We start from the raw sequence: 139,441 nt of genomic DNA on the forward strand, positions 1-139,441 counted from the left end.
TTGAAAGAGGGGTTGGAAGCAGACCCAAGGTCTAGGGTGTAATATTGTTAGCCGGGAGTTGATCTGCGTACCTTGCATAGCTTGAGCATGACTCTTCTTCGGGACTTCGTGGTTGGTATTCTAGCTTCAGTCATTATTGAAGCATAACGAAAGCGTTGTCGTGGATGTCGCCAAGGTGAGCCATCTGCCTTCGTTCACTTCCATTTGCACCGTTGAGCTTTCCCGCTGCCGTATGAAATACTATCGATAAGGCTTTAGCTTCAGCAATATTTTCGACCTGCAGAAATATGAGCGTTGAGTGCCCCGCTCTTTTGAGGAAGAGAATGAATCTTAGAAAGAACAAGCAATACTTGCGAAGTGGCGATCCCAAGAGTCTTTTGATCTGGTCTCATGGGGTTTACTTAAGACCTGGATCCTGCTGGCTTAAAGATTGCTGAGCCATGTCAATGAGCCCTTTCATCGGGTTCTTACTATGTGTTTGGTATATGCTTATCTCCTTCCACCCCTTCTGATCCCTTGAATAGCTTCTCGTCTATGCCTCGACTCTGCGAAAAGCGCCTCGATGAGACCTACAACCTCCTCTGCTTCGAACTCCAGACTCAGCTCGCCTTCGCTCCACAGGTACTTGATATCAGCCAGCGTGCCCACCAGTATCTCGCCCAAGTACTGGAACTTTAGCCAATTAGGACAGTACACGAAAGCCATTTCCCGTTGGCTTCCATCTGGTGCTGCTTGTGTGAAGATGTCCTTGGTCTCAGTTATAGCCTCGCAAAGGGCTTTGAGCTCCTTGCTATCGGCCTCACCGATGTCGGGCAGATCTTCCACGTCTCGGATCATCTTTGCGATGAGTGTAGAGAGCAACGAGCCAATTGACTGAAGCAGAGCGGAGTTTGATAGAACAGACTCCCACATACCATGCACATCGCGCAGACGCAGAACTGCTTGCTCCACAGCACTTTCGCATTCGGATTTGAATGGCTGCTCGGAACATCGACTGAATCCTTGGGCGCCTTCCAGTTGGTCGAGCAGGATCGTCCTTTGGCTGTCCATCTCAGCACTGTACGCTCTTTTCGCAAACTGTTCGAGGGCCTTGACATCATTATCAAGGCGCAAACGACTTTGCGAGGGCTGATCGGCCTGCCACGCTCGAAGTTGATCTGCCAAGCGCATCGTATCGTTGTAAATGAGCATGTTGCCGGTGTCCAGCTTCGCATAGGCAGTAGGCGCAGTGGCGCGATAGATGGCTAATGCCAATGTAGGTAGTGTGTACAGCCCTTGTGAGGCTACCCTAATAGGGGAATTGGCATGCTCAGGCCCTGCAAGCGTCGTTGCATCGGTAATCACTTGTCGTAAAAGGTCAAGAACTCCATCCGGGACAGCAGTCACTTTGAACGTTTCTCTGAGCGTGACCTCGCGCTCGGAAGGTTTGACCGTAGCCCGTTCGCCGTTTGCAAGCGTTGGCTGCTGTTGTGGAATCTTTGGTGTCGTCGCTGCAGCGGTAGATTCGTTGCTATCGCCGTAGCCCTCTCCCCAGGCATCCCAGGCATCATCGTCGTCCTTGGATTCCTCTTCCTTTGCAGGCTCATTCGTGTCATCTTCATCCCATGCGCTCATATCCTCGTCCTCGGCAGGTGCAGTGGCTGGCTCTTGGGGAACAGCGGCGGCGGCCGAGGTATCATCTGCTTCGTCCCAAGCCGTATTCCAGTCATCCTCACCGTCTCCGCCCCCACCAGCCAGAGCATCATCTTGACTGACCATCTGTGTCTCCACACGCTCCACTGTTTTTCGATCTCGGATTCCAGTGAACACAAAATTGCGAACATCTCCAAGAAGTCCTTCGCGACGCTTAGTCAACCAGGTCTTCGGAGCCGCTTGAACCCATGCGTAAATTGATTTGCTGCCTTGCCACCCAACTTGTTCAATGTGGCCGGCGAAGTCTTCCACATCAGCAAGAATTTGATGAAATGCTGACATCTCTGATATGTCCAGAGGCACAGCCGGTTCGAGCCACTCGTCTTCAAGCCGAGCAGATAATGCCGGTACTAAATGCTGAGAGAGCGGCAAGGCAACATCTGCTGGCAAATGCTCCGCTAAATAGTCGATCGCTGACCGCAAGTCCTTCAGTAGCTTGTCCAAGCTGCAGTCTTCGACCGGTGCTGATAACGCAAGCTGAGAGCCTGAGATCTGTACAGCAGGCACTCTGCTTTGTCTGTCAATTGCGAGGCGAGGTCTGAAAATAGCTTTCTCGACATTCTTGGTGAGATTTGTCACAAGATCATCGAAGAGTCCAAGGCCTTGGGCGATCTCTACAATTGGCTTGACGGAGTCCTTCATCGTGACTGAGCGATTCTCCACATCAACGTGAAGGGCAGCAGCCCATCTCGTCTGAACGGTCTCGCTTAGACCCACTCTCAGCTTCTGCGTCTTCCTCTGTAAAACAAGACTGACACCGGAATATGCATCACCAAGACCCAAAATGCTCTCCTCGGCCTGCTCGAGCTTGACAAGCAATCCTTCGATGCTGCCGCGCACCAGAGCTTCGCGGATCTCCTCGAGCTCATTATGTGCATGCTTCACATGCTCAAGTCGCCCAACTATCCCTTCGTTTACCGCAACTTCCTTCTCAAGAAGCTCGACTTTACGCTTCTTGTCTATTAGTTTCGCCTTGAGCTCTTTGCCCGCTTCCGCTTCTGCCACGATCTGCCTCGCGGTCTCCCTACTGCGCAGTATGTCTGCCTGGAGCTCTTTTGCACGGGCTATCCAGGTATCTACATCGCCGGCTGCGCTTTTGCTGAGACCCCTTATCTCCTGCTTGACTTGTTCTTGCTCGTGCTTTAATGCGTTGCTCAGCGCTTGAAGGTGGTCGGGCGTGAGGGTGGCAGATGCGATATCCTCGTGCTGCGGGAAAGCGCCATGATCGATATAGCTGAGTACAGCTGGCGTCAAGAGTTCAGTGGCCATCTCGACCATCGATGTGCTTTGAGAGGCTCTCCTTCCAACTTCTTGCAACATGTCCGCTTCTTAGTAAGCCGTGGCGCGTCTTTGACAGGGGTATGCTTTAGCTCAAATTTAATAATTCGTTCACGTCTCTCGACGCCTTCTGCTCGTCCATCTACCAGATTTCAGTGCAACGCCATGTCCATCTCTAGCAGCACGGCATTCCTCCTTAGATGCTGTCAATTCCCCAATACATGCATTCGGCGACCACAAAGTCGAGTCCGGGGGCTCTTTTACAGCACTTACTCGGATAAGCCCGTAGGCAAGGACAAATGCAGGACTCCGTCCTAATTGACGGGCTGAGAAGAAGGCTATTCAATTGACAGTGAAATACAGCGTGAGGGTTGTATCTTCGACTGACGAAAATCTTCAATCTCTCATTCCCAATGAATTTGGCTTGTCATCGAGCTTTGTGCGGATACTGAGCAAGCAGCCTGTATGACCGCGGCGATCCGCCTTGTACGGTGCATTCAATGATGGCCAGACTTCTCCCACGCGGTCTTGAGTACGCCACCACTCTGCGGCAACAGCTCCCTTGGAATGTCTCTCTCGACGATGCTTCCACGATCCATGACAACAACGCAATCAAAGTCTGCAGTGTCGAACATTGTGCGCCCTCTTGCCTGTTGCAAGATGGCCTGATAATGCAGACGGCAATCTCAAGCCACTCCTGCGGCTTTCACATAGGGCGTCGCGATTTCGAGCGGAAGGCGTTCATGTGGAACAAAGGTATCTGTAGACCTTTGTGCAACACTCGCCGCGCAGGAACAAGTGCACGATACGGTACTGCAGCAAATCGGTAGCGGCAAACCGGAGGTATTCTCATCCAAAGGAAAGCGTATCTCACACTCGCGAATGTTGCCAGAACGACTGCCCATCTGCTCGCTGGCAAAATCCTTGTCCGATCTAAGGCCAAACACGCGGCGTTATCAAGGGCCGGGGTGCAATGTGCCATCGTTAGGCCCGGAGACCGACAATTACCGTCGAGAATTTGGACGCCCAGATGACTCTCTCACGAAAGCGAAGGGGTCGTGAAAGATGAGTGTCTGCCATATTACAGCCGCCTAGGAGGGATCCCTATTGCAGCGAAAGAAAGCCAGGAAGAGAGGTGAACTCCGACGCTCGGAAGACGAACTCCGAGCAAACCGGTGTCAGCTCCGGCAGCCTTGAGACGATTGTTGTTGTACAGAGTTCGCTGAGGTAGCAACGGGGGCACGGAGTTAAAACATCATAGCCGTGGTCAGATCTATACATATTATTCCATATCATTTGCACTCATGTTAGATCGATCTCTTGCGAAAAGCGTCCATCTGCACGTGTTTCTTCACTAACAGAAAGCGGTACAGTATGGGATTCTCGCGGCCAAAGTCACCTTGCATTCGCCGAGTCTTGTCCACTCCTCCAAAGATAAGCGATCGCGTTATCACATCTCATACACGCGACAACCATCCACAGTCGCACCGAGTTGGAGCCGTATTTTCCGATAAGCAATGGAAGCATCGCGTTTTCCCTACTGATCCCACGTTGCAACCATGCGAGACACCAGATCGCAGCACGAATTACCAACAATAAAGTGGTACTATGCTTCTCGGCTTATTACATAAGTGGCGCCAATGTTGCACCTCAGAGGAACCACTATACTCTTCCTTTTCTCTGCAGTCGCACTGCAATTCAATATGAGGGTTTCCGGGCTTGTGTTGCCGAGTGCGCTGTTGTCACAACTCACTCTTGCTGCTCCTACCGATTTAGCAGGATACGAGATCAACACTGCTCAAGATGCCGACTGCAATAAGCTCGGTGCTGTTGCTAGCGAGTCTGATATTTGCAGCGAAATTGGCGGGGACGTCTTGAAGAAAGGCGGCAATGCGGCTGATGCCACAGTCGCGACTGTACTATGTGTCGGTGTAGTGGGCATGTACCACTCGTGAGTAAAGACCTTGGCAATACACATTCTCCCATTGTTAACGAAAGCTTAGCGGTATTGGCGGTGGTGGGTTCATGCTTGTCAGGTCCAGAAATGGCAGCTATGAGTTTATCGACTTCCGAGAGACAGCTCCAGCAGCTGCTTTCCAGGACATGTACACGAACAATACCAACAGTAGCATCTATACCGGGCTGGCTAGTGGCGTACCTGGAGAGCTACGTGGTCTGCAACGCCTTCACGAAGGCTATGGCAGCTTGCCGTGGAAATATCTCGTCATGCCTGCTGTCAAGGTAGCTAGAGACGGCTGGACGGTAGGCAAAGACCTGGTAAAGTACATGGACTCTGCAGTGGTCGGCATTCAGAACTTCTTGGTAGAAGATCCCAACTGGGCGATTGACTTTGCTCCAAACGGCACTCGTCTGGGGCTCGGTGATACCATCACTCGCAAACGATATGCCGCTACACTTGAGACCATTGCAGAGCATGGGCCAGACGCCTTCTACACAGGGCCCATTGCTGAAACCTGGATTAACTACATCCAAGCCAACAATGGCACCATGACTCTTGCAGATCTCAAGAACTACTCGGCGGCAGTCCGTGATCCACTCTCAATCACATATCGGGACTACAAGATTCACGGATGTGGTGCACCATCTTCCGGCGCTGTTGGTCTGTCGGTAATGAAAATCATCGAAGGATACCCAGACATTGGTTGGTCGTCCACCATCAATGAAAGCAGTCATATCTTCGACGAAGCTCTCCGCTTTGGATATGGCCAGCGCAGCAGTCTTGGAGACCCATCATTTGTCGAAGGCATGGACGAGTACCAAGCTGACATGCTCAATGAGACGACAGTCAATGCTGTGCGTGCCAAGATCAACCCACTGCACACTTTGAACGTGTCAGCTTATGATCCATCTGGATTCGAATCACTGGAGACGCCTGGCACGTCAGCTGTGGTTGCAGCTGATGCATCCGGGCTGGCGATTGCTCTCACGACCACTGTCAACTTGCTCTTCGGCTCGCACCTCATGATCCCAGAAACTGGCGTTATCTGCAACAACGAGATGAACGACTTCTCCGTTCCCGGCGCATCGAATGCCTTTGGATACATCCCATCACCCGTAAACTATGTTCGTCCCGGCAAAAGACCACTATCATCCATCACTCCCACAATCGTCGAACACGCAAATGGCACCCTTTACTTCGCCACATCTGCTGCTGGAGGAAGCAGAATCATCACCTCGACACTTCAGAATTTATGGCATGTCCTGGATCAGAACATGACTTCTGCTGAAGCCTTAGCCCAACCGAGACTTCACGATCAACTTGTACCCAACCAAGTCTCCTTTGAATACACCTACAACAACGAAACAGTCGCATTCATGAAAACTAGAGGACACAATGTTACTTACGTCGCGCCAGGTCAAAGCTCAAGTCAGCAGCTCAGGAGACTAGGAAATGGAACTTTCGAAGCAGCGGGTGAACCGAGACAGAAAGATAGCGGAGGAGTGGCAGTGTAACAAGCATGGTAGAATCCGTAACGACAGACACGTAACGAAAAGAGCATTACTCTTGAGCAAGGCAAAAGTCAAGGCGAACTCAAGTCCCATACCCTTCTCCCAAAAACCCTTTCCCCACCAGTCCCATCCTTCGGCATTTGCCCTTCTAATTCACAAGTTTCCTCACACCTTCGCTTGGAGTAGCTCAAGCTCCCATCTCCATCTCTAACCAGTCATATCAAATCCTTAAGCTTCCTTTGAAGATCTAACGTCCCTCAGCCAGACTGGAACAAGTCGAATGTGGCTCCAGGGCATTCATAATCTCTTTTTCACGGGACCGCCCACATTATGGCAGCTTGATCGCGCGTAGGCTACGAGGCTCGTACGAGAATGGAGTTGGACATGTTGCCAGGAAACCCAGAAGAAGCGCGTCAGCACGGCGGTTCCAAAGGTCTAACGGTTGGCTACTCTGCCGGCAGTTGTATGCTGCTACAGTCACTCGCTGAAGTTCTTTGTGCTCCGGAGTACAATAGCAGTGAAACGGTGGGCCACGGACAGGCTACGTCGTTTAGTAGTGAAGCATGCGGCCACACAGCTGATGCAGGCCAAGTGTTTGATGACGTGGAAGATGTCGTTGATGCTCTCTGCTCTGCTGCAGTGAAGAGCAGAGGACTGGGGGCGGGGATGTTCGATCTTGGCGCTAGACCCTGGAAATGGTCAAAGGCAAATGACGGGTGCCCGCCGAGCCAACGGGCATGGACATCGTCTCGGGCGCGACTATTCGTAAATCAGCTCCGGCTATTCATAAATCAGTCGTCCGATCGCGGAGGAGGCCTAAGGCAAATTTGTTAGTCATGTCCTCCACCGCTAGATAGCTGTTTTCCACCTCACCGTCGCTATTATATATACCTTACTATCGCTATTATCGCTATTCTATCGCCGCCCTTCTATACCCTATATTAGCTATATTGTTAAGCCCTTCTGCGTAGCTACAAACCGAGGCCGCCGCCGCCGCCGCCGCCGCCGCTCTATCTCCTAAGCTATATAATCTAAGAAAGCGCTAGTTTTAAGAGATACGTAGTAAGAGGCCGCAGCCGGTATAAGAGCCGAAGCTAGGTAACCTCGGAGGCCTTAAACTATAGATCGAGACGGTATATAGACCTAAGGATATAGTAGGCTACGAGTACTTCTATAGTATCGATCGCCGCTATTTAACGTAGTTTCTCTTAGACTTCTAAGAAGATATAGCGGAAAGCGAGCGCTCGTATTGCTAGCGGTATATTAGCTTCGAGTATAAGGCTAGATACGATAGTCTCGACACCTAGTTGTCTAGTAAGCTAGATGCTAGTTTTAAGATACTAAACCTAATACTACCGTTTCTCGATAATTTGCTAGCTTAGTATAAGGCAGGCTATACTACTATTCGTTTTATACTACGCGGCGTACGTAGTAAGAGGTTGCCGCCGCCGTTAATACCGCTAAGCAGTAATAGTAGCAGTAACAACGGTAAAGGCGGTACTAGCGGTGCTAGCGGGGTTAGTTAGCAAGAATAGCAACCTCTCCTAGAAATTAAGACTTAACTAGTCTATAACTTTAGTAACAACGACGAATATAGTAACTAGAGCGAGTTAGAAACCGAGGCCTACGAACCTAGACTATACGCAACTATTAAGAACCCTAAGAACTAGGTATTTAATAGTGTTATTAATGCTAAAGAGTATGTAGATACGTTTGCCCTAAAGAAGAGCTTCGAGACGAAGAAGTAAGGCAACCGACTTAATACAGACTATATTATATAGACCTTCTAACGCCGCTATGCTAGGTATTTAATACCTACTCTACGATAAGCTAAGAGAGATAAATTAGAAGAGCGAAGACGGCTTAATCTAATAGCAAAGCAGCGTAAAGGGCGCTCTAAGTTATACGATTGTCTATAGTCCGTAACGATAATAGCTAAAGACTCGACTAATCCTAGCAACTGCTAATAGACCGTAACATTCAATAGTAATAGCTATAACTATCTAGCCGTTAATCCTATAGCACTAGCTAACTACCGACGCCGTTACTGTACTACGGAGATTGTCTAAGAGATACTTAATCTACGAGCCGCTAGTGCTTCTAATCGACAGATTAAGACGGCTATTAAGGCTCGTTTCTCGAGCGGAGGGCTAAATTCGGCAGTCGTACTAGCCACTTTACGAGACATCTTAAATGCCTAGCAAAAGGCTAAGAAATTGAGACTCGCTAGCAAGTTAGTAGTAGACAAAACGATCGAGGACCTCCTATAATAGAACTACTTCGTACAGAAGGCTATCGGCACTAGACTAAGCGGTAAGCAACGGCTAGAATAGCTGTATTTCTCGCACCCTAAGATAATTAGTATCTACAAGAATTGTCCGGATATTATAGTTATAGATTGTACCTACAAGACTAACGATTATAGTATGCCGCTACTTGTAATCGCCTTACTTAATTAATTCAACTAGACCTTCCCCTTAGCGCTTATATTTATACCTAGATAGGCTACTAAACAGTATTTAGTAGCTATTAGCTGCATATAGGAGTTGTTATCGGAATACGGCGTAGAAGAGCCTCGTCTTGTTATCTACGACCGTAATAGGGCATTAATAAAGGCCTTAGCAAGCGACTAGCTTTACCTACGTACTTAGCTCTGTCGCTAGTATATCAAACGCGTAGTAGAAGCTAATACGAAGGCCTTCCTTAGTACTAGACCTCCTAATCTATTAACAAGGCGTAGGCTATTAAGTTAAGCGGTATAGGACTTTATAGACCTATTTAGCGCTACTATCGACTCTTAGTCTATCGACTCGTTTACTAGCAACTGTCGGCATCTTAAGAAGGGCAAGATTGCCGCTAGCAATAGTAAACTAGCTCGTAACTACTTAGACAACGAGGCGTAGCATATACTATATTAATACGTAGCCGACACTTAGTAGATCTATCGAGAACAGTGTATTAAATACTAGATCGATAGAATACGCTATTTTAGTAATATAATAACGTCGCTAGTTAAAGGTTGCTATTCTAGTATTAAGGCATAGTTAACGACCTATAGGAACGATATCTATAGCTTTATTAACCGAATAGTACCCTATTTCTACTATTAGGTTAACCGCTATAAGGCAATAGTTAGACTCGAGATTATACGACTAGTAATAGTATTCTTTAACGACCCCTTCTATACCGAAGTTGTTAGCTATATTAGCACCTTCGCTCTACGTAAAGCGGCCGAGCGAAGGGCTCTCGTACGCGCCGAGCTCGAGAAGCGGAAGTCTAATAGTTATACGCTATTAGATTATACCTAGTGTTATCGGAGGGTCTATAGCTTAAATTATATATACTAGATACTAGCACTTAAGGAGTCTGTAACCGGTATTCTTACTATTCGTATATTCGAGAAGCACTAGCGAATACTAAGGACTAATTATAATAGTAACGAGACTAGCACTTACCGTACCTTAGAGCTACTTAAGCGGATTAATAAGCGGCTTATACGGTCGACTCGGCGTAAGGCAACTAGACCTAAGCTAATTAAACAGGCCGCTAGACAGGCCGCTAGACAGGCCGCTAGACAGGCCGCTATTAACTAGCAAGAAGCGATAAGACAGGCTAAGCCGGGGAGGCCTATTCTACTACTACTAGTACTACGAGAACGTTTACGTAAGGGCTGTATATATAAAACGGCCTATAGGAGGTGCAAGTGCGTTAAAGATAACGTAGACTGCTACTCTAGCTATTATAGGCATAGGTAGTGCGATAGAAACCCTGTATCTACTTATTTACCTACTTAGGAAGGACCTCCGCCTACTCTAAGGGCTCTACTAGTACCTATAGCGCTAGTAGTAATGCTAGAATATACTGAGATCGTATAGTAGGAGCTATACGTTAATGCGAGGGTCGTAGAACCTCATTTGCTAGGCAGGCAGTATGCCTAGAATAGTTAGGATTAGCTATAGTGTCGAATTCTACGTCTATTATTTACTTAATTTACTTAATTCTTCTTTCCTACGTTATTATTCTACTGAACAGCTAGCATAGGCATTACGGGTCTTCATGCGATATTGTTCTATGTGAATTACTAACAATATGGTCTCACCGAGACCGGAGCGGCCCTAGGTCCGTTGATTTATGAATAGCCGGAGCTGATTTACGAATAGTCGCGCCCCATCGTCTCCCGTCTTCTGCTCTCGGTATTCCACATGCACAAGTTGGCATTCGTCATCTGAGCGATTTGTTGTTGTTTTCTTCACTCCCAGTCTTTCCTTCAGTCTGTCCTTATACTGACCCCACGACTCTCACGGCCGCCCGTCTACTCCTGCCTCGGGATTCAGCCAGCCAGCAACGGCCTCAATTTATCCGTAATTTAGCGGCGACCGAAAGGAAAACGAAGCGAGGCGTGCAGATTGACGTCGCTCGCGCCTAGGGAGGACTCTCTTATACGGAGCTGTACAGCATCTCACGCCTTACTCCCACCTACAAATACCAGGGGCACCTCGATACCGACAGCGACCATGACACAGACGTACTGCACAGCGCGCAGTACCTATAGCAGCACGGCCACTGCAACCGAATCGTATGAGGAACCTACAGTAGGCACATCTTCGGGGACGAAATTCGACCTCGATCAGGAACGCGCGAGAAAGCGGCGGCGGCACTCTTCGTACAACCCGCGATCATGGAGCACAGAGAGGGAAAATGTGCAGATCTTGGTCGACCAATTCTTGAGCGACTTGGGCCGGAGACTGGAGATGGTGGAGCAGTATGGACACCTCAAATTTGACGAAAGCGTCAAGAGCCTACACGAAACACTACGGGAGGTGCACGAGCGCTGTTCGAGAACGAGAGACGACATATTGGATGCAGGCCGGAGGCGACACAAGATTTTGGTGGAGACGCTGGAGTCAAACTATCGCGATGCTCTTGCCAAGAGGGATACCCTCGAAGCCAAGGTGCAAGCAGGTATAAAAATGCTCGAAGAGAATCTCGCCGCTCTGGAGCAACGTGCATATCATATTCGGGATGTTGGTCTTGGTGTGACCGCCAGCGAGATGCTGGACTCGAGTATCGCCTACATGGATGACAAGGCGACCAAAGCTGGCCAGATGATGCACGAGGGTGCCGATGCGGCATGGAGAGCAAAGGAGCGCATGAAGATGAAGATCGAGACTGCACTTGCTCATGCCAAGAAGCACGGCTTGGTCCCGTACGAAATGCTACCCGAGCCCTGGCGTGTCAATCCATACATCCTCAGTGGTTATCGATTCTCTGAGACCAAAGTCCACTGCATTACATCTTGCTTCAGACTCTCGAACGAGTTCGTGAACATCTGGTCGCACGCCATTGGCCTCATAATAGTCCTGGCTCTGGCCTTCTACGTTTATCCTTCGACGCCTGCTTTCACTTCTGCTACGAAGTTCGACATATTCATTGCTGGCTGTTTCTTCTTTGCAGCATGCAAGTGCCTGGTGTGCAGCTGCATGTGGCATGCAATGTCGTCCATTAGCAATCAGACGCTTATGGAGCGCTTTGCCTGTGTCGACTACACTGGCATTTCTTTACTGGTCGCGGCCAGCATTATGACTACTGAATATACAGCATTCTACTGCGAGCCCATTTCGCGATGGATCTACATGTCGCTGACTTTCGTGCTTGGAATCGGCGGCACGATAGTACCTTGGCATCCATTCTTCAACCGGGCAGACATGTCTTGGGCTCGTGTCGCCTTCTACGTCAGTCTTGCAACTACAGGATTCTTTCCTATTGCACAGCTCACCTATGAGCGCGGCTGGCACGAGACCGCATACTTCTACGCTCCGATTGCAAAGTCCATCTTGGTCTACCTGGGTGGCGCCATCCTGTACGCAGCCAAGATTCCTGAGCGTTTCTTGCCAGGCTGGTTCGACTACGCCGGTGGCAGCCACAATATCTGGCATATTGCTGTCCTCGGCGGCATACTATTCCACTATTCTGCGATGCAGTCATTCTTCGGCGAAGCTTTCCGCAGAGCATCCATGTCTGTAGATGGATGCTCGACATATTGATTGCACACACGTCTTTGAAGCGTTCCTAGCGACTACATGTTCGACGCATTGAAAATTTTGGAGGATAGATGACTAGATGCTGCGTCTCAACACGCGCTTCGCATAGCAGGCTGTCTTGCTCTGTATATACGACAGCGAGGAGCGTGGGTTTCATGAGTACGGCATTGCATGGCATTATATTTGGCGCGCGAGAAAGCTAAGATTCGGCGAATCTTGGCTGATTTCCCTGGTAGCAACTAGTTCACATGACGGAAAGAACAGTTGGAAGAACTTGTCCGCATGCACATTTTCCTTCTTCGAGCACTATCGTTTCAGTCACTGGCGAGGCCTGGCAGTTCGTAACAGCGAGGTTTAATCCTTGCTACAAGCATGACGGACTTCGAATCGAACGCTTCCGAAGACTTCGCATGCATGAAGTTCGCGTGCGAACCAGGAAGATCGCTGCGTGAAATAGATCATAGCTCGTGTAGCGCACGACTTCTTTTCGGATCACTGACCACGTTCTGAGCATAGCACACCCGTGGACGAGTCTCACGCTACAACTTCCTGCGCGGGAGCGGGTATCACACCAGATATGGTCAAACAAACAGTACATGATTGCTTCGAGCATGCACACTCTTGACTTTCCTGCTCACAGAATGCCGCGGGATTCCAATCTCATAAGTTCTTACACAATGGCATTCTCAAGAAAGACTTTCGAGTGATGGTGGAAGTGGAAGTGCGTTTGGTGCGAGATGTCCGGGTTCGGGAATTGCTGCTCCTACTGATGAGATGACTAGGCCGAGTCTGAGAAGACTGCTTTGGATGAGACGAAGTAGAGCCGCGACCTGTGTTGAGTGGTGCACCGAGGCTACGGCTTGTTGATGGGAAGGTGAGAGGGAGGGAGAATGTGGATCCGAATTCTTTTGGTATCGGTCAGGCTCTTTGACGGGCAGTGAGTGTACCGACAACTGAGATTACCGCATTTATGAAACACGAGCTCACGTGGAGCTACGGGCTTTTGGTTCATATTTTGCTTTTTCGATACGTCCTCACAAAGTGCAGACCTCGATCCAACGAATTGAAGCTCATAATCTCAGCTTTGACATGTGAAAGTTGCTGATTTGCACGGCTATGGCCGCCGCTAGCTCATGTTTGCATGATTTCAACGGCCATGCCTACCTCGACTCGCTAAAGATGAGGGGCTCTCCAGCGCTGGAAATGTTCTCTTTGCTTAGTCATATCACCCATATGCTGGCTTCCTCTTATCTCCTGTGGCCGAGCATGATGTAAAGGTGTTCAACGGCATCATAGTCGTCTTTATTTTTCTTCGTCGAGCATTTCGCGTGGATGTCTGCCTCTCAAGACTTCTATTTGGCCTCTACCGTTAGTAACTGTCCTCTAGAGCAGATAGTTCGATCGTCCCGGAACTCGGGTTCGCTATGAACGGATTCACCAGTCCCCAGTCAAGGAGCCCTTGTTATGGCTGGTCTCACCAGTGCTGGAAGCAAATGAGCACACACTAAAGCGAAATTCCTAGGCGACGAACGTCGTTCTGCTTACATCCTCGAAGCTCCAGCGCCTGTCCCAGAGATCGTTTCCGTGAAATTCACCACGCGCGTCACCAGATCCTGAACAACCTCATCCGGATTCCCATTCAAATTATGCGTCGCACCAGGAACAACCCCACTGCCCTCATCAACAACCCCTCCAGCATCCCTCACAACCGAAACCCAAGCATCAACAAGCTTCTCCTTATCCAAACCCTCCTCAACATTCTCCTCACTCCCACTATACAAAATCAAAATCGGAGTCTTCGGCGTCAACTGCCCAAAAGTCCTCTTCAACCTCTCCGCCCCAAAATCACTAGAAAAATAATCATCCGCCCCACTATGATCCGGTCCGGGACTACTCACATCCAACCACCTCCTCGCCGTAACCGCCATCCGCCCAAACACAGCCCTCGTAAGTCGATTCGGAATATACTCATTCCCATTCCTCTCCCGACACATTTGCGTCGCCAACTGGTCAGCCTCCAATTTCATCGCTTTCGGTAAGTCCTGATCCAAAGCTTCACGATCTGAAACCGGAGCCTGCAGAATTATGCCGTCGACATTCGGTCTCTTCTCGTGTCCTTTTCCGACGATGTATTCCATGCAATCTTGACATCCGGTACTGTGTCCCATGATCACGACTTTTCCTCCCGGTCGGGTTTTTTGTAGGTATTCGAGGATTTTCGCCATGTCTTCTGCGTCTTTGGATATACTGCTTACGCCCCAGCTGTGGCCGGCGGAGCTGAGCGAGGCGGTTACGAGGGTCCAGGCTGGTGGGAGGGATTCGGCGATTTTGAAGGGGTAGGTGACTGAGTGGAGGGTGTCGAACATGCCGCCGACCCAGAGGAGGGTGTTTATGTTGGCATTGCGCGCGAGGGGTTTGGTCGGTTCGAAGGCACAGAGGTTTTTGGGGATGTAGTGGAGGGTTCCTTGGACGGAGGTTGCGGGGGGGTATTTGTCGGTGTCCATTGCTATGTCTGAAAGGAGTCTTGGTATGGCTTCGAAGAGAGCTTGGGTTGTGGAAGCTGGGAAGCTTGCAATGTCGAGATGTGATGTCAGTCAGGGTGGTCGGACTTGAGTCCGCGGTTAAAAGTTCAAGCGAAGCAGGAAGCACTCTGTTTTAAACCCAGCGTCTGTCTTCTCCATGAGTTGTTTCTACTTCTCACCGGCATTTCAATATACCGAGTCTCTCAACTACACCCATATATCCCTCTCTATAGCTCATATCCGTCCCTCACCGGTACCAAAAGCGCCACTGTGCCGATACTCTTCCAACACACCATCATAAAACCCATAATACCTGGTATTACGAACCTCGATATCGTCCTTGCTTCCTCGCCTTTTACCACTCTGCTCCGATGGCACAGCTAGCAGGTTCAAGCCTTTCGTCACAGAAGGCAGACTCCGTCTCCAATATGTCCTCGGTGCCACATAGTCCTCGCCTTCGTCAGCGCAAGATTTGACTTTCGTCGGCGATGGCTTGGGACTATAGACTGCGGGCGACAGTAAAACAAAGTCTTTGGGTGGAGGGGTCGGAGGGTTTAAGCTCAGAGGTATACTGGCTTTCTTCCTCTCTTCTTCTCGGTCTAATTTCAGGGCTTCGGCTAGTGTGAGTTGTGATTTTGGTAATATAGGGAAGTCGTCGAAGTCGAGTGTTATGGGTATACTGGCTTCTGTGCGGATGAGGTCTGGTGTGCCGATCCGCACTGGGGATGGTGCTATGATGACTGCTGGACCGAATGATGAGTCTCGGATATGTGTTGGCACGGATGGGAATGGAGGGAGTGGGATGGTGTCGATTTCGTGTGCTAGGAGGGGAGTTTCCATGCTCGGTTCGCCGAAAATGCAGCGTTCGTCTGACGAGGCCGAGTTACGCAATGATTGATCGAGCGAGGTGGTGTACTCATTAGTGGATGTTTGGGATCTTGTTGATGGCTCTTGGTTGTGTTCGTCTTCGTCTGATGCGAATGGATTGCCTGGATCAAGGTAGATCGTTTGGCGTACTCTGCGAATTCGCCTACTGACAGCTATCTTCATGTATTGTTCTTCGTCTACTGGTCTTTCCCGATTGGGCGAGCTGCGATTGCTGTGCGTGCCTGCATTGCTGAAGCTTTTGGAGACTGCAGATCGACGAGACAGGTATGAGTTGTGGGAGCTGGCGCTCCAGCTTGAGTCGGAATCCTGATCGTCGTTGGATTCTGCAGCTGGAGAGGAAGTCTGGTCGAACCATTCTTAATGCCAGCAACGTTAGTGGATTGTTGGAACCTTTGAGCAGATCACGAGGAAAGAAAATTGGAAACGAGACGAGCCAGAGACAATGATATTAATGAGGACGGTTTGAAAGAAAGACTTTTCTTACCTTGGAGAACTATTCAGATATAGGAAAGGAGAAGATGTTAAACAACGCTCGCTCAAAAGACAGAGGATTGGAAGGCTGGATGTATGGAATTCGATCAACGCTTACCCTGAACGCCATTCAGCCGAATAGCGTAGCATCTCTCGCAAAGCCCGTCTTTCAGTCCAGTCAAGACCGGTCGGCCGCAGCGCTCGCAATCGAGCATCTCGTCTGCAACTCCAATGTCAGCAAACGATAGATCTGAATCGTCACTATTCTGTCTTGACTTCTTCGATTTCAAAGGATCAATAGCTCGGGAGATAAAGAAGGCAAAGTCCTCACCGGCCGTTCTCTTTCCGCTTTGCAAAGCATCAGCCAGAGCTTCTGCGTGGTTCGGATCATTTTCATCCTGGAGTGCACGCTCGAGTGCATTGAGTTGATCGCCTGCTGAAAATTCGCCATTCTTTGGCAGAGGTCGGGAGGGGGTACGGTTGTCCATAGATTGACGCTGACGTTCAGCCATGTAGTCCTGCTGATACTTCGGCCGGATGGCCGCGTTTTGACGACGTGCTTCTTCGATTTCGCGAAGGATCTTGTCTTTTTCTCGCTGGACCCACTTGTCACGATCACCAGGACCCATTCTGAGGATATCGACTCCCTTCCCGATATCGTTCGATGCACGTCTGATAGCTTCTTTGAAAGAAGCTCTTCGGCTGCCAGAACGCTTCTGTGAAGTTCCGCTGGAAGATGCGTTGGATTCGCGGCGAATGAATGAGCGACCTCTGCTCTTCGAGGTCTTCGTGTCTGATGTAGACGTCGTGACATTACTGTCTCTCCTCTTCTGAGCATAAAAGGACTCGACACGTTCATGGCCAGATTTGAACGCTGATGTCATTGAGCTTCTTTGAGAATTAGAATGCAACGAAGCTGGGGTGGTTCTTGGCTGCTCAGTCGAGGTTCTCGGTGTCGCCGCAGGGGAATATGCTCTGGGTTGGATATTTGACACATTGAAGTACCCGCTGGCATCTCTGGAAATCAATGGAACGGCTTGCGGTGGCTGCTCTCTAGACTGAGTGCGTATGTGAGTAGGAACATGTCGGGTCGAGGACCCAACTGATTGAGTGGAATCTGCGGAACGCCGATAACTGTGATGCGTTGGCGGTCCTCGCGAATTTTCTCGTTGTTGCATTGTGGCGTGTTGTTGTTTGTAAGTTGCAATGAGTGCTTCCCTTTTGCTTAATTGGAAATCGTAGTGCAGTCCAGCTGCACCGGAAACAGATAGCTTGATGAGGAACAAAGAAGATTTGCGTGCGTGGGTGTATTGAGATGTGGGGAGCTCAACTTCGGCACAAGGCCATTATATCGAACATGCAGCATGTTCGAAACAAAGAAAAGTAAGTCAAAGCAGTGCATCAAAGAGCATTGTCTCGAATTGTCACAGATGCGGTGCAGAGACAATGAGCCGGATGCCAGGCCACGCAAGACTGACGTCCCGAGTTGCCCATTACCACAGGTCTCTTCCAAGCTCGTAGCAAAGAGCGTGAAAAGGGAGTTCTTCATGGTACCTCCAGTATGCGAAATGGCATGCACAGATGATGGCGATCAGGGCGTGGGCATGGCTTCGCAGGTGCTTGGAAACGGATGTCCCAAGCAAGACTCACGAATTGATGGGTAAATTTGGCATGCTGTCTCGTGCTTGCATGTCAGTGTGTACGCTATAGATGTCTTCTTAAGGCACCTCGCCTGGGCATTTGTAAGATGGCAGGCTATCTCGAGGCCGTGTCGTCGAAGAAGCCCGTTGAAATAGCTGAAATGCGAGAATGGCGGGCTGTTGGTGGCAAGTTCTACAAACTACAGGACGAGCAGGAGCCAGAAATAGCAGCCTGAACAGCAAGTGAGCTGAACAGCTGACAAAGATGGTCAGAATCCGAGTTGCTGTACTACACAACTGATGTCATTGCGTCCTGCTTCACTGTACGTGGATGGAGGAGTAGAATGGAAGGCACGTGAGTGAAGTGAGTGAACCGACAAAGGTTGGTCTGGACTGAGAAGGCGAATCTCTAAGCGCCCGGAATCGAATGATGGTCTTTCGCGGGCAGGGATGTGGTGTCTTTGATTGGCCGAGCAGGTCGAGCTTAATTGATTGGGCCCTGCGCTTCCACCACTTCAGCTGCACGTCGCATCGCTCGTCACCACTCACCACTCGTGCAGCTTTGTGTGATGATGTTCTCAGAAGAGATGCGGCGCGGCGCTTGCCGACGAGGAGCGACGACAAGGTCAAGGTCAGTGAAGAGGGCTCTCGCGCTGTTCAGCCCCCGACCAGACGATCCTCTCCTACCCGAGGGGCAGCATGTTCATCATCATCAGTGCGTCTCACACATACACATCCACAGCTCCTTCACCAAGACTCACGAGAGACCCCACCACACATCTGCCAGCACCGAGCTCCCCAGCGGCTATTTTCAGCGGCGCGCCTTCCCTCACCCGCACCCCCAGCTCGGCCTATCAGCGTGCCACGAGGCCATGTGAAGGGCAGAACGCTCTCAGAGCATGAACCTGCAGGCGTAGACGTCCGTGCGAAGCGCTCATCCACCTATCTATCCAACCATACCCGCACTCGCCTTGCTGTACTTCTTCTCTCCCCAGCTGGACTCCAAACATCACTACTGTACTCTCCCCTAATCCAACCTTTTGCGCCTTACCTGCCACCGAAGAGCTGGCCTCTTGTTTCTTTCTGCGGTTCTAGAGGCATCGCATCGCATCGCATTCAGCCGCCTCATCTTACGTCTCACGCTCTGCAAACCCTGGTCTGGTCTCTGACAGCATGTCAGACAGTCACAAGAAAGAAGTACAATTCGCAGTACGCGAACGATCAGCCTCCGCAGATTCGCAAGCCACCTCGCACTCAACACTTTCTGGCAACGCGCCTTCGTTGAAGTCACCTCGCACAGCACGCTTCGCCGAAGCGACAGCAGTCAACTCACCCATCGAGCCCAAGCCTGCGTCGAATCCTTTCAAGGAACCAGCCCCGCAACACTTCATGGCCCAACCTCAAGTCTCCGATGTTGGCTTCGGCTACGTCAACAAGCATAACTCCGTCGAGATGCCCAACACAGATTACGAGCCTCCGGTGACAGCACGGGAGATGCCCAAGTCACCACTCAAGAGCGCCATGAAGACACCCGGTGCCCCGCCTCGAGATCTACACAATATCCTCAGCCCGACCTTTAAGCCTGAAGAGGTCCTGGAGAAGCACGAAAAGTTCACAGAGAAGGAGCAAGCAAAAGACCTTGTAAGTCGATCGCGCCGACCCAGGAGAGTTTCGCTAATCCTTCGATAGAAAGTCAAAGCGAGAGTGCGAATAGCAAAGTTCTTGCTGAGAGGCGTGAACTTCTCTTGTTCACTTATCGTCATTGCCATGCTTGCATCGACCTTTGCCATATTCAACGCTACGAAAGCCCTACCACCACGGAACAACTTACCTCCTTGGGCCGAGAACCAGAAAACATGGCCCCAGATCCTCCTGCTCTCTATCGCATGTGTCTCCCTGTTTGCATGCATGGTCATCTTCTATGGATACTGGAGAGGAGGGCATAGGCGAGCCGAGAAGGCAGCGGTATACTACACTGCATTCGCGGTAGTCTTCTTCATCTTCAGCATCGTAATGTGGGGTGTCGGAGCCGCAGTGATCCAGGCCCAGAAGAACAACAGCAATAATAAAGATATGTGGGGATGGTCCTGCGTCAACAATCAGCGAAGATCACTTTTCGAGAACGATGTCAGCTACCAACTCATTTGCCGACTGCAGAACTGGTCACTGGTCTGCGCGATCATCGAAATCGTCGTCGAGCTCATCACCATCTCCGTGTATGGTATTGTCTTCTGGCGATTCTACTCGAAGCGACAACTACGGAAGTCCATGGCTGCTCGCGATCGTGCAAGAAGCGACCTCTACCTCGCCCAACTCCGTTCCCAGTCAGCACCCAACACACCCGCACCATTCAGCGCTCGCGATGGAGGATGGAGACCGCCGCAGGGCGACGAGTACCAGCACGCCAGCGCGCTCGAGGATGGCCATCCTGGCGCGCAGTACGTTGACGCAGACCGCAAAGCGCAACCTTCGGCATTCAGGTTACAAGCACCTCCCATCAAGGTCACAAACGCAACACCCAAGATGGCACAGATGGGCTTCTCGCCTGTAACGACAACAACGCGAGAACGAACGCCTTCGCCTCCGGCACACGTCGATCAGCGGAGCCCGCTCATGGCTGAAGCTCCTCGGGAGGTGCAACAGGAGCATTTCGCAGCGGCACCTGGAGAGCAAGTCTACGATTCTGTGCCAATACCTGGAGCTTATGAGGCGCCTCTGAGTCCTGGGTACGAACACAGGCAGATGAATTTTCCTCGATGAGAAAGATCTATGTTTTCTGTACAGCAATTTTGAGATTGTGACCCCCCACGAAATTATGCTTGATCCGATCTACAGCATGGACGACGAGGCGTTCCAAGAGACAGACAATTTTTTTGGCTTTTTAATGATACCTCCACAGTTATCGTTTTTTTATCATGTGCAAAAACAACTCGCAAAAGGTTGAAGAAATTTTCTTCTTCTCTCTTTTCATCTCAGTGTCTGTCTACCAGTGTGAGTCTAGTAGTAAGGGCTTCCATTAAACCTAGCTCGGTCCTGAAATCGCAGTCATCAATGCTGGTCTCTTCCGCATCATTCGTCCTCGGAACCTCGACCTTGTGTACCTCCCCTCCCTTGCAAAGCGATTCCCAACCATTATCACGCACCCACTCCAACGGATCCTTTCCTCGTCCTTCACCCAAGCCTCTTCTCTTTCGTGCTAAAAATATCCTCTATACCAATTGTCCTGCGGCTAGGACTTGGGAGGCCAGTGCTTGAATTTCGTCCCGGAAGCGCACGTTGGGATGCTTGGAGGATATGGACATTTTGTAGCTCGGGTGTGATCGTGAGGGGAGTGCTTTCAATTTGGTAGCGCGGGATTGGTCATCAGGCGATTCTGAATGTGTTGTGTCTATAATAGATGTTTGACGTCTCGGTCGGTGGATCATCCGCTCTGGTTGTTCATTGTCAACCCGTGCTTTTTTGTTTTTCTGCATGGGCGACGACTGAAGAATTATGGTTCGCGTAGAAGAGACACGGGCAGGTAGGCCTGCCTTGGGCGCATCGACTGCTTTATCAGGTTCCTAGTATACCGCTGGAGGTGCTTGCGGTGGGAGAACCAGTGTGCATGGAGAAGAGCAGACATGTTGCTTGCATGCTTCTCGGTTGCCTGTCAGGTTCAAACAGAAGCATTCCCACACATGTACGCCAGGATGCATATGCCCATTGAAGTTGGCATCATCTTCTACCCATTGGCCCATAAGCATCGGACGCTAGTGGATGAACGTAAATATGCTTGTTACACGGCAGAACGATAGAGCTTGGCACAAATGACTGCACCTCTTTTGCGAGCAGGATCAGCCGGACAGTGATATGTTGTGATTCAGTGAGTATCATGACAAGCACGAGAGATCATGTCTCATCCATCTCGACAGAGCAGCCGGAAATCGATCATCGATGCTGGAAATACCAAGACCATGCTCGAGAACAAGCTTAACTTGAACCTTCAGCTAGGCTGAGCTAGCTACCAAGGCAAAGCATAAGGTATGCTTGACATATCATTGCGAGGTCACGTTCGGGGCAAGATGATCCCACACGCGTGGCAAGAACCGTCGGCCAAATGGTCAACATCGAGTCGCTGGAGTGGTCCTGCCCACTTGCAGCATTGGATCGTCTTCAAACTCAGACCTCTACACGCAGGTTACAACAGCACAAACATCATATCCATCCAGCGTTGCCATAATTTATCAAAGAGCAGTCACTACACCGCATACTTCGTCAACGTAAGCTGCTTCTACACATCCAAATCGTCGCCCCGAACTAATCCATTTGCACAAGATGAGGGATAACAACTTCAGCCCTCCATCTCACCGCAAGCCAGAAGGCGAGAGAACCGACTCCACCGACTTCAGCAAAGACCTCCTCGCAGCTTTAGACGGTGTCTCAAAGCGAATCAACGCCGAAGCAGAAGCACCGGTCCAGAAAGCGCGCAGAGAAGGCAACACCGTTCGAAAGGACCCCAAGCAAGCCCCTCTCTACGGCGTGCCCCAAGCCCAATATGGTCGTCGAATGGACGAACGCAACCACAGACCTTCGCCGAAACCTTACCGTCCCAGATTCGTGGCGCAGCAGTCGATTGGGCAGCGTGGACCAGGAGGTATCGACATGAACGGTCCGGCTTGGCAGAAGTTCATTCCTGCTCCTCCCAGTCGGCGAACCAACAACGCCCAGTCCCGTCCTGGCAACAACGCATTCACTTCACCGAAAGAGACCCGGCGGTCTGCAGGCGTCAACGAGCAGAATGCGCCTGCTGAGGTGGAGGAGCAAGGCGATGTCCGTCGGCGACGTCAGAGAAGAACCCAATGACAACCTGCTTCGTCGAGCTATTCGCAGCTGGACTGGGAGGAACTTCTGATCGAGCGAGAGAAGCCGAAGCAGAAATCAGACCCATCGTTCGTGGATTGGAAAGACAACGGAAAGGCCCCACCCATTCAGACAATCTTGGAGTTAGCGTGCAGGAATTTTTGATGTTAGCATGATTGATTCGTTTCGTATTCGGCCTTTTTCTTTTTCTTTTCCATTCCAGCTGTGCTCTTCGTTCTTTCTTCCTGCCCTCTGCGAAGCTTCTCTCGCCCCGTATTGACATATATGTCTAACCACCCCAGCCCACCTGATCCGAGTCCCGCCTATACTTTCCAGATTCCGAAGCACCATCCATCCATGTCAAGTACAAGATTCGCAAAACTCCTCGCTGGCCTAATGGGCTGGTAGTTCAAAAATCAAACTGGTCAAAAATTATCCCTCGAATGGTGCGCTGGTCCTTTAAGCCGTGGTGTCCTGACCCTATTTCTGCGCGCACGACTAGCTGACCTCGTCGACCGGGTACAAGTGGTTGGCTAGAAGTTTGTTCATGGTGAACATATGCACGCTCTCGCCCTTGAAAACCGCTTGCATCTTCTCGTCGCACATGATTTGGCGTTTGTCTTTTGGATTCTGCAGGTCTCGTTCTTTGACATATTCCCAGATTTTTTTGACGGTTTGTGGTCGCGAGAGCTGGGTTTCTCCCAGCAGCTCAGAGAGGGGGGCTGAGAGGTTCATGGGTTTCTGCTTGGTTGTCAGTGTAGGTCTTGGGAAAAAAGATCATGTGGGTTGGATTTGGCTTACGTGAAAGCCTCCCTTCTTCTCTCTTTCTGGCTTCGGCTCGCCGCTCTCGACTTCGCTGTCGTCATCGCTATTGACTTTAGCTGAGCTCTTCTTCTTGGTCTTCTTCTCTTTCTTGATCGGCTGCTTGCGCTTGGCACCTCCGCCTCTTGTTAATCGCCCTGTGACGGCGTTGAGCTCTGCTTGTAGTCTCGCTGCTAATTGCGCATCTGTCTCTCCTGTCTTGTTCTTCTTCGCCTTCTTCGGTGCCGGAGAAGCAACGTCAAGTTCACTCGGCTCATCACTCTCGGCTTTGCGCTTGGCTGAGGGCGGAGGTGATGTTGATGTATCGGCGCCACCATTTGATGCTTCTACTTTGGCAGTGCCATTTGCGGTCGGCGCGGGCTCTGCAACGCCGTTGCTCGTCTCTAGCTTCTGCTGGGCTTTATCGAATCGTTCCATGATAAGGTCGGTGATTGCGCTCTGGCGACATTGTCAGTACCATTTGCTTCAATTGGGCTGTCACGCCTCTTCTGTGGCCCTACATACCTTCTGAGCTGTGAGGTCCTCGCCGACTTCATCTTGCAATTCCTTCCGTATGCGCTTCGCGGAAATGGTATTGAGGTCGGACTTGGCGAGGATACGGTCAATGATGACAGCGTAAGCAGCGTGCTGCTCCGCAGGAACTGTGTCGCGTGTTGTCAGTGGTGATCTCTTAGAGCGGACAGATGCCGAGCACATGAGATAGTACGCATCGCTTGCTCCATATATCAGACTTACGGGCCATGGTGATCGATGCGATGTAGTAATGCTATGCTCTTTGCGAAGGCGCAATTGAATGTTGTGCGCGCGAGAGGTGAGAAGGCGGATGAGAGCCGGCGACAGCGCAGTGTGGTTCGAGTTCGCTTGTTCCAGACTGAGCGAGACCTGTATGTCTGGTACCGTACGGCGGTATATAGCGGTCGGTGGCTGGACCCGATGCCGAAGAGGAAGAGTCGCGATCCACTTCACGACGTTCACGTTCACTTCCAGGCTGCGAAGTTCACTTCGGACGATTGACACTCAGCGCGGAAGTGGAAGTGGATGTGCATGTGCATGTGTTGCTTACTGCTCCAGTTCCGAGATGTACAAGCGCAATTGCAGATTTGTCTTGAGCGGCATCAATGGGAGTATTCTAGTGGGCAAAGCTACCTGAAGATCGGCCCAGCGTCTGTCTGCTGACAAGGCAAGGTCTGTGCGGACGACATCTCTTCACTGATCAACACAACACTTCATGCGCCCTTGTCACTCCTTCATATTGCACTGCTATGTCAGTCGGAAAATGTCAAGATAATACACACGGCCCAGTATCGCGCAACGCACGCGAGTGCAGTCTCCGAAGTCCGATCGGGGCTTCCATCTGAGACACCACTGCTTCAGGTACCCGCCGTCAGCTCTGCCATTGTACTACCCACCAGAACAACAGCCATGTCTGTGGATGCTGCGTTCGTCGAAGCGCTTCCAAAAGTTGAGCTGCACGCGCACTTGACCGGCAGTATCAGTCCCGAATGCCTTCACGAGATCTGGGCACGCAAACAGAGCACGTTGGAGGATCCCCTGTCTGTCTTGCGGCCGCACGGAGCTTACCATGATATCCTCACGTTCTTCAAGCTTTTTGATGCCTACATCTATGGCCTCTGCGACGATATTGAGACAGTGGCATACGCTACTGGTAGAGTGCTTCAAGACTTCGAGAACGACGGTGTCAGATATCTCGAACTTCGGACCACACCTCGGGAGTCCAGTGAAACTGGCATGACGAAAGAGATATATGTTCAGACGGTGATCAAGGCGATTGAAGACCACGATACGACTACAATGCCGACATACTTGATACTGTCCGTTGACCGGCGTAACACTGCCTCACAAGCTATGGAAGTGGTTGACCTTGCCATGAAGTATCAAGATCGTGGAGTCGTAGGCATCGATCTATGTGGCAACCCGTTGAAAGGTGAAGTCTCTACCTTCCAGACTGTCTTTTCGCGAGCCAAGGCAAATGGTCTGAAGGTCACACTGCATTTCGCAGAGGTGCCGGAGTCATCGACCGACCAAGAGCTTCGCACGCTGCTGTCCTTCCAACCAGATCGCTTAGGCCATGTGATCAACACATCTTCTGAGATCGATTCCATGATCGAAGAGCAAGCCTGTGGTCTCGAGCTTTGTCTTTCATGCAACGTGCATGCCAAAATGCTACCCAATGCCGGGCGATTCGCGGACCACCATTTTGGTCAATGGTACTCTAGACCGAATGCCATCGCGCTTTGCGTAAGTTCTGCCTTACATTCTCATGACTCCTGCTTGCGCCACAATGATAGATCACGCTTTGCTTGTCTGCTGACAGAGAACAGACGGATGATGTGGGAGTATTTGGCAGCACCGTGTCGAATGAATATCTCCTCGCTGGGGAGCACTTTCGTCTTGGCAGGAAGGATCTCACAGCGCTGAGTAGACGTGCTGTGTCATCGATATTTGGTGGAAAGGGTGAGAAGGAGAGATTGCTCACTCTACTGGATGACTTCGAGACGAGCATAGTAGGCTAGATAGAGCAAGTCGCAGCAACGGCTGCACAGTCCGTCGCAACACCAAAGAGTCACTCATCACTGTTGTCTGATTCCGATCTTTCGTAGTGTTCACCCTATGAGTCAATGTTCGAATTGATCCCCTGAGAAGGGCGATGACTCCTCCCTCATCCTCCTAAACTCACACAAAGGCTCCCAATCCTCCCTAGAATCGAACACTAGCAATTGCCCCTTCGGCGCAACCTATAGGCTGACCGATTCCTGTCCACCGCCTAGGTACACGTGTTTGAGCAACCTAGTGGGTCTGTACCATCCCCGTTCGCTTTTCGGCAATATAAATCTCCTCCCGCACTCACTTGATGACAGTGCCCTGCGAATGTTCCCCCTTTCTAGGAACAGTTCGATCAGTACGGGCTCGCGGAGCGAAATATACAGCGAGGTTCTCACCGGATTGCCACCCGTACAGCATTGGCAAACCGAGGTACATCCGAGTGTAAGCCCGACGAGGCAGAGTAGTATAGCAATAATTCGGGACAGCATTGCCAGACGTTGTAGGAGGCGTTTGAAGGTAGTTATCACGCACAGCGCAGTGGATTACTTACGTAATACTGCCTTGCCAGCGGTTCAAAAAATGGCTTCGTTGATTGCCTATGTTCTGCTATTCTATGGTCTAAAATACAGTGTGAAAATCCTTCTCCTGCCAAGAGGACACGTGTTATCATGTGACTGAGCTTATGTGTCACATGACTGAGCTTATGCGTCACAGTAGTACATGACTCGTGAGATGAGTCGATGCACAACCTGAGGCAAAATCTTGGCGCCCCGCAGACGACTTCAAAATACATCTGAAGCGCGACAACGGATAAGTTTTGTCAGGATATTGCCGTCGTCGCCTTCTTACAGAACTCGCTGCATACTACAGCGAGACTGCGACGAAACTACTGCAATCATGGCGCCATCATTTGACAACCTCGATGAAGACTTCGACATTGACGATGAGGAGATTGACTTCTCAGGTAGGCAGGAGCATAGGCAGGGACGATAGTATGGCGACTACTAACGATACACAGACCTTCGCGAGAAGTTCGAGACGACCATGGAGGATGGTCTGGACACATTCATTGTGATTGATGGCCTGCCGAAGGTGCCCGAGGCCAGCAAGGAGAAGCTCATCAAGTTCTTGCTGCGAAAGTTGACCACCGTGGGCAAGACCAAAGATGAGAATGTGGTGATGCCGACTGGAGAGGATGGTCTTACTGAGGGATTTGCCTTTGTCGAGTACGAGACCTCCGCGCAAGCCGCTGCTGCAGTCAAGGCACTCCATGCCACCGCTCTTGACAAGAAGCACACAATCGCCGTGAACAAGCTCACCGACATCGAGCGCTATGGAAGAGAAGGTAGAATCGATGAGAACTACAAGGCACCAGAGATTGCGCCATTCGAAGAGAAAGAGCATTTGAGATGGTGGTTGGGTGATCCAGAAGGCAGAGATCAGTTCGTGATGTACCGTGGCGACAATGTAGGCGTCTTCTGGAACGAGAGAGAAGCGCAGCCAGAACCAGTCGTGGATCGACAGCACTGGACCGAGTCATTCGTACAGTGGTCGCCAAAGGGCACGTATCTGACTTCGATGCACGCTCAGGGTGTCCAGCTGTGGGGTGGTCAAACCTGGTCGAGGCAGAAGAGGTTCATGCACCCCGGCGTTAATCTCGTCGACTTCTCGCCCGATGAGCGCTTTATGACCACTTGGTCGCATCGTCCGATGACCGTGGAAGAGGGCAATCCAGTGCTCTCGGTCGAGGAAGACGGCAAGAACTACATCATCTGGGATGTCGCAACCGCGAAGCCGCTTCGATCATTCCAGACCTTGGATCTCCCAGGGCCGACTATGGACGCGGAGGGCAACCCGATCAAGAAGAAGATCCAATGGCCCGCATTCAAGTGGTCCGCCGACGCGAAGTATGTCGCACGCATGACACAAGGCCAAGGCATTTCCATATACGAGCTCCCTAGCATGCGACTTATGGACAAGACTAGTGTGAAGATTGAGGGCGTCATGGATTTCGAGTGGTGTCCATCGAATCCACAGCGTGTCGACAAACGTGACTACGAACAGCTTTTCTGCTACTGGACGCCCGAGATGGGATCGAACCCAGCAAAGGTCGGTCTCATGTCTATCCCATCGAAGGAGATTGTGCGAACACGAAATCTATTCAACGTCAGCGACGCAAAGCTGCATTGGCAATCCGACTCGGCATACGTCTGCGTAAAGGTCGACCGACACAGCAAATCCAAGAAGTCGCTCGCCACCAACCTCGAAATTTTCCGCGTCAAGGAGAAGGGTGTGCCTGTCGAAGTCGTTGATAGCATCAAAGACACAGTCATCAACTTTGCATGGGAACCGAAGGGTGATCGCTTTGTGCTCATAACGGCAGGCGAGGTTCCCGCAGGAGCAGCCGTGCCACCAAAGACATCGGTTTCCTTCTTCTGTCCCGAGAAGGCTAAGGGAAATGCTGTTGGCAACTTCAAGCTCATCCGGACTGTTGACAAGAAAAACAACAATGCCATCCACTGGTCGCCAAATGGTCGCTTCGTCATTGTTGCCACTGTGCTCAACCAGCAGAGCTTCGATCTTGACTTCTGGGACTTCGACTTTGAGGGTGAGAGGGAAGAAAAGGACAAGGATCTTACTGCCAACCTCCAACTCATGTCCACTGCGGACCACTACGGTGTGACTGACATTGAGTGGGATCCATCTGGACGATTTGTCGCGACGAGCGCCAGTGTCTGGAAGCACAGAGTAAGTCTTAAACGATATGCGTAGAATGGCTTTACTAACCCAAGACTTAGATGGAAAACGGATACCACATGTACGACTTCTCTGGGAAGCTCCTTCGTGAAGAGCCAATCGAGCAATTCAAGCAATTCACTTGGCGACCACGACCAGAGCGCCTGCTTAGCAAGGAGGAGATGAAGAACATTCGCAAGAACCTTCGCGAATACTCCAAGCAATTCGACGAGGCAGATACTGCCAAGCGCAGCTCCGCCGACAAGGCCGTCATCGAGGCGCGCAGAAGACAACTTGACGAGTGGATTGCGTGGAGAGAGCGTACGCGTGAAGAACTCCTTGAGGAGAGACACGGGCTCGGTCTGCCTGAAAAGACTCCTGAACAAGCAGCACTTGATGTCGAGGAGGATGGTGACGAGAGCAAGGTGGTCGAGGAGATCTTCGAAGAGATCATTGAGGAGACTGAGGAGATTATGGAGTAAAGGACATACTTCTGGCGTTTATCAAGCGAGATGCATAGAAAGCTTTTGCGAGAATCATGAAGCATGAAAGGTGGGCTATGGGGTGCAGTGCTCACAGCTAGGCCAGCAGCCTTGTTGAATGGCAATCCTTTTGCAGCGTGGCCACCGTTTCATGGCATCAACCAGTCCCAATCGAAGAAGGCTACTTTCGGCACAAAATGAGACTATCTGTGCATTCGGCGTGCATGCCAAGAAAACGTGATACAGATTCAAGACTCTTTCTTCTGCACAAATATCCCAGGGTTTGATGCCCTTGCCGCTTTCGCGTACAGCGTCAACGCACATCGGAGTGAAAGAGCGCTTATGTATTCTAGGGTGTCGCGACCCTTGCTTAGCGGCACCGCTTGCTATACAAAGTATAGTGTAACTAGGTGTTAGAAGCCAATTAGTGCGATTGTTAGGAACTTCAGTTCTTTAGCTAGTTTGGTAACGATTAGGGTTAAGAACGAGGGTGTTTAAAGCCGTATAGAAGGCTAGTTTAAAGACTATAGACAACTATAGACAACCAAGTAAGCGCTATGCTATCTACTACTATATTTAACCGCTATTAGCGTTAATCACTATACGACAGCGAGCCGGCATACTATTAATCTATTATTATACTAATTCTATAGGTACGTTATAGTATTCTTCGACAATTGCTAGCTAAAGGTTACGGCTAGTAGGTCTGTTTCTACGGCGTTCAATTGCCTACTTAATTACTCGCTATAGGTTCTCGATAGGGTTTAAATCTAGTAATAAAGGTAGCTAGTTATTTATAAGAATAATGCGGCGAGCTCGTAACTAATTAAGTATATGTTTAGCTCTATATATAGGCGCCGAGTCTTGTTAGAAGAGTGCTATTCTTAAGTGTAAGGCAGGCTCGTAACCGAGAGGGTGTTCTTAGTTAGCAATAAGGCTATTTATATAACTAATCTCTTCTTAAACTAGTAGCAAGACCTTCTTATAGTATAACTCTTTATTAATATTGCCCTATATCTTATCCTATAGTAGGAGTAGTCCTTTGCCGCTAATACTACTAATATAGGCCTATATTATCTAGTATAGAAGGCGTTAGAAGCGAGGCCTCGAACAGCAGTCTTAGTTACGCTTACTAACTAGTCGAGTAACAAAGAGCCTCTCGTATAATCTATTATATATAGTATACTCGTCGCTCTATAGAACATTTACCTAGTCTTCTTTAGTAAAGTATTAATAGAATTGAGCCTATTCGAGGCGTAGGCGTCGAATACGGTTGTTATAGAAGGGCCGAGGGCGTGTAACGTAGCGGCGATAACTATACCTTCTATAGATACAAGAGACGGTTATAGGACTACAATTCAAACCGAGTAAGTCTCTAACTTCCGTCTAAGTTATACGACGAGTTGTAGCGTTCTAAGTAATATAGTCGACGATAAGGCGCTCTTAGGTGTCTATATAGAGCCTACGGCTACGTCGTCGAGTTAGTGCGTAAGTAAGGGCAATCTCTCGAGGAATAGGGCGCGAATAGTCGAATTCGTCGATTCGGTAGGCTCGGCAGCGCCTAGGAGTAAAAGGCTTATAAACGATGCGATAGATAGTCGACAATGCTTTACGAGACTACTCTAAGATGTAAATAAGCGGCTATTTGGCTATTTAGTGCAGTTGTTTAATAGTAGTGCGTAGTTTGTATAGAAGCACGGCTCGGCGGTAGACTCGCTATTCGGTAGTTTGTTAGGTCGCGATTTCGTACGTTAGCAATAGCCCTAGCGGTCTAAAAAGAAGGGATTTAATGCTCGGTAGAGTTAACTAGCTAGATAGACGATTTGCAAGTAATATAGCAGGCAGTATCGGGTACGATAAATTAGTATATTATATCGATAGAAATATTTAGAAGGAGGTGTTAGAAGTGTTAGAAGAAGCTAGTACCCCGCCTTCGGAGCTTTAATTCCGATCTAATAGGAATCGCCGGGTCCGCGGGCTAATCCGTACCGAGGCTAAGTTATTATCTAAAGATTAAGACTCTTGTTTAGTTAAATCGATAACCTTAACCTATAGACGACGTATTTAGCTTAGAAGTTGCTATTCAAGCTTGCGCTACTCTCGAAGTTGCATCTCCGACTTATTATACTCCGGCGGACGGTCGTAAATAGGTAGTAGAACAGATAGTATATAGTCGCGCTATTAGATATAGAATTAATAGCGTAGAGGGTTATTAAACTATAGAACCTAAGGGCGACGAGATTGCGACAACTACGATAGAGCCGGCCTTAGTAGACTTCTAGACCGATAAGGCAATAGAGCTAGATTAAATACCGGTATTAAACTAAGTAAATAGATAGAGGGCATAACTAATAGTATTAGACTTCTACGGCTACTAATAACGTCGGAAAGTAGGCGTAACTACGCTCTATCTTTCTTACCTTATTCGAGGGCTTTAATAAGAGCTAGACGGCGCTAGAATAACCCCTTCTACGGCTATACTGCGCGTACTACTCGTTAGTATAAGTATATAGTATTATAAAGGAACGAGAGAGAAGCTAACTATTTAATAGAGGACTCTATATACGTAGATACTACCGAAAGCACCTATTTATCGCCGACTACTCCTCCGCGCCTTCTCTATAATTATACTCTTAAATACTATTAATCTAGTATAGACCTACTCCTAATTATATAACGACCTTTAGCTTACTTCTAAATTACTCCTTCTTCCTTTCTTTAATATTGCAAAAAGCTTATAAAATAATATATTATTAAATCTACTAAAAGATAGTCTATATATACCCTAGATAGTACCTATACGTAACTTCTAAGCCCTCTAGTCGGAGGAATTAATAGCCAAGCCTTCCTATAGGTGCTATACTTAGCCGCGGCGCCAACACCTCGATTTAGTATAGGACACTGCAATTAGCGGTGCCGGAAGTGCTAATATTATGCACCTTCCAGGGCTCCGGACGCTAACTTTCACTCCGATATGCGTTGACGCTGTACACGCGATCGCAGTGCGACTCTTCAGGAGCGTCGAGTCAGGGAATGCAGGTACCAAGCATGACCAGATTTCCCGCATTGGGCTCCATTGACACGTGAACATTAGTTTTCCGGGCGACACAAACTCACCCATCAGCTTTACCATTCTCAGAAACTTGATCAAGCCACGTATAGGAGAGGATAGTGTCCTTCACCAATTCGGATACCACGGATCCGCCATATCTTCAAACGGTGTTGTGCTACTCTTTGAGGCTGGCACTACCTCCTACTACTCTGCTAGTCAGTACCTTGGGGCTGTTCTTGATGTTTGCTAGCCGTCACTTTAAGATGCTTCTCAACTTTCGCTGTCATACTCGTTTTCTTTGACTTCCCTAAGCAGCAATGCACCTGTCACAATCTTGGCGCCTTCAGACCATGCCTTCGAAAGACTTCAGTACAGCGACGTGCTCTCGCCGGTATTTCTCAGTGGCGAGAACAATACTGCTCTCATGTCGCAAGTCGTCGCATACCACGTTCTGGTAGGTAGCTGGACGACAGAAACACTGAACACAACCTTCAAGTTCTTGCCATCCATGACTTCTGGGACAAACTTCTCGCGAGTAACAGGTGGACAAAGAGTCGGAGCCGCCTTCGAAACCGTCTCATCGTCCCTAAAATCCATGTCTCCTCCAGCCCTTCAGAACCTCCTATCCTACCACCTCATCCCAAATCTCCTCTACAGGTCCGACTTCACCAACGACACAACCCTCACCATGTCCAACAACCAAACGAGTAAACTCCGATTCTTTCCAAACTCCTTTTTCCTAAGCTCTGCTCGAATTTTGCAATCCGACATCTTAATCTCCAACGGGATCATGCACGTTATTGACGCGGTACTCACTCCGGATGAGAGTTTTCAGACCCTTCTCCCGAACCCTACGAGTGCGACACAAATTCCGGGTTTGCCTACGACTGGTGTTACCAAGTTTAATGCTAGTGAGGCGCCGTTTACGACTTTTTTTGCCGAATTTTGTTCCGGCTGAGACGCCCACTACGACTACGATGGAGGAGAGTGCTGGATGGACGAGTACGAGGAGTGGGTTTGGGGTGAGGAATACGTTGGTGAGTAAGAAGTCGGGTGCTGGGAAGAACTTGCAGGTGGTGGGTTTTAGTAGTTTGGTGTTTTCTATGCTCGGCGTTGTGCTTGGTTTATTTCTGAAATTTATCAAGCTATGTCTAGTGGTCCCCCTGATTCCTTTCACTCGTTCCGGTTTGGCTTGCCATATCCAATTTGTCCGTCTGGAGCTGCAACCACAAATGCAATGATTCGGATCCTTTCTCAAAACAGAGCAGACTTTTCACGCCGAGGAAGCTATTATGAGAAAATTGATCGAGAAGAAAGGTCATACGCGTGTTGAGTGGGAGTCTTGGGCTTAGTATCAAAGGATGCTCACAACTCTCGATTTCTATCCCTATCTACTCGCTGTCACGACCAATCTCCCCCTCCAAAGCCTGCAACGTTAACGTAGCAATCGACATCCAACTCCCATAGAAATCTTCCCAAGGTCTATGCAACAGCGCTGACAGGTTCCAATGCTCCTCCATTCCTTCAACACGTCGACGAAACTCTCTCCCTTTAGGATCCAAAATATCATAAGGACTATAGTAACCTGGCAACCCTTGTGCGGAATCAATCTCACATTCCCACCGAATGGTCTCAATCGTCGCTTCTCTCGCGCTGTTCAATACCTCCGCTCTACTCGTCATATTTCCGATAGCACTAATAGCGTTCGCGACAAGTGTCTCCTGTCTCAAATCCTGAAACGCAATCACGAGAGTATCGTTCGTACTCTGGAGTCTAACGAGTCTGCCCAGTTTCCTACCGTCTTGACCGCGCTTCGAATGAGCGAGGAAAGAATCCCAGGCACCGCGCAAAGCAGCTCCAGGTACGATCTCATTTACCACGGAAGCGGATCCTGCAGTTCGATGAATTTCTCCAAAGCCAGGCGGAGGGGACTTAGGACTAGCGGCATCTGCGAAGAAGTTCGTATGCGTGCTGACCACTGTTGGTACGAACGTTACGTCCTTGATTAGGAGCGGTGTCCATGGCTGATTTGACTCGAGAAAGTGCTTCGGCGATGTCGCGAGGATCGCGTACGAGGGTCTGCCAGGTGTCGTGTCGTTGAAGCTGATCTGTACTCTTGATCATATTGCTGTTCGATCCTTGCCTGTAGGTGTTATCGCAAACGACCTCCATAGCACCGCCATCTCGAGATCTCATGACCCAGCTAAAACGTCTCGTCTGCATCCCGTCCTTGACGTCCGATCCCGGGTCCCTGGGGCTTGGGCCCTTTTGCCATCGGAGCAGGAGCTCTACGAGGTCTCGCCAACTATCATCGGGAACGAGAGCAGCGAACTTTACCGCCATGCCACGACATCCGTTCTGCTGAAGCACGGCGACTGGAGGCGCATACTCTTCACCGATCAGGTTAAGAACGTCGTCAACTTTGCGGAGTTGGTCGCCACAGCGTATAATCTTGCCGTACACACGTATTCTGATGCGAAGCGCCATGGCGATCGTCCAGAGAACATCAATATTTGATACGAAGTCTGGGCTCTCAAGCGCAGTGAACAATGGGTATTGGGTTGAGTCAGTGAAATCGCGCTCTCTTCGCATGTACTCAGCTTGGAGAGGGTGTTTCTCATTTGCTCGTACCTCGAGCGCGAAACGGAGCACAGCGTCGCTTATACAGCCATATGCTTGGTAATCTCCTATCAGTATCTTGGCCAAGCAGCGGTACAGCGAATCGCCGTGAACTGAGTCTTTTCCCCGGGAGGTTCCATGGTCCTGTTCAAATGCATTGTAGTACTTGGGCGAACTTCTCACTGGAGACGGCGTATGCTGAGAATTAGTCCTGGGTGCTGCTAGTCAAGGTACGAAAGAAGAGGCTGTCCCGTCCAGACGAATTGAGATACTATCTCTGAGTGGCGCTGGAGGCGGCTCGACTTCGGAATGCCTCTCTTCTCGCGTGCGAGAGACGTCAATCCCCGACTCGAGGGTGAGTTCTTCGATTGGGAAGGTATCAGTGCAGTCAGTGACACTGTCCGTTCGCAAAGGCTGCAATAGTGGAGGAGAGTTGACTAGACTCCAGTTCTTCGGTGGAACATGTGAAGAGCTGGGCACCACTGTGTTCTCATTGCCCTCCGAGCCGCACCGTTGTACTTGTGGCGATCTGTCTGCCATGTCGTGCAACAGACAAATGGCGATGCAGGGCTGCGAGCAGATCTGACAGTGGAGAAGGGTGCTGCCATCTAGGCCAGGCAGAGGTGCGCTGCATTAGCCTGGAGACCTGAAAGTGAATTGTCCCAAGTGAAAATCCACCAACGCGTCGAGTGCTGACGGGTGTAAATAAAAGGCCTTTCATGTTGCGTAAGGCAAAACCTGTTGGAAAGTGAATGATAGACGAGAGTATAGAGGGTAGCTAGTGACTTGGTAAGCATATTGCAGAATTCAAGACTGCACTGAAATGGATATGGAGGAAGAGCGTTGCGAGGATATGCCAGCAGTCGGTGTCTGCAGCTTGCTTAGGCACAAGGAATGCTCAATGCCGGCTACGTCCATTTGTATGCAGTCTGGCCTTTGTCTACTACGGGACGGACGAATATCTGGTAGGTATGGTGTTGATGAATGCCCCGATCGATGCCAAAAGCTCTCTTGGTATCTGTGCGAAATCCGTTGACGCAATCGACATGCATCTGCCCAGACACGTCGTGCTGTACAGCCCAGGCCACTTTTCTCAAACGAAGTTCAGACGCTATTGACTTCGCTTCACCATCGCTGTCAACGGTAGTGCAAATCTGCTCTTGTCTCTCCAAGTATTCCACGAGTTCTCGGCCGGTCACGTCGGGTACCAGCGCGGAGGACCTTGCGGCCATACCGATTCTGCCGAACGATGGCAGGATCGCAAAAGACGGTGCGCTGGGGGAGCCAAATGTGGCACGAGGATTACTCAATGTGCATGTCCTAGCGCCTCGGTCACGCTGTACATTGTCGAAGACACGAAGCTCAATGTGGAGCGCTGCAGCAATGGCCCAGAATGAACCGCTGCAGGGCAAGAAGTCTGGACACTCGAGCGCTGTAAAGAGCGGATAGCGCGTGGTGTAAAGGCAGTCCTGCGCACGTTGGAGATATTCGGAATGTAGAGCGTGGGTTGTGTCCGCATACACACTGATCGCCCATCTCAGCACTGTGTTTTGGTAGATCCGTATGCTGCGCAGTCGCCAACGATGTGTTTCGCCAGTGCGTGATAGATAGAATTGCCTTCAAGCGCGAAGATAGAAAATTCGAGCAAGTGAAATGCACTGAAAGACAATGTCATTGTGGCCCTCAGTGTACTATGTGCTCATGAAGGTAAACACAGGGGTCCTGGGTCGCCTGAGGTGCAAATGATAGAGAGTGAATGCCAATGCATGTGAATATAGAAAGCGCGTAAGTGGACATAGTGTAATTGGATATAATGAGTAAGCTCACCGGGTAGTGGATGGATGAGAGTTCTGCCAACATGAGAATGGATAAGTAAGTCCAGGTAGAAGTGCTCGAAACAGATGTATGCAAGTCTCAGAACCAAAGGAGAGATGACCTGGGCTCCGCCGCAGTGCCTTGTCAGCGGTCCAGCGTATGTCTGGAATGGTCAAGTATTATGAATACCCAAATATGGTGAATACCCAAATGTCGCACGTAGGTTTGTTTGGATCCGTGTAAGAAGCGCATCTTAGCATATGTAGGGCTCAAATAGACATGGCGAGCATTGTGGTTTTTTGCTCATGGCCACGTTAGACTTTCAGCTCTCATGCTCAGCAAGAGACTCGATTCGCTGTTCCACTGAAACTATGGCCACTCAATCAGCAGATCATGAGCACCTCAAACAACGTGGAAGATTTGTTCTTGCAAGGTATGGCGTGTAGCCAAACACCAGTAAGCTCGCATGGAGATCTTCCTGAGAGGACTGACTTGCGTATATCTTTTTTTTTCTTTTGGCGGAGAAAGAGGGCGTAGCATCATTGGAAATGCCTCATTACTCTGAGGAGAACAAAATGGATACCTTCGCTCGTTGAATGTGATGACAACCACGTCCGTAGCTCTATAATGCCATCTCGAGCCTTCTCGGCCCAAGAACTTATGATTGTCAGGATGTGGCCTGCTTTTGCCCATGAACTACCTCTTTCTCGTTGTCTCGCGAATGCTTGCGCGGACTGATGCACTCCTTTCGATGCTCAGATCCAAGAGAACAGTGAAATGTATGTTTCCGGCGAGACGCACAGAATGCTGCGTGCTTCTGTGATTTGGTCGTTCATGTGATCGAGGGGTTTGCATGTGATGGCGGCGTGTTGGTGAAGGAAGAAGAAACTGCTTGCGGCGTCTCGGGAGAGATCGATGTCATCTCATCTCGCTGGAGCTGGAGCTTGAACAACCAAGCCTCGCAGATCCTTTGTTCTAGCCGAGCACTGGCAGTAGCATGCGACGAAGCAGATCCACGCTCAGATTCATTCCTTGGGATGCAGCCAGTGCTACGCTCCTTTCGCTGCAGGCGGGCACCCACAACCAAGACCCTTGCTCACAGCCATCCCACGGCCACGCCCACGGCCACGGTCACGGCCACCATCCTCCAACCGCCCTCGCACCTTCACCTTCGCCCGCACACGACCATTTGGCAATCACATGCGCGGAGCCTCGCCACTTCCGCTCGACGCATTGCTCCCATAAACACCACATCTCGCTCTCTGCCCTCACAAACACAAACACATCGACACATACAGACATCCCGCAGGCATTGCTCGAGCAGACGACACAACATGTGCAGACGGGAGGCGGAAGGCGCCGATGCCAACATGGACATCAGTAAAGGCAGAGAAGTGCTGCCAAAGAACGTCAAGCCGCTGCACTACAATGTCACACTTGATCCTGACTTCAAGAGCTTCAAGTACACCGGCACGGTGGAGATCGAGCTGGCCGTAGTCGAGGACACCGAGTCGATATCGGTGAACGCTCTAGAGCTGGACATCACAGAGACGAAGCTTGTCAAGACCTCAGATGGCAGCGTCATCGCCGCCTCGCCAACTCTCAGTCATGACGAAGACTCGCAAACGACCAAGATCGACCTTCACCATACCGTGCCCGCAAACAGCAAGGTGACTCTCGTTCAAAAGTTCATCGGCACACTGAACGACAATATGGCTGGCTTCTACCGATCATCCTACAAGGGAGCCGACGGCAAGGATGCATACATCGCAACAACACAAATGGAGCCTACCGACTGTCGGAGGGCGTTCCCATGCTTCGACGAGCCAGCACTGAAGGCCACCTTCACTGTGACATTAGTTGCGGACAAGAAGCTTACTTGTCTTAGTAACATGGATGTCGCCAACGAGAAGGAGATGGACAACGGTCGAAAGGCCGTCACGTTCAACAAGACACCGCTCATGTCCACTTACCTGCTGGCATTCATCGTCGGTGAGCTGCAAGTGCATGAGATAAACTCTTTCCGTGTTCCAGTGCGCGTTTTCTGCACCCCAGACAAGGACATCACACATGGCCACTTCTCCGCGGATCTAGCAGCCCGGACGCTGAAATTCTACGAAGAACAATTCGACAGCGCATTCCCGCTTCCAAAGATGGACATGGTAGCCATTCCGGATTTCTCGGCAGGCGCTATGGAGAACTGGGGCCTGGTCACCTATCGTGTAGTAGATCTCCTGCTTGACGAGAAGAATGTCAGTGCATCGACAAAGCAACGTGTCGCAGAAGTCGTTCAGCACGAGCTTGCTCACCAGTGGTTCGGCAACTTGGTGACCATGGACTTCTGGGATGGCCTGTGGTTGAACGAAGGCTTCGCTACCTGGATGTCCTGGTACAGCTGTAACATCTTCTATCCAGAATGGAAGGTCTGGGAAGGCTACGTCACAGACAATCTCCAATCCGCCCTTGGCCTTGACTCGCTGCGAAGCTCTCATCCGATCGAGGTGCCCGTCAAGCGGGCTGATGAAATCAACCAGATCTTCGATGCTATCTCCTACTCCAAGGGTTCGTGTGTCCTGCGCATGATTTCTAAGCACCTCGGCGAGAGTGTCTTCATGGAGGGCATAAGACGGTACCTCAAGAAGCACGCATACGGCAACACCACCACAGGCGATCTCTGGGCAGCGCTTAGTGACGCTAGCGGGAAAGATGTGGAGCGCGTTGCCGACATCTGGACGAAGAACATCGGCTTTCCGGTCGTCACTGTGACCGAAGACGCCAAGAACAGCTCCATCCACGTTAAGCAGAATCGGTTCCTGAGAACAGCTGATGTCAAGCCAGAGGAAGACCAGGTTCTCTATCCGGTGTTTCTCGGCCTCCGTACTAAGAAGGGCGTGGACGAGGAGCTCACTCTGAACCAGCGCGAGAGCGACTTCAAGGTCCCAGACCTTGACTTCTTCAAGCTGAACGCTGACCACTCTGGTATTTACCGCACTTCGTACCAGCCAGAGCGACTCAAGAAGCTGGGTGAGAACGCTAAGGCTGGCCTGCTGACCGTAGAGGATCGAGCTGGCATGATCGCAGATGCGGGTGCGCTGTCCGCTGCTGGCTACCAGAAGACGGATGGTCTGCTTTCGTTGGTCAAGGGCTTTGACACCGAACCTGACTTTGTCGTATGGGATGAACTTGCTGCTCGTGTAGGCTCGGTCAGATCTGCATGGATTTTCGAGGACCAAAAGGTCAAGGACGCCCTCAAAGCGTTTGCGCGCGACTTGTATAGCAAGAAGGCGCACGAGCTTGGCTGGGAGTTCAGTGATAAGGACGGCCACATCGAGCAGCAGTTCAAGTCCTTGATGTTTGGTAAGTTGTGATCTCCGAACGATAAGATAAACGCAAGCTAATCTTCTCCGCAGGCACCGCCGCCTCTGCAGGTGATGAGAAGACTAAGAAGGCCGCTTTCGACATGTTCGAGAAGTTCGTCGCCGGCGATCGTGCTGCCATTCACCCCAATCTCCGCTCCTCGGTCTATGGTGTCGTCCTCTCCAACGGAGGCAAGAAGGAATACGATGCACTCGTAAAAGAGTACGAGACTGCCTCGTCAAGTGATGAGCGCAACGCTGCGCTTCGCTCGCTTGGTCGCGCTCGTGACCCTGAACTGATCCAACGCACCCTGGCCTACTCTCTCAGCAAGCACGTCAAGGAGCAAGACATTTACCTGCCTCTTGCCGGACTTCGGGCTCATCGTGAGGGCATCGAAGCATTCTGGGCGTGGATGAAGGAGAATTGGGACACCCTCAGGCAGAAGCTGCCACCTTCATTCACTCTGCTGGGCTCAGTTGTCTCTATGGCAACATCCTCCTTCACCAAGCAGGAGCAGCTCGACGACGTCAACAAGTTCTTCGAGGGCAGGAGCACCAAGGGTTTCGATCGCAACTTGGCGCAGTCCAACGATGCCGTCAAGGCCAAGATCGGCTGGCTGGAGCGTGATTCTGCGTCCGTCACTGCATGGCTCAAGGAAAACAAGTATCTGTAAATGTATAGCGACGGGCATGACGTAGAAGTATGATAAATAGCAGACCAAAAGTTACATATGTACTTACATCGTTCACACTTATGCAATGCGAGTTTTCCGGTACGTTTTCGGTGCCCCAGCTCTCATCTTCGGCGACTTATCTACGTAGACGTAGACATCCGTTGGTTGCCGCCAAGTCAGCACCAATAATGATGAAAGTCAGACAGCGTGCGCAGTACTTTTTCGGTGACCGTAGTCTTGAAGTCAACTCGTACCGCTCGACGGATGCTGGTGTTTTTCACGGGTTACTCCTTCTGGAGATGCCGGTCTGTCTTGGAGAAATGTGGTTCTTGATGAAACTGTGCACGCTGTGTCTGCTGCGAGAGTATGGAGTCGTATGATGGGGAGGAGATGGCGGAGAGGAGATGCATTGTTTGTTTTTCTGGCTGCTGAATGAGGGAGTGTATGAGGATATGGTTATGGGAAAGGAACTTGAAGGGAGGCCTGAGGAGCCGGCGCGAGCCGAATCCGATTCTGCCGAGGCAGGCACTGAGCAACAACCGAAGCTCGACATCAACTTCATCCATCTCGAAAGTGATCAAAGAATTTACAACGATACAGCTTACCAGATGATACCCAGATCTGGGATATCTGTTGACTGAGCGCCTCAAGCCCGACGGATCCAGGACCACGGCACATCACCCAAGATGGCATTCGAACGAGCGACAGCAGTCCAACAGGTGGATTCCCACACATACGCAGCAGATTTCAAGGACGATTGGTGTATAGGAGCAGGTCAGTCGCAGCCTTGAAACGTCCATGCAGCCTTAGTCTTGTTCTCCGGCCTATCTGCTTCCACTCTCTTCCACCATCTTTCCGGATAACGTTCTCGAGTTCGTCGGCGGTTCTTCGCGACTTTTCTGACAAGCGTGGGTCTACAGTTCCACATGGGGGGTATGTCACTGCAACGGTGCAAGTAAGTGTGTCCCACAACTCGATCTCGCACGTGAAAGGGTCTACTTAAACAGACTGACACCTCTGCCCTTTTTCTCGTCAAACCAGAGAGCAGTCAAGAAACACTTCGATACCACTCTCGCCAAGCAAGACCAACCACACACTCTTGCACTTCATCTAGACTTCCTTCGCAGAACCCAAACAGGTCCTGTCAAGATCTCCATCCAAGATGTCAAGCTCGGCCGACAGACGTCAGTCGTCCACATCACACTCTCTCAAGATGGGCGTGAAGAAGTTGTTGGGTAAGAGCCCTTCCTCTCCCTCAACTCCACGTCCTCAACACACTCCTTCTTCCTCTCTATCCAAACACTCTCTAGACTTCGACTATGACTCCTCAAACTACTCATCCCGTCGCCCCTCCGCTGTCGACTTCGACATGCTAACTCAACTCCTCACCGCAAAAGCTACATCACAAACTCCAACCTCTCGAAAGAAGTGGGCGTTTCCTTCGACACGCACTGGACAGCCCATCCCGAGCGCATACCGTTAACCTCCCCTCTCTCTGCCCTCGAAAAAGGCCAAGACCCAAAATGGTCTGAACTCCACGAATGGCCGAATTCAGCTTTCAGAAAAGCCACGCGACAACTCCGAGCCTGGTTCCCCCGTGACGGTCAACCCAGACAAAACATCTACGATATGTGGACATGTCTCCGCGATCCTTCCGAAACCTGGACGAACGAGAAACTCGGCTTCTTAGTCGACATGTTCCCTCAAGTCTGCGAAACCTTCGTCCTCGAAGGCCAAGAACATCAAAACCAATACGATCCTCGTGTTATCGAAAACTTCCCTTCCGTTCAAGAGTACAGGAAATTTACCAGAAATCGTGTCCCGTTTTGGTATCCGACTTTGCTGCTGAATTTGGAAGTGAAAAAAGTTTTGCCCGAAGGAGGGGCGAAGTTTCTGTTTACGAGGTTGCAGACGAAGGTTATTAGGAATGGGAGGTATGATTTGGAGATTATTGTTATGGATGAGAAGGGTGAGATGGTGGCGCTTAGTCATCATGTTTGTTTTGCGCTTTCGGCGGAGAGGAATTCGGCGGGGAGGAATGGGGGGAAGAAGGTGGTAGGGAAGTTGTAGATAGGATGATATGTTAGATCGGGAAGGAATAGAATTATTTACACGCATATGTTGAGTCGTTGAGAGGGATTCATTTTGAGAGAAACGGGTAGCTCTTAAGAGACTTGTTGACCGTAGCTCCTCCGTAAGCTGTAACGATTCTCTACTTCTCTCGAGCTCCGGTCCTGCATCTTCCGTAGTCAAATCATGGCAGAGTGTTGATAGAAAATGAATGACATGTTGATGTTGTTGTCGGGTGCGTAGCCGGTCTCAAAAGTACGCATTGTATTTGCTTGGCAAGCAAGCAACCTACTCGACCACGATATCCTCCCTTCTACCATGCGATTTCAGCACCACCCGCAGCGTCGCGTAAGAGGACTTTATAACCTACTCATAGCCTGATCTGCACGAAATTCCGACGCGATGTCTACCACCGAAGCTCATTGAAGCGAAACACACGATACCCATCGACTGACCCGTCGCCCAGGTAGATACGAGCCATCTACAGTACAATGCCCCTATGTCCGCGCCGCTCGGGAACACACAAGTCGACGAGGGAGCTTTAGGACGTCCGTCGCGAAAATCATCGCAAGAGGTGATTCACGGCTACAAGATTAGACATTGTTGTTTGAGTATTGAGGCATCGGGCTAGGCGTTGTCAAGTGTACCGCTTAGAAACAATCCGAGGATGGCGTAAGGTAGCTCGTGCGAGCTAGATTGTCTGCGATACCATGGAATATTTTCGATGATCTGTCCTTGGGGATAGGACTTGGGCTCGATCGTGGCCCTGGGGGTTTGCGTTGGATACAGAATTGTGCATAGAGACTGGAGCCAAGTATTTTATGATTCACCAAGGGTGTGTTCTTGAGCTGCGCCGATGTTGAATGGTCGAAGCTCTCTACCGGCCGAAATAGTAGATTTCCGGATGGATGAGATCTTGTATGCCAAGTGAATTCACTTACGGCCTAGATGTCTGACAAATATGCTTGACGATAACATCCTCAAGGTGCAAAAGACCTCTTGCCTATCAAGCTCTGGTGGTGAGGCCGGACTTCGTGCACCGCCTGAATACATACATGCAGATGAGAAAGCTACACTGACTTTCGTGTCCAAGTTTGCCATGCCCAGAAAGCGGCCTTCCTGTAGCTTTCCAGCTAATCAATGCAACTCGTCAGGTGCTGCAATCATGCTCTATGCAACTGAGTACCTGTCTAAATTGTGATCGAAAAATGCCCCGGCTCAAGATCGACTGCTTCTGCGTCTGGTGAATTCACGGCGTTCACCTGAGCTATATGCAGCTCAAACCAGGCAACGCGCTCCTCACCCCACGATCCACCAAGATTGTGTCAGCATATCGATGACGACGGGAGAGCAACCGCCAGCCGCATTGATCCACCTCCACCGTTCGGCTGGACCCTTCAGCCTCGTTTCACGAACCAAGATGACGTCTTTCATCTCCGCCAAAACATATACACACGTACTTGAATGCACCCCACCATCTGGTTCAAGACTGCCAGATCATTTCCAGAAGCCTGTCAAAACCTACTCGGAAGAAATAGCGCATCGAAAGTCTGGCATCTTTGTCACCATAGTCAAGAGGTCGACACGTAAAAAACCTTCAGATCGGTGAGATCTTCATTGCATGTGTGCGGCCGCTAATAAATGCACGACTGACCAATTAAGCTCCGTCGATCAGTCTCGGTGCAGGATCGATGGGCGAGATCTTCCAATGAGTCTCTAGGTAGGAATGATGATGAGGTGGATGATGAGTCTTTCGGTAGTACGATCCTCACAACTCCAATAGATATCCTCAGAAATGAGCCAGCTTCATTCATTGAACCCTCTCTTCTCTTTTCCTTCATCAATTCACACCTCCAAACCCCCACACACCACAATCCCAACCATTCACCATGTCTTCTTCCGGTCCTCAACCCAACCAAATCCCCAAATCCGGCTCCCAAGACTTCGGGCACAAACAGCCAGGGAAAATGTTTGCGGGCTTGGAACAGTATAAAAGAAATGATGGACCGGCTTCGCAAGCGCGACGAGAGAGTTTAAAGGATATGAGTGCGAAGCCGGCTGGGGGGATGGTGGCGAAGTTTTTTAATAGGTATGTATGCATACGTGGGATGATGGGTGTGTGAGAGAGGAGAGTGACCTGTGCTGATTTGATGGTGGGGTGTTTAGTACGTTTAAGGGGGATAGTGGGAAGTGATTAGTAGGCGTGGGATGAGGGTGATGATGGGAGGGAGGAGGAGGATGAGGGGAGGGATAGATTATGGGTGATGGGAAGGGTAGGACGTTTAGAGGAACGGATGAGATATATGATACAATGGCAATGTCATGAAGGTTGTGAGATGTTACATGGCAGCGATTACGCCTCCTACGGAGATCATCTCCTATGGTTTTTTTTTCCAAAAAAAATTGCCTTAAGAGCACTTTCCTCCTAACTTGGGAACAAGGTGTTCATGCTAGCTAGCGGGCAGAACAAAGCATACCAAATGAGGTCAAGGCGGACCATGTTATTGCATAAAGATCACAACAGTCGCTCCTGTACGAATCTTGACATTGAACCTTTCGCCGTACGATACGAGGATCAATTCGAATCGGAAACGATGGGTTTCAATCCAGGGCATCAAGGCCGTTGACCTCGAAGCTGTCGTCAAATTCACCATCATAGCACTGCAAAACATCCAACAGCGTCAAAATTCAGACTTATATAACACGTCGAATTGAAGATATACCTATCTCTAGGCTCTCTCTCTCTCTCTCTCTCTCTCTCTCTCTCTCTCTCTCTCTCTCTCTCTCTCTCTCTCTCTCTCTCTTCCTCCTATCCACCACACGAAGGAACATGGAAGGCATTGCGGAAGATAAGTTTTGCTTTTTTTCTTCTTTTTTTTTAACAGAATTCCCGCGTAAGTAGCAATCTCGACTCTGTGATGAGAGTCGTGTCCGGCCGGGAAGAAAAAAAAAAGAATTGGAAGGGTGTTCAGAGTTGCTTATATGTTCGTTCACATAAGAAGTTGGTTTGTTTCCTGCCAAGTGATCTATCTCTAGGAGGAGTTGAGGTTTCGTTTCTATGAGAGCACTCGGTCAAAATTTTGCATCTGAGAGACGGAAGGTTCTAATAAGCCTTGCAAACCTTTCTAATTCCATTTGGTCGACCACAATTTTCTTTTTCACTCCTGACCCGCATCGCCCTCCTCCATTTTCCTCAACAAGTTTTCGATCTTGCGGTGCTCGAAATTGAATCTCGGGTATAGGAAGGGCCGCAAATCAAAGCGGTTGTCGTCTGGGGTGTAGGACTCTAGGTAGAGTCCGGGAGTCATCGTGGTCATCTTGTGTCGATTGATGGCATAGTAGAACATGAAGTTTCTGACTTTCTCGTACACCTCCCTAGGTTTCCTCTCACTCCACTCTTCAACGAGACGCTCAAACATGCCCACATAGCCCAATTTGAAGGTCTTACGTAGACGACCGAGGATGGAGAGCTCGTCGTATGTGAAACCCATATCTGCTTCGTCGGATTGGACATAGGTTTCGGTAATGGGTTCGAGTTCTGCGGTGGGGACTGCGTCCAGGAATTCTTGGAGGATGGGAAGCTGGAAACTGTGTTCGGCCCATTTGATGAAGCGTTTGAGGTCGGTTTTGGAAATTCCGCCGATGGGGTTGATGTCGGCGGAGCTGCAGTCGTATTTTGTGAGGTAGCCGCGAAGACACTCGTCGACGTTGGCGGAGCCGAGGACAAGTAGTGAGCCGGGCTTGCCTCGTGACCATGGGTTTAGTTGAGCGAGTGCGTATGCTAGCACCATTCGGGACCTTGACTGGAAGTTCTGCAGGGCGAGGTTTTCGGTTTGGCTGCCGCCGTGCACCTGCGGGACATAGGTCAGTAAGTGCTCCATTCTAGCCACTCCGCCACGAGGGACGAATGTGGACTTGCGAGGTGCGACGCGGTCTGCATGGCTCATGTTGCAAGACGGAGTCGATGCGGACATGCTGGACAACTCACCTTGAAGTGCGGCTCCTTCCCTAGGACACCTGTGACTGTGCCGTGCAATGAAGCCACCATATCGTCAATATTGGTGTCAATATGGTGAGCGCCAATTGCCTGAGCAAGTTCCCTGGCTCTTGTACGAGTCTCCTTCGAAGACTGCTGTTTCATGCCCATGAAGGTGGTGACGAAGATCTGGTTGCAGAATTGCTGAGCAGTCAAACTCTTCACGTCTTTGCCGTTGCATAAGCGCGTTGCGTCTTTGATGACCTCTTGGTTGCCGTTCTTGATTTCCGCGACAACCATGCGGCACATGCTAAAGACAATCGTTGCAGTGGCACAGCTGTCAATGCCGCCGCTGAGCGGAATGAGATAGCCGGCCTGGTTTGAGCGACGCAGATAATCCCAGATCCAGCAGGCAGGGCCTAGTGCAATCTCTTCTTCCGGCAGATGATAGCGAGGCTGTACTATTGAAGTTCTCTTAACTCGCAGAGTGGATGAGTGGCTGCAGAGTTGAAAATCCACTGCTATTCTCTCCAGGCGGTGCACGTCGTCAGCCTGTGCTTGCACACCTCGGCTTCGTGAGGTCCTGAATGGCCAAATTTCGTCGAGATCGACGACAGCCGCTTGAACCTCTACATCCTGCAGAGAAAATTGCGAACCTTGTGCCAAGATGTTGCCCGAATTCATGATCATCGCACAACCATCATAGTAGAGGCGATCGCCGTCACAGCCTCGCTGGTTCGAATACATATAGACTCCACCAGTCTTCGCCGTGGCTTCCAGCATCAGGTTGATACGTGTGTCAAGCTTACGAAGCTCGTGATGGCTGCCGCTGGAGTTCAGCACGATGTCGATGCCTGCGAGGGAGTATTTTGAGTGAGGCGAGTTCGGGGTCCACAACTCCTCGCATGTTTCCGAAGCGAAAGAGGCGTCCAACGTCTCGAACAGGATCTCGCCTATGCGTGCTGTCTTCTGATTTTGGAGTCGCGTAATGCTTTCTGGCAAGCGATAGTCCTCGACTCGACCTCTCGGCCAGGCTGTGAAATATCGCATCTCCCGGAAATTGCCATCGTTGCAGAGGTCCAGCTTCGGTCTGATGGCAAGGACTTTGCCATTGAGTGCGATGACCCGCGCATTGTACGTTGATCCTCGATGCGAAATGGGCAGCCCGAGATCGATGATGATGTCTTGGCAGTGTGGGTGGGAGATGATTTCGCATGTCACGTCCCAAGAATGCGAGTAGACATCTTTTTCGAGAAAATGGTCGAGGAGACCATAGCCAGGAATGCAGAGCTCGGGTGTCAGGATCAGCCTCGCGCCTTTCCTCTTGGCGATTTTGATAGCTTCAATGATGCGATCTCGGTTGCCGTCATAGTCGAGCACCCATTGATTCAGCTGTGTGGTCGCGAGGACACATTTCCGAGTCATGTTGATTGTTGAATGCTTCCACGATGTTTTGTCGGTGGCAGGGGTGGCAAAAGGAAATGGATACGGGCATGGACAGGTGGTCGAGCGATGTGGGGCCGGTCACCAGCGTCGCCAGTTGGAAGGAGCGACGATGAGCTTAGTACAAGCCTTGCCTGACTTCACTTCTCGACGTCTATCAGGCAGTCAGCATGTGATTGCTGCCCTTCCCTGCATGCGTGTCGGCAAGACTGCAAAGCAAACACATGATAATGGCGGCGCTATGGCCTCTCATCAACTCGGCAGCAATGCCGCAGCATGCATGTTGGCCGGGCCGGGTCGCCGACTGCCGGCGAACACAGAGCGTGACCGACGCAGGAACCATGGCGACGACCAGGAATCGCACTCGCAGCAATGCAGACCTGCAGATGCGGCTCTGAGCTCGTGGGCATATCATATCCGATGGCGATAGGACTAGCGTAGCTCCAGCAATTTGTGCCTGCCTGCCTCACTGCCGATGGTCGAGTTCCTGCTTTCCACTTTCCATTCAAAAGTGAGGTGGTTGTGGTTGCCGTGAGACCTTGGGCCAATCAGGTGGTTGCACTTGCACGTACTGACGCAGGTAGCGCACCCCGATGCAGTTTGGCTTTCCTACACCTCTCACGCCGCGGACACCAGATCTGCAGCACAGAGCCGCCCCGCGTCGGCTCGCACATTGACAACGACAGTGTGAGCCATTGCCGGGAAGGAGTAGTCGCGACAAAATCATCGCTCGCCCACAACAGGCAGCAGTAGGACCGAGGTGGTGCAGTACATGTGTATAGGCGCAATCAAAAATGTAGAGTTCTGTCAGGATCCTGCCGTCGCCCGGCGCCAATAAAGCAGCGTTGGCTTGGAAGCTTGCACCGAAGCACGGACATCGCACTTTCTGCCATGCCATGCCATGCCATGCCATCTCGTTGCCGCGCAGATAAAGCTGGCAGGCGTCGCCTGCCACCTCCAACCGCCATCCCATCCTCCCTCGTCCTGCTCGCAACCTCATCCACGAGCTGCACAGCATCTCCAGCGAACACGTCCAGCTTGATTAGCATCTATTGCTTAGCACGCACGCTCAGAGCACTTCCACAAACAGTGCGTGCCTCGCCCCACGTTGGCCTGACTTTCACGCCATGCCATGTCCATGTTTGCTGACGCCCTTCACACGCTGCAGATCCATCTTGCCAACCACATCCACCACATCCACGCCCCATCACCATGTTCTCCTCCGCCCTTCTCCTCGCCGTGACGGCTCTCTCTGCCGCCGTCAGCGCTCAGAACTACTCGACTTCCGGCCCTCTCACCATCAACCCCAGCCAGGTCGCCGATTCGCTGCGACAGACGTGGTGTCGAGCGCAGACTTACAACTGCCCCATCCTCTGCGGCGGTACTGCCAGCCCCAACACGTGCGATCCAGTAAGTCTCCACATTCCACGCCATACCTGTTGAATTATCATGCTGACCACTTTTCACAGAACCAATTGACTTACGTCTGCACTTGCTCCAATGGCAACAAGCCCAACATCTCTGACTACCAATCCACTCTGCCCTTCTACGTCTGCGAGCAGTGGAAAGCCAACTGCGTGGATAGCAATCCGAACGACCTAGACGCCATTACTGGTTGCCAGTCAGTCACCTGCGGTAAACAGACTGTGAAGGCCGCTACTGCGAGCTCGACCTCCGCATCCTCCAGCGCCACTGCATCATCAAGCGGGACCTCCAAACCCGCCACCACCGCCACCGCAACTGCCTCTTCCTCCGGTGCCGCTTCGTCGGCCACTGGATCTAGCGCTGCTGTTGCCATGCACGCTGCCCAGAACTACGGCACTGGCATCTTTGTGACTGGACTGTTGGCAGTCTTCGGTCTGGCTCTGTGAAGAGAGGATGTTTCGCTTTGACAAGAGAAGGATGAAGGTGGTTTTCGATGATTGCATTACGCCTGTTGATTGTTAGCACGCATTCAAGACTTGATGGGTCACGAGATACGGATGAGCATAACTGTAATAGTCATTGCCAACTTGTATTGTTGGAAAGACGCATAACAAGTAAATATATTTGCGCGTGAAAGCGCGGCGACGACGACAGCATTGACATTTGAGCAGACTTGATCGTGCCTTCTCATTTTCATCTTCATTACACACTCCGTTGATACGCCGCTGACCTTGTACAGTTCAAATAGTCAAGTCGCGATATCGACTGTGACTTGATTCGTGCAGATTTCATGTCTGCTACCATCCTCTTCACAACTGAGAGTCCTTGAATGATACCATACAGCTTGCACTAACCGACTCGAAATGACATGACATGAAGTGAAAGACGCTCGGCCACGCACGCGTGGTCATCCCATCGCTGCTCAATTGTTGGTCGTACGGGACGCCCGCGGCTGAAGGAGTGAATCAGTAGTCTAAAAGCCTGGCAGATCATTGGATAGGCTGGGCCGAATTATATCACACAGCTCCGACATGTGTCTGCCGATTACCCCACGAACATCTATATATGCGTCCGAGGACTTCTACGTGCCTTCTGTGTGACAAGTCTTGTATGTAGATCAATGCTTGAAAAGATGTCTAAAAGCCGAATCGCACACGGCCTGTTTCCTGTTCAGGAAGTTCGTTTCTGTCTTGCTGTGTGTATATATATATTAATTAGCTGGGACACATCCGAATCCAGGACTATTATTTAAGAAAAAATTCAAAATTCGAAAATAACACTTACCTCTCCCCTCTAAAAGAATGAAATCCTTCTTCTCTCTCCTTACCCTAATATTATATAAATTAACCGTCTACAGTCTACCTAATCTATTATAGCAAAAAACCTTCTAGCGGTAACGGTCTTAGCGTATAAGGTATATAAAGAGTATAATGTCTTCGTAACGTCTTCGGGACAAACTTAGATTATAGAAGTCTTACTAGGCGTAGAGATTAGTAGTAGAAGTAAGGCAAGGCAAGCTCTTTTATATAGTTATAAAAAGTCTGTTATTATTCTTACTTCTCCTAGTGCTTGCTATACCTTAAGGCTAGACGTTAGAGTTTTTTGCATTGTGTTTGTTAGCTTTGTCGGTATTATACGGTAAATTAAGACGTGTTGCGGGCTTTGTACTAAATAAAAGTAGTGTCGTAAGAGTTAAGATACTAAGATAATTAGTTGTTAGAACTATCGATATATATATAGAGACCTTCGATATAGCGAAGATAACGCATCGGTTCGCCTCGCCTCGCCTTGCCTCGCCTCGCCTCGCCGTAGTTGCCATCTCTGACCCTAGCAGCGGGAGCTAGTGCTAGCGGCGCAGCGTGCAGCCAAATCCACTGCCAAGATGAACATTCCTTAGCGCAAAGTGGAGCAAGTCCAATGATGGATCGTGCCAAGACCTCCCTCAGAACAGCTCCTCCCGATTCCCGAAGCACTGGTGAAGACCTTTCTTTCCTCTCGCGCTCTCTCAATTACCATTTCTCAGTTGCACATCGACCCCGAGGCCCTGCTACCCTTACTTTGCCAGAACTCTATGCATTTCTTGCCACATATGGCAGAGCTCGTATTCGGAGGCCCGAGGCGTTCGTGCACCAATCGGTTTGCCGACTGAAGGCGAGCGTCTTGGCGAAGTGCAACTTTCAGGAGACGCTACTTGATTATTTCACGACTCATTATTGCGTAGCAAGCATTCTTGCTGGCCATACCTCGCCTCGCCCTTCCATTTGCTCAACATGCTACTCTCTCCCACTCGCATGGTCACGTATGTCGTGGCGTTCACTCTTTTGCTTCTGTTTTTGCTGCATCTGCCTTCGAGGCTACGGCAACAGCCGGCGACAGGCGAGGTCTACAAACTGTCTCAGAATACTGTCCACAATCAGACTGTATTCAAATGGAGCCAGAGGAAGGAGCATTATCCTGTACACCAGTACTACCCCCTCCCGAAACCATTGCTGGCGAGATTGCCAAGAGTTCAACATGTCTTTGGCAAAGAGAACGCCACTACTTCTGCCACGCGAAGACAACGTAGAGCACAGATCAAAGGCGCTATGCAGCGCAGCTGGGAAGCTTACAGACAACGTGCCTGGATGATGGACGAATTAGCGCCTGTTTCGGGATTGAACAAAACGACGTACGGCGGTTGGGCTGCCACTCTCGTTGACTCTTTGGACACTCTCTGGATCATGGATATGAAGCCCCAATTCGAGGAGGCTGTGAATGCCATCGTGCAAATCGACTTCACCTCTACAACAATGGAGACCATCAACCTCTTTGAGACTACCATTCGCTACATGGGTGGATTCATTGCAGCCTACGATCTCTCGGGCGACAGACGACTGCTGGACAAAGCGTTGGAGCTCGCCGACATGATATATGCTGCGTTTGACACTCCTAACAGGATGCCTATTCTGCGGTGGGACTTTCACGCAGCAGCGAGAGGAGAGAAGCAAGTCTCGCCGGACCATATAATCCTTGCAGAAATCGGATCCTTGTGCATGGAGTTCACTCGACTTTCGCAGATTACCAATGACGACAAGTGGTATGATGCTGTAGCGCGTATCACGAACCTATTCGACCAACAGCAGGGCCTCAGCCAGCTGCCCGGTATGTGGCCTCTGAGCGTAAACGGAGAGCAAGCCGACTTTCATACTGGCGGTACATTCTCTCTGGGCGCTTTCTCGGATTCCATGTACGAGTATCTGCCAAAGATGTACGCATTGCTTGGCGGCTCGGAGCAGTATGCGCGCATATATCGATGGGCCATGTCTACTGCAACACAATACATGCTCTACAGTCCGATGATCAACAAGGAGCATCACAAGATTTTACTGCCCGGGATTGTTCATGTGGAGAATGGGAGCTACACCCTACAGCCAGAACTGCAGCATCTGGTCTGCTTTGTTGGAGGCATGCTGGCAGTAGGAGGCAGGCTGCTCGAGAATGAGACTCATGTCGATCTTGGACGGCGAGTTACCGATGGCTGTACGTTTGCTTACAGCCAATTTCAGACTGGTGTCATGCCTGAAAACTGCAACCTTGTTCCGTGTCCAGGCTTGAGCCAAGATGGATGTGCATTTGACACCCCGACGTGGTACGAAGCGATCCTCAAAGACGCTTTCTTGACACATGATCGTGGCAAGAAAGCCCCCACGCTCATCAAGCAGTTACGGCTGCCATATGGAGTGTCTTCAATTCGGGACCGGAAATACCATCTTCGGCCAGAGGCTATTGAAAGTGTCTTTGTACTCTATCGCATCACGGGAGACACTTCGCTGCAGGATGTTGGCTGGAAAATGTTCCGATCTATACACTCTCACACTAGGACTGCTTATGCACACGCAGCTATGGAGGATGTGACAGATGCTACCGTACCACTTATGGACAATATGGAGAGCTTTTGGACTGCGGAGACTTTGAAGTATTTCTATCTGCTCTACTCGGATCCCGATGTCATCAGCCTGGACGAGTGGGTCTTCAACACTGAAGCTCATCCTTTCAGGCGACCTGGTCATGATGCAAGGACCAGCCCATGGTATTTGTGGTGGAGATGACGGGCTTCGACTTGGGCGGTGGTCCATATGTCGACCTGTCGTCCCCCAGCACCCACCAGAAGTCTTCCACAAAGGCTCGCTGCTCTTCGGGCGCAGGTCTAATTGCATGATAGCGACGATTACCAACAGGAGGGTATCCATCTCCAGGGTGGCCGTCCATCATGACCTCGCCGGCCTCCTTAAGGATCGCCCAGGCGGCAGCAACGTCCCAGATCCAGAAGCCGCATTCCCAAAATGTATTTTGCTGGCCTGCTGCTACTCTGCACATCGACAAAGCCGCGGATGCAGTGCATCGCAGAGAATCGGCGAAGCGGCCACCCGTAGCTGTCGTTCGAGCAAGTGTCGAGAAGATCTTGAGGTTGAGCTCGAAGTCTGGACGTTCACGATCACTCCTGAATTCGATGCCAGTGCAGGCGGATCTCATTGCAAAGTCGATGTGCTCAGCGGAAGCTTCTGCTTTCCGTTGCTTCCAGATATACACCTTGACCGATTACTGCAGTCCATGAGCTCTCCTCGAAACGGATTGTAGAACCACGCACACGGAAAGTACAGCACCGACGATCACGCCGATCGATCTGCAAACTTCTGGAAAGCCATGTATGAAATTGGACGTGTCATCAACAGGGTCGAGAACGAACGTCGGCGAGTCCGTGATCGCGAGTGTGAGAGCGGCGGAAAATTAATTATTGGTATGGATGGTCACCTTATGGCGAAAGTAAGTCGGATCATCGATTGCACTGCATTGCCCGGTTGTTTCTCCTTTCCTACTTTCCATGGAAAGAAGGTGGTCTGAAAAACTGAAGATATGAGATGATGGACTTCTCTTTTGAGGCGAACCAGTGCCGTAGATGTATTTCGTACATCTCAATGCAACTCCGATGTACGTTCGCGATCGTGCTAGTTGTGGGGAATTTCTGAGCTTGTACGGAGGAGTGGCTTGCATCAGCGATCAGTGCGCATCTTCTTCAGGCCCATTATCAGCTCTGTTGTTGCAGCCACGCGCGAATGTTAGTAAACAAAAGTATCGTGATGTCTCCCCTTGCTGATGCGCACATGATGCTGACAGGTCTTGATCGTGAGGTGTGGGAATCCGGAATCAGCGTCGCATTGTGCAGCATTGTTTTGATCGATATTCAACTTTTGTTGTACCGTGTCTCCCTTGCTGATGTACACATGTCGTTGACAGGTCCTGATCGGCAGGGAGATAGATGATCGTGCATCAATGTTTTGATGAAATGGATCGTTTCGTCGGCCAATGATTTCGCAATCGCGACAGTACCAATGTCGTACGTCGTACGGGCGGATAGTCGTGACCCGTCACCCGGGGATATCCTGTGCGTGGTGGTACATTAGTCTGACATGAATGGGTTGGCTTGGGTTGGACTTGCTGCAAGGTACGAAGGAGATGATCTCATCGTCGCAACGTGCGTGCTTGAGAGAGAATCCTTGAGGAGCACACGCGAGACTATTGCTGTCCTGTCGTGTCTTCCCCCTTGCCGGAAGAGAACCCGGTCACGATAGCAGATGATGTGTTCTAGCTTGATTGGGCATGTCGATGGACTTCGCATTTGTGGCCCTTCTTCCGTAGCGAGCTCACGGCGGGTGAATCGGCAGGTGGTGCCGACGAGCATTCTGGCTTCCGATGGGGGATGTATACAGTATCGCAGGCGAAGCTCATCAGCGAAGAAACCACACACCCTTTGCTGATGTGTGCGTGTGCGTGTGCTCTCCTGCTGGTTGCTGGCGGGCGCGGGCCATGATCCCCGGACAGATCCTTCACGGATCGGTCTCCGGAGAAGTCTAGAAGTGCAGGGCGGACAGGGCGTTGCTGTGATGGCGAGGTAGTACCGCGGAACGACGACGATAGTAGCGCGAGTGCCAGCGATGACCGTGCGCAGGGATATAAAGTCGGTATATTGTGACACCTCATCACTGCTGGCTCTGGGCGGGCGAGAAAGAGTCGGCGACCGTTCCGCAGCGCAGCGCAGCGCAGCGCAGCATTATTGTGCAGTCGCGCGTCGTCGGAGATTTTTGGCGTTCCTCCGCCTCCACAGCAGCCGCACCACCGCACCCCGGCCACTCCAATCCAACCTTCCAGTGCACTCTAAACGACTCCCACACCTGCAATCGACTCTCTCGCAATGCATGGAGCCTGGCGGCAGCGACACTGGCACTGATGACCGACACCCTGCCCCCTCGCGCGCTGTGAGCCTCCGCCGCCGTCACCGCCCATCCACATGGCCGCCGCTACCAACCAGCCGCACGCCGACCGCGACCGGTTCGATTTGGATGGCCCTGCTGCCAGCGCTGCCGCGACCGCCGACCGTATGCATGCGCTCGGAGACCAGGGCACCAGCGCAGGCGCAGGCGCAGGCGCAGACGTGGATCCACGCGTACACATGATCAACACCACGACTCTATCTCATACTCCACCTCAGCCCAGCGCCCAAACTCACTCCAGCCTCCAGCATCGCTCCTACTCACGCCCGCCGTCCAGGACCCAGCTACGCTCCGCCTCCGGCCCTCTGCCTGGCACACACACGCTCAGCAGCGCGCGCTCCAATCCAGTCCTACCCTCGCGGCCGGGTGGGAGCACCGTCAGAGACATGGCCAGCCGCTTCGAGCACCCAACTCTCTCTGTCAACACCACCCGGGAGCGCTACCGACGCCCGAACACCGCAGCCAACAAGGGTACCAGCGCCAGTGCCACATCTGGGGCACCACCGCCGCCGAAATCACCCGCCAGCGGATCGAGCGTGGAGGGAGGCAAGGAACGAACGCGGCTGCAGAAGAAGCGGCCGGACCACGTACACAAGTCGTCCAAGAAGTCCCCATCAACGTCATTCGAAGCGATTAGCTCCTTCTCATCCTCGGGCACAACCATTAGCACGGCAAGGACGACAAGCAGCCAACCTCACGCAGCCTTCAGTCCCAAACGCACCAAGTCACCGGGCAGACAGGCGACGCCTCTGTTTGGAGAGATCACGGCCGACGGAAAGTGGAACGGTAATTTCGAAGTGCCCGTAGTAGGCATTTACGGGCCTCTACCGACCTTTGAAAAGACTCCGAGAATAGGCAGTGACGGCAGCGTGGCGCTTCGTGCCCGCTCACACTCTCACCAAGATATCTCTACGCCATTTCTAGCACCTGGATCTTGCAACCCAAACCTTAGCCATAAACGAAGTCGCAGCGATATGGATGCATTTCGCCCGGTAATGGCGCCGAGCATGCCCAATCTTGGTCTGCAAGCAGCGCCAGTATTGTATCCAACACCACCCGACTCCGCCTCACGAATAGCTCGAAAACCCATTTCGCGATTACCGATCAGTAATTCCCGGCAGTCGAATGACTCCAACACCTCTTCACGACCCGCTTCGGCCATGTCAGCAGGCCACCCTCGGAAGCTATCCAAATCTCCAACGAGATTGACTGCCGCTACAGGGAAAGAGAACGCCCGACCGGCTTCACGAGCTCGATACTATCCTGCACCAATATCCACCGCAACAAATCAGACTCTTTCAGCCAAGATTGTTGCGCCTATGCCAAAAACATCTCCGCCTCTTCGATCATCTCGGCCGCGACAGCCTGTCAGCGCAGCGACAACTTCTGCAAGCCGGGCAAGAGCCGCCGAGCGCTTTCAGCCAAACACGCAAACACCGCGTGATGGCAGACGGCCGAGTGAGCAGTGGCTGGGCAAACCATATGATCCGCAAAAGGAACGATCGAGGAGGAAGATACCAGAACTGGGCAAAATTGATTTCGAGGGTCGTAGGAATGAGATACAGAGGAAGATCGCTGCCTCTCTAAAGTCTACTCAGTCTCAAGATAGCCTACGAAGTCAGTCAAGAAGTGCTTCGCGCAGTCAGACAAGAAGTGCTTCGAGAGCAGGAGTGCCCTCGCTTGAGAATAGTGCTCCAACTACGGCCGGTGCAGAAAAGCAACCTGGGGAAAGTCCCCATATAAATACGGATGCTCATGACCTAAGCGTGAAGACTGCTGGGGTTTTGGAAGCTTCCAACGCCGATAACGAACCTCTCACCGCCCAGACAGATAGGACAATGTTTGAGGACGATAGTCCGGTAGACGGCCCGCCCACTGCGACTACGGCGCATGACAGTCCCATGCTGCTCTCTGCCGCAACCTACCAGCCTCCAAGTAAGACATCTGCGTCCGCCCACGCGAAGGCATTGCCATTGGACGTTGATATCTCGAAGGATGCACACCCGCAGAAGGTGCAAAGTCCCAGTGTGCTTGACAATGTCATGCGTATGCGAGAACGCAGCGAATCTTCAGCGTCGAGATCTGGCACCGAATTCGCTGACGATAGTCCGTCAGCTGAAGACAGCCATAGCGACTTGGGCGATAAGTGGGGTCTTGGAAACGGCGTGGGAGGAGACCAAGGCTCAATCCGGATCATGCTCGATGATGACCCAAACATTCACAATCCGGAGCCGTGGTCCAAGGATGTGGGGAGGAACCATTTTGAGGAATCTCAGCGGCATCTGTCCCAACCTGAGCACGATGTTTATCACGCGCAGCAGCACAACCAGCACGCGTTTGCTGCCAATGGTTACGTGGAGTCGCCCACTGATACAGGTGACTACCCTGACGATGATATCGTGACCACACCACGGAGATTCTTGTCACGCGACGATACCCTACGAGCGACCGACCATCATTCAGGTACAGCGCCGTCAGGGGACGAGGGGACCGCACAGACCGATGACACAATCGCCCGAGTATTGGATCACTATCGGTCGACGGGCACTGTGACTGCAGAAATGCTTGAACAAATGCAGCATCGCATGGTCGACCTTCACCGAATTAGCGCGAATGGTGGCTCGAACGGAATAATGATTCAGAGTCTTCTCGATAGCATACTGGACCTGAGCCAGCCCCCCGAGCAGCACATTCCCGAGAAACAGATGTTGCAGCCACAGACGTACGAGATGCCAACGGTGACTCCTGATACTCCGCCAATGGACGACGGATTCGTTCCAGGCACAGTGATTGTATATGGCAATGATGCAGAACCTGAGGCAGAGGACGAGGAAGACTTCGAGGCAAAGATCAGGAAGGCTGATGAAGCCTGGGAGCGCCAACAAAGAGGAGAAGACCCATTTGCGCCGCAGCAGGAAGATGAGGATAGGCCTCCGCCTCCTCCCAAAGATTATGGCTATACCCCCAGATCAAGCATTGGACCTCCGAGTGCGACTTACACACCTCTCACAGAAGCAGGTCTGAGGTTATCTACAACGGGTGCGTTGAACATCGATGACATCCATGCTGCAGCAGACCGGGCAGGACTTGATCAAGCAGAGGACATGGTACAATCGCCACACTCTACTTCTGCACCTCCTTTGCCAGGACATGCGCCTCCGGCTCCGCCGCCAGACTCAGCAAACAAGGCATCATTCAATCTTCCAGACTTGGCCGGCGCCAAAGCGTATTCCGAGCGTGCTTCTAGCGATATGTCGCCTAGATTTCACAAGCTCGGTCCTTCTGGCAGCTCCAGGCCTTCGATGGACAGCCAACGCAATCCTGCAGGTCTGCCAGGATCCCAATCCATGACTTCCTTCGGCGAATCGAACAGACAAGCTTCGATGGATACTGGTGTCACAGGGTCGGCCAAGAAGTCGGCTTCGCCAGGACCAGAGACGAAACGGCTACTCAAACGACGGCACACGATCAAGGAGCTGCTCGACACTGAAAGTTCTTACCACCAGGATCTTAAGATCATCGAGGACATCTACAAGGCTACCTGTACTCCAGAGCTCGTGGCGCCTGACGACAAGAAGATCCTGTTCGGCAATTGCGACGAGGTGGAGAAGTTTGCCTTGCACTTTTACGATGAAATGAGGAAAGCGGCGGCGCAGGTCTATGTGCCTACAAAGCACAACCGCTGGCTCAACAAGCGCGGGTCCTTCTCTACCACTCAGAGCGACAACACTTCGAGCACCTTCTCAGATGGTGTCGATGACGACAAGGACAGAACCACGGCGATTGGGCGCACCTTCCTTGTCAACCTCGCTAGAATGGAGCAAGTGTATCAGACCTATCTTAGAAATCATGGAGCTGCCAATCAGAGGCTGTCAGCGATTCAGAGCACGCCAACGGTAAAGTGCTGGCTCGATGAGTGCCATGCCAATGCGAGCGATATTACTTCTGCATGGGATTTGGACTCATTACTGGTCAAGCCGACGCAACGTGTGGCCAAATATCCGATGTTGCTACAACAACTGCTTGATGTCACTCCGGCTGATCATCCCGACTATTTGGACCTGAAGGCTGCAGCAAAAGACTCCATCGCGATGCTTACGCGCATCAACGAGGCCAAGAAACGTGCCGACTTGGTGGAGCAGATGGTCAACCCAGGAAAGCGAAAGGAGTCTGATATACGTAGCGGCCTCGCCAAGGCATTCGGGCGTCGTACGGAGAAGCTGAAAGAACGCGTTGGCATTGCTGAAGCATTCCAGGATCCTGACTTCGACGAGCTGGCACATAAGTTCGGAGGACATTTCATTCGACTGCAGATATGTATGCGAGATGTGCAGGACTACATGCATCGGACGGACAGGGCAGTGGAACTCGTCAACAACTATGCGGCCGCACTGGAGCTTTTCACGGACGTCTCTCCAAGCGCCCTGCCTGAGATCGAGGTCAAGTATCGCAAGTACGGGCAGATCATCCGCGATCTCACGTTCATCGCTTTCGGCGAGCACAAAGCAGAGGTGCAAAAGCGTGTACTTGCCCCGATGATCCAATGCATCAAGCTACACCAGGGTCCGCAGAATGCGATTAACAAGCGCAAGAAGAAGATCGTCGACTACGCCAAATGCAAGTCTGAGGAGAGACGAGGTCAGAAGCCAGATAAGAAAACGGTGGAGGCTGCCGAGATGTACACGGCGCTGAACGATCAGCTCAAGCTCGACTTGCCCAAGTTGTACGGCTTGACGGCACAGCTGGTACAGAATTGCCTTCACTGCTTCATCGACATCCAAATGAAGTGGCAGTCCACATGGGAAAGAAAGCTAAGACCAGTGCTCGAAGCGGCAGACATCCCGATCAGTGTGCAGCAAATTGAGCCCGCATTCCATCCCGACTTTGTGGAAATTGAGAAGCGATGCAATCAGCTGTCGATATGCAACGGCACGCTCAAGATAGAGGCGGCAAATTTCCTGTCGCCAACCATTGCATACCCTGAGACGAATTCAGAGGCCTCTTCTGCCAAGCGAAGAACGACGATGGATAGCTCGAAGCGCAGTCTCTCTGTGACCAGCGAGTCATCCACCAATCCGAACACGCGGCGCCACAGCGGCATCTACACTCCCGGGTCAGAAATGCAAGCGCCACCACTATCATCGGACAGCCGCCTGCGGTCGAACTCTGCTTTGTCGACGCGTGCGCCGGCGGCACAAACGCCAGGTTCCGCGGTGTCAGCAAATCGACCGTGGTCGAACTCAAATGTGGCAACACCGAGCTCTTCGTTCTCGGCGACAAGGCCTGCGACTGCAGAGACGCCTTCGATGACACCACAAAGCTACTTTCCCAAGCACAGCAATGAGCACGGGCGAATCACGAGGCCGACTTCCGATGCAAAATACTACACCGCACGACCAGCACATAATTCCGACCAGATTGAGCAGCATCGCTTCTCGGGACTGTTCAATTCGGCGCTGCCGCCAGAGCTTGGCGGAGCACAGGATAAGCCTCCTTCGCCAAGCAGAGCGGCTCCGGACGACATGAAGGTGCTCTTTGTGTGCGCAAGCCTTTTCGAGTTCAGCATCCACAAGACGAGGAAGGAGGGTGGGTATCCATACTTGCAATACGTGCAAGGCGAAGTCTTCGATGTGGTGGCGCAGAAAGGCGAGCTCTGGCTGGCGAAGAACCAGGACGACCCTACCAACGAGCTTGGCTGGATCTGGGAACAGCACTTCATCATCCTCTCCGAAGAGGCCTAATAGCCTAGATTGCCGATGAAGGCACAGGCTGACTGGGCATTGAGAACAGTCATAATCCTTTCTCACATGATACTACGAATTTACGCGTGCACCTCGATTCCGACATTATGTATACACAGTAGCGGAGGCGTTTTCGGAGCTCGGAGCCTACAGGCGCCTGACATACGAGCGAGGGAGAGAGGGCAGATGGACAAATATTCTCTTTGTTGGAATAGATCTTACGCCTCTCTATAATCAGAGCAAGAGGCAGAGGCAGTGTTGGCAACATGACGCGTGTCGGCATTATTGGAATGAGGCGGAATAGTGCCTTGTGTATAGCCATAGCCTCCACAGTAGCATATGTATATTAGACGACGAAAGACAAAGATGATGGATGTGTTCCGAAGAGCAGAAGCAATTTTCTTCTCGAGATCGTTCTTGCCTTGCCTTTTTTGAACGCGTGCATGAAATGGCAACGGCGCTGCAGCCTGCAGGACGCGTGCCAAGCCAGAGTGGGGCCTGCTTGACTTCGACTTTTGAGGAGCTCTGGCCAAACGATTTACTTCCTCACAGTCACATCGATAACAACAGAAGTCTCGAGACGCATCAAAAAGGCCTGCGAACGGCGACACCTTCACTCAGATGATCACGCCATCCCGATCGCACCTCAGACGGTTTTGCCTGATGCTTGTCTATTAAGCACAATGCGACTGCTTCTCAACGCCATTCATCAATGAGAAGATGTCGAAGAAGCGGCGCGCTCGACAAAATGAGCTCGAAGACAGCGACAGGCCAAGAAAGCGTGTGAAGGCGCAGAAGAAACAAAAAGACGCGACTGCTGCTCCAGTTGCAGAGGCAGTACAGCAGCATGGCAAAGTCGACGGGAGGCTGACAGCACGTCAGCGCAAGCGAAAGCATGATCGAGAATTCCGACGTGCGAGGGCGGCTCCAACTTCAGCACCACTACTAGAACAACAGCTTCCGAGTAACGCGTTGCGTAAGAACAAACGCAAGGAAAAACGCCAACGTGAGAAGCTTGAAGCCATTCGAGCCGAGGCCAAACCTGAAATTCTTCCTGAACCTCGACCAATTTCGATCAAGCATGCAGGGACTACTCAGTCGGCACGAGTTCCCACAAAGCAATGGCACATGGGCGGCCGTATGGTTGATGCGACACTTGTCAATACCGATGTCGTGCTGGACTTGCTTGACATCAAAGCGAATGCTCAGCAGTACAGGCTCGACTGGCCATTTATCACACAGCAGGCATATTCACAGCGAATCATTCATGATCTGCAATTACGGAAGCTACCAGCTAAACGACGGACTGTATTAGAGAAGTTCTACCGCCCGTCCCACGCATTTGTCAGGATTGAAGAAGCCACGCCACCAAGAAGAGCTTCGAGTGAGCCACCTCAGCAGCGGGTGTTTCAAGCAAAAGTCAAGCCTGTCAATGCTTTCAAGCCATACGTCGAGCCCAGGATCACCAGCGTATCTCTCTACCGTGGCGATGAGAACATCGAAGCCACGAAGGCCAGACTGCGTCGTTCCTTCAATGTCAGCAGAGGTCGTCCAGCGGATGCGACCAGCGAGTCCAGCAGCAGTAGCGAAGTTGAGAGCTCGAGCAACAGTACAACTGACAATGAGCTCGAGCAGAAGCTAGCAACACGTGGATCTTTCCAGGAAAGCTGGGCTAAAGAGCTTGCTATTTCTTCTGAAAGCGAGCAAATAGAGGCCGCGGAAGACGCCAAAGAGATCCCAAAAGATATCGCCGAGGCACAAGAACCAGAGCCGCCGGTAGGAAACGACGAAGCTGACCATTCTGATCGCGATATCCTGCTGCCAGACCAGCAATTCACGATCGATCAAAATGGTCAGATTGTGCTGACTGAGGCCAATGCAATACCGGATGTGGCGCATGAAGACGAGAGTTCAGAGCTCGATTCGAGTGATGCAGAACCGACAACAAACGAAGACGAGTCTGAGCATCTTAACGATGTTGATGGGCGATCGGACTCAGCATCGAATCAGCCGGGAAGGGAAGCAGATTTGTCAGAAGATCCTGCTCATGTGCAAGCTAATGCCGACAACTCCGAGCATTTAAGTCAGCGTTCGGATTTCGACGAGCTCGGCCAGAACGACGTGCTCGACGCTGAAGAGGAAGACATCAATGATATGACGGTCAGTGAGTCGGTAAGCGCTAACATTGGCATCAAGAGAAGTGGAAGCCAGAATAGCGCTCAAGAAGCTGGTAGTACCCAGTCGAAGGAGGCCTTAAAAGCGCATGTGAACACAGAACAAGGTCCTCCAAGCGCGATTGTCACTGTCGGCCTTTCAAAGTATCGCTATGGTCAAGGCGATACACAGAATACACAAGAGCTGTACAACGATATTGACAATGTCGCGCAAGACCTGTTCCAGTCGACACGTCCGTTGCCACAAGGTATGCCAACTTCACCGCCAAACTCGGACGTGCGTCGAGGTAATCAAAGTTTGACAGGAGATCGCAGCAATATGGAGCAACATGAGTCTTGGAATGGCGTGAATACCGATGGACCTCTCAGCACAGATATGTCAACTGCACCACTGCCCGAAAAGAAAATCGATAATGTCTCTCAAGGATCTTCGGATAATCTCGAAACCGAATCCGATAGCGATGACGATGACGTTAAAATGAAAGCAGTTCAGGAGGTGGAAATCAACAACAATGTCACAGAATCTTCCGTCCACGATTCCGCTGATGCCGGAATGTACGATTCCGATGGCGATGAAATCGAGGTCGACGAAGAGGAAGATAATGCTCTGGCCCGTCCACCTACCAGATCCAGCGCAGTTTCGGCGTTGACTGAGCTGGGCCGAACTCCATCGACTCCACCCAAGGTTGTCCTACCAGAAGCTATACAAGAAGCTATAGCTATTGCCAATGGCACCTCATCACCTGCTGCGCCAGCATCGGCTAAGAAGCGGCAGATGACAGGCAGAACCAGCAAGCACTTTTCGTCACCAAAATCATTGCCATCTAAAGAGGCCCGGAAACGATCGACCGCGATTGGCTACAAGACGTACGAGAACATCCCGGATCGCATTGGCTACGTTGATCTTGGAATGGGAGTTACTCGATCAGCAACGAAGAGTCTACCAAAGCCTGAAATTGAGAAGAGCGGTAGTTCGAATGAACCGCCTGAGACGGATCCGGAGAGTTTCAATGTCACGGCGGAAGCACAGGACAGCCTTGAGACTGTCCATGACGGGAGCGACTCGGAAGCACCTGAGAAGCGACGCAAGTCAGCAAAGGTGGCTAACAAAAGTGAGCGCGGCGAAGACACTTCACCTATGCCATCATCGCAGAAGCGACGCGGCCCCACGAAGAAACGCAAGACGACGGGTGCCATTAGTGAGCATTTCATTACCGACAGAGTTGATAAGTTCAACACTACCGGGAAGAAGCGCGTTGCAGGTGTGTCCTATGCACCGACCCCATCAATCAACGAGAAGTCCTTCGGCCTGATCCAAGAGAAGATCTGGAATGAACCCTTCTGGCTCATCATCGCAGTGACATTCCTCAACAAGACTGCTGGTCGCTCAGCTGTACCGGTCTTCTGGAAAATTCGACAGAAATGGCCTCAGCCTTATCTACTTGCTCAAGCCGATTCGCACGAACTTCTGGGAATGATTCATCACCTAGGTCTTCAAAACCAGCGATGTAAACGCATCAAGCAAATCGCCCATGCATGGGCATCATGTCCTCCAGTGGTGGGAAAGAGGTTTAGAATTCTTCATTATCCCAACAAAGGAGATGGCAAGGACTACAAAAAAGACGAAATCATCGAAGGCGATGCAGATGACTGTGCCGGTGCCGTTGAACTTGCTCATATTCCGGGTTGTGGTCGGTATGCCATAGATAGCTGGCGCATTTTCTGTCGAGATGTCATGCGTGGTCTTGCAAAGGACTACAATGGCTACGGCAAGCAGAAAGAGGACTTCGAAGCTGAATGGAAACGTGTTGTGCCGGAAGATAAAGAGCTTCGGGCTTGTTTGAGATGGATGTGGTTGCGTGAGGGGTATATTTGGGATCCACTCACTGGAAACAAACGCGAGGCTACTGAGGAGGAGATGGAGAATGCTGTCAAGGGACAGATGGAAATTGAGGATGAGGTCGAGCGGAAGTTTGCTGCTCAGGCTGCTGGTCTCGTTGTTTCATCGCCCGAGAAGGCTAGGAGAGGTGATCTGGGGGAGACGCCGGTGAAGCAGAATCTGGCGACTGCTGAAGCAAAATTCGAAGTCATGGGCAATGGGGAAATTGCAGAGGGTAGCGATGCAGATGAGCAGGACGTTATCGCCTCTACGCCTGTTCGCAAGAAGGAGCAGAAGCGTAATGGTGCGAATGTGACAGAAAAAGTCTGAAGAGGTTCCGCTGGAGACGGACGGAGGTGACTCTCGATATACCAGCAAGCTCAGAGAAGGAAGGTACTTCCAGGACATCGAGGCGCATCACAGCGGATGTCTACGAATTGTCAGTATGTGTAGATATCGCTTCAAAGAATGACTTTCACCTTTGCACACCACTCAACCGTTCATCTCTCCTATCGACTGCATCAGCGGACGTTGAGCTGGCTGGAAGGAAGATAAGTGTGAAGATGCGGCTCTGCGGGAGTCGCCGCACCTGCCACGATTACGCTCACCAAGACTTTCAGATGCTTCGGAACGACTTTCAATGGTTTGCTTTGCTTTGCGACACAAAAGATGACGACCGAAGCTGAGGAGGTGTCGCAAGGCACCAAACGATCGCATGATGAAGTTGAAGCCGACAATCAAAAGCCAAGGCCCGACGAAGACAGCGAATCGAGCGACGATGACCTTGGACCAGCTCTGCCCTCCGCCGAAGCTCCCAAGAAGAAGCGCAGAAAGCTGCCATATGAGAAGCAATATGTCGCCGCCCTGCCCTTAGCCCCGAGATATTCGAAGTCTCTGATGCATCGAGACCAGCTCGTACATTGCACATTCACGCCGCATACCGACTTCCTCATTACCTGTTCAGTCGATGGGTATGTCAAGTTCTGGAAGAAGACCACGGGCGGGATCGAGTTCGTGAAAGAATACAAGGCACACGAGGGAGAACTCAAGAGCGTCACAGTCAGCACAGATGGGAGAAGCTATGCGACTGCGGGCGCAGATAACACGATCAAGATCTTCGATGTCGCAACATTTGACCTCTTGGCCATGCTTGAGCCAGAGAACCCTCCCAAAGCAATCTGCTTCGTTCACGGTCACGGCTCTTCATATCCTTTACTTGCAGTGTCAAGCGAGACCGATGGCAGCATCAGCATATACGATGGGCGAGGCGAGAACCAAAAGCCCATGCACACTATCGCAGGTCTTCATCGAAAGCCAGTCCACGTGTTAGCCTACAATGCTGCATATGACTGCGTCTTATCCGCCGATGAGAGCGGGATGATCGAATATTGGCAACCTTCAGGCTCGTATGAGAAGCCCTCCAATGTCTTCGATATGAAGAGCAGCACGAATCTGTTTGAGTTCAAGAAGTCGAAGTCTGTTCCATGCTCGATAACTGTGTCGCCTTCCGGTGAGCAATTCGCAACTTTCTCTTTTCCAGATCGGAAAGTTCGCGTCTTCGACTTTGTTTCCGGCAAGCTATATCGAACGTACGATGAGAGCTTAGCCACGATCAATGATATGCAGCAAGCTGGAACATTGAGCACAGAGCCTTTAGATCCAATTGAGTTCGGCAGACGCATGGCTGTGGAGCGGGAGCTGGAAAATCCAGCCATTCGCAATCGCATCAATGTCATCTTTGACGAGAGCGGACATTTCGTCATGTACGGCAGCATACTCGGAACTAAAGTTATCAACACTTTTTCCAATCGCATGGTCAAGCTTTACGGCCGAGAAGAAGCCTTCCGACCGCTGAATTTGACCTTATACCAAGGCGCACCAGCAAAGAAAGGCCTCGTCACTGCACAAATGGCAGCGTCAAGCAACCCCCTACTAGAAGCAGCCGAAGCACGAGATGCCATGCTCGTCACAACAGGATGCGCAAAGGTTCGATTCTACATGTTCACCAACGACAACAGCGTCTCCAAATCAGATCGCGACATCCACAACGAGAAACCACGAACCTTAGCAGCATCCAAGAAGAAAGAAGAAGAAGAAGAACGAGAGGCCAGAATGGGCACTAGCGCAACCATCCACACAACCATGGGCGACATCTCGATCCGCCTGTTCCCCCAACACGCTCCAAAAGCAGTCGAGAACTTCACCGTGCACTCCCGAAAGAACTACTATAACGGCATCATCTTCCACCGCGTGATCCGGAAATTCATGATCCAGACCGGTGATCCCTTGGGCGATGGAACCGGTGGCGAATCGATCTGGGGCAAGGAATTCGAAGACGAATTCACGCCGGAACTTCGTCACGACAAACCTTACACTGTCAGCATGGCCAACGCCGGACCTGGCACCAATGCTTCCCAATTTTTCATCACGACTGAGCGGACGCCGTGGTTGGATGATAAGCATACGATCTTTGGGCGTGTGGTTAAGGGGATGGATGTTGTGCATTTGATTGAGAATTCGAAGGTTTATAAGGAGAAGCCGGTCGAGGATGTTAGGATTGTTAGTATTCGTGTTGATTAGATAGTGAGTGAGGTAGGGAGCTGGGGAATTGATGTCGTGTTCATTCATTTATTGTCCTTCGGATCTTCTCTCTGCTGAATGCTGATGTGGTTGGTATGAGCTAGCTCCAGATCATGGTGAATTTTTCAGACCAACCAGAACGAGCCGCATTGCTCACTCATGCTGAACCTTCTTTCCTCTCAGAAATCCTTCTCCCGCTCGTTCGTATCACACTCCACTTTCCCCACCCCCCCCCTCAGACATCAACATCCCCTCCTACTGAAACCCCCCCTCATCCATCCCCACCTCACTCTTAATAACCCTCCTCTCGTCCCTTCTTCCATCAGGACCCTGTTGAGAACGCTGCAGCCGCCGAAGTTTGAGTTGAAGCTCGATTTTCTCTTCTTCAATCTCCTTCTGTCGGATCCGCAGCTTCGTGGTCTCGACATCATCGTCGTCGTCGTTCTTCTGATGTTGATGGGGATGGAAGGTTCCTCCGAGGCGTTGGTGGATTGAGGTGAGGATGTTGGGGTTGGGTTTGGGGAGTGCACGGGTTTCTAGGAATTCGAGGTCGGGGTCTTCGAGGTCGATGGTGTTGGGAGTTGGCGTTGGTGGTGTTGAGGTCGGAATTTGTTCCGGGGGCTCGGTTTGAGGGGGTTCGGGCTCAGTGGTCGGTGTTGGCTCGATTCCTTCGGTCGTGGCATCGGGAGTCGTGACTGGGGTGGAGGCTGGCGATGCGGTTTGCGGAGTTGGTTGGCCGTGCTGGTCGTGTGAGGATCTGAGCGTACGTCCTTTGGCCCAACGCAGGTTGGTGGCTGGGACGGCTTCTTTTTCTTGCTCGGGTAGGTTGACCAGTTTCTCTCGCCGTTTCTGCTTGGCCTCACGCCATTTGCGTCTCTTGGCTTCAATGTATTCCTCATCGTCCTCATCGGCCTTGCGTTTAGCCGGCTTCTTGGTGGGCTTGTCGCTTTGAAGGCTTCCGGAAGGTCCTTGCATGTTGGCATTGCTGGAGACTGTGCTCAGCTTGCTCTTGGGATATTTGGTGAGATATGCCTCTTCCACCAACTTCAGCATGGCAACAGCTCCTTGGTCGCCAGTTTCGATCTGCTGCTTCAGCTGTGCTGTGCTGCGGCGCAAGGCACTGAGGTCTTGACTACGCTTCCGGTCTTTCTCCTTGGAAGCTACTGCACTTGGTAACCCCGCTGCGGCTTGCTCTTTTCTTTTCCGCTGCGAGTTCCTCCCCTTCTCCAGTTGAGCTTCAAGCTCGGCAGTCGCTTTGGCGTTACCACTGTTCGCAAGTTCACGGAGCTCGTCGCGTGTTCTCCTCGCACGTCTTGGAGTTGCAGCAGTGCTTGAGCTCTTCATAGGGCCCGGATTGAGGCTGCGACCTTCAGGCGGCTCCATACCGCCGGTCTCAGATTTCTTGGGGTTGGTTTTGGAGTCTGCTTGGCTCATTGCAATGACTTGTCCCCGACCCGGTTGTAGTATGGTGCGGGCTGGCGAGCTGTTGTTGGAGTCTCGCTGTGTGTGCGTTTGCGAGTGGCGATGTGGATTAGACCCATCATCCATTGGACCCTCGTCTGCTGGCGGCTCACTTTTGATCCGCTTTGCACGGGTGAGATGGTTGGTGATGTTGGTCTGAGTTGGAAGTTGGCTCATCGACGCTACTGTGAGCTGTCTGATGCAAAAGGCAGCAGAGGCGAATGTGCTGTTTGGAAGTGGAAGTTCTTAAGTTATATAAGCTGCGTGGGAGAGAATGGGCTCATGTGAAGGATGGCAAGTGAGCGGGTAGCAGTTGCAATATGATGGCCAAGTGAGGCGTATTCGCATGCATGCATGCTAAATCATGTTGTCTTTTCGCCCGAAGACATGGTTCACTTTCCCCTTCAGTTCGGCACCAGCAGACGCATTGAATGCAGCAACATACTCTGGTTCAGCGACGGCCAGTACTCCTCGTGCATCACCCGCCACGATATGACCACACTGAACCGACCCCTTTGCTTGCCCAGCTCTTGCATTCCTTCCTCAATGTTACCAGTCGATGCTTGCGCTGTCATGGGCGAGCGGAAGGCATGGGTAATCTCGAAGGGCCCCAAGGGAACGTGGACAAGTTTAGCAGTGTTCAAGACATATCAATGCCTTCCGACGCAACTGCCAGCCAGTATCTCCAAACAATATGCCGAAAATGCCGAAAAGAGTGCTGGCAATAGCACTGGCAGCATAGACACAGCGAGCCTGGCAGTGCACAGGATCGCGATACATCGCACTGCGGTAGAACTAGAGCATTGTAGTGGAGTTCCGCGTCACGTTCGCCGCTACAGGAAACGATGTCTGGTGGATTGATTCCCATTCTGTTCAGGACTCGAGTGCAGCGCCTTCGCTCCCGTCCGTGAGTGACAGTTGCAACACTTCTAGAAGGCGAGTGGCTTGAATGAGCTGAGCTGAGATGCGGGCCCGGCCGAGGCGCTGCCAAGAAAAGCTGGGCGGCCACGTGAATCAAATTTCAAATTTCTCCCCAAACATTGAGCAGCCACTTCTTCACTTTCACCTCAACCATCGTTCCTAGAGACATAACGTACCCAAAGGCCTCATTCATAGGCAAACCCCTGAAGCAATAATGGCTGATTGTTATGCATACTTCCGCTCAAGACGAGATGTCGGCCATATTGAACGAGCTTCGATGAACCTGATGACCTCGACCCCGCTTGTTATCTCGCAGCCCTTCTCTGCAAGCCACCTTTTACACTTCCCAGAGGCGTGACGGCATGCCGAAAGACCACGGCTGGCACTGGCTGTCGTGGCTCTTTCAGCTCATGCGCGCCGTCACTAGCCTGAGTCCGACGCAAGCCCTACGCGCTTGACCCAAATCGACCTGCGCCTAGACGGGACGTCCGAATGTGTAGCTTTGCAACGCATGAGCACATCTGATTCCCTTTCTGAGGCTGCGGATAGCCGAAGAGATGCACAGAGTGATACACATCCATGTGGTCCAGAACGGGACCTCGACATTGGCCGCGCTTAAGTTATGGCGCCCAGCCATGCTTCTTGATAAGGTCACTTCAGCCCCGTCGATGGCTTCCGCAGTCAAGATATTATTGTTCTGCTGTTTCTGAACTTGTCGGCCAGCTTTGGGGCATACAGACAAGATGGCAGGGGAACACGACATCACCATGGTCTCCAGTGGCCACGAAATGGATCTCGAGGCTCAGACGGAGAAGAAGCCAGCGGTGACTGTTACAGCTGTGGAAACGGGCCGGCCGATGCTTGGACGACGAAAACCCAGTGGCAGTCTGCACGTTACGGACATTGTCGACAAAGCGGAGGTGCTTGCCTACGATGGCGAGGAGGATGCACTGACGAAAATCGGCAACTTCTTCTACAAGATCCACTCTGCATCAGTCATAACGCGATACGCGCTGTACATTCTTCCAGTAGCAGCACTTCTCGCCATTCCTCTCGTTCTTACCATGACGACGTACTCGGATGCCAGAGCCGATGGGATCAAACTTGCTGGACTATTCATTTGGATCGAGATCATTTGGCTCGCTCTCTGGGTTTGCAAGCTGTTTGCTCAGGCCTGCCCAATCGTCTTCCAGGCAGCCTGTGGCATGATCAGCACTGGCATTCGTAAATACTCGCTTGTCCTCAAGGCCCTGGAAATTCCCCTGTCCCTTCTCTTCTGGTCGATTGTGTCCTTTGCCACTACCGATGTGATTTTCGTCTATGACAAGGGCGTTTACAACAGTGGCAAGGGCGGAGCTTGGATCAAGACTCTGAAGACGGTCTGGAAAGCGGGCATCATCGTTGCTGCCATCTTCCTCGTTCAGAAGACTATCATGCAGCTGATTTCTATCAATTATCATCGCAAGCAATTTGGTGAGCAATGCTACTCCAGACATACTATACGCAAAATGCTCATCGTGCGTGTACAGACCGCAAGATTCGCGAGAGCAAGAAGCTCATCCGACTTCTCGATCTCCTCTACGATGCCTCCCGACGTCTCTTTCCAGAGTTCGGCAAAGATTTCGCACACGAAGACGCCGAGATCCAGAACAGCACTCTTGCCGAATTCCAGAACGCGCTCGACAAGAACGGAGCCGGAATTGGATCAAAGGTTCTGAACAATGTACACAGAGTTCGTGACAAGGCTACCGCAGCGTTCGGTGCGATGGCCTCCGACGTTACCGGCCAGCAACTGTTCAGCGCAACCAATGCTCACTCCATCGTACTAAAGGCCCTCGAGACTGAGCGATCCTCCAAAGCTCTCGCAAGACGTTTGTGGCTCTCTTTCGCCGCTGCAGGACAAGACGCATTGTATAGGAAAGACATCATCGAAGTTCTTGGCTCGGATTACATTGAAGAGGCAGAGGAGATCTTCCATACGCTCGATCGTGATGACAACGGAGACGTCAGCTTGGAAGAGATGACTCTCCTTATCGTCGGCGCGGGTCAGGAGCGTAAGGATCGTGCTACTAGCATGCAAGACATCTCTTCCGCCATCGCAGTCCTCGATAAGATGCTCAGTCTCGTAGTCGTCATCGCCATCGCCTTCATCTACGCTACGTTCTTTAGCAAAGCCTTCGCCGCAAAGACCGCTCAGCTCTGGACCTCTTTCACCGGTCTCGCATTTGCGATCGGCGGCACCGTCACCGAATTCCTGTCCTGCTGCATATTCCTATTCGTCAAACACCCCTACGACGTTGGCGATCGGGTCACAATCGAGCACCAGGAGCTCATCGTCAAGCACATCAGCTTGATGTACTCCGTCTTTCAGCGCGTAGACAACGATGGTGTCGTGCAGATTCCTCACAATGTTGCCAACAACCTCTGGATCGAAAACATTACCCGCAGTCGTCAAATGAAAGAACGTCTCCACATCAACGTCGCCGCCACCACAAAGATGGAAGACATCGTTGCCCTGCGAAGCGAAATGGAAAAGTTCATCACCGCCCCAGAAAACCGTCGCGACTTCCAACCCGACTTCGACATCGAACTCACCAGCGTAGGCGATATGAAAAGCCTCGAACTCCGCGTCGAAGTCCGCCACAAGTCAAACTGGGCCAACGAAATGCTCCGAAATCATCGCCGCAACAAATTCATGTGCGAACTTTTGGCCACAATGCGCAGGATCCCTATCGAACCACCAGGAGGTTCCGCCGCGCCTTTGGGAGATCCTGCAAACCCTGCATACTCGGTCGCGCTTTCGGATACTGAGGCGACGGCTGCGAGAGCAGAGAAGGCGAACAAGGTCGAGGCTGGGAGATTGTATCCTACGGGGACTAGCATGAGTGAGGTTGTTGGGACTCCGAGTGCATTTGGAGGTATTGGTAGTAGCGTGTTGACTCCTGCCATGGCTATGTGTCCTGGCTTGAAACAGAGGCAGAAACATAGTCATGAGGATGAACAGGGGATGAGGAGAGGGAGCGCGTGGTCCAGACCGACGTATTAATGGGATGCGATAGAATCGTGTGATGATGCATGCGTTCGAGCGAGTGGTAACCAGATCCCTCAGTCTACTACATGTATGAGTTACGACAATTGCAACGATATCAAACATCCTCACAACTTCACCCCCCTCTCCCTCCTCAACACAGCCCGGATCGGCTCATACGCATGCTCAACCCACCCCTCCATCCCCTCCCCCTCAACATCAATCCCCTGCCTACTCTCCAACCTCTGCCTCAACCCCCCACCCCCCTTCTCAATCCCCATCAAACTGCCCCCCTCCCACTCCTCACTCACAATCATCTCCCTCATCCCCTCCGCCACCTCCTCCGCACTCAAACACTGCTCCTCACTATACCCAAACTGCTCAAACTCCCTCCTCGCCTCCCTCCCCGTCCAAAGCGGCGTCGCCACCATCCCCGGCAAAATACACACAACCTTCACATCCTCATCCCGATCCGCCTGCATCATCGATTTCGTAAAGCCCACGACCGCGTGTTTCGACGCGCAGTACAGTGCCGAAGCGTATTGGCCACATATCCCCGCGAGACTGGAGACGATCAAAATCACGGCGGGTCGGTTCGCGGCACAGGCGCTGCGCATGGCGATTCGGGTGAGTTTGATGGGGTGTTCGGCGTTGATGCGGAGGGAGAGGTAGCTGGTGGTGTCTTTGGGGTCGTTGTAGAAGAAGGCGCTTCCGTCGAAGATGCCGGCGCCGGCGATCCAGATGTCTGCGATGAGGGTGGGGAGTTGGAAGAGGAGCTTTTTTACGAAGAAAAAGAAGAAGAAAATTAGTTTGTGGTTCGAGAAGAGAAGTGGGGTTGTTTCTTTTTCGAATGGATGATGATGGGAGGGAAATGCATTGTGTAAGCTGTGGTCTCATACGTTGCTCTCTCTTTCTTCGATCGATTTCTTTTTTACTTACTTTTAGTTGACTCGGCAAGGCTTCAAGATCCGACCACTTCGTCACATCGCAACGCGTGAACGCTATCAGGTTTGGATGTTTCTTGCAGAGATTTTCGGCTTCGGGAGTGAGTTTTAGGTCGGCGATTAAGCAGCGACAGTTATGTTTTTCTACGGCGAGTTTGACGAAGGCGAGGTTGATGCCGCTTCCGCCGCCGGTGATTACGCAGGTTTTGTTTTGGAGCGGGAAGTGGCCGACGACCATGTTTTTTTTTTGCTTCTTTGAGAGAGAGTTGTTGTTTGTTGTTGGTTTCCTGAGTTCGTTGAGATGGTATCGTATCAGAGTATTCTAAGTTTCGCCGTTGTATATAAGAAGAAGTGAAGTGAAGTGCTCCGCTTTTTGGGTGGATACGGTACTGGAGAACTTGGGCGGATATCCTTTTCCACGAATTCCTTGATTTTCAGTGCCACACAAGCGGGTTAGATCTGATTAGGGCAGCATGGGGATCTTGGAGACGCTCGGGGTAGAAGTCGTGTTAGTTTTCAAGGTTGTTGTTAGTTTGGACATGATCATTTCCAGTGTATCATCTTTCCAAATTGATGAAATTGAAACTGCTTTCATTTTGGACTTCTGCTATAATAGGCTGACTGTCGTTAGTAATTCTTAATCAGTGAATGTCGACTGCAATCTTGCTTGTCATGTACTGCTTGATGTTCGGCAGGAACAGGCAGCAGATACAGCTAATCACACCAAACGGAATAGTGGTGTACCAGACATACTTCAAGCTCTCTGCATACGCCCATTGTGAAGCGTACTGCGTGGCGGACACCATTGCTGCCGTGGCACCAGGGACCGCAGCAGCAGCACCTGGAATCTGTGAAGCATAAGCCTGCAGGAGTCCGACCGTAACTTCCTGACTTGCTCCTGCTCCTGCGGCGGCCGCGCTAACGAGATTGACGAGGTTGGTCTTGAATTGGTTTAGGAAAACGTTGAAGTAAATCGATGTTCCGATCGAGCCTCCGAGGAAGCGGACAGAAAGCGAGAGAGCGCCAACTGTTCCAACGAATTCGTCTGGAGCTGCATAGAATGCCAATGTGAGTGCTGGAACCACCAGAGCTCCGTTGCCGAAAGCCGCGAATGTGGCCATTGTCACGGTGAAAGTGCTGTTGTCGGGAGTGGAGCGGGCAAGAGCACCAGTAAAGGCCGTCATCATGGCGGCCATGAGGAAGAACATGGTTCGGACGTGACCGCGAGTGTAGGACATGAGGAACGAGATGATGCAGGCTCCACCGAGAATGGCCCATGGGTAGCAGAGGCCTCGAACGCCGATGGTGATGGCATCTGTGTTGTAGACGTACTGCAAGACGATCGGGAAAAAGCCGAGGATGGAGTAGAACTCCATACCAGCAATGAACACGATCGCGTAGGCGAGGGCGACGACGCGCTGTCCCTTGAAGATCTTGCCAGGCACCATTGGGTATGGATGCGTTCCCCAGATCTCCCACGCCGGAAAGGCGAAAAAGGTCATCAGGCCTCCGACAATCAGAGGGCCAAGAGTGTGGCCGCTGGTCCATGGATGTTGGTATCCTCCCGCTTGCAATCCAACCAAGAAGAGTGTGATGCCAACAATCGACAAGAATGCTCCAACCCAGTCAATGCGAGCAAGAACTTGCTTGGTGGTGAGACCTTGGTGCATGTTACGTGGTGGTGGATGGTAGCAGAAGAATAGCCCGATCATGCCGATCAGATTCCAGAGACCAGTGAGAAGGAAGCACCATCGCCAGGTGCTCGCTCGCGTGATAAGGATGCTGTAGAGAAGCTGTGGCATGAAGGGGACGATGGAGAATGTCACGAGGGAGAGAGTGACTCCTCGCCACTTGTTTGGCGTGATCTCGGCGACACTGTACCAATCATATGAGGATTGTCGGATTGATGGTGTTGGAGCGACTTACCCAGCCAGAGCGACCAGCTCACAAATTCCGGCTCCGATTCCACCAATAGCCTGGGCGGCGACCGCTTGCGCAAGACTGTGCGCAGTACCTTGAACCGCGCTGGCAATGATCAAAAGCAGAGTGCCTCCCAAGCACAGCCAGCGACGTCCCAGCAAGTCTGTAATGTATCCCACGAAGGGACAAACGGCGGCGACAGCGAGAGTGTTGGCCGTCAACATCCAGTTAGCGAGGGTGGACTTGATATCGATCGCGATTGCGGTCAGGTTGGAGCTGACGAAGTACAGAATGATTTGCGATCCAACATATACCAGGCAGAGCGAGAAGACTGCAATGCAGCGAGTGGCTGTCCACGGCACATCGTTTCCATCAGCCTCGTGGGCAACGAAGCCTCCTGGTGTCTTTTCAACATCGCTGTGGTATTCGGTGCGAGAGGGCGCTTGCTGCATGTCCTTCTCATTGGGGGGTGAGGAGGTGGAATCCCGTTCGACAGCCATTTTGAGATGTGTCTATATCTGCCTCTATTTCGACGGTGGAAGCACTGCAGGTAGCAGAGAGGAGGTGAAGAATGAAGAGGTCGTCCTTCCTCCAGCTCCATCGTGCCGTCGACTCTGTTAAGTGCGGTGCGGTGCGGTGCGGTGCTGTGATGTGAAAGAGCCGCTGCCACACGGCAAACGCGGATATTCCTACATGAGATCTGCATGTGGACTCGCGTGGCGTCCACGCACACCAGACAACGGTCGGACGTAGTCAGTCCTTATTAGTCCGCTGCGTCCATACAGAGTGTGACCTGTATACAGTACAGTATACGAGAAGCCGCTTTCTTATTACAGCATAGCGCACCCTCTTTCAAGATCCAAGAACCGAATGCTAGCGTGCCGTCGGAGTGGTAGATTGCAACTCAATATGTACAGGCATAATCTGTTTCTTCCATTGATTGCACAAAACAGCAGTCGTAGGGCTCAGAGGCTCTTCGACAGGGTATAGATAATACTGTCGCACCGAGATGTCCAATGTCTCCCCACAGCCCCTTGCTTTCCAGCTTACTTGGCAAGGCTTGTATAATATCCCCTTGGCTACCTCCTTGGTCTATTAGTCCAAAGAACTGCTGTATAAGATCTGAGCGGTCTCGTTGGTCAGATCCGCTTTGCACCAGTACGCCTCGACAGAGTTTGTACAGTACATACATTGTATGAGAAGTGGACCGCAATCCTGGCTTTACCGACGAACGCCGCGCAGCAACGAGTTCACCAAGGGTATCGGTTATTTATAACCACCTTGCTTCGCCCAAGGCAAGGTTGCATCTAACGAGGGAATGAGATGAAGGAACCTGGAACACCTAGTCACAACCTGGAAACACGTCACACGCCCATAACGCCTGAGGATGTCACTGGTTTTCTAGAAGTCGGCACTTTTCCCTACTCGCAGGCATCCCCAACTCCTCCGACCGTCTCCCCCTCGATCGCCGCCTGGTCTACAGCAGGCCAATTGTATCGGGGCAAAACACCCGACATCCTCCCCTTTTCAACAACCGGCAACTGCCCTGGCGAAGGGATGCTTGTATGTTGTATTGCCGTCCCGGCCTATTATTGTTACAGTATATATGCGATCCGAAATGGGAAGCGCATCTCAGGAACCGGCTGTTGGATTGTGACGCATTGGGCATATCTGCTTCTCCTATTGGACCATTAGATGAAACAGCAGTTGCAACTTGCAGGCTCGGAGGCTCTTCCACTGGGTATAGACAATAGCACCGAAACTTTGAAAGAGTGTGCATATATATATCCCTTACTCCTCTGCCACCCAACACCAACTATATAGCCGCTCCTACAGTCTCTACTATTATTACTGCTTATTATGAAGTCGATCATCTTGGCAGCCGCTGCTCTCTTGCTATATGTTGCCTCCGCGGCGGAGGCCGACGGACGCATTGTCAGAGCTTTGCCAAGCATAAGAATGCCTCTGGAAATACGCGATTTCCAAATTCGCGGAATGGTATGAAGACTCTACTCCCGCTGTTCGTACGAATTGTAGCTGATAGTTTTACAAAAGTCTGCAAAGCTCGGTCGCAGAAAATATGGCGCCCCATCAGGAGCACCAGCACCAGCACCAGCACCAGGACACGCACCCGCACCCGCACCCGCACCTGCAAAGGCACCTGCAAAGGCACCTGCACCACCGTCCTGTGATCAAAACAACGCCGAGAAAACGGCAGTCTGTCCTGTTGGCTATATGGCAATTTGCGATCACGCCACCGGCACAGTCCACTGCCATGTATGTTAACTATCCCTTTTGTAGCTGCAATGTTCACACGCCCAATTCTAGACGTTGCATCAGCTTTGGCATCGACGGAGCTTCTGGGAGGAGACGGAACGCAGCTTTTGAACTACACCATACTGACTATCATTCCACAGCTTACAAACGGGGCAGCAGCGTGCAACGACGCTGGTGGCATTAACCAGGGCAATGACTGGTACTGTTGCACCCTCCTAACCTAGTGATGGATGAATTACACTGACTCTCTGAAGGTACTGGGACTACAAAGGGAATCCCTGCTGTCCACAACCATGCGACCCAAAGAAACAGCAGTGCACCGATACGGAGAAGCACAACAACGAGCAGAAGCCAAGTTGCGCTTAATGAGGATGTCTCTGCTTTTACTCCTTGTTGTAAAGTGCGAAATGTCGTGCCAACAAACCCGCGGAAACAATCGAACCTGTATACTGCATTCGCGAAATATAGACAGAGCAGGCAGGATCGGGATGAAAAGGACACACAATCGTTTGGAGACGAGTCACAGCCATTTCCTTCGAGATTCAGCAGAAACCTAGTGTCTTTTTCGGAAACTTCTAGCCACGCCTAAGAACCTATCCGCAGTCTCTCCTTGGCTATAAGTTATTCTAGCAGCCCTACTAATGTCTGTACACATACCCTTTAGCTTTTAAAGACCGCATATTACGACGATATTATCGAAAAAGTAGATTATATCCGTTAAAGCAGGCTAGCTACTAGCGGCTAGAAGTTTCCGAAACAATACTAGTAGATATCCGGAAGGTCGTTTAAAGGCAATAATCTTTTTTATACCTACTTACTATAGTAGCTACGAATTTAGAGAGTACTAATTACAATCTCTAACCTAAGCTAAGAAACACCTCCTATAATTCTAAGAAAAAGTAAAGTACGAAATAGAACTAGATTCCTTTAGAAATTATCCCCTTTAAGTAAACGGCTTCTCTAGAGATCTAGAATCTAATATCTATATAAATATTATAAGTAAGTAACACGTACGTAGATACTAGATATAAGATCTAATAGGTTCGATAAGAAGCTAAGTCTATTTACTAGAATCTGTATTGTTTTATATAGTACGCTAGGCGCTAAGTAGTAGGTTAGTATCGTATAGGCCGAATGTCTAAGGCTAGTATATTCTACCTAGGGCGTAGCCTTTTATATTATCCCTTTCCTCCCTCTTCTCTATTATAGAGGGTAAGATATCTATTATAGTTTCCCGCTATTACTTCGGACGTCGGGTACGTATCTATCTAGGTCTTCTAAAGTAACGCGTATATAGGCCGCGGCTTTAACAATCTTAGGGCTTCTCCTTTATCGAGATTCTATAGCCTTCTATCGAGTTTGCCTCCTCTTAGGTTTTAGGCTCTATAACTTCGTATACAACTTCTAGGTCGCGCGCTTTTACCTACTAACCGCCTTCTTTACCGCGCTATAACTGCCCTTCTAAAGGCCCTACCTATAGAAGCGCTTTCCGTACTATTACTAGCTAGTAACCGGCTCTATACCCTTATCTAGGTACTAGCCTATAAAGGAGGCCTCCTTCTATAGAGAGAGGGAGTATTAGCCTCGTATAATATACTATTCCTATTATACTCTAATAGTGCCTCTATTATAGGGCTCTAATTACTATAGCCTAAACTATAAGACTACTATCCTATCCTACTAGGTATAGCTACCTATATTATAATAAGTTATACTACCTTCGGAGACTAATACTATACGTTACGAAAACTTTTTTACCGATCCTATCGATCCTATTAATCCTATTAATCGCGAGCGATCCCGAGCGATCCCGAGCGATCCTAAGCTATCCTAGAACGATAAATAGGTAACTTATAACTTTTGCCTAATACTATACTAAAAATAAAACATTTTTGTCCTATATTACTAAGCCGTAAACCTTCTAGATAAAAAGATATAAAGGAAAGAAAATCGCTTTTCTAGACATTTTACTTCTAATTTATCTTTTTTTCTAGTAGGTTTATAGCTTAGTAATATAGTAGAAAGGTACTCTATTTTTAGTATATTATTATAAAAAAATATAAAATTTATAGATTTTCTACGAAACTAAAGCTAGGAAAAAGAAACAAGCAATATAGTATTTTAGCTTTTTTTAAGTTATAGTTTACTATTTTTAGAAATCTAAAAAACGGAACTTAAAGTTCTACCTACTAATAAGAGTATTGTAAATTTTTAAGTCTTTATACCTAGTAGTTATCTTAGAATCTAGAAAAGAATCTCGAGTGTTTCGAGTATACTTTTTTTCTAAATTCTACTTATTAAGCGTCGGCTTTTAAAAGAAACCTTAACGAAATATCGGCTGCATTTAACGAAACCTTAACGAAAAAAATTTACCTACAAAAAAAACCTACTAAACCGCTAAATTTAACCTATATTAGTATAGAATACCCCGAAATACCTCGTAGTGGTAGTATACGGAGTAGTAATTACGATAGTAGTCGGGCTCTAACTTGTCCCGCGTCCTTTGCGTTCCTAGGCCTTAAATTTCGCGATCGCGACTATCCTATCGATAGGATCGCGACTCCGCGATCCTAAGCGATCCTATCTAATAGGATCTTTAACGTACGATCCTAAGGATCCTAAGGATCTTAAGCGATTGTAATAGGGGTTATATTAGCAAGTAGATAGGGTAGTAGTAGGTACAAGTAGTATTCGATAGAGATCTAGGAGGAGAAGGAGGAAGGCAGGCTAGTTAGCCTAACGCTAAGCGCTAAGCCCTACCTAAGGTACTAAGACCCTAGCTTTACTTAGCCTAGTTATATACTAATTACGTATATAGCCTCTTTAGCCCTAATATACGCTTCCCTTCTAAAGGCCGCGCCCTCGTAGCCTATCTATATTCTAATCTCGACCTCTATTGTTACTAACTTAGCAAGTCTAATAAGCTGCTTAGCTCGCGCTAAATTAAACACTTAACTACCTAATTATATAACTATATAAAACCTTACCTTCTAATATAATACCTAACTCTAACTACGCTATTCCTATATATAACAACCTATAAAATAATATATATCTATAAGAATTAAGAACTATCGACTAATTATAATACGGGCGCGTCTTCCCTACTATAATAGGTAGACGTACGAGGTATTATAGCACTGCCTCCGCTCTAAGTAATGTCGTTCCGAGTTCTTTGCGTCTACTCTAAAAGACCTAGAAATGTCCGCTTCCGAGAGTTGTCCGCTTCCGAGGGTTTGTTCTTATTATTACGAGGACTATTATTTACTATCGTAGTTTCGCTAGCCCCAATTAGTTAGGTTTAGTAGCCTTTAATTGTTAATCTTATCTTATCTTTTTAAAAAAACATAGTTCGTCTAGTTTCTATAAGTAAAGGCTATTATAAGTATAATAGTTAAGGTTTGCCTCGCTTAAAGGGTTAGAAAGATCGAGGAGTAACCTATTGTCCGCAAGATCGACCCTGGCTAGCTTAGCTCTATAGTTTTGCCCTTAGTTAGTCTATTAGTCGCTTAATCTTTTAACTTAGTTAAAGTTTTAATTAAACCCTTAATAGGTTTAATCTTTTAGCTTGGTTAGTATAGTGCTTCGGCTCGTAGTGTAGGTAAGGTTAGTAGTGGCAGTAAGTAGGTAATATTAATAATAGCGGCGCTAGTCGTCTTAGCGCTAACTTTACCTTACTTCTAATTTCCTCCTTCGACTAGCAACGCTTTAACTAGCAATATACTCCGTAATACCGTTACTAATATAGCCGCGCCGGCCGCGCCGTCGGTATTATTATTATCGCTAATACTATTCGTTACGCGCGCGCCTTCGCCGGCCGTACAGGCCTTAGGGCCTCGATAGGGCGTAGGAATAAGAGGGGACCTATAGGGCGCGTTAGTAAAGAGGTAGAATCCTTAAAAGAGTAGGCGATTAGTTAATAGTTATAGCGCGCTCGTTAGCACTCGGTACGCATTCGCTATAGTAGTATAGTCTTATTGTCCTTTATTACTAATAATTACTTGCCTCTAATTAGTTAGCTAATAGCACCCCGGGGGTAGTATTAATCCTAGGTCTCTCTAGCGGTTCTAGCGACACTATAGGCCCTTAGCCTTCTTCTTATTCTTTATACTAGTCTAATACTTATCTAATAGCTTAGTTATGTCTTTAAAAGAGGCTTTAGCTTCCTACGAGTCCTATTTAGGTAAATAGCCTTGCTACCTTAATAGGTATTCCTTCTTACCTTGCCTAGTTCGGTGCTTTAGGATGCGTTCTATAGACTATAGCTCTTCGCTATTAGCTAAGACTTCTTCTAACTTAGTAGGCGCTTTGTCGCCTTCGCGCTAGTAGTATAGTTTAAGGAGGGAGATATAGAAGGTATTATAGATAGTATAATAAGGTAGGAGCTATAACTAGTAGGCCTAGCTATTGCCCTTCGGTTCTTAGATGCGGAATAGGCTAATAAACCGTAGTGCTAGTTTAGGGCGTGTTTTGCTATTAGGTAATAGGTGTTTGCGGACACGGAGGTTCTTCGTACTAATAAAGGACGGAAACTAATACTACTACTACCACTTGTAGCAATAGTATAGGCTACCGAGGGTAACATAACCTATAGCAATATAGGCAGCCATGTTTAGTAAGATAGGATAACGAGACTGTCGCTTAGGCTAATAACTAGAGCCCTGCAATATAGGCATTATAGAAGTGTGACATAAACAATATGCTATACGAGGTTGATAATCTGTCTACTCTATAGAAGGAGGCCTCTTATATAGGCTTAAAACTAGCCTATAGGTGTAGGGCCGGTTACTAGCTAATATCCCTCCCTTTCTTCGTATCTAACTAGACACGTTTTACATTATGCGCGCTTAAAACAAACATATATGCATCCTTAGCGCTTCTTAGCTAAGGCTATTCTTAGAACTCCGCAATAATACCCCCGGGGTAGCATTAATCCTAGATACTATAATTATGCAAAAACAACTTCCTAAGCAACACTATATAGACTTACTATTGCTTCAACGCGCCGTAGTCCTTACTAGCAATAACCTTATCTACTAGTCGGCTCTCGAAATCTCCTCCGTATACGTTAAAGCTATTAGCACCGAAGTACTGTCCCTCGTAGAAAGCTTAATTAACGAGGAGGTTAGCAGCCTTTTCCGTCGCAGCTTTCTCCTAATCGTATAGATATTCCTTAAGTCCTTCGTTATTAAGCTAGAGGATCTATTCAACTTCGTTCTAAATAACGTAACTTAACTAAGGAATCCTACTAACTAGGGCGTCGGAGATATAGCCGAGGCCTTCGACTAAGATCGCCGTAGGGAAAGCGAATAGCACGAAGGAGCTAGAGGCTAGGAGGGCGGTTAGATTGCGGTACGCTTTAGCAACCTAAGAGACTATTAAGTTCTCGTAGCCCTTAACCTTAGTACCGTTAATAACGCGAGAGTAGCCTAGGTTAATTAATATACGGTTGCTCTTAGTCTTTAGATTACTATATAGTAGGTATAGCATCTAAATAGAGACCTCGTACTCCTTTAGAGGGTTGAGGATCTACTCCGCTTTGCGTCCCTTACTATTAGGCTAACTATCGAATATATAGTCGAGGTCGTCGTCGGTAAGGTACTTATTAGTAAGCTTACCGATCTTGCTTAGTAGGACTAGGCTACGAGCCTTAAGCTTCTCAACCTAGTTCGTAAAGACCTTGGGCTAATATATACCTTCGATAATAGTAGAGCAGCTAGTCTTATCCTTAGATATAAGGCAGACCTTAATGCGTAGGTAACTAGCACCCTCGCTAGCTACGAGCTTAACTATATCTTATCCGAGACGAGCAGACTCCTTAGAAGGACAGTTTTCGTAAGTACCGCTAACCTTAAAGAACTTAGTAGGCTTAGGGACGGAGATAAGCTCGTATATATAATTAGGTCGAAGGGCGATAGCTAAGAGCTATAGGGTAGGGTACTAGCGGACGATTTAGTTGCTTACACTATAAGTTTAAAGGGCATTACGGCCTTCTTGCTTAGACTTAGGCATCGTACGTATATACTAAAGGTACATTTTAAACTCCTCCTATATTAGGTCGATAAGGAAAGGAAGATATACTCTACGAGGCTCTTATAACTAACTAAAGACTTAAGGGAAGATAGTATTGCTAGTCTAGCGAAAGCGGTCGAAGGAGGTACCTTAGCTAAGGATGCCGGTAACGAACTTGCTCTAGCGATCTGTTAGCGTAAGGGCGCGAGTAATAGTACTAGTAGGGTTGAACGTATAGAGTCCTAGAGATGTCGGGGCGGCAATAGGGCGTCTAGGAAACTAGTTAGCATAGGCCTAATTAGCCTTAAGGGTAGCGAAGGCATCTTAATTAGCAACATTACGTCTAATCTTTAATAGGCGGCTAATAAGGACACTTATCTTAGCGCTAGCGTAAAGACTACAGACCTTAGCAGCCTTCTTAATATAGTTAGCATATATAGTGAACCGCTCTTTACCTAGCTTACTAAGGTCGTTAAGCTATTAATAGATAGATAGGGCGGTAGGAGCTTTGCCTATATCGGCTTTAGGAACTATATCGATGTTAGTAATAAGGTACGCAATAGAGTCGCCCTTGTAAGAACTATAGATATTCTTAGTTAACAGGATCGGCGAGAGGCCTCTATCTCTACGCTCGCTAAAGGAGCCTTCGGAGGAGACATCTTCTAGTAGTATATCTAGTATATTAATATCCGAGTTACTATAGTTAGTACTATAGTTAGTACTATAGTCGGTATTAGAAGGAGTACTATACTTCTTAGTAGCCTTACGGAGGGCCTAGCGAGTATGTAATGCCTTCTTGCGCGCTGCTTCGGCCTTAGCGCGCTCGTCTTAAACTTCTTAAGGGACCTTACGGTTACGGGTCGAGCGACGATCTTTAGCCTACATTTCTATAGCGAGCGTAAGACTAGCAGCCGTATCGGCCTCGGTTTCTAGGCGAAGAGCCTTACGTTTAAGGACATTAACGATAGGAGCCTCTTAACCTTTAATAATAAAGCCTATACTATTAATACGACAGCCCTTCTCTTTTAGTAGATCCTTAGTTATCTATACGTTGAGATCGACCTAGACAATCGCATCGTAGTGCTTCTTCTAGTAGGCTATCGTAAAGTCGTTAAGCGTAAAGGACAAGTTAAGTAACTACTTGCCTACCTTCTTACTAGCGGTAGATATACGATAGATTATAGTACGGGAAAGATACTCGGCGCCTTAACGACGGACCTTATACTTGTTAACGAACGAAGAGACCTACTTAGTACGCTCTTGTCTACCGTAGGCGAAGTTAATAAGGCTCTTAGGAAGACTGCTTAGTCCTCCCTAATGTTCGAAGGCCTAGTCGAGGGTCTTAAAGCGCAACCGAATCTAGGTGCCGGCCGTCTCGAGGCTATAAACGATAGGAAAGGCTTATTCGATGTCTATATCGTTAAGAACCTCGCGCTTAAAGATACGCTTACCGATAGACTAACGTAAGTTGTTTATACCGTACGCAACTAAGATAGTAGCCTTCTTAATGTTCCTATTAATAACGCGTAGTAGGGTACGAGCGTTCTAGATCTTCTCTTAAGAGTCTTTAAGGGCGGTAACGATCTAGAAGCAGTACTCGAGGCTAGTTGCAGCAGCTAAGGCGCTATCGGATAGGGCTTCGATCGGGACTAGTACGCCTAGGTTTAGGGCTAGTAGGTTGCTGCTACTACTAGCACCTAGCGGATTTAGGGCGCCGGAAGATATCTTAGTCGACCGGAGCGGAAAGGAGTTAGTAACGAGTTTACAAAAACGTTTATAGCTTGTTAATAATAATCGAAGGGTTTAGATAGAAGAAGGGGGAGGGGGGTAGGCGGTAGTAAGTCGGTTAGTATTCGAGTAGAAGAAAGAGCTTAGAAAGCTCGCCTTAAATAGGGTACGAAGGTAGCGTAGTCCGTATGTTCCGGTAAAGCAAACGGATAACGACTATATATAGACCCTAAAAAGTAAAGCTGTATACGAGACTCCTTTATTAGTAGGGCGGCTAAAGTTTAACAATCGATCTAGCTAATTGCTAGTAGCGACTACGCGCCTTTTATTAACCTCTAGCTTTCGTAGATTCCCGCGCACTCGAAATGTAACTAGTTAGTTCGAGTACCTAGTAGTAATCTATAGTAGTAAGACTAGCGGGACTAATAATACCCCCGGGGTAGTATTAGCTTTTCTCTAGAGATGCTCGGTAACTAGGAGTAAATCGCCTAGGCCTAGCGTAGCTTATATTAGCCTATAGCACTATCGTTATAGATGTAGCATTACCTTTTGCAGTAGCAGGTATGTAAACGTAGCCCGTACGTTCTTCTTTCTTCTAGATACTAAGCTTAGCGGCCTAAGGTCCCTATTCTTAGAGGCTATAGGCCTAGGTTACTGCGTCTATCTAAGAGCTAGGAAGGGAGAGGGATCCTCCCTTTCTTAGTATCCCGCGTAACTAATACTAATTAGGATAGGAACAATCTTCTCTAGCGGAGTATCTTATTATCGTTGCTACCTAAGGGCGGTTGCTAGAGACTAGGAAACTAGAGGGAAGTAGTCCTAGAAGGGCGGGAGGTTAGGTTCGGCTAGCTTCCGAATGCTACCCCTAGGGTGTTATTCGGAAGTTATACCTCGTATAGTTCTTTCTAAGGAAAAACAAAAAGAGTAAAGCTATAGCAATATCAATCGAAGGCAAAAAACAAAAGAGCAAAACAATAGACAAGGTAAAAGCAAAGGAGGGTAACAACTAAGAGCATTAATATCCGTAGGAACTAGGAATAGGCAGTAAGGACTAAAGGCAAAGGGCAGCGCTACATTAACAGCGCGGAGAATAGTTAATAGAGGCAAGGAAAGCAACGTAGTAGAGGTAGGAAAGGATATACGATTATTTAGTCTCGGGGTCGTCTAGCTATAATTCTAGGCGGTCTTTATCGCTAGACTAGTTAGGTTCCTCGGAGTTAGAGTTAGATAGCTAGAAGTCTAGTTTACTATTAGAATCGGAATTAATATCGGAAACGCTCTATATATAGTTAATCCGTATATAACCCTCCCTTTGTTCTTAAGTTATTTCTAATAGCTTACTAAGACGAATCTAGGGATAGGCATAGTTCTTAGGTAGAACAGGATCTAGAATAGCGGTAGGATCCTCCTCCCGATAGGCATCTAAGGACGGTAGAGGGTCTATAGAGGCACGGACTTCCTCCTCGGTCGGCGGAGGGCGGGCAGGTTCTCGTAACTTAACGATCTTCTTTAGATTGGCCCGAGGGTGAGTGTACTTTAAGGTAGCACTATCTAGCTCCTAAAGAAGGTATACGGAACCCGAGTAAAGGACCTCCTTTACTCTATAAGGACCCTTCTACTTAAAGGCTAGCTTATAGGAGTAACTATACTCTAGTTCGGACTAGTATAGAAGGACTATATCGCTAACCTTTAGAGGCTCCTAGTTAATAGCATTATAGTCGTCGAAATACTACTTAGCCTCCTTACGAAGGCGACGTTGTCGAGTAAGTCCCTCCTAAGAAGTAGTAGTTATATCCTTAAGAGCCTTAGCGCGTAGGGCAAGGAGATCTACTCTAGTACGAACAGACCCCTAGTCGTAAACGCTATACGTATAGTAGGACAACTTAATCGGAAGAACGGCGTCCCTTCTAATTATAAGCTCTACTAGCGTAAGTCTAGTCGTATCGATAATAGTAGTTCGATCCGCCTAGAGAAGGGCTAGAACGCGGATAGAGATAGGAACGGACCTGTCGCTACTATTAGTTATCTTAGATAGGGCATTAATCAACGACCGATAGCCGCGCTTAACAATAGCATTCGACTAGGGATAGTACGGGGAGATGCGAACGTTCTTAGCCCCGTACGAAATAAGCAGCGCTTAAACCTTATTAGCTATATTATTCGTAGCGTTGTCTAAGATAACCTCGTAAGGTATTCCCTAGTAGCAAAACAGATCCTTAAATAGGAAGGTAGCTATATTATAGGCATTAATAGTACCGCAACCTTTATAGAAATAATAGGCCTCCGGCTATCGAGAAAGACCCTCTCGAATAATATATAGGCTATTATTGCGGCTAAGATAGACCCTATCGCTATACTACCGCTCCCTAACTAACTAGGTAGTAGGGATACGCAGCTCCCCTAGACGTCGGTAGCTATTCCTAAAGTTGCACTTAGGACAGCTCTTATAGTAGCGGGAGACGTTAGCCTATACGCCGTCCTACTAGTAGCGTCGACGAAGGACATCGAAGGTGCCCTCCGCTGCCCGGTAGCCGAGCTTATCGTAAACAGAACGAAGGATTTCTTATCGGGCTACTAGATCGTTAATAACATACTAGAGCGGTATATTAACTATAGCCTATCGCTAAAGGATACGATCCTTAATAAGGAACCTCCGAGAATAGCGAATAACACGACGGTATTAACTCTTTAATAGACTAGGAGCTCTCTTCGTATAGGTAAGGAAATAGGCGATATTATAGGAGTCGTCGGAGTAGACCCTATTAAGGATATTATCCCTGCCTAGTTCGCCCGCCTTAGTATCGTCCTAGTCCTCGCCGTTAGTAGTAGGGTCTTCGTTAGGTTAGTTACTAGGTTAGTCGTCGGCAGTAGACCTAGTAATTACCGGTATAGCGTTAATATAGAAGGCAGTAAAGAAGGTGCGGTTAATAACCGCGTCGATATCCTCTTCTTCTATTATCTCGGCAATGTCTTCTTCTATAGTAGGCCTTCTAGAAAGGCTATCCGGTCTAGTGTGCTTCTTGCTAGGAACATAGAAGACGTCGAAATCAAATAAATAGATCTAGGCAACCTACCGAGCTATCGCAGAGTTAGGCAGGTCGGAGGCTATACGGTTAAGTTAATAGACTAGCGTCTAAGCGTCGACTTCTAGGCGAAAGAACACTCTAAAGAGCTAAGGTCGGAACTTCTTAAGAGCCTTATAGACACTAAGGCACTCTCGCTTGCTAGTATCGTATCGGGCCTCGATAGGTTTCTATAGACTAGACTCGTACCGGATAGGGTAACGTAAGGAGGGCTCCTTACGATTATACTATATTAGTATCTCGCCGTAGCCTTCCCCGCTCGAGTTGATAGCAATAATTAGTAGACCTGCGCCTTCTAAGTAGTTAATAGAGGTAAGCGTAGGCGCGCTAACAAGTGCCTTAGTAACCTTGTCCTTAGCGGCTTAGTAAACGGAGGTCTATTTAAACTCTATATCCTTCTTAAGTAAGGCGTATAGAGGCTTGTATACTAACGCAAAGTTTTCGACCTAGATGCAGAAGTAGGAGACTACTCTAAGCTAGATCCGGACATCTTTCTAACAAGTAGGGTCGGGCTAGGACATAATCTTTAGGACCCGTATATTGTTAGGATAGCGGCCGTTCTTATTAGTTACAAACCCGACAATGTTTATTCGTTTGTATAGGAGCTAAAGCTTCTCCCTATATACCGTTAGGTTAGCTCGCTCTAGGTCGTAGAGGACACTATCGAGGTTCTAAATATGTTCGAGAAAGAACCTACGGATACTAGGCTCTACTTCTTTATTGTCGTACCTAGTTTTAGGGCCCTTAATACCGATGTCGTTAAGGAAAGGCATCGCTATATAGGAGATATAGGCCGCAAGGACTTAGTTTATAATGCGAACGAACTAGGCTACGGAGTTAGTTGCCCCTTATAGAAGGGTAGTTTGTCTATATAGCCTAAGAGGTATCTCGAAACTAGTAAGGTCGCGGCTATTAGGATAGAGAGGGATCTAGTCGTAGCCCGAGAAAACATTAACTAGTAAGGCTATAATACAGTTAGCAAAAGCTTCCGAGAACCTATTAGTCTCCGGAGGGAGGTTAGCATCTCTAATCGTAACTATGTTGAACTTTTATATAGCGTTAATTAGACGGTACTTCTTTAGTTCCCTAGGAGCTGTCTTCTTCTAAACTAGGAAGTATAGGTTGCGATACGAGGCATAGGAAGGCTCTAAGGTGCTAGCCTTTATACGCTGCCGTATTATGTCCTTAACTATACCTCTTAGGCTTAGGTTTAGCTTAAACCCTAGGTAAGCCTAAGGCTTATACTCGATCGTTCGGATCCTCTATAGAGGGGCAACCTCCGGGTTAATCCTACCTAGATACGTAAAGTTATATACTAATACGGCTTCGCGGTTATATAGAAGCTCGTATAGTAAATCCAGTTTAAGATCCGAAAGCTCGATACTAGGTTTAATATTCGCTAGTCTCTCCGGCGTTAGCCTCGATCCCTTAGGAATAGCGGAGAACTTTTTAGTAATATACCTCTAGTCGTATAGACTATCCCTAGGTGTTAATATCGCTTCGCGGTTAAGGCACTTTTATCGCTAGTTAGGATTTCCGCTAGGATTAGACCTATCGGTTATATATACGCTGCCTTTTACGGGCTTAATCTTGTTAGCTACCCTCTTATATAGGGTATATATACTAACCGCTCGTAATACCCGAGCCCTCTCTCTTTAACGTTAGGCCCGGAGATTAGCGCAATAGAATAGCGCGTAAACTTTATCGGAAGTCTCCTTAAGTCGGTAGGTATATAGCTAGTAATCCTAATTTATAATTCCGGCGAAAACGTTAGATTCCTAATAACACCCCCGGGGTAGCATTAGCTCGGCGCTCTAATTAGTTAGTTCGGATTCGGGCTCGGGTAGATCCGCTTCCGGCGGCGATACCTACGATAGCATTATTACCGAGATTCGTATACTAGGTAGTCGTTACACTATTATGCTCGCTATCGCTTCGAGCATTCGTCTCCTTAGTATAGAGCCTAGAAACTAGCCTTGTCGTACGGAGCGGCGCACCTCTAGATATAACCTATTTAAGCTATATTAACTTATAGCGTAGATTGCCGGTCTTATAACCGCGCTATAGCGTTTCCCGAAGAGCGCTTAGAAGTAGCAAGGATATCCTCGTAGGACTTATAGCTAGTGTTTCCGATATAGCTAGTAAACACGACTTAGTTGCCCTTCTAGTTAGCGATAGTTCCTTCCTAGGAGCTATCGTCGCAGTTGCGCTAGATACCCCGGGTTATGCGAGACTATAGACGACCTAGAATAATTAGCGTGTTCGGGTTAGCGGCAATCTAGAAGGTAAAGGAAAAGCATATGCCGAAAGCGTCTACTATAATATTATAGCAGGCACCTACTAGCGCAACCTCCCTATTTACTCCCTATATACTAAGGGAAATATCTCTATTTATTAGTAGTCGGAGCTGTTTAGCCTAGCGCTTACTTATAATAAGTAACTCTAAACTATTATTAAGCATTGCTAGCAACTGCTAGCTGTAGCTTCTAATAGTAACTCAAATATAGATAGCGGGAACGACGGTAAAGGAACGGGTAACTACGGAAAGGTCTATATTATTAGGGATAGAGTAAAGTTCCTTAGGTCGAGGAGGTCCTACTCGACCGATTTATTAGCTAGTAAATCGGACAGCCTTAATAGAAACTAAAACCGAAGCAGGGTCGGCATTATTATTATCCCCTCGGCCTATCTCCTTAATCCCCTCTTCGTTAGTATTATCGATAGTCTCCTAGCTCTCGTAGGTTACTAATTCGCCTTCTACTAACTCCTAGGCCCCTAAAAATTTAGGAAGGAACTATAGGGAAGAGACGTCGATATAGTCCTCTCGCCCCTGTTTACGTTAGAGGGCTGCAAGGTCTTTTATAAAGGTAGCATCGTTAGGAATCCGGCTCTAGAATAGGTTAGTAGGCAAACTGTATACTAGAAGCTCCCCTATAGACACGTTAGACTTAAGGTCTAGGAACTATAAAGCTTAGAAGAGAGCATTTGCTTTTGTGTCGTAAGAGTTAGTAGGCCCGGTACTATACTTCTTTATATACCTATTAAAGCGAAAGCTCTTTAGGTCGGCTGACTTTCGTTTATAGGCCGGCGGGTTAGCTAGGCCTAGGGTACTACTAAGGTCGGTAGTAGTATCCTCTATCTCGATATCCGGAGTCTCTAGGACCTCCGAAGAGGCTATACTAGCTCGGGTTGCACGGTCTTTAGCTGTCTAGAGTGTTTTAGTCTTAGCGACTAATTCTCGCTATTTCTTAGCCTTGTTAGCTGCCTACTTCTTAAGTATCCTAGTAGGGGCTACCGTACTAAGGCGGGTAGGGTTCTGCGGGCTCTTGCCCTTACCCTAGGACGACTAGGTTTAGGACGACTAAGTTTAGGACCTTATAGTAGCGTAGATATCTATACTATTCTTAGTAACCGCGTAAACATTAGTAACTGCGTCCGGGTCCTAAGACATAAAGTTGACTTTAATAGGCTTAGTAGTACTATTACTACTCCGCTCCTTAACCTATTTTGCCCTAACCTTCTAAGTTTCTCGTTTAGCAATAGCGGCGAGGGTACTGTTCCTAGTGTTCTTAAACTCGATCTTGCTGCTATACTTCTTCTCTAGAAGACTCCTAAGTTAAGGCAGCTTCGGAGCTCTACGATCCTACTCGAAGTTAATCTTATCGCCGGTGTCGGTATAATAGAACCGACTATTTACTTACATAACGAGCTTCCTCTTAAGAAGCTCCTTCTAGATAGGGTAGTCTAATTAAACATGTTTAAAACCGCCGTATATCTAGCACTTGCTATCTAAGTTAGAATAGATCTTTCGTATAGCGTAGACGTTAACTAAAGGGGCCTTAGGGTAGTTAGGATCGGAGACCTAGTAGACTAGTAGCATATCCTTTAGTGTACTAGCATTAAGGACCTCCCTAACTCGCTATAGTGCTTTCGTATTAAGGTTGAGCTAGGCTAGGGATTTAGCTAAGTCCGCAACGTCCTAAGAATGCTTAGTAACGGTAGGAGTTATAGTACTAGGACTACTTTGCGATTTAGGAAGAAACTTAGGCCCTCTAGTTCCCGAGGCATCGTTCCTTACCTAGGCTAGGTTATTCCGGTCCTCGCCGTAAATAAACTTCTTTGCATCGGCGGAGCTATTAATGTCGTCCTTAATAGCCTCTAGGACCTCTTTGTACTTCCTAAAGGTCTTAGGATTGGCTTCGCTAAGCTTATAGCGACGGAAGATACGCTTAGCCGTAGACTACGGCAACCCTTTAAGGAGTAGCCTCGTTCTCTAAGAATTCTCGAGGTCCTGCTAGTCGATACTATCCGCTAACTTAATAAACTCGCGGACGTACTCCTTTAGGTCGTTATCTTCGGTACGCCTCTCTATATAGAGGTTCTTAAGCTACGTATAACTGCCTTTAATGCGACGGCTATCGCGATCCCGATACTCCCTTATAAAGGCCTGCTTAAAGACCTCCTAGTTAGTATTAGACTTGTCGTCCTTTTCTAGGTAGCTAACTAGGGTTCTAAGGGTTCGGTAAAGCTTAGTAATAGTAGTCCTCGTAAGAGACCGGACTTTGTACTAGTCCGACTCCTCTTCGAGTCCGTACTCGGCTAAGTTGTCCTTAAAGCGTTCTACGTACGCCGTAGCGTTCTACCCTTCGAACAAAGGGTTCCTACTGCTTCCTAGCTCTAGCGGGCGACGCCTGTTCTAACGGAGAAGGTTAGTTTGCCCTTAAATTATCTTTATAACGACATTATAGAGAGCCTCGGGCGTAGAAGGCTCGATAGCCCCTAGGTCGATAGCGCTTATAACAACTAGTCGTCGCCTGATTTCTTCGTTAATAGGGTCCGGCGGGTTATTAGATTCCGAAGATTCCGCTAATTCGTAATGCTTGTTTTCGCTAGAGCTAGAGCTTATTCGATTATCGTAAAGTAGTTAAAATAAAACTTAAATGCTATAGGAAAGTGTTTTTTTTAGTATATATTATAGGTTTGGTTTGTTTCGATATTGCTATGCGAGAGAATAGTGTGCTAGGCTGTTTTCTTCTAGTGTTACCCCCGGGGTAGCATTAGAGTTTAGCCTCCTAGGGGTCGCCTAGACACCCCTAGGAGCTTCAATTTAGTAATTTTAGACAAAAGCCGCTCGGAGGAAGGAACTGCAATCTCTATTCACACCTAGATCCTAGAAACTAGCCACTTTACTAACTATCGTTATCTCCTTTAGCTAGGCGGGGGGGCGGGGACCTTCTTTTTCTAGTAGAAGGCTAAGCACTATCCGAACGAGGTAGCGAATCCCGAAATAGTCTATCCGGTTAATAGGGGAACCGTCTAGGCATCCGACCTGTAATCCAGAAATTGCTATCGTACAGATAGTCTTAGCAAACTAAGCAAGGCCGATAGGTAATTAGTCTATCTCCTCCTTAGGCGGGGCTTATCTCAAGCAAGCGGTACTAAATAGGTCTTCGACTCGGAGCCGAGTCCTTAGAAGCTAGCTATAGTTATAGACTAGGCCCTAAGCTATAACAGTCCTAAGGGTTTGTAGCTTTTCGGGGTTAAAGCGATACCCTCGTTAAGAGGTTTCTCTACTTGTCGTAACGGCCCCTTAAGATACTTCGGTATCGTCCGTATCGTAGGCTCTTATCGTGCCCTCGCTTCGGTTATAGCTATTCGTGCCTAGAGACTACCTTTAACATACCCGAACCTATTAGATATAAAGAGATAGCCCTACCTTCGGCTCTAATAAAGGACGGAAACTAATACTACTACTACTACTTATAGCAATAGTATAGGCTACCGAGGGTAATATAACCTATAGCAATATAAGCAGCTATGTTTAGCAAGATAGGATAACGAGACTATCGCTTAGGCTAATAACTAGAGCCCTGCAATATAGGCATTATAGAAGTGTGATATAAACAATGTACTATACGAGGTTAATAATCTGTCTACTCTGTAGAAGGAGGCCTCTTATATAGGCTTAAAACTAGCCTATAGGTGTACGGCCGGTTACTAGCTAATACTAAGTATAACTATATCGCCTTATTTAAAGGTTATTAGTATATAGCGCTTATCGTAGTAGGTCTTTTAGTACTCTTAAGCCTTTATTAGCTTCTTAGCTATCTTAGTATAGATTTCTCGTATCTTCTAGATACGTTCTATTGCCGCTAGTATCTCTAGTACTTAACGCGCTTCCCTTTTCTTACGCTCGGCCTCGAGCGGTAGGGGGTCTTATAGTATAGCAGCGTTCTAGCCTATTATAGCTATATATAGTAACACCTTAGTTAATAAGTAGACACTATTATTATATACGAATTCGGCTAGTTATAGGAGGTTAACCTAGTCGTTAGGGTTCTCGTTAATATAGCTACGTAAGTACTGCTATAGGGTAGCATTTTGCCTCTCGGTTTAGCTATCTGTTTATAGATAGAATACTATAGACAGGCGATGCTTAAGTCTTAGTTGCAGGTATATCTTACTCTAATAATAAGATATAAATGTCGAGCCCCGGTTAGAGACTATCCCTTTAGGGGTTCCCTAATAGGTATAGAAGATATTATTCTATAGCGCTTCTGCTATATTAATAGCAGTCTAATCTTTCCGCGCTAGGATGTATCGAGCGCCCTTAGTAAACCGGTCTATAACGACTAGGATAGCGTTAAAGATGTCTTTGCTTCCTCTTCGCTTAGTAGGGGGAAGACCTATAATAAAGTCTATTATAAGCTCTATAAATAGCTTATAAGGGATAGGTAATAAGGACAACTCGCTAAAAGGCTAATGCTTTAGTGCCTTAATACGTTAATATACGGCATACGTGTCTACGTAGTCCTTTATATCCCGCTTACTGTTTAGCTAGTAGTATATACGCGATAGTAGCTCGTGCGACCTCTCTATACTATAGTAACTAGCAAGCTTACTATTATAGTGTCGCTTAAGAAGCTCTTGTCTAATCGATTGTTTAGCGGGGACATAGTATCTGCCCTTAAACTTTAAGTAACCCTTGTCGTCGATCGACTAATTATTATTACTCTTACTAGATCGAGTCTTTCGCCTACTTATAAGCTTATCGATTCGTTTAGTAGCAAAGGCGTCCCTCTACTAAGTACGTAATAGCTCATCTATAAACAATTAACTATCCCTATTTGCAAGGTTATTTAATAGCACCCTCGCTATCGAACGAGGTACGTATTACATATATCTAATAGCACTAGTAGCTAGATTAACTATAGCAGTGCTTTAATCGCTATTACTATATATAGCGATATCGACTAGGGAGTTATTACAACTTCTCCTATCTGTGTCCTTAATACGCACTACTAATACAGTAAGAGTATTAATATACTTTAAGCCGTCGCAGAGTCTAGTAAGCCGCTTATCCTACGCTTGCTTATTAATAACACGGGCTATAGCAATCTTATACTGCAGGGTTAGAAACAAAGAATTAATGTATTAGGTCTCGCTATTATAATTAGGTCGCCTCGATAGGCTATTAGTAGAGTTACTTACGCCTAGCCGATATAATATATCAAAATCGAACCTAGCGAGGTAGACGGCCTATCTAGCCTATCGACCTATAACCCTAGTAACCTTCGTAATTCTACGGAGGTTGTTATAGTCTATATAGACCTAAATAGGGTGCTAAGCACTATCGAGATAATAGCGCTAGTACTTAAAGGCTTCTACGATTACTAAGAGCTCTTACTTATAGGTCTCGTACCGACGTTCTATATCGATTATCTTCCGTAAAAAGAAGGCAATTAGGTACTAGTAATTGTTATTAGCCTATTATAACATAATAGCTAATATAGCGAACTATAAAGCGGTAGTCTTAATACGGATCTGCTTGCTTAGTACGAAATAGTACAATAAGGGGACTTTAGTAAAGCGCTGCTTTAAACCGTTAAAAGCGGCTTATGCTTTATTAGTCTATTTAAACTCTCTAGACGGGTTAGCCTTAGTTTTAGTAAGCTTAGTTAGGGGCATTATATGCCGTAAATAGCCTTTAATAAAGCGACGATAGAAATTAGCGAAGCCGAAGAATAACTAAAGCTCCTTAATACTAGTAGGTATTAGCTACTTAGTAATAGTCTTAATCCGATTAGGATTAGCCTTAATACCCTTAGTTAATACGAGGAAGCTAAGGAAGGCTACCTCCTTAGTAGCGAAGGTGTATTTAGAAGGCTTGCAATATAAGCTATAGGCCTATAGGCAGTCGAGTACCTTGCGTACGGCGGCCTAATATTCCGCAATATTAGGTAAGTGTATATAGACTAGGATATCGTCTAGGTAAACTATACAGAGGTAGTCTAATAGGCCTAATAGGGCCCGATTAATATAGGACTAGAATGTAGTAGGGGCATTAGCTAGCCTAAATAGTATAACTAAGTACTCGAAATAGCTATAGCGAGTACGGAAGGCTGTTTTCTATTTATCGCCCTTACGAATACATATTACGATATAACACTATTATATATACGATAGTAGGCAGCGGTTACTATTAACCGCTACGGTCGCTATTGCTACTAATAGTAGGACTATTATATAGATAGCTTGCCTCGCGGTACCTTAGAGAATATATTAACTTTTGTACTATATAACCGTTACGATACCTTCGTACTATAACCGTATACCTAGCAACTTAGTAGCTTCGCTTAACACTTAGTTAGCTTCTATACTAACTATTAGTCCTCTACCCGAATCGACCCTAGTCGTTACGGCTGCGACAAGAATCGACGCGATTAGCTATAGGTCCTACCGATCTTCCGCCGATTACTACGATTTAACTCCTATCCGTTACGATAGTACCTATTCGATTTACTACCCTTCCGTACTATACCCTACCGACGCGCGAGCGCCTTATCGGCAATCCTATTAGTATACCGAGGAGATAGTAGTAGTAGTTTCTACCTTTAGTAGCAATTACCTCCTATACCTAGGCCTAGAGGCAGCCGCTTTCCCTAGGAGGACCTGCCTCGATAAGCTACGCTCCTCCGCCTTTAGTCGGTTCTCTATTATAGTCCTTTATCTAGAGACTATCTTACTTTTACCCTCTTACTAATAGTTTACCCGCTTACTATAGCTCCTTCGGACTCGCTTCTAACTTAGGTAGAAGCCTCGAAATTAGCTAAGCTAGCGGTTTAACCGCTACCCTAATACTATAATCTCGGATTGCTAGATATAGAGCCCTATATCCTACGTATCTATTCCTATATTTAGAACTACGTCGATTATAGCGAGAACTTCGCGACCTAGCTTAGAGTAAAGTACGGCCGAATCGACTTGCTTGCTTTATACGTTCTATACTATTACCCGCTCGTAGGAAATCCGCCGCCTCGGTAGGCTAAAATCGAGGAACTCTACCTAAATACCCTTAGCGGTTACAACTTCTTAGGATAGTAGGTAGTAGATAAAGGAATCCTAACTAAATCGGTTAAGGAGCTTAAAGCCGCGCTCCTAACGGTACGCGATTTACGCTATTACTATTAATTCTATCCGGAAATCTATCTACTACCTATAGTAGAGTAGCGTCTACCGGCCCGACCGGCTTAAGTTCTAGCGTAGCCTATAGTTTCGCCTATTACTACGGTAGAAACAACCGTACCGCCGGAATAGCGTCCTAGTTCGCCTAATAGCTCGCTCGAATCGGTTTTCTTATAGAGGCTACTTAAGCTACGATACCTAGTAGACGAGAATCCTTAGAACCTAAAAGAGCCTCTACCTAAGACTTCGCCTAAGGAACCGTTAACCGGGCTTTCCGATCTATCGACGTCGCCGTTCTAGGATATCGGACGCGGCTAATTGCCTCTAATAAACGACGGCCTCGCCGACCTATAGGCTAACGAGCTACGTAGTCGTTTCTAATACCGTACCCTAGTAGATACCTCGTAGATAACTAAGGAGATCGATAGAGCGAATATTGCCGTATAATAAGACCGTTAGCGTCGTAATTATCTTCGCGAGTTAGCTAGATAGAGAGGAGTCTATCTTAACGAAGTCGTATTAGACTTTCTAATAGAATAGGCGATTTTACCGCTATCGGCTACGCGTAAGCTAAGTCCGCCCTAGCCGAACCTACTATAGCCGAACCCGGGCTAATATAATTACTAGTAGAGGGCAGACGTATATATAAATGCCTATAGGCATAGCCGCTTACGTCGGGGCGGCTTTACGCTAGGCGATCCGCCTAGTAATATACCTAGCAACCCTCCTAGTAACCCTACTAGTAAACCTCCTAGTAATTCGTCGGTCTATCTACTACTACTACTAGCTAGTAACTTCGATTCGGGCGATCCCTCTCGTAAGCCGGCGTAGGATTAGCCTTTACCCTTTCCGCTATTAGACCTATAAGGTCTACTACGGGAAGGCAAGAAGCAACGCTAGAAACACCGTCGGTATTAGGGTAATTTAAGTAAGGATAGATCCTCGTTAGATAGCGAGGATTCGGACGATTCCGACTAATCTTCGTTAGACGACGATAGCTCCTCTAATAATAGCTATTATAGACGCACTCGACGTCGTAGATACCGTTAGTATTATTAGGACTACGACGCGGAAACGCCGGATTCTAAAGCGAGCTATATTTATAGCTACTACGCCCGCCCTTAGCGGCCGCGGTTTAATCTAGCCTATCTTAGCTTCTTCGATCCTCTACTTAGTATCGCGGATTATAGCAAGGGGGACTATACCTTAGTCGGAAATAAGATAATATACCGTTTAGTATATGCTTTTATTAAAGCGGCTAAGGATTATATCTATATTATAGGACGAGAGACGGTTCGCCTTAACCTCTCCTTATACTTCCGAAGAGTCGCGCTTAGTTAGTATTATAGTTACCTCTCGAGTAGGAACCGAGCTAAACTACGCGGTAGGTACGGTTTAAAGCGCTAGGAGCGTTGTCTTAGTAAGAAATAGAAGGTTCTACCGATAAAGGCGATAGATCTCCTTAATAAGTAGTACTACGACCGGTAGGATATCGTAGCTAGGCGCTCGGTAACGGATTTTATCGTTAAAACGGTACGCCTTACTAAGGATACCGGTATAAGGAAGTCTAATCGGCTCCTTAAGGCTTACCGTCGGATAGATCTACGACTTTAGCTTAATATCGACGAACCGAATTGCTATACGAAGGTCGATAGATAAGTTACTTCTTACGAGAAGTAGGCGTTAATTTAGGAGTATATACTCTCGTTTTCGTCGAATCTCTGCTAGGATATTACGACTAGAGATAATAGCCGTACCGGTAAGGTTACCTAGTAGGGCCGGTCTAAAGGGAATACCTCCTATACCCTAGTAAGTTATACTCCGGTAAGAGCGCTCCTAGATAGCCGGAACCGCGACCTCGACCGACCTACCCTACCTCGCCCTACTAATACCTACTAGCAGAATCGTCTACCGCTAGTACGAAATAGCGAAGGACCGTCGAAGGATAGTAGCCCTACCTTCCTCCCGAAAGATCTAAAGCGAGTTAATTCGCGCCTATTTAATCGATAGGATAGAAAGCGTAACGATCGAGCTCGTAAGTAGGCTAACTTTACTAATAGTAGTAAGAAAGTAGAAGATACCGTAAATAATACTAACTAAGCCGATAACGGCTATCGGGAGGATAGTTAGGAGGATAATAGGAGAATCGAAGTAGATAATTAGGGCTATTTCGGTAACGCCGGAGAAGACGCCGACTACTTTACCGACCTATACGACTCCGATCCGGGCTTAGAAGCCTACTTTGCGGGCGTAGGCGACCGCTTACTATTAGCGTTAAACTCGGTGCTATAGGCTAAAGCATTCCTACTAGCGGCGATCTAACTATTTGCCTCTACGAAGTACGTTTATAAGATCTATAAATAGCGATTTAAGTTAGGCAACCTTCTATACTAGTATATTTGTAGGGAGTATATAGGGGCGACGATACCTTCTACTATTATCGAACGCGTATCGGCAAACCCGGAAGTAATTTAGTCGAAGGCGCCTCCGTTAGCCTAGTAGGGTTACGTATTCCGGAATTAGTAGTATATAACTTTCCCTCTTCGATTGTTACTATTCGGTATATCTATATAGGTCTACCTAGATACTAGCTATACGCTTACTATTGCAGAAAAAGACTTTATTTTAAGCTATCGCCTAGACGTAGAGATACGTAAGCTACGCGAACCGATCGAAATTAGTAGTATTACCGGCGCGTATCGCTCTAGGGAATACGTTATATTAGATATATTTGTCCTAGTAGCGAAGGCGGACGGTATAGTCTCCCTAGTATAGATAACTCGTAAGGTTTACCTAGTTCCTAAACTAAAGGCAAATATCCTAGTCGGTATAGATACGATTGCCCTAGAGGGAATAAAGATCGATATTCCCGCGCGGACGGTTACTATAGCTAGTTAGGACAACGCCTACTTTAAAGTAGCCGTTAAGCGTAAGAAAGGGAAGTCGGTTTAGCGCCCTATAAGGCTAGTAGAGGACGTAATATTAGCGCCGCGTACGGTCGCCCTCGCGCTAGTTAAGTACGGCGGTAACCTCCCTAAGGGCCGGGATTTTATTCTTAACGCCGGTTTCTTAGCCTAGCTAACCGGCAATGCCTAAGGATTGTCGTTACAAGCTCTACTACTAGTAACGGCGTATAATTAGGTCGTAGACGCTAATTTTTCTTATACGTATATTCGTAACAATATAACGACTCCGGTAATAGTACGAGCTAGATAGCTACTTAGTTTATTAAGTAATAGGACTATTACTAGGGCCTACTATATCGACGTAGCCGACTACGGACTAGTAGGATTAAGTCCTAACGCTTTTACGGCTACGCGGGATATACTAAATGCGTAGCGGGAATACTAGTACGCGTTAGGCGTAACGATCTATAGTAATAATAACTAGGTAGACTAAATCGCTATAGCGGTCGAGCGGTACTTAGAGCTTTTTACGGATCGCTAAACGGTAGTCGATATTCCTAAGCACGATTATATGCCTATCCCTATAGTACCGAACTACTTAGATCTATTGCCGCCTCCTCGTATAATTAACCTAGGCAAGAGGGATCGTAAGGTAGTAGACAAGATATATAACGACTTGTACCGCTAAGGGAAAATATAGCACACGACCGAGCCTACCCCCTTCGGCTTCCTAGTATTCGTAGTTTAGAAGCGGGTTACTAACGGTAAAGGCGGTATAATTAATAAGCCGTAGGCGGTAGTCGATATCTGCGCCTTAAATAAGGTAACGATCCCCGATAGCTATTAGATACCGCTCTAGGCGGATCTTTTTATACAATTAGTAGGGTGCTAGTATATTAGCACTATAGACTGTCTAACCTTCTTCTACTAATAGGGCGTAAAGCCGGAGGATTGTTACAAATTAACGATTAATACTTATCGCGGCTAGGAATAGTATAAGGTCGCTATTATAGGGTATTCGAACAGTGTCTAATTTATATAGCGGAAGCTAGTATTACGGTTACTCGCGACAGATCGTTAGGTAACTTCTTATTACGTGCAAGCCGAGGCTTCTTTAGAGAGGCTAATGCAAGCGGGAGGTAGAGACAGAATAATTAGTACAAAGGTAATTCTAATTAGTAAGTAGGTAATATAAGTTAAACGCCTCGAGCTATAAGGGCATTCCGGCGTTCCTAAATACAAAGGAGACATCTTATCTATAGTCGTAAGCGACGTAAGCGACGCTATCGCTCTCGACCGCTCCTATCGCTCCTAGTAAGATAGAGCGATAGCTTAGCCTACTAGTCTTAGCGTCGCTCTAAGATTATATAAGGACTCTAACTAATTAGATCCGTAATACTATCCCCCTCCTTAAGCGGAATAGTCCCTTATTTCGGAACTTTCTAATTCTAACTTCTTTATTATGCTGAAGTTATCGAAGGACTTGTCTTCTCGCTAGCGTAAGGAAAATATCGCAAATAATATCCTCGCCGACTGTCTCGAAATGCCGATCCGCTACTTTTATTACGAATAGGCCGGTAAATCCTATAAGGTCGATCTTCGTTCTAGTCGCTGCTCCGAGTGCGCCCTATACGGCTAGTCCTATAATATGTAAGTTACTCGTATAGAGTATAAAAAAATCCGGAAAGCGCGTCTAAAGATAGCTAAAGATCTTAAGGCGGCTAAAGAGGAGGAGGACCTCCTTATGCGGAAGCTTTTCGAGTATCGCGTAAAGGTCCGCCGCTTACGCAAGTCGCTACGTATAAAAGAAGATCGGGAGGTATAGGCTCTTAAGGTAGAGGAAGCCTCTATCTAATAAGCGGAGGAGCTCGAAAGAGAGTTAGGCTCTTCGCCTATAGAGCCGATATTATTCTCGTTGCCTACTAACGAGCCGTTTCCCCTAGATAGCCGATTATAGATATCTCCTTATAACTAGAGTTATCTAGATAGGACATCCTAGCCTGTCTCTAAAATCCCTAGTAGGAGTGCCGAGAATCTAGTATCCTAAAGGTATGTATTTTTAGTATTTCCTGTCTATTTTATCTTCTAGCTAGTTAGTCTAGTAGTATAATTCTTAGCTATAAAAGATATAGTTGCTAGGTACGCTATTAGAGTCCCCGCTCCTCGAGCTATACTGCCTTAGATCGTTAAGAACTCTAAGGCGCTATAATCGATAGGGTCTAAGAGGTCGTAGGTTTAATTCTTATACTAGTTATTTCCTTTTTGTCTAGTTTTAGTATTTTTTGATTATCTGCTAATAGTTCTATAGGTTTCCTTTTAGTTCCTAAGTGTTTTCTAAATGTAGGTATCCTTTCTATTTAATAAGGTATTTCTAACCTTACTAGTCTAGGATCTTCTCGACTTTAAACTCGTTTTCTTCCTTAGGTTAGAAGTGAAATATTTCTTAGTACGGTGTTTCGGCGTCTATAGATTCTAGTATAGAGATATAGAACACTAGGTGGATTTTTGCGTCGTCCGGTAGTTTAAGTCGGTAATTAACTAGTCCTTTAGGCTTATTAATCAAAAATGGCCCGACTTTAACGTAGTCTAGTTTCTTAGTCGATCTCTAGGTTTTTAAATTCTTTGTTAGGAGGTAGACCTTATCCCCCTTTTTTAGCTAAGGTACTATTTTTCGTTTAGCATTACACGATCCCGTAATCTTTTCTTAAGACTCGGCAATTGCCCTTTACAATTGTTTATATACCTGCTTTAAGTCTTCTAAAGCGACTATCGCTTTATCCGCGTATAGATGCTATAAATACTATTCCCCGAATAGCTACGGATGTTTCCTAAAATTAGCGAAGAATAGTGTCTCTTTCGTAGTCTTAGATTGTTAGTTGTTTAGTGCAAGTTATGCTATAGGTAATAGCGATGCCTAATTGTTTTATACGTAATTAACGTAGTGCCGTAAGTATACCTCTAAGGCCTGATTCTTGATTTCCGTTTAGCCGTCTGTCTATAGATAGTATACCGTTAATAGCTTATACTTAATTCTAAGTATCGCTATAAGCGTCTTCTAGTAGTTTGACGTAAAGAGCTTATCTCTATCTATAATATAGGTCCTTAGGAATCTGTAGTATCGTATAAGTCTATCTAGTACGAGGTATCCGAGTTACTCTACCGTACTTGCTTCGTTAGTAGGAATAAAGTATATATATTTCGTAAGCCTATCGACTATAATAAGTATTATATCGTAGCTATGTCCTATAACCGGATCCTTAGACTTCGGTAGTTTCGTAATAAAGTCTATCGTAACTTCGTCCTATAGTTTGTCTAGTAGCGTCCTAAATTAGATATATCTATACTTAGCGTGTCTATTAGCCTTATTACGCTAACATTGTAGATATTTCTTAATATATTCTAGAACTCGTTATCGCATATATAGGAATCCGAAGCTCCGCTTAACTAGTTCTATTGTTTTCGAAACTCTAGGGTGTCTATTTTCTAGTCTGTCGTAGTATTGTTATATATACTCTGCAACTCGTTCCTTAGGTACTTAGTATTTCCTATATTCGATTAGGAACTATTCTTCTATATCCTAAAGAACTCGCATAGTATAGTTGAATTCTTTTATATTAGTACTAAGGCTTCCGTCTTAGTTTGCTTTTAATATCTGCTGCTGTGCTAGTTCGTAACCCTCTGTATAGTCGCTACGGCGGCTTGGTACGTCGGCTCGTCCGTTCTCGCGTCCTAGGGTATAGCGGATTTCGAACTTGTACTATCCTAGTAGCTCCGACTAGCGGGCCTATCTTCGGGTTAGTACTTTAGTTGTAGTAAAGTAAGTTAGATTCTTATAATTAGAAAGAATCGTAAGACTTAGTGCTCCCTTCGCGTATACTCGCTAGCATTATAGTAATACAACTATTGTAAGTAGCTCCTTATTATAGATATTATAGTTCTATTCCGCGGGTAATATCTTTCTCGAGTAATAGGCTACCGGGTGCCGTTTCCCGTTATGCTCCTATATAAGGTATACTCCTATAGCCCTATCCGACGCGTCTGTTTCTATCTAGACCGCCTTATTCCTATCGAATAATCGTAGCGTTAGCGCAGAAACGCATTGCTTCTTTAGCTACCTAAACGCTTCGTCTTCCTTTGTACTCTAGTTCTATTTCTTATCTTTCTTTATAAGCTCCGTAAGGGGTACCGATATCTTAGAGTAGCCCTCGATGAATTTCCTATTATAGTTAGCTAATCCTAGGAATAATTATACGTCTTTAACGCATATAGGCGTTAGCTATTCCTATATTAACTTAGTTTTTTCTAGATCGATCCTAATTCCTATAGTGCTAATAATAAATCCTAGGAACTTAACTTCCTTCTTATAGAATTCGTATTTCTTAGGTATAGTCTTAAATCCTACTTAAGTAAATCGTTTAAAGACGTCCTACACTATCCGTATATAGTCCGCGAGAGCTCCCTTAGTATAGACTAAGATATCGTCTATATATACGATAACGTATATATCTAGGAGGTCTCGGAGGACTTCGTTTACAAGGTCTTAATATAACGCTAGGGCATTTGTAAGTCCTATAGGTATAACTAAGAATTCGTAAAGCCCGTATCTTGTTCGGAATGCTATTATCTACTCGTATCTAGCTGCTATACGTATTGCGTAAAACGCGTCGCGTAGGTTAATCTTCGTATACTAGTCTAATCTAGTTAATCGGTCTTGCATTTCTTCGATATTCGGTAGTAGGTACCGATTCTTAATCGTAATGTCGTTAAGTCGTCTAAAATCGACTACTAGCCGTCCTTCGTCTAATCCGGCTTTCGGAACGAATATTACTAGCGAGGCTACCGAGGATATCGACTTCCGTATCTAGTAGACCCCGCAGTGGTTCGGTTTGCGAACTATAGAACGTATATGGTTTGGTTTCTTAGCGGTACCCCTCCGGTTTGGTTCCGGTTTGGTTTTTTGCCCCGCTAGTCTGAGCTGGTTTCCGAGAAAATCCGACTAAACTGCGACGATATACGACGACCTCGGATCGAGTCCGGGACGCGACGGGGGCCTATATTGTATACGCTACACGATTGCATCTGTGTTTCGGGCTGTTTAGACGTGTTTTGGGATGGGTTTTTGTCCGTAGCCGGCACGTAGCCGGCACCTAGCCGGCAAACCGGTCCGTACACCGGTTTCTTGGCAAACCAAACCAAACCAAACTAGAATTTCGGCTTGGCAAACCAAACCAACCCAACCCGAACCACTACGGGGTCTAGTATCTAGCCTTTTTCTAATTTTTCTTTTAGCTATTTGTCTAGGGTTTTAAGCTCTTTCTTAGACATTACGTATAAGGGTCCCTATAGAGGCTCTTTCCTAGGCTGTAAGTATATCTTGTAATCCTATAGTTAGTATTTAGGTAAGGCTACCTTGCCTCTCTCCTCTTTAAAGAGTCGCTTCTACTTACTATACTCTTTAGGAATGTCTAGGTCCGAGATTCTAGTTTTATTCTTCGATAGCGTATAACTTCTGTCCTTCCCGTGATTGTTATTGTGACCCTCCTCGGTAGTGTCGATCCGGGTTAAATACGGTTCTCCGTAATTCCTATCGACGCAAACGTCTTACGAGTCGCTCTACGCTTATTAATCTCATCTATCTACGAACGCTGCCGCTATATAGGTTAAATGCCGATTATATAGTCGTATTCCTTAAATATAAGTACTCCTCTTTTCTAGTCTACGGCTAGGTTATGCTTTCTTAACTAAGGTATACCTAATACAATATTATAACTAGCTATATTAGTAATATCTAAGACAATCTCCTCGTAGTACTATTAGATAGCTAGTAGTAACGGTATCGTCTCTCGTTCTATACTAGGTAGCGGTAACCTATCTACTGCTATAAGTTTATACGCTCCTTCTCTTCTACTTCGGGTTGCGATCCCTCGGCTTTTAACGAATAATTCGGAGGCAAAGTTCCCGCTCGCTCCGGAATCTATTAATATACTCGTCGGGTGCCCGTTAACGATAACTTTTGTACGGAAGACTACTATTAATGCTTAAGCGCTTTCGGTATTAGACCCCGTAGTAGTTCGGGTTGGTTTGGTTTAGTTTGCTAAGCCGAAGATCTGGTTTAGTTTAGGTTGGTTTGCTAAGCAACTACAAGAGTAGCTAGTTCGAACTATAGAATTTATCGGTTTCTAAGAAGTGTAAGAATGTCTACGTAACTCGAAGCAAGCCCTTTATAAGATACGAGAGTGTGGCCGGTAGCGTAGCCGGCGTTTTTTAGTTATAGGAAGGTACTTATATAACCCTAAATCTATAGGCAATTAGCTAAAGGCACTAACTAATCAAAAGTATATACACAGACAAGCTATTATAGTTTAGTTTAGAAACTGCACTTATTAGAAGTGTAAGAATGTCTACGTAACTCGAAGCAAGCCCTTTATAAGATACGAGAGTGTAGCCGGCAGCGTAGCCGGCATTTTTCAGTTGTAGGAAGGTACTTATATAACCCTAAATCTATAGACAATTAGCTAAGGGCACTAACTAATCAAAAGTATATATACATACAAGCTATTATAGTTCAGTTTAGAAACTGCACTTATTAGGTATGAATTTCATCCTTTCGCTCGCTATTCAATTCCCTAACTACTCGGTAGAATGTTATTATCTAGATCTAGGCAGAACTTATCGATTTCCCTAGAAGTCCTCCTCTTTAAGAAGTTCTAACACTTTCCTGCCGAACTGTTCGATAACATTAAGTACTAGGATAGCTCCTCCCTCGGTATCGGTATAGTATATAAAAGAGCTATAAGGCAGCTCTATAGAACGTTCTACTAGTTACTCGCTATACTAAGGCCGAATGCTAGTTCGTTCCTTAGAACTCTTAGTTATTTAGGAGATATAAAGGGTAGGGTAGGTAGTAACTTCGTATTATATAAGGAGGTAGAGGCTGCTATAGAAGAGGCCTTTAACCTATAGAAGATAGTAAAAGATATAGAGGCAGCTATAGGTCTAGGTACCTAGTTGAATTTCTAGTAGGTAGAGTATAAGGATATTTAGAGGGAGTATTAGGTAGAGTTACGAAGGCAGGTATATAATATGCTCTAGAAAATAGGGATAGTGCCTATAACTATAACTATTAGGCTCTTCAACCTTCCTTATTTTTCCCTGTTTTCTTTTTATAAAAATCTAAACTAATACAAATCAACCGGAATGTCTATCTTCTTTTAGTTCTTTAAAAAACCTAGCAGCGTAGCTAGCAGCGTAGCCGGCCTTTTTACTCCTTAGTACTAACGGGAATTTAGGAGACTTCTATTCCGTACGGCTAATAAAGCATACTATACTATATATATATACTTAGAGAGTATTTAGAGCGCGGTATGCAGCGCCGTATAATAGCGGCTTATTTCGCATATAGAAAAGCTTATAGATAACACTACAAACATCCTTCCTACTAGAATATCTATCCTACCTAGTACCGTCTCGAATGTAGACATTCTAGCCTTTCAGAATCTAATCGAGTGCTTTGAAATCCTTGTCTATAATCGTTATACGCTTCGCGTAGATAGCTATAAGGTTAACCGCTAAAATAGTATTAGTATAGTCCGAAAAGAGGTAGAAGAGAAATATATATTCGAAGATACGAACTAGGTAGGCTTCTATAGCTTCTTAAAGGGCGCCTATCGCGGAGGCTTAGAAGCGAAGGTCCGTTCTATAATCCTAGGTAATTTCGCGAACAAGTCGTTAGAAAGGAGCTTTGCGGATTAGGAGCTTAGAACTCTTCTAATACTACCGAATCTAACGGAGGGCTACGGCTAAAGAAGGATTAGTAAAAAGATAGTAAGAATGCCGGCTACGCTACCGGCTACGCTACCGGCTACGCTGCCGGCTATAAATAGGACTTACTGCCTAGGCGCTATCGACGCTTCGTACGATTGCTACTAGTAGTAGAAGCGCTAGTTGTCGTCTTACGTAGAGCCTTGCCCGCCGTTGTCTTACGCGGAGCCTTACTCGCGACGCCCTTTCTAGTACCGGAGCTAGCGGTAGTAGTAGCAGCCCTCTTGCGTTAATGTACTATACTCGTTCTACTATTTCCGGTCTTATTACGACCCGTAGAAGTACTAGGTCCCTTCTTGCGAGGCGTCGTAACTTAGTTAAGTAGACTCGCTATTATAAAAGTCGTCGAATTGAGGAAAAAAGTGCGTTACGAAGGTATACGAAGGCGCGCGCGGAGCGAGGGTATTATAGAGGTAGTAGATATAGAGCGTAGAGGTATAGGTATCGATACGAAGGTTAAATATAGCGGTAGTATCGCGGTGTCGCTAGGTAATAGAGTAAGCTTCGCGTAAGCCTATATTATAGTAACGTTAGAGCAAGGAAAGAAGGCAGGTACGGCTAAAAAAGGTAGGTACGGCTAAAAAAGGCAGGTACGGCAGACTTTGAAATATAGCCGGCATATATAGCCGGCATAGTAATAGGCGAAAGCCTCCTTTTAATAAATAGCCGGCGTAATAATAGTATCCTACTATAGTATAGATATTCTTTAGTAATGCCTTTACTAGCTATAGTAATCTTATAAGTAACCTAGGCCTATTGCTAGTAAATATAAGAAATATTAGGTAGGCTATACTTAATAAGCTAGTTATTTAGTAGGAAAAGGCCTACTACCGTCTCTATATACCGGCTACGAGTGCCGGCTATCGCTCTAAATTCAACTCCGCCCTATCTCGGAGGCTAAGGTACCGAGCGGAAACCTTATAGCTTATATTCACTCGGTTATCGCGGAGCGCTTATAGGTAAGGTATTAGAAAAGAGTATAAAAAGTACGAGAAGAGTATCCTAGGATATAGGTCGTAAGTAAATAAGAGTAGTACGCCTAGTTATTTATATAGTACGTTACTCTATACGACTAAGAGCCTATATTATCTTATGCTTCGCTTATAAGACCTCGACTCTACTAGTATACTATCGATCTCCTCCTCGGTCGCTAATACGCTATCTTAATTCTTCTTCGAGTTGCCGGACTTAGTACGTATCTATAGCTATATAATAGCGCTACGTATTATAGAGAATCAACTCCGCCGTATCTCGAAGGCTAAGGTACCGAGCGGAAATCCTATAGCTTATATTTACTCGGTTATCGCGGAGCGATTATAGGTAAGGTATTAGAAAAGAGTATAAAAAGTACGAGAAGAGCATCCTAGGATATAGGTCGTAAGTAAATAAGAGTAGTACGCCTAGTTATTTATATAGTACGTTACTCTATACGACTAAGAGCCTATATTATCTTATGCTTCGCTTATAAGACCTCGACTCTACTAGTATACTATCGATCTCCTCCTCGGTCGCTAATACGCTATCTTAATTCTTCTTCGAGTTACCGGACTTAGTACGCATCTATAGCTATATAATAGCGCTACGTATTATAGAGAATTTCTCGTTAAAGTTTCTCTCTCGTAGGCTTACTATCTACCTCGTAGTATAGAGGATTAAAGTGCTAATACTAAAGAATCTCCTTATAGTTAGGATACTAGGGCTCCTTAGGACCTTTGTATTTTAGGTCTAAATAGAGACGTATTATAAACGTTCTATCGCCCTTTCGCTTACTACTCGCTAGGTCGCGATATACGAAGAAACTAATCTAAATATAGCTCGTCTCTGTAATAGCCGGGTAAATATAGAGCGCTAGGTTTCTACTTCGTACCTTAGATTTAGGGACGGCGCGGAGATAAAATTAGAAATGTAGCCGGTACCTATAGCCGGCAAAAGGATGCGAAAATAGGCCTCCTCCTAGGTTAATCTAACGACTAAATACAATTTCTAACTAATCCGCTATAAACCGACGCCGAATTTTAGCTAGAAGCTATATATCTTTATTTTAAAGAGTAACCCGCTTCGTATAGATAGTAAGGAGGTTTAAAAGCTTAAGCTCGGTTACGAGAAATGCCTCCGTAGCTTTCTAAAGAGCACTAATCGCCTTAGCCGTAAATCGTATACTAGACCGAAAATCTAATATAATTTCTCGGACGAGTCGCTAGAAGGGAGTCTTAGGGATTAAAAGCTCGGTCCCTCTTTTATTTTAGAAAAGCCGGATCTAGCGAAGGGTAATAGTACCTAGTTTAAAGCGCCGCTTCTTTATCGTCGAGTCCTACCTTATTCCCTTTCTTTTAATAGAAAGATAACTTTTCTTCGCGATAGTCTTCGTCCGCCTACTCTTTTTAGCCTTCTCCTATCTACCTATAGCCTTCTTGTTTTTCGGTACTATTTTCCGAAGAACCCCCTTCCTTCGTATATACTACGGAGAGCCTTACTCTTCCGATATCTCGTTCTCGCTACGGTCTCCCTATACTTAGCTTGCTTTACCCTTGCCCTTTAGCCTCTAAAGATATTTATCTACGCGTTTAGGCGATAAGGGTATATCGGTAGGACCTAGAAAATTAATAAGTATATAATCGTAAGGAGACATTAATGCTTCTTACCTTCTAGAACAAACAGTCTTCTATTAAACTACCTTAGTAGGTTATCGTTAGATTCGAATAAAGGATAGTAGCTTAAGGAAGGGGAGGTAGCCGGCTTAGGAAGGCCCGAAGAGCCGAATCCTTAAGGTATATTTATCTTTAAGAATATAGGGAAAGGGAAGAAGGAGAGGAAGAGCGAATAGAGAATTAGAAATAGTCCGTAGGTAAGCGGGGTCGGTTGCTATAGCAACTAGTCTATTTAGGTCCTAAGAATTCGAAATATATTTCAGATATATACCGGCTATATACGCCGGCTATATTACCTTATATATAAACGCTTCGTCTCCTTAAAGCTGCTCTAAGCCTATATACGTTTCCGCTTCTCGACCCGGTATCGCCTTCTACCTCCGCCCTTCTCCTCTTCGTTATCGCTAATTAGGGTTTCGCTTAGACTAAATTTCGTATTCTCTTCGCGCTCCTAGATTTCTTCGATCTTAAGGTTTTCTAATTCCTCGATTAACTCCTTTAGCATAATCTTTAGTAACCTGCCTTAGCGATTCTAGTAGAGGAGATAGTATCGGAATACTATAATAGATTCGAAGGTAGTAGGCGAGTATATTCGATTAAAGCGGCCCTAGTAACGAGCGATACTAAAAGACCTCTTATAGCCTATACCTACGCTTAGGATAGCGAGGACGTCCCGAGCGACCGACGCTATCGTTAGAAACTTAGGCTCTAACCGCTGCTATATAGCGAGAATATCGTCTCCGAATTCGTCTAAAAGACCGGTAAGATCTAGAGATTATTAGCCCTCTTTCCGAGCCTACGGGTTTATACTTACTCGCGCGCCGATAGAGATCGAACTCTTCTTTATTTACTTTAGTAGTTACTTCCTCTTCTGCCTCTACTTCCTACCTACGAAATAGGTATAATATCGGAGCCTTCTAAACCTTCTTTTTCTTTATAGGAGCTGCATTTAGACTAGTTTCTTTCCGACGCTCGTAGAATATCTTTTCTAGAATAGTCTAGTAATGCTTCGGCTATACCTCGTCCGCCTTCTATTCCGGCCTCTACTAGTATATATCCTTTTCTACCGGGTTAAGCAAGTACGCAACGCTATAGATATCCCCGAACGAGTTAAAGGTAGTACTGTAATATTTATATAACTTAGTATAGGAGGTATCTATAGCTTTCGTTATAGCTACTTTCTAGGGAACGCTCTTCTTAGCTAGCTTAGCTACGGTTTCCTCGAGCTCGTTAAAGAGCTAGTTATAGTACGTAAAGATAAGGTAGATCGTCGGTCCTCGGGTTCTTCTAATCGTAGTAGTAACCTTTGCGTAATGCTTACTAATATCGACGAGATACTCTACTTAGCGCTATTCGGCGGCGGTAAGGCCGAGCTACTTAATACCCTCGGAACTCTAATAGATCTCGAGAGCGGTACGTAAAGTATATCCCTTCGTAACTATATAGAAAGTCGAATCGAACTAGGTCTTAACGTCTTAGGTAAAACGGAGTAGGCGCTAAGGAGGCCGCTTTTGCTATCGCTTATTCTATACGATATTCTAGGTATCGGTTTTCGGGCGCTCGATTAGGTTCTTTTAAATAGCCTCGAATCGGCTATATCTCTATAAGCTCGAGTTCGTATATATTGCTAGACGACGAAGCTAGAGAAAAAGAGTTAGAACTATACTAGGTTACCGGCTATAGGTACCGGCTATAGACAAAAGTTATACCTTATACAAAACGAGAGCGAGGCTCTCTGCCTTATCCCGTCTTATTACTATAATAAGTTTCTCGACTTTCGACTTTGCTTTATCCTTATCTAGGATCTTCTATTAGTCGTCGTTTAATAGTGCAATTTTAAGCGTCTTAAAGAGGGCTCGGATCGCGATTTAAACTATATAAGCGAAGCAGGGAAACTTCTATAGGGATATAACTAGCAACGACGTCGGCTCCGATTTAATAGGGCTAGGGCTATTAATAGGCTCCTCTTTATCGTTATTATCGTGCGTATTGTCGTACGTATCCGGAATCGTAGCGAGCTTAATATTCGGAAGATTAAGCTAGATTGTAGACCTTGTAATCTCCTCTACGTACTCGACCCTATCGATATAATTAATGATTTTAAAGATATATACGAGTAAATTGTATATAAAACGCCTTATACAATGTTCGATTATTACTAGCGTTGTCCGTAGTAATCGAGATTAGTTTCGTTGTTACGCTAACCCTATCTATTACCGTATAGATAAGCTTCGCTATATCTTTACTAGTATAGGAACCTAGAATTTTAGGGAATCCGATTATAAGTTCCTAGAGTTTCTAATCCGAATTGATAAAGTATAGTATAATCGAGAGGAAGGAGGCTCTTATAGTCTAGCTTAACTAGCTATCGATAGCAATAGCTACTCGGCGAGTATTACGGAGGATCTCCCGAATGTCGTCTAACGCAGCCTCTTTATTCTTTTCGAATATAATACGCTAGGTTGTCGCGCCGAGAAATAGGGGAGGGTAGTTTGCAAGATATAGGCACATCTTCTATATAGACTCCCTTTCGTAGAAGTCTTCCGGAAGACCGTTTATAGCTAGCATTTCGTTTACTAGTTGCTTAAAGTCTTCGGAGGAGAAATCGGTAGCCTTTAATCCTAGAGCTTCCTTAAGCGTAGCCTATAATAATTAGCTAGACCTCTACGGTTGATTTAGGTAGCCGGAATCTATAGCCGGAATCTATAGCCGGTAGCTATAGCCGGCAGCTATAGCCGGCAGCTGTAGCCGGCAGCTATAGCCGGTATTTTAGAAGACGTACCTCTTTCTAGAACGCTATATCTATATTAACTCTCCTCTTTCCTTAAGATTCCCGATACCGTTTAGAATAGAGATAGTTCGTAGGCGATAAGTTCCTATCCCCTAGTTTCGGGTATTTTAAGATTAAACCGTAGAAGTTACAGACAATTACTAGTTAACCTTTAAGTCGAGAAGTCGTATAACGGTACAATGCCCCCTCTATAAAGAACTTCTAGAATGTATCCGTTCGCTCCTTACTCCCCTATCGCATCGAGTACTTCCGGAGTTTATACTCCTTTAAACGTAAGTATAAAGGGAACTATATCTTATAGACCTATTAATTGAACTGCTCTATACACTCGGGTTTCTAAAGATACGCCTAGCTAGCCTTTTCGAAGATTTCCGGGTTAATACTCGATATTCTTATATCTCCGAATAACCTTCTACTTAGACTCTATAAAGGTAAGGACTAGATAGCAGTACCCTATAATAAATTCCTACTACTAGGATTCGGAGAGGATGAATCTAGCCCTAATCGTCGTCTAGGACTCGATAGGCTCGAAGGTAAGTATACGACCTCCTCTCGACGTTATCGCAATCTCGCTCGTATACTAGACTGTTTCGACTATCGTCTCGTTATTACCCTTCCTAGTATAGCGCCTAGTATATACACAATGTCGGTCGGCATGTTTTAAGGTTTCGTACGGTAAGGTAAGGACTTAGGAGTAGTAGATATATACTAGTAGCTATAGGGAAACACCCTTTCTTTTATAGTATCGTATCGTTAGGAACAGCTAGGTAGTAAATAGCTAGCTACCTTTTTTTTTGTTTCCTAGCTACCTAACTACTAGATTTTTTTTTCCTAGCTACCCTAGCTAGCCTAACTACTAGAATTTCTTTCCTAGCTACCCTAACTACCTGAATTTTGCCTTCTATACGGCGGCTCTCTCCTACTAACGGAACCGAGCTACTATACCTAACGAATCTAAGCTCGTTTTTAGTCTTAATCTATCCTCTTTCGGTATAAGATACTCGACAAGCAAATGCTTAGGCCGAGTCTAACTACGAAACCTAAGACTAACTAATAGCTCTATTAACTAATCCTAATCCTCGAACTCCTTCCGCTTCTTAGTAAAGACCTTAAAGAGCGCTCGAGCTTCTTCGGGTGCCTGCGGAGTAGTCGAGATAAAGCCGTATCGCTAAAATAGGTAATCCTTCGGAGGCTTATATAGAGATTTAGAGAATTCTAACGCTAACCTATCCTACTAGTAGCTTAGATTCCGGATACAAGCCCTCTCTACCTTAGTAAAGATTTTATATAGTAGTAGCACTCTACCTTCGAGAAACGCTTTCTATTTAACTATTAGTATCTGCCGGCTACGAACGCCGGCTATATATACCGAGCATAGAATAATTACCTATACCCCTTCCTCCTATAGTAACACTTCTGCCGTCCCTAGATACCTAGCCCCGATCGTATTAATCGCAAGCTACTTTGCCTTTATAGACGCAAAGGCTTCGCTCTAATACTAATAAAGAACCTTCTACTCTATATCGAGGATATAAAGACGACTAGTCTCGATTCTAATCCTTGCTAGCTTTTCGTAGTAGCTTTAACTATAATTTTCTAGATTAATAGGACTTATGCCTTAGCCCTTTACTAGTATCTCGTCTCTTTAACTATACTCGATCTACTCCTAGCGCTTATCGTCTATAGCGTTAGGCCCTAAGACTATACCTATTACTAGATCGACGTATAGTATCTCCTCGCTTTTTTTAGTTCCTTTATTCGTAGTATTAAGCTCTATCGCGGTATCCTAAACTCTAGCATTATTGTTCTCGGCTATCTAAACATCTCCGTTACTATCGGTCGTATCGATAGAGGTAGCGGCTACAGGTCTAAATGCTATTAGTTAACGTATTAAAGAAAAATATACCGGCTATAGCTGCCGGCTACGGCTGCCGGCTACAGCTACTAGCTACGGCCGCTAGCTAGATTAACTTACGCTGCTAGAACTTTACGCTCGAAAACTAGCCGCAATTCTTTCCTCCTCTTAGCCTTTTCTTAGGTTGTCTTCTTATTCTAACCTTTACTTTTTTCTATAGGCGCTAGCTATCGATAGAATGCCTTATTCCGCGCCTTTCTTCGCTTATCCTTAGCTCTTTTATCCTTATCTATCTTCTCCTTTCTCTTACGGTCTCGTACGGAATTCTTCTTCGTAGAGTACTCCTCTTTAGTCTTACGCTTTTTAGTTAGACACTTAGGCAAAACAAACTCGCGGTCTTTAGTTCTATCTTCTATTTAGCGCGCGGCGCGCTTCTCTTTTGCTATTATAAGGGAAAGGGGCGGGGGCGTAGCGTATAGTAGTTATTGTCGGTATAGGTATAGAGGAAGAAGTTGAAAGTATAAGAATATCGCGAAGCCCTAATTGTTGCCGCCTACGTAACATTATATAGGTAAGCTTTCGTAACTACGGCAACTACGCCCCGGTAATAGTAACTACGCCCTAGCAACGGTAACTACGCCCTAGCAACGGCAACTACGCCCTAGCAACGGTAATAAAGCGTAGTAAATACAACCTAGTAACTATTATAGCCGGCAATCGTAGCCGGTAGTCGAATAAGAGTGTCCTTATAGCAAAACTACGCCCTAGTAACGGCAACTACGCCCTAGCAACGGCAAAAGAGCGTAGTAAATGTAACAAAGTTACTATTATAGCCGGCAATCGTAGCCGGCAGTCGAATAAGAGTGTCCTTATAGTAAAACTAATATAGTCTCTAGTTTAAACTAGGAATCTATATAGTTCGAAAAAACCAAACCGGAACTAGGGAGCTAGTTCGCCGCTAAGAAACCAAACTATATACGTTTAGTAGTTTGGAAACCGAACTACTACGGGGTCTATTCGGTATTAAGGAACTCTCTTAGAACGCTCTAATCTAGAGAGTTAGTCCGTTTCCCGACTAATTAGTAGCCTAACGTTGTTCTAACTAGCTACGGATCCGTAGTCCTACCGTTCGTGCTTCTTCGGTATATAATTTTTCTTCGAGGATATCGTTATATATATCCCGTCCTTGCGCTACTATAGCCTTTCGGTATTGCTAATTTAATCGCTAGACCGTCTAACGTATCTCTTAAGTAATAATCGTCCTCTCGTCGGATAGGACGTATCCGTAGGGCGTAATTATACTTCCTATCGGTACTCGCTCCGTAATAAAGTTATAGTACGTATAGTCTATAGGTATTCGGGGGTAATTCTAGAATTTTACCCGTAAGCTTATCTAGAAATAATTAAATTAGATAGGATCGACCTTCCGTTGCCCGTTAACCTTTAGAAACATTTCCTCGTATTTACGTACTAGATATAAGGCGATTGTTCGCGCTACTATAGGTATATCTATTATAAACGTAAGGATCGTATCGTCGTTAATCCCGAATTCGTCTTTACTTTCTTTATTTGTAGTTTCTTCCTCGGTATCTAGACTTCCTTCTAAATCTTCTTACTGTTCCTCCTTTTACTAAGGGGACTCCGGTACTTCTAGGATAGCTCCTAACTCCTCCCCGGGAGGGAATAAAGCTTCCGGATCTCGGTTTTCTTTATCGTCGGTATCTAAGCAAGATTTATTAATCGTTTCTTCTTCTAACTAGGATTTCGTATCTTCTCGTATAAGTCGCCTAATCTAAGGGAAGAATCCTGCTTCTATTTTAGTAGAATAATGAATTTAGTATTAGTCGTCGTAATAGAATCTCTAGTAAAGGGTTCTATATATAGGTTCTTATCGTCGTGCTATTATATAGATTTGTCGTAGCTCTTTCCTTACGACCTTTATATAGGTCCTCGGCGCGTTATTAATAGAGTATAGCTCTACTATTATTCGGTAGCCTTCTCTATCCGAGTCCTTTCGTTATATTATATTAAACTGTTTGCGTTGCACTATATTCTTGCCGCGGCAGTTCCGTGCTATATAGCCTTCCTTGCTATAGGTATAGCAAGTTAATCTTCCTACTTTCTTAGGCGAACTCTTGCCCTTTCTTCCTTTAAATGCTTGACCCTTCTAGGTAGCGTCTAGCTCTATTAGTTGCGCGCTATAGTAGTTGTTCCCCTTTGGTTTATCGTAGGTACTATAGTTTCGCCTACTATTATATCTAGGAGTATAACTAGCTTTTCTAGAAGTCTTAGAATCGTAGCGTCGTTCTAAAGCTCGTTCGTAGAGCCTGTCGTCGAGATCGATCGTAACCTTAACTAATGTTCCTATATTATCTATTTTTCTACTATCGCGTATAAGCTCGTCCTTAACGTTGTCCTTAAAACCTCGCCGATATATTATTATAAGAGCTTCGTCGTCCTAATCCGTAAGTTAGGCGTATTCCTAGAATTTAGCGGCGTAATCGGTATATAACCCCTTCTAAGTTAAGTATTAGATAACCCTAACTACGGTAGCAACCTCGTTAGAAGATCCGAAGACCTTCTTTATCGTACGCTTAAGATGTTCGTAGCTTGCGAAGATTCTATTCGAGTAGTCGGTCCCGTTGCTATCTAGATAGGTTCTAAGAAATAGTTTAACCTAATACTAAGCCCTGCCTCGTATAAACGTCGTTACGAAGACTAGCTTTAAGTTGTTTTAAACCTAGTTAAATATAAAATACATATCTATCTAGCTAACCTAGGTATCGAACTTGTCTCGGTCGCTGTAATAAAAGTCTAGCTTTCCGATCTTAAGGGAATCGTTTCCGGTATAGGTTCCTAGTATACTGCTAATACTAGAGGTAGTACGTCGAGTACTGCCTATCTCGCTAGGGGCGGGAGTTCCTCTTCCGACTTGTAATAAGGCACTTATCCTAAGGGCGTTTAAAGTGTTACGGTTACTCGCGACAGATCGTTAGGTAACTTCTTATTACGTGCAAGCCGAGGCTTCTTTAGAGAGGCTAATATAAGCGGGAGGTAGAGACAGAATAATTAGTATAAAGGTAATTCCAATTAGTAAGTAGGTAACATAAGTTAAGCGCCTCGAGCTATAAGGGTATTCCGGCGTTCCTAAATACAAAGGAGACATCTTGTCTATAGTCGTAAGCGACGTAAGCGACGCTGTCGCTCTCGACCGCTCCTATCGCTCCTAGTAAGATAGAGCGACAGCTTAGCCTACTAGTCTTAGCGTCGCTCTAAGATTATATAAGGACTCTAACTAATTAGATCCGTAATAGCTAGATTAGATCCTTCGCGACTGTCGTAGCTTTGCGCGAGCTTATATCGACGATATCGTAGTATTTTCGTAGACGTTACCCGAGTATCTCGATTATCTAGAAGCGGTCTTCTAGAGATTAGACGCCGTAAGGATTAGTATTAGTCCGAAGAAGACTTTCTTAGGCTTCCCCTCCGCGACCCTTTTAGGTTAGTACGTTAGCGGCCTCGGTTTAGCTACGAGTAAGAAGAAAATCGTAGCGATTACCTCGCTTTAGTTCCTAGAAAACGTATAGAAACTAGAGTATTATCTCGGTCTAACTAATTAGTTGCGGCAATATATCCTATACTATATATAGATAGCGGCGCCTCTATAGGCGGAGAAGATACGCTTACTAAAAGGGGCGCTAGTTACCGGCAATAGTCGTCGCTAGTACGTCGCCGTTACGACGCTAGGTAAGAACGATTAGTACCGCGACGAGCTAGTAAAAGCGTTTCGCTTATTATAATCGATATTCTACGAGCCCTCCTTCCTATACTATTTTAACCCTAACTATCGCTTATACGCTAATATAGATTCCTTAAAAGAATTTAGCTATAGCGCGGTACTCTACTATATCGATAGGGATCTAGACCCGATTCTATCTAAGGGAAAGGCGCAGTTGTTTCCTTACTATAAGGTTTAGCCTATTCTGTTCTTAAGCCGAGGCCTAACTTAGGCAAAGATACGATATTAGCTAATAGAGCTCGAATACTCGGGAATCGTATAGATAGTAAAGAAGGTAGGCTATTTAATATATACTTTATCGAGGCTAACGACTATCTTTATAGACTACTATACCGCGGTCGGTCTTACTAACTCGGTATCGATAACTACGACTACCGATATAGGTAAGCAGAACCTAAAATTAGTAAGGGTATCGATATTCCTTTCCTAATATCGAGTTAATATAGTTTACCGTCTAGGGCAGATATACCTAGTTCTAGACGCCCTTAGTCGACTTCTAGGGGATATAGAGTCGCCTAAGTTAACGCCGGACGAGGAGAACTTAGACCCGCTCTCCTACTATACCGACGTTTGTAAGAAGGGTATATTAGCAGGTAGATAGGGTAGTAGTAGGTACGAGTAGTATTCGATAAGGAACTAGGAGGAGAGGGAGGAAGGCAGGCAAGTTAGCCTATTGCTAAGTGCTAAGCCCTACCTAAGGCACTAAGACCCTAGCTTTACTCGAGCCCGGTTATATACTAATTACGTATAACCTCTTTAGCCCTAACACACGCTTCCCTTCTAAAGGCCGCGCCCTCGTAGCCTTTCTATATTCTAATCTCGACCTCTATTGCTACTAACTTAGCAGATCTAATAAGCTATCTAGTCCGCGCTAAATTGAACACTTAACTACCTAATTATATAACTATATTAAACCTTACCTCTAACACAACATAATGTACAACTCTAACTGCGCTATCCTTGTATATAATAAAGTAAAGGGATATAGAGCTACAAGAATTAAGGGCTATCGACTAATTATAATACGGGCGCGTCTTCCCTGCTATAATAGGTAGACGTACGAGGTATTGCAGCCCTGCCTCCGCTCTAAGTAATATCGTTCCGAGTTCTTTACGTCTACTCTAAAAGACCTAGAAATGTCCGCTCTAAGGGTTTGTCCGTTCCGAGGGTTGCTCTTATTATTACGAGGGCTATTATTTACTATCGTAGTTTTACTAGCCCTAATTAGTTAGGTTTAGCAGCCTTTAAGTGTTAACTAATTACCTCTTTTCAAAAAACTTAGTTCTTCTAGTTTCTATAGGTAAAGGCTATTATAAGTGTAGTAGTAGAGGTTTGCCTCGCTTAAAGGGTCGGAAAGATCGAGGAGTAACCTATTGTCCGCAAGATCGACCCCGGCTAGCTTAGCTCTATAGTTTTTGCCCTTAGTTAGTCTATTAGTCGCTTAATCTTTTAAGCGGCTTAAAGTTTTAATTAAACCTTTAACATGCTTAATCTTTTAACCTAGTATAGTGCCTTAGGCTCGTAGTATAGGTAAGGTTGTGTCTATAGGCGTAGCGATAGTAGCAGGTAATGTTAATAATAGCGGCGCTAGTCGTCTTAGCGCTAACTTTACCTTGCTTCTAATTTCCTCCTTTAACCTATAATAACTCGGCAATACCGTTACTAATATAGCCGTATCTTTCCTCTCTTAAGTAGCAACACACTCCGCAATACCGTTACTAATATAGCCGCGCCGGCCGCGCCGTCCTCGCCGATTGCCTAGGCCTCGAGGCCTCGATAGAATAAGGGAATAAGAGGGGGACCTATAGGGCTCGGTAGTAGAGAGGTAGATGTCTTTTAGAAGAGCAGGTAATCGATTAGCGCGTTATAGCGCGCTTATTAATACTCGGTGCGCGTTTACTATAGTAGTATAGTCTTATTGTCCTTATTGCTAACAATTGCTTGCCTCTAATTAGTTAGCTAATAGTACCCCGGGGGTAGCATTATTCCTAGGCAGCATTATAGGCCCTTAGCCTTCTTCTTGTTCTTTATACTAGTCTAATACTTATCTAACAACTTAGTTATATCTTTAAAAGAGTCTTTAGCCTCCTACGAGTCCTATTTAGGCGAATAGCCTTACTATCTTAATAGGTACTCCTTCTTGCCTTTCCTAGTCCGATACTATAGGATGCGTTCTATAGACTATAGCTCTTTACTATCGGCTAAGACTTCTTCTAACTTAGTAGGCGCTTCGTCGCCTTCGCGCTAGTAGTATAGTTTAAGGAGGGAGATATAGAAGGTATTATAGATAGTATAATAAGGTAGAAGCTATAACTAGTAGGCCTAGCTATTGCCCTTCGGTTCTCGGATACGGAATAGGCTAATAAACCGTAGTGCTAGTTTGGGGCGTGTTTTGCTATTAGATAATAGGTGTTTGCGGATACGGAGGTTCTTAGTACTTGGTATAACTATATCGCCTTGCTTAAAGGTTATTAGCGTATAGTGTTTGTTATAGTAGGCCTTCTAATAGGCCTAGGCCTTTGCTAGTTTGTTAGCCAACTTAGCGTGAATTTCCCGCATCTTTTAAACCCTCTTAATAGCCGCTAGTGTCTTAGGTGTTAGTACTTAACGCGCTTCCCTTTCCTTGCGCTCGGCCTCGAGCGAGGTAAATAGATCTTATAGCAAGGCAGCGTTCTAGCCTGTTATAGCTATATATAGTGAAACCTTAGTAGATGAGTGTACACTATTGTTATATACGAATTCTGCTAGTTATAGGAGGTTAACCTATCTGTTAGGGTCCTCGTTAATATAGCTACGTAGGTACTACTATAGCGTAGCATTTTGCCTCTCTGTTTGACCGTTAGTCTATAGATAGAAGGCTATTAATAGCCGATGCTTTAGTCTTAGCTATAGGCATAATTCGCTCTAATAGTGCGATATGAATGTCGAGCCCCTATCGGAGACTATCCCCTTAGGGGTCCCCTAATAGCTGTAGAAGATATTGTTCTATAGGGCTTTAGCTATATTAATAGTAGTCTAATCCTTTCGAGCAGGGATGTAACGAGCGCTCTTAGTAAACCGGTCTACGACAACTAGGATAGCATTATATATATCCTTGCTGCCTCTACGCTTAGTAGGCGGAAGGCCTATAATAAAGTCTATCGTAAGCTTAGCAAATGGCTTCCTAGGAATAGGAAGTAAAGACAACTCGCTAAATAGTAAGTGCTTTAGTGCTTTAACTCGCTAGCATACTGCGTAGGTCTATACGTATTCTTTTATATACCGCTTACTATTTAGCTAGTAGTATGTGCGCGATAGCAGCTCGTACGACCTTTCTATGCTATAGTAACTAGCGAGTTTACTATTATAGTGCCTCTTTAAAAGCTCTTATCTAATCGATTGTTTAGCGGGGATATAATATCTACCCTTGAACTTTAAGTAACCTTTATCGTCGATCGACTAACTATTACTCTTACTAGATCGAGTCTTTCGCCTACTTACAAGCTTATTAATACGTTCGATAGCAAAGGCGTCCCTCTGCTAAGCCCGTAATAGCTTATCTATAAACGATTAACTATCCCTATTCGCAAGGTTATTTAATAGCACCCTCGCTATCGAACGAGGTACGTATTATATATATCTAATAGCACTAGTAGCCGGAACTACTGCAATCTCTTCTATAGTGCTGTCGCTATAGATAGTAATATCTTTAATCGAGTTATTATAGCTCGAGCGATCTACGTCCTTTCTAACGTATACTAGAAGAACGATAACTCCGCTATAGTATTTGTTGCCGCCGCGGGGTCCGGAAGTCCGCTTATCCTACGCTTACTTATTAACAATACGGGCTATAGCAATCTTATACTACAGGGTTAGAAACAATGAATTAATGTACTAGGTCTCGCTATCGTAATTAGGTCGCCTCGATAGGCTATTAGTAGGGTTGCTTACGCCTAGCCGGTATAATATATTAAAATCAAACCTAGCGAGGTAGACGGCCTATCTAGCCTATCGACCTATAACTCTAGTAACCTTAGTAATACTACGCAGGTTGTTATAGTCCGTATAGACCTAAATCGTGTGCTAAGTACTGTCGAGATAGTAGCGCTAATACTTAAAGGCTTCTGCGATTACTAGGAGCTCTTACTCGTAGGTCTTATATCGACGTTCTATATCGATTATCTTTCGTAAAAAGAAGGCAATTAGGTGCTAGTAATAGTCATTATCTAATTGCTGTAATATAATAGCCGATATAGCGAACTATAAAGCGTTAGTCTCAATTCGGATCTGCTTACTTAGCACGAAATAGTACAATAAGGGGACTTTAGTAAAGCGTTGCTTTAAACCGTTAAAAGCGGCTTGTGTTTTATTAGTCTATTTAAACTCTCTAGACAGGTTGGCCTTAGTTTTAGTAAGCTTAGTTAGGGGCATTATATGCCGTAAATAGCCCTTAATAAAGCGACGATAGAAATTAGCGAAGCCGAGGAACGACTATAGTTCCTTAATTAACGTAGGAATAGGCTATTTAGTAATAGTTTTAATCCGATTAGGATTAGCCTTAATACCCTTAGTTAATACGAGGAAGCTAAGGAAGGCTACCTCCTTAGCGGCGAAGGTGCATTTAGAAGGCTTGTAATATAGTCTATAGGCTCGTAAGCGATCGAGCACCTTACGGACCGCAGCCTAGTACTCCGCAATATTAGGGGAGTATATATAAACTAGGATGTTATCTAGGTAAACTATACAGAGGTAGTCTAATAGGCCTAAAAGGGCCCGATTAATATAGGACTAAAATATAGTAGGGGTATTAGCTAGGCTAAATAGCATTACTAAATACTCGAAATAGCTATAGCGAGTGCGGAAGGCTGTCTTCTATTTATCGCCCTTGCGGATGCAGATACGATAGTACGCATCCTTAATGTCTAACGTAGTATAGAAGTAGGCGCTAGAAAGGCGATCGAGGGTCTCGTTAATAAGCGGAAGTAGATAGCGGTCTTTAATAGTAATAGCATTAAGTCTACGGTAATTAATATATAGGCGTAGGCTACTATCCTTCTTTAGTACGAATAGGATAGGTACACTAGCAGGACTGTTACTATACCGAATTCGACTATTAGCTAGGTTCTTATCTAGGTACTTACGCAGTATAGCAAGCTCCCGTTTACTAAGGTTATAGAGGGGCCTAAAAGGAACCTCCTTGCCCTATATAATATCGATCTTATAGTCCGTCTCTTTAAATATAGGCAATGTCGATGCTAGGTAGTATTTAAATATATCGATATAGGTCTCTCGAATAGGCTCTAGTATGCGAGCAAGCTAATTAGGGTCTATACTATTAGGGGGCATAGGTTTATCGTTATTACTACCGAGCAGGTCGGTAGTCGGATTAGCTAAGGCGGAGGCTAGTATTAGGTTGCTAATAAATAGGACCCTAATGTTGTTAGGGCACTCGCTAATATTAATATGTTTAATGTCCTCTCTCCTAGCGATCCTAAATCGCTACTATTAACTGCCTAAGTCTATAACTATAGTATAGTGCTTAAGAATAGGGTTGCTAATAACAATATCGGATAGGAGGTTGTCTATGTCTACTATATAGGTAGTAAAGTCTAACAAACGCTTATTGCCGAGGTCGTCCTTTAGAACTATAGGAATATAGTAGGCTCTATAGGTCAAGTGCCGAGCGTTATTAAACTAAGCAAGGGTTGGCATGTCGGTTCTAGGCAATTGTCGGAGGTCTAATTGCTTAGCTAGGCGGTAATTAATAAGGGCGCTAACCGAATTTCCTAGATCTAGTATAACCTTAGTTTAATAGGTAGTTCTATACGTATCCTATATAAGACAGGTGCGTGTAATAGCTAGCACAATATCGATAGTTTTACGCTATATAAGGCTAACAGTTAGTGCGGCGCTTACTCTTTTTTCGAAGGTTGGCCTATAGGGGTAGCGTTAGCTACTAAAAGGTGTTTCCTATATTTAGCGGAAGCGCGGTTAATCCGGGTCTAATCCCTTAGTTTATCGCATTAGCCTAATAGATAGCTAGTGCTATTACAGTTAAAGCACTTTAATCCGGTTAGGGGGTTGCTATAGCTATTGCTGCTATTATTAGTCGAGCGGTTAGTATTATAGGGATACGAGCCCCTTCTACGGCCTCTATTACGGCCTCCTCTATATAGCCGTCGGCTACGACCTCTTCTACGGTCGCTGTTACTGTTACTATTATTAGCACTATTGTTTTAGTAGGAACCTTAGTTTCCTCTGCGGCTACGATTGCTACGGTTAGTACTAGCTAGTCGGATCCTCGATTCTAATCGTTATTAAAGCTAGATAGCTCGTTCGGCTGTTTCTACTTCGACTATGAATTGAATACGTATTAGATTAGCCTATTCGAATACGCGACGGCGGTCTAATTCGAGGATAAGCTCCTATCTGAGTTTTAGGCGTATCTCGGAGATCTATATAGAATTAGTCTTAGGCGGAAGGTCGTCTTTAAGGGTTTTTAAATAGGCCTCGAATAAGCGGGCCGATTAATTAGTCTTTTGCTTAGCTCGAAGGTACTAGTCCTAAGTATATTATTGCCTTAGTATAGGGTTTCTAAGGGTGTCTAGCATAATAGTTTTATAGGTTTGCTACTAGACAGCGGTCTAGTTATCGAGGGAGTCAAAATAGTTATTCTAGGTGCGTTTTAGGTCGCTATTAATGTACTGCATAGCGTAGACAACTAATAAATAGTCGTCTAGAAGGGCCCTTAGTGCATTTCGTTAGTTAAGCTTACAATCGCGTATATAATTATTGTACTGCTTGCGGCTAGAGCCCTTAAACACGGTATAGACCTTAAGCTTAGCGTCCTTCTTCTAGGCTAATAGCGAGGAAGGTCCTGCTATTAGTTTAGTAGTAGTTATCGGAGCTTCCTAAAGGCGGCGAAGCTCGAGGAGGTTATCCTTTAGCTATTATTCTTAGCGTAAAGCAGCGAGCCTGTTTTAGGTAGCTTCTTAAAGTCTCGCTACTAGCTAGGGGCTAAAGGCTAGTTAGCTATATCGTCGATTAACAATATTGTTAAGAATATCGTTAATAGGCAATTCCGGATTATTACCTAGAATTATAGGTTCTTGTTTAGTAGGCTCTCCGATAGGCTCTTTAGTAGGAGGCACTTTAGTAGGTGCTCTAGTAGGCACTTTAGTAGGCACTGTGCTACTAGCGTTGTTATTGCTAGCGCTACTAGCGGCGCCGCGATTGTTGTTTCGTAATAAGCTAGCTATTATAATAAGGGGTAGCACTAATAATGTATTATAGCCCCTTATAGTGCGGATATAGCGGAATTAGCGAGTATTAGCCTAATGTGCTTAACTTAGTATAATAGGCCGTATAGAAGGCCTTACTTAATAATTGGTATAGTTGTTTTAATAGAGTGGTACGTATAGGTCCCGTTCTTCGGGCGCAATATAGTTAAATCGATAGTTTTCGTAGCTATACCGCTAAAAGCTTGAAATAAGGACTGTCTAGCTACTGCCCTTAAAGGGTAGATCGAATCAATAATATAACAACTCAACAAAAGTTGGGGCCCCTTTAGGCTTAGTGCGGCTCAAAACGACCGAAAAGCCGACTCTGATTAGTCGGCGGCGAGGAACTTCAAAATTTCTCGATTCTCGCGCGGTCCGGAAGGCGTAGGAGTCGCAGGATCGACTATAACGCTCCGGCGCCGCGATAGCAGTGTTTCCGAGGCCGTCTCCGTCGTTTACGCCTAATCCGGCGGCGTTTTTTGCTCGAGGCGGTATCGTTCGCGCCTAATCCGGCGGTATTTGCTCGGAGCGGTAGGCTCGAAAGGCTTATCCTACGCGTTCCGGATAGTACTACTCGCTATAGGCGTTTTATAGGGTACTTATAGTAGGCGTTAGATAAGGTACTCGCTATAAATAGTTCGAATCCTATTTAACTATAGGCGTTTTAGATAGTATTTGCTATAAGCGTTTCGGATAGGACTACTCGCTATAGCTATCTCGGACAGTTACCGCTATAAGCGTTTCGAATATTACTACTCGCTATAAGCGTTTTTAGTAGTATTTACTATAAGCGTTTCGGATTAGACTTACTATAAGTATTCTAAATAGCACTTACTATAGGTATTTTAGACAGTACTACTTGCTACAAGCGTTCTTAATAGTACTTACTATTTGCGTTCTGAATTAGACTTACTATACGCGTTCCGGATAAGACTTAGTATAAGCGTTTCGGATTAGAATTGCTATATAGTGCGTTCTAAATGAAACTTAGTATAGGCGTTATAGACAGTAGTACTAACTGTTAGCGCTCCGGATTAGAGTTATTAGACTTACTATACGCGTTCTAAATAGTACTTAGTATTATAAGCGTTCTGAATTAGACCTATTATAGGCGTTATAGATAATAGTTAGCTTATCCTACGCGTTCCGGATAGTACTACTCGCTATAGATATTCTATAGAGTACTCGCTATAGGCGTTATATAGGGTACTCGCTATAGATAGTTCGAATGCTATTTAACTATAGGCGTTTTAGATAGTAGATAGTACTTACTATAAGCGTTCCGGATAGTGCTGCTCGCTATAGTCTTAGCCTATAGGCCTTCCGGATAGTGCTTAATATAAGTATTTAGTTTCGGATTAGACTTAGACTTAATTTATACATTCCGGATAAGACTTTCTATAAGCGTTTTAGATTAGACTTAGTATACGCGTTCCGGTTTATATAGGACTAACTATACTAAGCGTTTAAAATAAGGCTTGTCCTACCGACTCCTACGCGTTCCGTATAGTACTACTCGCTATAGGTGTTCTATAGAGTGCTCGCTATAGGCGTTTTATAAGGTACTCGTAGTAGGCGTTATATAGGGTGTCCGCTAAAAGTAGTTCTAATGCTATTTACTATAGCCTATAGGCGTTTTAGATAGTATTTGCTATAGGCGTTCCGGATAGTGCTACTCGCTATAGATATCTCGGATAGTTACCGCTATAAGCGTTTCGAATAATACTACTCGCTATAAGCGTTTTTAGTAGCATTTACTATAGGCGTTTCAGATATAACTTGCTATAAGTATTCTAAATAGTACTTACTATAGGTATTTTAGAAAGTACTACTTGCTATAGGCGTTCTTAGTAGTACTTACTATTAGCGTTCTATATTAGACTTACTATACGCGTTTCGGATAGTACTTACTATACGCGTTTCGGATAAGACTTAGTATAGGCGATCCGTATTAGAGTTACTATATAGCGCGTTCTAAATAAAACTTAGTATAGGCGTTATAGATAGTAGTACTAACTGTTAGCGCTCCGGATTAGACTTACTATACGCGTTCCGAATAGTACTTAGTATTATAAGCGTTCCAAATTAGAATTCCTATAGTTGTTTTCGATTAAAGTTGCTATAAGCGTTTTGAATTAGACTTACTATACGCCTTGTAGGCAGTACTTGCTATAAGTGTTCCGACTCGGAAAGAACTACTTACTATAGATATTTCGAATAGTACTCGCTATAGGTATTCCGGATAGCAATTACTATTGGCGCATTCCGGCTCGCTATAGGCGTTTTTTAGGGCACTCGTAGTAGGCGTTATATAGGGTACTTGCTATAAATAGTTCGAATACTATTTAACTATAGGCGTTTTAGATAGTATTTGCTATAAGCGTTCCGGATAGTACTACTCGCTTTAGGCCTTCCGGGTAGTACCTAATATAAGTATTTAGTTTCGGATTACACTTAGACTTACTATATATATTCCGGATAAGACTTTCTATAAGCGTTTTAAATTAGACTTGCTATACGCGTTCCGGCCTATATAGGACTAACTATACTAAGCGTTTAAAATAAGGCTTATCCTACGCGTTCCGGATAGTACTACTCGCTATAGGTATTCTATAGAGTACTCGCTATAGGCGTTTTATAAGGTACTCGTAGTAGGCGTTATATAGGGTACTTAGCGCTCGCTATAAGCAGTTCGAATACCGATAAGCGTTTCGGATTAGACTTGCTATACGCGTTCCGGTTTATATAGAACTAACTATACTAAGCGTTTAAAATAAGGCTTGTTCTACGCGTTCCGGATAGTACTACTCGCTATAGATATCTTAGATAGTTACCGCTATAGGCGTTTCGAATATTACTACTCGCTATAGGCGTTTTTAGTAGTATTTACTATAAGCGTTTCGGATATAACTTGCTATAAGTATTCTAAATAGTACTTACTATAGGTATTTTAGAAAGTACTACTTACTATAAGCGTTCGTAATAGTACTTACTATTACCGTTCCGAATTAGACCTACTATACGCGTTCCGGATAGTACTTACTATACGCGTTCCGGATAGTACTTACTATACGCGTTCCGGATAAGACTTAGTATAAGCGTTTCGGATTAGAATTACTATATAGCGCCTTCTAAATAAAACTTAGTATAGGCGTTATAGATAGTAGTACTAACTATTAGCGCTCCGGATTAGACTTACTATACGCGTTCCGAATAGTACTTAGTATTATAAGCGTTCTAAATAAGAATCCCTATAAGTGTTTTAGATTAAAATTACTATAGGCGTTTTAGATTAGACTTAGTATCCGCCTTATAGGTAGTACTTACTATACGCCTTATAGGTAGTACTTACTATAAGCGTTCTAACTCGGAAAGAACTACTTACTATAGATATTTCGAATAGTACTCGCTATAGGTATTCCGGATAGTAATTACTATAGGCATATTCCGGAAGTAGTTACTATAGATATTTAAGACTATCTTGCTATAAGCGTTCCCAATAGTGCTCGCTATAAGCGTTTCTAAATAGTGCTTTCTAATATCTATAACGCGTTCCGGATTAATATTACTTTTTAGTATTATCTAAAATATAACAACTCAACAAAAGTTGGGGCCCCTTTAGGCTTAGTGCGGCTTAAAATGGGCCAACCGCGGCCTCTAATTAGTAGACGCGAGGAACGTTAATACCTCTACGATCCGGAAGGGCGTAGACGTCGCAGTATATACCGCGACGAGCTATAACTTCGATAGTAGTCTCGAAAAGGGCGTCTTCGTCGTATACACCTTATCCGGCAGTGTTTGCTCGCGGCGGTATTGCGCGGAGTCTATATTATAACGCGTTGCCGCCGCGATAGTAGTATTCCGGAAGGGTATATCTAACTTTTAGGCCTAATCCGGCGGTATTTGCTTGCGGCGGTATTACGCGGTTACGCTATCTCTAATATAATAATAACTTAACAAACCGTAGGTCTACTTTAGGCTTAGTACGGCTTAAAACGATCTAAAAGCCGCCTCTAATTAGCTATATCCGAGGAACGTTAAAACTCCTTAGTTCGCGACCGGTTCGGAGGACATAGTAGTCGTAGTATGTATCGTAAGGCTTCGCCGCTATAATAGTAGTATTTCCGATACTATATATATCTTTTACGCCCGATCCGGTAGTATTTACTCGAGGCTATATAGTCGTTTACGCCTAATCCGGGGATATTTACTCGAGGCGGTATACTCGAAAGGCTAAGCGTATCGGATATAGCTTACTATAAGTGTTCTAAATAGTACTTATTATAGGTATTTTAGATAGTACTACTTACTATAAGCGTTCTTAATAGTACTTACTGTTAGCGTTCCGAGTTAGACTTACTATACGCGTTCCGGATAAGACTTAGTATAAGCGTTTAGATTAGAATTACTATATAGCGCGTTTTAAATAAAACTTAGTATAAGCGTTATAGATAGTAGTACTAACTATTAGCGCTCCGGATTAGACTTACTATATACGTTCCGAATAGTACTTAGTATTATAAGCGTTCTAAATTAGACTTATTCTTAGTATTATAGATATTCTATAGAGTACTCGCTATAGGCGTCCTATAGGATACTCGTAGTAGGCGTTATATAGGGTACTCGCTATAGGTAGTTCGAATACTATTTACTATAGGCGTTTTAGATAGTATTTACTATAAGCGTTCCGGATAGTACTACTCGCTATAAGCCTTCCGGATAGTACTTAATATAGGTATTTAGTTTCGGATAAGACTTGCTATATACGTTCCGGTTTATATAGGACTAACTATACTAAGCGTTTAAAATAAGGCTTATCCTACGCGTTCCGGGTAGTACTGCTCGCTATAGGTATTCTATAGAGTACTCGCTATAGGCGTTTTATAAGGTACTCGTAGTAGGCGTTATATAGGGTACTCGCTATAAGTAGTTCGAATATAGGCGTTTTAGATAGTGTTTACTATAAGCGTTCCGGATAGTACTATTTGCTATAGATACCTCGGATAGTTACCGCTATAAGCGTTTCAAATATTGCTACTCGCTATAAGCGTTTTTAGTAGTATTTACTATAAGCGTTTCGGATATAACTTGCTATAAGTATTCTAAATAGTGCTTACTATTAGTATTTTAGATAGTACTACTTGCTATAAGCGTTCTTAATAGTACTTACTATTAGCGTTCCGAGTTAGACTTACTATACGCGTTCCGGATTAGACCCCGCAGTGGTTCGGGTTGGGTTGGTTTGGTTTGCCAAGCCGAAATTCTGGTTTGGTTTGGTTTGGTTTGCCAAGAAACCGGTGCACGGACCGGTTTGCCGGCCACGTGCCGGCCACGGACAAAAACCCATCCCAAAACACGTCCAAACAGCCCGAAACACGGATGCAATCGTGTAGCGTGTACAATATAGGGCCCCCGTCGCGTACCGGACTCGTTCCGAGGTCGTCGCATGTCGTCGCAGTTTCCTCGGAAACCAGCTCAGACCAGCGGGGCAAAAAACCAAACCGGAACCAAACCGGAGGGGTACCGCTAAGAAACCAAACCATATACGTTTGGTGGTTCGCAAACCGAACCACTGCGGGGTCTATTCCGGATAAGACTTAGTATAAGCGTTTAGATTAGAATTACTATATAGCGCGTTTTAAATAAAACTTAGTATAAGCGTTATAGATAGTAGTACTAACTATTAGCGCTCCGGATTAGACTTACTATGTACGTTCCGAATAGTACTTAGTATTATAAGCGTTCTAAATTAGACTTATTCTTAGTATTATAGATATTCTATAGAGTACTCGCTATAGGCGTCCTATAGGATACTCGTAGTAGGCGTTATATAGGGTACTCGCTATAGGTAGTTCGAATACTATTTACTATAGGCGTTTTAGATAGTATTTACTATAAGCGTTCCGGATAGTACTACTCGCTATAAGCCTTCCGGATAGTACTTAATATAGGTATTTAGTTTCGGATAAGACTTGCTATATACGTTCCGGTTTATATAGGACTAACTATACTAAGCGTTTCAAATAAGGCTTATCCTACGCGTTCCGGGTAGTACTGCTCGCTACAGGTATTCTATAGAGTACTCGCTATAGGCGTTTTATAAGGTACTCGTAGTAGGCGTTATATAGGGTACTCGCTACAAGTAGTTCGAATATAGGCGTTTTAGATAGTGTTTACTATAAGCGTTCCGGATAGTACTATTTGCTATAGATACCTCGGATAGTTACCGCTATAAGCGTTTCAAATATTGCTACTCGCTATAAGCGTTTTTAGTAGTATTTACTATAAGCGTTTCGGATATAACTTGCTGTAAGTATTCTAAATAGTGCTTACTATTAGTATTTTAGATAGTACTACTTGCTATAAGCGTTCTTAATAGTACTTACTATTAGCGTTCCGAGTTAGACTTACTATACGCGTTCCGGATAAGACTTAGTACATACTTGCTATAAGCGTTCTTAATAGTACTTACTATTAGCGTTCCGAATTAGACTTACTATACGCGTTTCGGATAAGACTTAGTATAAGCGTTTCGGATTAGAATTACTATATAGCGCGTTCTAAATAAAAATTAGTATAGGCTATAAATAGTAGTACGCTATAGGCGTTTTATAGGGTCCTATACGTTCCGGATAGTACTACTCGCTATAGATATTCTATAGAGTGCTTACTATAGGCGTTTTATAAGATACTCGTAGTAGAGGTTATATAGGTTACTCGCTATAGGTAGTTCGAATATAGGCGTTTTCGATAGTATTTACTATAAGCGTTCCGGATAGTACTACTCGCTATAGATATTCTATAGGGTACTCGCTATAGGCGTTTAATAGGGTACTCGTAGGAGGCGTTATATAAGGTACTTGCTATAAATAGTGCGAATACTATTTAACTATAGGCGTTTTAGATAGTATTTACTATAAGCGTTCCGGATAGTACTACTCGCTATAAGCCTTCCGGATAGTGCTTAATAAAAGCATTTAGTTTCGGATTAGACTTAGACTTACTTTATATATTCCGGATAAGAGTTTCTATAAGCGTTTTAGATTAGAATTACTATATAGCGCGTTCTAAATAAAACTTAGTATAGGCGTTGTAGACAGCAGTACGCTATAGATATTCTATAGAGTACTCGCTATAGGCGTTTTATAGGGTAATCGCTATAAACAGTTCGAATACTATTTACTATAGGCACTTTAGATAGTATTTACTATAAGCGTTCCGGACAGTACTACTCGCTATAAGCCTTCCGGAATCCAGATAGTACTTAATATAAGTATTTAGTTCCGGATTACACTTAGACTTACTTTATATATTTAAGATAAGACTTTCTATAAGCGTTTTAGATTAGACTTACTATAAGCGTTCTGGATAGTACTATTTGCTATAGATATCTCGGATAGTTACCGCTATAAGCGTTTCAAATATTGCTACTCGCTATAAGCATTTTTAGTAGTATCTACTATAAGCGTTTCGGATACAACTTGCTATAAGTATTCTAAATAGTACTTACTATAGGTATTTTAGATAGTACTACTTGCTATAAGCCTAAGCGTTCTTAATAGTACTTACTATTAGCGTTCTAAATTAGACTTACTATACGCGTTCCGGATAGTACTTACTATACGCGTTTTAGATAGGACTTAGTATAAGCATTTCGGATTAGAATTGCTATATAGCGCGTTCTAAAGCGTTCCGGATAGTACTACTCGCTATAGATATCTCGGATAGTAACCGCTATAAGCGTTTCGAATACTACTACTCGCTATAACCGTTTTTAGTAGTATTTACTATAAGCGTTTCGGATATAACTTGCTATAAGTACTCTAAATAGTACTTACTATAGGTATTTTAGATAGTAGTACGCTATAGATATTCTATAGAGTACTCGCTATAGGCGTTTTATAGGGTACTCGTAGTAGGCGCTATATAGGGTACTCGCTATAAATAGTTCGTAGTAGTTAATATAAGTATTTAGTTTTAGATTAGACTTAGACTTACTTTATATATTCCGGATAAGATTTTCTATAAGCGTTTTGGATTAGACTTAGTATACGCGTTCCGGTTTATATAGGACTAACTATACTAAGCGTTTAAAATAAGGCTTATCCTACGCGTTCCGGATAGTACTACTCGCTATAGATATTCTATAGAGTGCTTACTATAGGCGTTTTATAAGGTACTCGTAGTAGGCGTTATATAAGGTACTTACTATAAACAGTTCGAAACGTTCCGGTCTATATAGAACTAACTATACTAAGCGTTTAAAATAAGGCTTATCCTACGCGTTCCGGATAGTACTACTCGCTATATATATTCTATAGAGTACTCGCTATAGGCATTTTATAGGGTACTCGTAGTAGGCGTTATATAGGGTACTCGCTATAAACGTTTTTAGTAGTATTTACTATAACCGTTTCGGATATAACTTGCTATAAGTATTCTAAATAGTACTTACTGTAGGTATTTTAGATAGTACTACTTACTATAAGCGTTCTTAATAGTACTTACTATTAGCGTTCCGAATTAGACTTTCTATACGCGTTCCGGATAGTACTTACTATACGCGTTCCGGATAGTACTTACTATACGCGTTCCGGATAGGACTTAGTATATACGTTTCGGATTAGAATTACTATATAGCGTGTTCTAAATAAAACTTAGTATAAGCGTTATAGATAGTAGTACTAACTATTAGCGCTCCCGATTAGAGTTACTATACGCGTTCTAAATAGTACTTAGTATTATAAGTATTCTAAATTAGAATTCCTATAAGTATTTTAGATTAAAATTACTTTAGGCGTTTTAGATTAGACTTACTATACGCCTTATAGATAGTACTTACTATAAGCGTTCCTACTTAGAAAGAACTATATACTATAGATATTTCGAATAGTACTCGCTATAGGTATTCCGGATAGTAATTACTATAGGCGTATTCCGGAAGTAGTTACTTTAGATATTTTAGACTATCTTACTATAAGCGTTTCTAATAGTAATCTAGCTCACCCTACCCCGCTCGTCGCCTTAGCCTTTACTTATAGCTCTTCGGCCTTTACTTGTGGCTCTTCGAGCCACATAAACACTAGTACTATATAAGAAGGGTATATTAGTAGGTAGATAGGGTAGTAGTAGGTACAAGTAGTATTTGATAAGGAACTAGGAGGAGAGGGAGGAAGGCAGGCAAGTTAGCCTATTACTAAGTGCTAAGCCCTGCCTAAGGCACTAAGACCCTAGCTTTACTCGAGCCCGGTTATATACTAATTACGTATAACCTCTTTAGCCCTAACAACGTTACGCCCTCTTCGGCCGATCTAGAGGAAGTAGCCTACTTTTATACGATATTAGTAGAGCTAGATCCGGATTTCCGACGACGGTTAAACCGAGCGTACGATAACGACGAATATTAGTCTAGGGTTTTGCAACTAGTTCGATAAGTATAGGCGCGGAATGCTTTAGAGCGTCTTTATTCGAAAAGAGCTAATATACCTTCGGTAACGAAGACGTTAGTACGGTATAAGGGTAGCAAAAATCCGGACCTATTCGTAGGTAATAAGTTTAATAGTCCGCTAGGTATTCGATTCTTCGAGAGGGACGGCCTCTTATATTTCTATAACTAATCTTTAGGGCGCGAGCGACTCTATATCCCTTAGGCCTTAATAGGCGAGATTTTCGAGTAGGCTTACGACGACCGTTGCTACTAAAGCTTTTAGTACGTCTTCGACCGTATTTAAGCTTCCTTCTTTATATATCGACTCGCTCGCTACCTTCGCCTCTATTTAGATTATTGTTACTAGTGTCTCCTTTTACGTACCCCCCGATACGCTCCTTATAGCGAGCTTTACCCGATTTAGAATACAGAGGGCCTATACTATACTATAACGATAGATCTTGTAACTGCCTTGCCGGTTATAACCGATAGATTTAATATACTATATATAATTACTTATAAGACGTCTAAGCGGGTAGTAGTCGTCCTAGGTAAAGAGGACTAGAAGGCCTACGACTAGGGTATCGCTCTAATCGATAGGCTTTGTTTAATAGATATAAGTATACTAGTAGTACTTATTACTAATCGTAATCCTCGCTAGCTAAGCGACTTCTTTAAGAGCGTTTTTTCGCGCCTACTTATAAAGCTAGCTACGTCTACGGCCTACTACCCTTAGACCGATAGTTAATCCGAGCGAACTAACTAAACGGTCGAGACGGCGATTCGTTACTAGTTAGCGGATTATCCTAGCGAGGATTAGACGACGTTTATCCTATAGCTATAGGCTACGCTTAATAACTCCCGTAATACGACTACTAGTTAGTCGCCGAACGAGGTTGCTATAGGCGTAAGGACGAATCTCGACTCGCTCGATATACTATACGACTATCCGTATAATAGGGCAGTAGCGCGTAGTCGTATCTAGAAGGAAGTCTAGGATATAATTACTTAGGCGAACGTAAAAATAAAAGAACGGTATAATAGCAAGTATAAGCCTCTATTCCTTAAGCTAGGTAACTATATTATACTTCGCCTATACTATAGTTACGAAGTGCTAGGTTAGTCGTACAAGTTTAGCTACCGTTTTAAAGGGCCTTTTACGATTCTCGAGAAGGTCGGACGACTAGCCTACTATCTCGAGTTACTGCTATTAATACGTATCTATCCGGTAATATCGGTTTCGTAGTTAGAAAAAGCTCCTAATAACCTAGATCCTTTTAAGAGAACTATTAATTACGAGCCCCCGCCCGTCGTAGCTAAGGACGGTCTAGGTTCGGGTAACGAGGGCAATTCTTACGAAATCGAGCGCTTTTTCGGGCGAAGGACCGTCGTCCGAAGAGGCTAGCCTATTCTCTAATACCTAGTAAAGTAGAAGGGGTATAGGAGCGCCTATAATATATAGTATAATATCGACGACTTAATAGGCGCGGACGATCTATATAAAATCTACGATAACGCCTACCCTCTAGAGGAGGCT

At 46.7% G+C, this 139,441-nt stretch overlaps 24 protein-coding genes across 24 annotated transcripts; 15 read left to right on the forward strand and 9 right to left on the reverse strand.

Moving 5' to 3' along the window:
* Positions 1-489: 489 nt before the first annotated feature.
* MYCFIDRAFT_141716 (uncharacterized protein) lies at positions 490-2,961 on the reverse strand (the record flags this gene model as incomplete). Its single annotated transcript, XM_007931007.1, has 1 exon — positions 490-2,961. One exon carries the CDS (start codon positions 2,959-2,961, stop codon positions 490-492), a length of 2,472 nt encoding a protein of 823 aa, XP_007929198.1.
* Positions 2,962-4,673: 1,712 nt separating this feature from the next.
* Positions 4,674-7,035, forward strand: MYCFIDRAFT_204479 (uncharacterized protein; the record flags this gene model as incomplete). The annotated part of the gene is made up of 3 exons (XM_007931008.1): positions 4,674-4,701; positions 4,774-4,921; positions 4,974-7,035. 3 exons carry the CDS (start codon positions 4,674-4,676, stop codon positions 6,442-6,444), a joined length of 1,647 nt encoding a protein of 548 aa, XP_007929199.1. The 3' UTR covers positions 6,445-7,035.
* A 3,649-nt stretch (positions 7,036-10,684) lies between these two features.
* Positions 10,685-13,501, forward strand: MYCFIDRAFT_49819 (uncharacterized protein). Its single transcript, XM_007930643.1, has one exon. The coding sequence runs from the start codon at positions 10,956-10,958 to the stop codon at positions 12,483-12,485; it is 1,530 nt and encodes a 509-aa protein (XP_007928834.1). The 5' UTR covers positions 10,685-10,955; the 3' UTR covers positions 12,486-13,501.
* A 618-nt stretch (positions 13,502-14,119) lies between these two features.
* On the reverse strand, positions 14,120-14,979 carry MYCFIDRAFT_166541 (uncharacterized protein; the record flags this gene model as incomplete). The annotated part of the gene is made up of 1 exon (XM_007931009.1): positions 14,120-14,979. A coding segment is annotated over exon 1 (729 nt), but the record flags the coding sequence as incomplete, so codon positions are not given.
* A 3,797-nt stretch (positions 14,980-18,776) lies between these two features.
* On the forward strand, positions 18,777-20,949 carry MYCFIDRAFT_49821 (uncharacterized protein). The gene is made up of 2 exons (XM_007930644.1): positions 18,777-19,644; positions 19,693-20,949. The coding sequence occupies exons 1-2, from the start codon at positions 19,177-19,179 to the stop codon at positions 20,761-20,763; spliced, it is 1,539 nt and encodes a 512-aa protein (XP_007928835.1). The 5' UTR covers positions 18,777-19,176; the 3' UTR covers positions 20,764-20,949.
* Positions 20,950-22,025: 1,076 nt separating this feature from the next.
* Positions 22,026-23,250, forward strand: MYCFIDRAFT_177134 (uncharacterized protein; the record flags this gene model as incomplete). The annotated part of the gene is made up of 7 exons (XM_007931010.1): positions 22,026-22,078; positions 22,115-22,288; positions 22,323-22,794; positions 22,833-22,931; positions 22,960-22,985; positions 23,014-23,067; positions 23,103-23,250. 7 exons carry the CDS (start codon positions 22,026-22,028, stop codon positions 23,248-23,250), a joined length of 1,026 nt encoding a protein of 341 aa, XP_007929201.1.
* On the reverse strand, positions 23,032-24,425 carry MYCFIDRAFT_56639 (uncharacterized protein). Its single transcript, XM_007930665.1, has 4 exons — positions 24,400-24,425; positions 24,169-24,305; positions 23,644-24,102; positions 23,032-23,583 (listed from the first exon to the last, which is right to left on the reverse strand). Exons 1-4 carry the CDS (start codon positions 24,404-24,406, stop codon positions 23,341-23,343), a joined length of 846 nt encoding a protein of 281 aa, XP_007928856.1. The 5' UTR covers positions 24,407-24,425; the 3' UTR covers positions 23,032-23,340.
* Positions 24,426-25,086: 661 nt separating this feature from the next.
* On the forward strand, positions 25,087-26,198 carry MYCFIDRAFT_63420 (uncharacterized protein; the record flags this gene model as incomplete). The annotated part of the gene is made up of 2 exons (XM_007930683.1): positions 25,087-25,923; positions 26,007-26,198. The coding sequence occupies 2 exons, from the start codon at positions 25,087-25,089 to the stop codon at positions 26,196-26,198; spliced, it is 1,029 nt and encodes a 342-aa protein (XP_007928874.1).
* An 875-nt stretch (positions 26,199-27,073) lies between these two features.
* MYCFIDRAFT_86792 (uncharacterized protein) lies at positions 27,074-29,587 on the forward strand. Its single transcript, XM_007931011.1, has 3 exons — positions 27,074-27,193; positions 27,248-28,977; positions 29,028-29,587. Exons 1-3 carry the CDS (start codon positions 27,127-27,129, stop codon positions 29,445-29,447), a joined length of 2,217 nt encoding a protein of 738 aa, XP_007929202.1. The 5' UTR covers positions 27,074-27,126; the 3' UTR covers positions 29,448-29,587.
* A 4,052-nt stretch (positions 29,588-33,639) lies between these two features.
* Positions 33,640-36,978, reverse strand: MYCFIDRAFT_177138 (uncharacterized protein; the record flags this gene model as incomplete). The annotated part of the gene is made up of 13 exons (XM_007931012.1): positions 33,640-33,650; positions 33,677-33,719; positions 33,777-33,863; positions 33,905-33,926; positions 33,952-34,084; positions 34,115-34,447; positions 34,476-35,316; positions 35,353-35,600; positions 35,638-35,856; positions 35,905-36,015; positions 36,071-36,735; positions 36,778-36,800; positions 36,832-36,978. 13 exons carry the CDS (start codon positions 36,976-36,978, stop codon positions 33,640-33,642), a joined length of 2,883 nt encoding a protein of 960 aa, XP_007929203.1.
* Positions 36,979-38,267: 1,289 nt separating this feature from the next.
* Positions 38,268-40,963, forward strand: MYCFIDRAFT_77935 (uncharacterized protein; the record flags this gene model as incomplete). The annotated part of the gene is made up of 2 exons (XM_007930721.1): positions 38,268-40,290; positions 40,344-40,963. 2 exons carry the CDS (start codon positions 38,268-38,270, stop codon positions 40,961-40,963), a joined length of 2,643 nt encoding a protein of 880 aa, XP_007928912.1.
* A 686-nt stretch (positions 40,964-41,649) lies between these two features.
* Positions 41,650-43,033, forward strand: MYCFIDRAFT_31682 (uncharacterized protein; the record flags this gene model as incomplete). The annotated part of the gene is made up of 5 exons (XM_007930600.1): positions 41,650-41,737; positions 41,884-41,918; positions 42,005-42,198; positions 42,361-42,685; positions 42,758-43,033. The coding sequence occupies 5 exons, from the start codon at positions 41,650-41,652 to the stop codon at positions 43,031-43,033; spliced, it is 918 nt and encodes a 305-aa protein (XP_007928791.1).
* A 2,987-nt stretch (positions 43,034-46,020) lies between these two features.
* On the reverse strand, positions 46,021-48,434 carry MYCFIDRAFT_56644 (uncharacterized protein; the record flags this gene model as incomplete). The annotated part of the gene is made up of 2 exons (XM_007930666.1): positions 46,021-46,884; positions 47,022-48,434. 2 exons carry the CDS (start codon positions 48,432-48,434, stop codon positions 46,192-46,194), a joined length of 2,106 nt encoding a protein of 701 aa, XP_007928857.1. The 3' UTR covers positions 46,021-46,191.
* A 990-nt stretch (positions 48,435-49,424) lies between these two features.
* MYCFIDRAFT_86794 (uncharacterized protein) lies at positions 49,425-50,546 on the forward strand. Its single transcript, XM_007931013.1, has 3 exons — positions 49,425-49,541; positions 49,621-49,862; positions 49,922-50,546. The coding sequence occupies exons 2-3, from the start codon at positions 49,665-49,667 to the stop codon at positions 50,321-50,323; spliced, it is 600 nt and encodes a 199-aa protein (XP_007929204.1). The 5' UTR covers positions 49,425-49,541; positions 49,621-49,664; the 3' UTR covers positions 50,324-50,546.
* Positions 50,547-52,168: 1,622 nt separating this feature from the next.
* MYCFIDRAFT_155976 (glycoside hydrolase family 47 protein) lies at positions 52,169-54,893 on the forward strand (the record flags this gene model as incomplete). Its single annotated transcript, XM_007931014.1, has 1 exon — positions 52,169-54,893. One exon carries the CDS (start codon positions 52,169-52,171, stop codon positions 53,963-53,965), a length of 1,797 nt encoding a protein of 598 aa, XP_007929205.1. The 3' UTR covers positions 53,966-54,893.
* A 14-nt stretch (positions 54,894-54,907) lies between these two features.
* On the reverse strand, positions 54,908-56,204 carry MYCFIDRAFT_177142 (uncharacterized protein; the record flags this gene model as incomplete). The annotated part of the gene is made up of 9 exons (XM_007931015.1): positions 54,908-54,946; positions 54,983-55,123; positions 55,150-55,297; positions 55,325-55,441; positions 55,482-55,525; positions 55,563-56,011; positions 56,046-56,056; positions 56,085-56,160; positions 56,192-56,204. 9 exons carry the CDS (start codon positions 56,202-56,204, stop codon positions 54,908-54,910), a joined length of 1,038 nt encoding a protein of 345 aa, XP_007929206.1.
* MYCFIDRAFT_216130 (uncharacterized protein) lies at positions 56,203-62,312 on the forward strand (the record flags this gene model as incomplete). The annotated part of the gene is made up of 1 exon (XM_007931016.1): positions 56,203-62,312. The coding sequence occupies one exon, from the start codon at positions 56,203-56,205 to the stop codon at positions 61,924-61,926; it is 5,724 nt and encodes a 1,907-aa protein (XP_007929207.1). The 3' UTR covers positions 61,927-62,312.
* Positions 62,313-65,238: 2,926 nt separating this feature from the next.
* Positions 65,239-66,463, forward strand: MYCFIDRAFT_155978 (uncharacterized protein; the record flags this gene model as incomplete). The annotated part of the gene is made up of 1 exon (XM_007931017.1): positions 65,239-66,463. The coding sequence occupies one exon, from the start codon at positions 65,239-65,241 to the stop codon at positions 66,307-66,309; it is 1,071 nt and encodes a 356-aa protein (XP_007929208.1). The 3' UTR covers positions 66,310-66,463.
* Positions 66,464-66,648: 185 nt separating this feature from the next.
* Positions 66,649-68,716, forward strand: MYCFIDRAFT_166558 (uncharacterized protein; the record flags this gene model as incomplete). The annotated part of the gene is made up of 1 exon (XM_007931018.1): positions 66,649-68,716. The coding sequence occupies one exon, from the start codon at positions 66,649-66,651 to the stop codon at positions 68,557-68,559; it is 1,911 nt and encodes a 636-aa protein (XP_007929209.1). The 3' UTR covers positions 68,560-68,716.
* MYCFIDRAFT_208506 (uncharacterized protein) lies at positions 67,495-70,197 on the reverse strand (the record flags this gene model as incomplete). The annotated part of the gene is made up of 4 exons (XM_007931019.1): positions 67,495-68,659; positions 68,691-68,727; positions 68,773-68,793; positions 68,825-70,197. 4 exons carry the CDS (start codon positions 70,195-70,197, stop codon positions 68,600-68,602), a joined length of 1,491 nt encoding a protein of 496 aa, XP_007929210.1. The 3' UTR covers positions 67,495-68,599.
* Positions 70,198-71,879: 1,682 nt separating this feature from the next.
* Positions 71,880-73,804, forward strand: MYCFIDRAFT_123930 (uncharacterized protein; the record flags this gene model as incomplete). The annotated part of the gene is made up of 2 exons (XM_007931020.1): positions 71,880-72,414; positions 72,471-73,804. Coding segments are annotated over 2 exons (1,869 nt in total), but the record flags the coding sequence as incomplete, so codon positions are not given.
* A 293-nt stretch (positions 73,805-74,097) lies between these two features.
* Positions 74,098-75,151, reverse strand: MYCFIDRAFT_31370 (uncharacterized protein; the record flags this gene model as incomplete). The annotated part of the gene is made up of 2 exons (XM_007930588.1): positions 74,098-74,714; positions 74,869-75,151. 2 exons carry the CDS (start codon positions 75,149-75,151, stop codon positions 74,098-74,100), a joined length of 900 nt encoding a protein of 299 aa, XP_007928779.1.
* A 409-nt stretch (positions 75,152-75,560) lies between these two features.
* On the reverse strand, positions 75,561-77,213 carry MYCFIDRAFT_116887 (uncharacterized protein; the record flags this gene model as incomplete). The annotated part of the gene is made up of 2 exons (XM_007931021.1): positions 75,561-76,788; positions 76,840-77,213. Coding segments are annotated over 2 exons (1,602 nt in total), but the record flags the coding sequence as incomplete, so codon positions are not given.
* A 1,448-nt stretch (positions 77,214-78,661) lies between these two features.
* MYCFIDRAFT_86800 (uncharacterized protein) lies at positions 78,662-79,953 on the forward strand. Its single transcript, XM_007931022.1, has 4 exons — positions 78,662-78,831; positions 78,889-79,110; positions 79,251-79,309; positions 79,365-79,953. Exons 2-4 carry the CDS (start codon positions 78,914-78,916, stop codon positions 79,697-79,699), a joined length of 591 nt encoding a protein of 196 aa, XP_007929213.1. The 5' UTR covers positions 78,662-78,831; positions 78,889-78,913; the 3' UTR covers positions 79,700-79,953.
* Positions 79,954-139,441: the final 59,488 nt, after the last annotated feature.

The sequence above is a fragment of the Pseudocercospora fijiensis genome (genome assembly GCF_000340215.1).
Source record: "Pseudocercospora fijiensis CIRAD86 unplaced genomic scaffold MYCFIscaffold_7, whole genome shotgun sequence".
In the NCBI taxonomy this organism is placed as follows: Eukaryota; Fungi; Ascomycota; class Dothideomycetes; order Mycosphaerellales; family Mycosphaerellaceae; genus Pseudocercospora; species Pseudocercospora fijiensis.

What these genes read in the sequence shown, in the direction of transcription:
- MYCFIDRAFT_49819 (XM_007930643.1), top strand. Translation starts at nt 10,956, where the DNA reads ATGACACAGACGTACTGCACAGCGCGCAGTACCTATAGCAGCACGGCC.
- MYCFIDRAFT_49821 (XM_007930644.1), top strand. Translation starts at nt 19,177, where the DNA reads ATGTCAGACAGTCACAAGAAAGAAGTACAATTCGCAGTACGCGAACGA. An exon ending in AGGAGCAAGCAAAAGACCTT is followed by an intron (nt 19,645 to 19,692) that starts GTAAGTCGATCG and finishes ATCCTTCGATAG; the next exon opens with AAAGTCAAAGCGAGAGTGCG.
- MYCFIDRAFT_56639 (XM_007930665.1), bottom strand. An exon ending in AGGACCTCACAGCTCAGAAG is followed by an intron (nt 24,103 to 24,168) that starts GTATGTAGGGCC and finishes CAATGTCGCCAG; the next exon opens with AGCGCAATCACCGACCTTAT. An exon ending in AGAAGAAGGGAGGCTTTCAC is followed by an intron (nt 23,584 to 23,643) that starts GTAAGCCAAATC and finishes ACAACCAAGCAG; the next exon opens with AAACCCATGAACCTCTCAGC.
- MYCFIDRAFT_86792 (XM_007931011.1), top strand. Translation starts at nt 27,127, where the DNA reads ATGGCGCCATCATTTGACAACCTCGATGAAGACTTCGACATTGACGAT. An exon ending in TGAGGAGATTGACTTCTCAG is followed by an intron (nt 27,194 to 27,247) that starts GTAGGCAGGAGC and finishes AACGATACACAG; the next exon opens with ACCTTCGCGAGAAGTTCGAG. An exon ending in CCAGTGTCTGGAAGCACAGA is followed by an intron (nt 28,978 to 29,027) that starts GTAAGTCTTAAA and finishes CCCAAGACTTAG; the next exon opens with ATGGAAAACGGATACCACAT.
- MYCFIDRAFT_86794 (XM_007931013.1), top strand. Translation starts at nt 49,665, where the DNA reads ATGTTCTCCTCCGCCCTTCTCCTCGCCGTGACGGCTCTCTCTGCCGCC. An exon ending in GCCCCAACACGTGCGATCCA is followed by an intron (nt 49,863 to 49,921) that starts GTAAGTCTCCAC and finishes CACTTTTCACAG; the next exon opens with AACCAATTGACTTACGTCTG.
- MYCFIDRAFT_86800 (XM_007931022.1), top strand. Translation starts at nt 78,914, where the DNA reads ATGGCGCCCCATCAGGAGCACCAGCACCAGCACCAGCACCAGGACACG. An exon ending in CCGGCACAGTCCACTGCCAT is followed by an intron (nt 79,111 to 79,250) that starts GTATGTTAACTA and finishes ATCATTCCACAG; the next exon opens with CTTACAAACGGGGCAGCAGC. An exon ending in ATTAACCAGGGCAATGACTG is followed by an intron (nt 79,310 to 79,364) that starts GTACTGTTGCAC and finishes GACTCTCTGAAG; the next exon opens with GTACTGGGACTACAAAGGGA.